This window comes from Schistocerca serialis, chromosome 2 (assembly GCF_023864345.2).
Source record: "Schistocerca serialis cubense isolate TAMUIC-IGC-003099 chromosome 2, iqSchSeri2.2, whole genome shotgun sequence".
Taxonomy (NCBI): Eukaryota; Metazoa; Arthropoda; class Insecta; order Orthoptera; family Acrididae; genus Schistocerca; species Schistocerca serialis.
The window spans coordinates 1,110,760,133-1,110,904,311 of record NC_064639.1 but is presented as its reverse complement, the minus strand read 5'-3'; the positions used below and the strand labels follow the sequence as shown (position 1 = coordinate 1,110,904,311).

The 144,179-nt window shown below is 41.3% G+C and overlaps 1 protein-coding gene across 1 annotated transcript in view; it reads right to left on the bottom strand.

The window, feature by feature from the left end:
* Positions 1 to 141,620: 141,620 nt before the first annotated feature.
* The window catches only part of LOC126456649 (UTP--glucose-1-phosphate uridylyltransferase-like), a 254,398-nt gene continuing 251,839 nt past the window's right edge, over positions 141,621 to 144,179 (bottom strand). Inside the window, exon 11 of the mRNA XM_050092392.1 lies at positions 141,621 to 141,728. Within this exon, the coding sequence (XP_049948349.1) occupies positions 141,621 to 141,728 (108 nt within the window). The remainder of the gene's footprint in view (positions 141,729 to 144,179) is intronic.

Genomic DNA, 144,179 nt, shown 5'->3' with positions numbered 1-144,179 from the left:
GAACTTTCGTGGGATTGACGGTATAGTCAACGAATGGCTGATGTCATTTCTAACCAAACGAATGCTGAAAGTTGTCCTCTGTAACTCAACCAATGTGTTCTGGGACATTATGGTAAACAATGTTCTTAAGATTACCATTGACTGGATTTCTGCGAATGATCCCACCCTAAAATTTAAAAAGGCACAACGTATTCCGTTCTTCACATCTAGGGGTTGTAGGCCAACGCTAAGTGTAACCCATGGTGCGGAAATTATAAATAGTGTGGTAACTTCAAAATTCTTAGGTTTCCGCACTCATGACAATTTAAACTGAACAAAGCATATTTTGGAACTACTAAAACAACTTATTTCAGCTCATTTGCATTTCGAATCTTTGCAAATCTTAAGAGAGAGAAATCAGTACCGGTAAGCTGACATATTTTACATATTTTCATTCAGTAATGGCATATTGAATAATGTTCTGCGGTAACTCATCTTCAAGAAAGTAAGTCTTCATTGGTCAAGAAAGTGCTGTAAGAATTGTATGTAGTGCTCACCCACGATCGTCTTGTAGACTCCTGTTTAAGGAGATGGGCATTCTGATTACTGCTTCACAGTATATTCATTCCCTTAAGAAGTTTGTTGTAAACAATCCATTGCAGCTCAAAAGAAACAATGATGAACTTATAATTACAATACCACAAGGAAAAATGACATTTACTACTCCAATCAAACAGGAGTGCACAATGCTGCAAATATAACTTTGACAGCTTACCGAGTGATGTAAAATGTCTGACTGACAGCAAAGCAAAATTTGGAAACAAACTGATAAAGTTTCTGACAACTCTTTCTATTCGATAGAAGATTTTGTATTAGTGTGATGTGTAAACTATGATGGGTAGGAATTACTAACACCCACTGGTGTACTAAAAGAACAGAAAAAGAAGCCATATTTACAAATTAATTTGGGATGTGAATGTAAAATGACTCGTTCTACACAACTGAGATTTATTGTGAAAATGATCCATAGAACATGAAATTAACTAACTACCTGATATAAGATTGTGCAAAACATCCGCTTCAAGGACAACAACGTCGCTTGCCAATAGTGAAATCCGACCCAACAACAGCTTCCCGAGTTACAGTGCTTCCACTGCCAGAGTGCGGCTTCGCCTCGGACTCGACCTATTGTCGGAAGGTGAGTGGGCAGCATACGTGTAGGTGCTATATCAAGAGTGTTTACTACGAGACTGTAAACAAGCTTGGTTAGCACAGAAGACGCGTAGTTGTTGCGTAGTGCGGAAGAAAGCCACTGAGGGGGGGCTTATCCACTCAGTCATAAGCGAATGTGGAAAAGAACTAACCATCCCCGGTCACTTGCTCTGCAACGTACGCCGTGTTTCGTAACCCACGTTACATCAGCACATCTAGGTAAGAAAAAACATTGTCTCCGGAAAATGTGGGAATATTATTTTGTCGCATATTTTTAAGCCATCTGTACTGAAACAAACAAGACACAAACCTTTATTTTTCATTGTTTGTTCTCCGTATTGACTTGTGGCCAGGCTCGGGATTATTTCAGTAGTATCTACTCTACAGCATATCTAGAAATTGGAGGTAATTTCCTTTTTATACCGCGAGGATTATACACAGATACAGTTTTTACTTTCAAGCAGATAGTAGAAAAATATGAAGAGTTTAACGTAGAGGCTCATATTTCTTTACTAACTGTCAAAGAGCCTTAGTCAATTAGCAACAACTGAACTCAAGGGGGTAATGCAAAAAAAAAAGACTACATCAGGCACCTGTATGAAGCACTGAATTGACTCTTCCAAAGACCATAGGATGTCAGTGATGATATTCAATTATAACATCCACGATATATATATATATATTTTTTTTTTATTACGAGTGGAATATGAACGTGTGGAAAATTACGTAACTCAATAATATTCATTCAATTATGTAATTATTTCTTAAAAAGATGATAATTATGTAAAACAGAGACAATACTTGTCTCACATTCTTTGTTAATCTATGTCATTCTTTTTTTGTTTTGTACCCTTTTGCCGTCTTCTTCTGATGTACGTCGCTGACGCAAGACGCGAATCGATTTGAGGTCTGTTGAATGAAAAATATTTAATGTAAAATTGTTGTACTTTTGTGTTCATTTGCTGGTAAAAACAAATAGAGCCAAATGCGTTAAAACTATTTATGATTAATTATTGAAAAATTACTTCCTCTTATAATTATAATTTTGTATTAATTGTTTTATCATAGCTGCAAGAAGCGCAGCCATTGTTAGTTGCGATTATATAGCAACTTTGTCTGTACTTCTAGTTGAAAATAGCATGGGTTTGTGTTACACTAATTTTTTTTATTGGTGGCATCAATTTAAATTATTAATTATTTATTGAGCAAAGGAAAATCTTAATTAAAAAAGAAATCCTCTATCTTTTGTTGGCCACCATCTTAACTTTTATCACAGTGGCAAATTTAAATTACTTGAAACTGCAAACAATATTCCGATGTGTAAGAAGTAAATATGCACCGGTGGTACTGAACTCTATTTATAAAAGAACTGCATTTTCTAAGAACAGTGCTGATGGTATTTATTGTTGAACAAGATTTCATTGCTGATGTATGAGGCCAAAATTAAACTACGCACGAATCACGGAGAAAAATATTTCTGGTACCATACGTCAGTGTTGCGTGTGAGTGGTATTCTGTGGTTCCTTTTCATGATCAATTTGCTAAGAATAATTAAATCCATCGAAGACAAAAATTTTAAAATCTCTGATGTACAATCTGTAATTTTAGTGATATGAACACAACTTACAGTCAGCATTATTACACTACGTCAGGTGGAATTCTTGTGCAATTTGAACAAAAAATTATCCGGGAGAAGTTGTAATATGAATAATGCATTATACATGTGTATAATATTGTCAGTATCATTTACAAAATCAAATCGATGCAACTGCTAAATAACAGAGTGAATTCAAACCGCAGAATGCCATAGAGTATCGTATCATTCATATTCATTGCATTTGTCCATGTTGATGATGCGCAAAAATCGCCACACAATTTTTTTACGATTAACAAGACAAGGTTTTTGTGAATCACCTACACTTTTTAATATGTGGGCAATTCCATGAGGGACAGGAGGTACGCAACAACAGCCGCATTTTATTTAAATTCTGCCGGAATTCTAAATGCTATTTTCTAGTTCAGTAACACGACTTTTGTTAAGTTGTCTATTTATTGGCCGACTCCATTCTGTCTTCCGTCTCTTGCCATTTTGTGCTACTGTTTTCGTGTCTACGCAACACTTAACTCAATGACACCTTTCATCTTTTAGGGATGTTCTACTCTCGTTTATATGCCTCTACAATTTTTCTCTGCTATGACTCTTTGCAGTTACAGCTAACCCTTCTCTATCCCACTAGTATGTTCCCTCTTTTTCTACGATTTGTCAGTAGATTTCATTCATTTCTAGTGCCTCTTAATTTCGTACCTCCTCTGTCATTTCAGTTTTCAATATTTCAAATATTTCCTTCGTATTTCGTACGCTTTATTTCCATACAAACCTATCTCATCCACATCTCCACTTTGAGGTGCTGCTGTCTCAATTCATGTCAATATCTGATATTAGCTGAGCTCTGTTACTGGAGAGAGCGCTCTTCGTCTACATCGACCATCTTCCGATATCTTCCTTGCTTCACCATCTGTTGCAGTTATCTTTCCGAGGTAAAACATACCACAACGTCTGTGACAGTACCACTCTGAGTTTTAGTGTTATGCACGCTACTGTTCTTGCTTCCGCAGCTCAATATCACTTTTAATCTACGAAGCCGCTTTAGGGCGGTAGGGAGCGCACAAGTTGTGTAACTTCCCTTGGCGTAGCCCCAACTGTTTTGTCCCTTCCATTCTTACCTTTTTGTTTTTATGTGCTCCGGGAGAACCAAAAGGGGTAACAGTCAGTTCACAACGCCTGGAGCGACCGTGACGTCATTTTGACGTCATACGCTGTACCGAAGACGGAAATAGCTATCCACAAACATTCTTGATAATTTCGGAGACGCCGTATTCTATATCGTTGTTGTTAGCTGAAGCTAGTATTTGGTGGGTTTTATGTTATAACCTATGTCCAATGAATATATAGCGTTTCAAAGCACCAGCATATTCACAGTATCTCGATAATGCGTCATTACTGGTACAGTTTCATGTAATAAAATGACGAAAACGTCATAGTGGTGGTTAAAGAATTTTGATAGTGGTTGATTTCGTATTATAACTTGCGTGTTATGATAGTACGCCGTTTTGAGCCAACAGGTATGAAAAGATTTACGGAAAACACGTCGTTCTTGGTACTGTTTTGTTAATTAGATATCGGGTAATGTTATATCGGCGGTTAAAGGCTGCAGGAGAGCTAAGATACTGGGAATGGTCTGCAAGCTACACGAATTTCACCGTGGTGTGTTGGATAGAGGAATAGTGTTTCGTCACCTAATGCAGGTGGTTCGCGTCCTGCTGTTTCCAAAAGAATTTTAATTCACATTCGCAGTTCTAAAAGATTCTGTGGCATTCTTATTAATTTTCCGTAACTTTCGATGTTACCTACATGTAAGAGAACTCTCTTTCAGGAATGAGTTCTCATGGTCAACAATTTGCATGTTGTGCATGAGACACGCAACAACGAGTAAATATTCAAAACACATTGACCATCTGGATATAGCAACTACCAGTCAGTAGGAAAGACAGAACAAGACTGACACATCTGAAAAGAACTTAAGTGTAGCTTACTGTAAATAATCTATAAACTATAAGAGAAAATTTGCTAACTAGTTATTTCAAGAGACTTCATATTTCACACAGCCAACACACTTACTTACCATTTGGGGAGCTTATCACGTACTTTCCGTAACATATCTAAATAAAGAGTATTCTAAGACAGAAAAAAGAAATAGTTTCCGGAATTGCAGTGAATCTATCAGCTTAAGATAAAATGAGGTGCTAATTAATTAGTCGGCTAAAATACCTAGGCACCCTTTCTAGGTTTAGACCAACTTCTGAAACTAATTTTCAGCGTTTCTAAACAGCTAACGTTGTTATGACACCTTTATGAACCGTGTTAAATACGTTACTGGTGGCAATGTCGACTGGCTTCAACTCGTTTTTTGTTTGTAAATCAACAAGATGTCTCACTTTTGCATGTGATGAAAGAGTATTAGGAAAAACAGTTAGTACAACACCATCAGTAATTTTCGGAATTATTCTTGCCAACACTTTGTCTCCCTTACCCCACAACCCTGTCCATGAGAATGCAGAAGTTTACACATTCATAAACAACGTATCTTCAATGTTAATGAACATTGTAGTACAGAAAACGGTAACCTTCAGTTCACTCTAAGGAGAACGTTATTGTTATGTTGTAAACCGAAGGATCACGAAAGTCGATAGACAGCTCTTGCCATCTACGATACGCCGTTTTACGTTCGCCTCAAGCGTTGTGAAATGAACGATGGCGGAAGTCGATAGGCAGCACTTGACATGTTCGATACAGCGTTTTACGTTCGCCTCATATGTTGTGAACCAAACGATCACAGAAGTCGATAGACAGATCCTGACATCTTCGATACAGCTTATACGTTCGCCTCAGGCGTTGTGAACCGAGTGTTCCCAACAAAAGGTGTCTGCCAGGGAAACTGTTACTGCTGACCCATAACATAAAGTTACAAAGGGGAAACTCCAAAACTATGATTCGCTACGACATTATGTGCCTTTGCCGAACGAGACAGGGAACTTTGATTTTTTTAATATCAATAGAATAGGAATCCATCTATTCCAAATTTTACTTAAAGGATAGTCCTTCTCTCTGTTCATAATATTATCTGCAAGTCTAATTTCAATCGATTCCTTTAAGACACAGTCCGAATAGCGAATTATCGCTTAAAACGCCTCGACAACTTGTCTATGGTTCGTTAATTAGTTAGATAGTTACATGTTCCATGGAAGTAATGATGTAGAACGAGTCATTTTACATTCACATCGGAAATTAATTTGTACATACGGTTACATTCTGATCATTCCTAAGTGTTTTTTCTTCTTTTCTACAAAAAGAAAGAAGGTTTACAGATGTGATTTACACTTTCTTACAGTGAGCCAACCAAAACGGCTATGTCATTCGCAGACCTTAACCCTGGTATAAGGTTTCATACGATTTCTAATTGTCTTTGGGAAGTTTCAGTGATTTCTATCGTAGCTAATCTAAATAACAGTAACTATAAACTGCAACTGTACCTAGCACCATACTTAAAACTTACCGTTTTTTATCTTCCACTTTCATCAATCTTGCTTGGTATTTGTATATGGCGCAGATTATTCGTCTGGCTCTGCACTTTACGCCCGCTCTTCTCGTGACAGAGTACGTCTTATTCTGTCTTAAAGTGATGAAGGGTTCTTCTAGATTCACAAATCCAAGGAAAGCATCCAGAATATTCCTTATTCCTGTTTCCGATACAATAGATCACGCCATGTTTCAGGTTATTTGAGTATTAGCAAAGAAAAACTCAGTGTACCTGTTATTATTACTACTACTATTATTATTATTATTTCTTTCTTTTCTCAGACGTTATGTCTGGTCAAAAATGGAAAGTGACACGGACCTTGATCAAGCGTGACTTCCTTTTAACTGTACGGTATATGTTATATTTCATTTAGGAACTTTCGGGTGATTGAACATGTATCAATAATTACGGATTTCTGTAGTTGTATATATAAGTTTGGATGTAGCTGTATTGCATTGATGTACTGGTGGATATTGTGTGGTATGACTCCTGTAGTTGATAGTATAATTGGTATAATGTCAACTTTATCCTGATTCCACATGTCCTTGACTTCCTCAGACAGTTGGATGTATTTTTCAATTTTTTCTCCTGTTTTCTTTTGTGTAATTGTTGTATTGGGTATGGATATTTCGATTAGTTGTGTTAATTTCTTCTTTTTATTGGTGAGTATGATGTCAGGTTTGTTATGTGATGTTGTTCTATCTGTTATAATGGTTCTGTTCCAGTATAATTTGTATTCATCATTCTCCAGTACATTTTGTGGCGCATACTTGTATCTGGGAACGTGTTGTTTTATAAGTTTATGTTGTAAGGCAAGCTGTTGATGTATTATTTTCGCTACATTGTCATGTCTTCTGGAGTATTCTGTAATTGCTAGTATTGTACATCCGCTTGTAATGTGATCTACTGTTTCTATTTGTTGTTTGTAAAGTCTGCATTTATCTGTTGTGGTATTGGGATCTTTAATAATATGCTTGCTGTAATATCTGGTGTTTATTGTTTCATCCTGTATTGCAATCATGAATCCTTCCGTCTCACTGTATATATTGCCTTTTCTTAGCCATGTGTTTGATGCGTCTTCATCGATGTGTGGCTGTGTTAGAAGATACAGGTGCTTGCCATGTAGTGTTTTCTTTTTCCACTTTACTTTCTTCGTATCTGTTGATGTTATGTGATCTAAAGGGTTGTAGAAGTGGTTATGAAATTGCAATGGTGTAGCCGATGTATTTATATGAGTGATTGCTTTGTGTATTTTGCTAGTTTCTGCTCATTCTAGATAGAATTTTCTTAAATTGTCTACCTGTCCATAATGTAGGTTTTTTATATCGATAAATCCCCTTCCTCCTTCCTTTCTGCTTAATGTGAATCTTTCTGTTGCTGAATGTATGTGATGTATTCTATATTTGTGGCATTGTGATCGTGTAAGTGTATTGAGTGCTTCTAGGTCTGTGTTACTCCATTTCACTACTCCAAATGAGTAGGTCAGTATTGATATAGCATAAGTATTTTAGCTTTTGTCTTCTTTCTTGCTGTCAATTCTGTTTTCAGTATTTTTGTTAGTCTTTGTCTGTATTTTTCTTTTAGTTCTTCTTTAATATTTGTATCATCTATTCCTATTTTTGTATGTATCCTAGATATTTATAGGCATCTGCTTTTTTCCATCGCTTCTATGGAGTCGCTGTGGTTATCCATTATGTGATCTTCTTGTTTAGTGTGTTTTCCCTTGACTATGCTATTTTTCTTACATTTGTCTGTTCCAAAAGCCATATTTATATCATTGCTGAATACTTCTGTTATCTTTAGTAATTGGTTGAGTTGTTGATTTGTTGCTGCCAGTAGTTTTGGAGCATCCATGTATAGCATATGAGTGATTTTGTGTGGGTATGTTCCAGTAATATTGTATCCATAATTTGTATTATTTAGCATGTTCGATAGTTGGTTCAGAGCAAGGCAGAACCAGAAAGGACTAAATGTATCTCCTTGGTATATTCCACGCTTAATCTGTATTGGCTGTGATGTGATATTATTTCAATTTGATTCGATATTAAGTGTGGTTTTCCAATTTTTCATTAATATGTTTAGGAACTGTATCAATTTAGGATCTACTATGTATATTTCCAATATTTGTGGTAACCATGAGTGGGGTACACTATCAAAAGCTTTTTAGTAATCAATGTATGCGTAGTGTAGCGAACTTTGTTTAGTTTTAGCTTGATATGTCACCTCTGCATCTATTATCAGTTGCTCTTTACATCCTCATGCTCCTTTGCAACAGCATTTTTGTTCTTTATTTATAATTTTGTTCTGTGTTTTATGTGTCATTAATTTCTGTGTAATGACTGAAGTTAATATTTTGTATATTGCTGGTAGGCATGTTATGTGGCGATATTTAGCTGGGTTTGCTGTGTCTGCTTGATCTTTTGGTTTCAGATATGTTATTCCGTGTGTAAGTGTATCAGGGAATGTGTATGGGTCTGCAATGTAACTGTTAAATAATTTAGTTAGATGTGAATGTGTTGAGGTGAACTTCTTTAGCCAGAAATTTGCTATTTTATCTTTTCCAGGGGCTTTCCAATTGCGAGTAGAATTAATTGTTTGGGTGACTTCATGTTGCAAAATTATCACTTCAGGCATTTCTGGTATCATCTTGTATATGTCTGTTTCTGCTTGTATCCACCGTGCATGCCTGTTATGTTGTACCAGGTTTGACCATATAATGCTCCAGAAGTGTTCCATGTCTGTTACGTTTGGTGGGTTGTCTATTTTAATGTGTGTGTTATCTATTGTCTGGTAAAATTTCTTTTGGTTTGTGTTGAATGTTTGGTTTTGTTTCCTTCTATTTTCACTTTTTTTGTATCTTCTAAGTCGTTTGGCCAATGCTTGTAATTTCTGCTTCTTTTCATCTAATTGCTCTATCGCTTCTTGTTGTGAGATTTTACCTAACCTTTTTCGTTTTTTTTTCTGACATTTCATTTATTATAAATTGTGTTAGCTGTCCGATGTCTTTTCTCAGTTTTTCTATTCTGATCTGTAGCCTGTGTTGCCATGCTGGTTTTGTGGGTTTCTTCTGTGTGTTGGTTGGTTCTGATCTCTGTCTAGTAAGTATCTTTAGCGTAGTTGTGTTTTCATTTATTTTGTTGTGTATGATTGTGTCGATAGTTTTTATTGTTGTTTCGACTTGTAGGTTATTTGGCGGTGTATGCAAGAATGGTCTAATGTCGGTATTTGAGTCTTTGTATTCTGTATATGTCAGCTGAAATTTTTCTCCTATATCTAACATGTGTGTCACTTCGTGTTCTATTTGTGCTTGTTCTGGTGGCTGTCTTAAGATTTCGTTTTCCTCTGATTGTTTAATTGATGCGTGTTGTTCTTTGTTTGTTTGCTCTGGGATGTTTGAGTCCATTACTGTATTTTCTTCTTCTTCTGATTGCACATTATTTTGTTCCAGTATTTGTTGTACTTGTTGTTTGAGGTTTTCTAATTCTGACTGGGGTATCCTGTTATTTTTGATTATTACACGGATCTGATCAGCTAGTCGTGGTTCTGTTAAAAATTTTAATTCTAGGTACCTGGCAATAAATGTTGTGTATACTTGTGATCTATATCCAGTTGTGTTGGTTCCTAGGTTTGTTGCTTGGTAATAACAGAGCATGAGGTGTCGATTAACTTCATTGACCATATTCTGCAAAACACCTCTATTTGGATTTAAATCATTTTCCAGTTGGTTAGAAGTGTCATTACCATTGTGGGCGGGCATAGGGTTCAAGCATCGTCCCCGACCATGACGGCGCTTGTCCGAGGCTTCTTTAGTTCTGTCCTGAACCAACTAATCACACTAAAAGGGGGGTTAGTCCCATTAATGGTTTGTTCTTTTCGACGCCCTTTACGACTGGCAGAACATACCGGAGGCCTATTCTTTTCCCGGGCCTCTACGGGAGAATTATTATTATTATTCTTTCTCTTCTCAGACGTTATGTCTGGTTAAAAATGGAAAGTGACACGGACCTTGATCAAACATGACTTGCTTTTAACTGTACGGTATATGTTACATTGCATTTAGGAACTTTCGGGTAATTGAACATGTATCAATAATTACAGATTTCTGTAGTTGTATATATGAACCATGGACCTTGCCGTTGGTGGTGGGGCTTGCGTGCCTCAGTGATACAGATGGCCATACCGTAGGTGCAACCACAACAGAGGGGTATCTGTTGAGAGGCCAGACAAACATGTGGTTCCTGAAGAGGGGCAGTAGCCTTTTCAGTAGTTGCAGGCGCAACAGTCTGGATGATTGACTGATCTGGCCTTGTAACATTAACCAAAACGGCCTTGCTGTGCTGGTACTGCGAACGGCTGAAAGCAAGGGGAAACTACAGCCGTAATTTTTCCCGAGGACATGCAGCTTTACTGTATGATTAAATGATGATGGCGTCCTCTCGGGTAAAATATTCCGGAGGTAAAATAGTCCCCCATTCGGATCTCCGGGCGGGGACTACTCAGGAGGACGTCGTTATCAGGAGAAAAAAAACTGGTGTTCTACGGATCGGAGTGTGGAATGTCAGATCCCTTAATCAGGCAGGTGGGTTAGAAAATTTAAAAAGGGAAATGGATAGGTTAAAGTTAGATATAGTGGGAATTAGTGAAGTTCGGTGGCAGGAGGAACAAGACTTTTGGTCAGGTGATTACAGGGTTATAAATACAAAATCAAATAGGGGTAATGCAGGAGTAGGTTTAATAATGAATAAAAAATAGGAGTGCGGGTTAGCTACTACAAACAGCATAGTGAACACATTATTGTGGGCAAGATAGACACAAAGCCCATGCCTACTACAGTAGAACAAGTTTATATGCCAACTAGCTCTGCAGATGATGAAGAAATTGATGAAATGTATGACGAGATAAAAGAAATTATTCAGGTAGTGAAGGGAGACGAAAATTTAATAGTCATGGGTGACTGGAATTCGTCAGTAGGAAAAGGGAGAGAAGGAAACATAGTAGGTGAATATGGATTGGGGGGAAGGAATGAAAGAGGAAGCCGCCTTGTAGAATTTTGCACAGAGCATAACTTAACCATAGCTAACACTTGGTTCAAGAATCATAAAAGAAGGTTGTATACCTGGAAGAATCCTGGAGATACTAAAAGGTATCAGATAGATTATATAATGGTAAGACAGAGATTTAGGAACCAGGTTTTAAATTGTAAGACATTTCCAGGGGCAGATCTGGACTCTAACCACAATCTATTGGTTATGCTGCAGATTGAAACTGAAGAAACTGCAAAAAGGTGGGAATTTAAGGAGATGGGACCTGGATAAACTGAAAGAACCAGAGGTTGTAGAGAGTTTCAGGGAGAGCATAAGGGAACAATTGACAGGAATGGGGGAAATAAATACAGTAGAAGAAGAATGGGTAGCTTTGAGGGATGAAGTAGTGAAGGCAGCAGACGATCAAGTAGGTAAAAAGACGAGGGCTAATAGAAATCCTTGGGTAACAGAAGAAATATTGAATTTAATTGATGAAAGGAGAAAATATAAAAATGCAGTAAATGAAGTAGGCAAAAAGGAATACAAACGTCTCAAAAATGATATCGACAGGAAGTGCAAAATGGCTAAGCAGGGACGGTTAGAGGGCAAATGTAAGGATGTAGAGGCTTGTCTCACTAGGGGTAAGATAGATACTGCCTACAGGAAAATCAAAGAGACCTTTGGAGAGAAGAGAACCACTTTTATGAATATCAAGAACTCAGATGGCAACCCAGTTCTAAGCAAAGAAAGGAAGGCAGAAAGGTGGAAGGAGTATATAGAGGGTTTATACAAGGGCGATGTACTTGGGGACAATATTATAGAAATGGAAGAGGATGTATATGAAGACGAAATGGGAGATAAGATACTGCGTGAAGAGTTTGACAGAGCACTGAAAGACCTGAGTCGAAACAAGGCCCCGGGAGTAGACAACATTCCATTAGAACTACTGATGGCCTCGGGAGAGCCAGTCATGACAAAACTCTACCATCTGGTGAGCACGATGTATGAGACAGGCGAATTACCCTCAGACTTCAAGAAGAATATAATAATTCCAATCCCAAAGAAAGCAGGTGTTGACAGATGTGAAAATTACCGAACTATCAGTTTAATAAGTCACAGCTGCAAAATACTAACACGAATTCTTTACAGACGAATGGAAAAACTGGTAGAAGCGGACCTCGGGGAAGATCAGTTTGGATTCCGTAGAAATGTTGGAACACGTGAGGCAATACTAACCTTACGACTTATCTTAGAAGAAACATTAAGAAAAGGCAAACCTACGTTTCTAGCATTTGTAGACTTAGAGAAAGCTTTTGACAATGTTAACTGGAATACTCTCTTTCAAATTCTGAAGGTGACAGGGGTAAAATACAGGGAGCGAAAGGCTATTTACAATTTGTACAGAAACCAGATGGCAGTTATAAGAGTCGAGGGGCATGAAAGGGAAGCAGTGGTTGGGAAACGAGTGAGACAGGGTTGTAGCCTCTCCCCGATGTTATTCAATCTGTATATTGAGCAAGCAGTAATGGAAACAAAAGAAAAATTCGGAGTAGGTATTAAAATCCATGGAGAAGCAGTAAAAACTTTGAGGTTCGCCGATGACATTGTAATTCTGTAGAGACAGCAAAGGACTTGGAAGAGCAGTCGAACGGAATGGACAGTGTCTTGAAAGGAGGATGTAAGATGAACATCAACAAAAGCAAAACGAGGATAATGGAATGTAGTCAAATTAAGTCGGGTGATGCTGAGGGAATTAGATTAGGAAATGAGACACTTAAAGTAGTAAAGGAGTTTTGCTATTTAGGGAGTAAAATAACTGATGATGGTCGAAGTAGAGAGGATATAAAATGTAGACTGGCAATGGCAAGGAAAGCGTTTCTGAAGAAGAGAAATTTGTTAACATCGAGTATAGATTTAAGTGTCAGGAAGTCGTTTCTGAAAGTATTTGTATGGAGTGTAGCCATGTATGGAAGTGAAACATCGACGATAACTAGTTTGGACAAGAAGAGAATAGAAGCTTTCGAAATGTGGTGCTACAGAAGAATGCTGAAGATAAGGTGGGTAGATCACGTAACTAATGAGGAGGTATTGAGTAGGATTGGGGAGAAGAGAAGTTTGTGGCACAACTTGACTAGAAGAAGGGATCGGTTGGTAGGACATGTTTTGAGGCATGAAGGGATCACAAATTTAGCATTGGAGGGCACCGTGGAGGGTAAAAATCGTAGAGGGAGACCAAGAGATGAATACACTAAGCAGATTCAGAAGGATGTAGGTTGCAGTAGGTACTGGGAGATGAAGAAGCTTGCACAGGATAGAGTAGCATGGAGAGCTGCATCAAACCAGTCTCAGGACTGAAGACCACAACAACAACAACATATATAAGCTTGGATGTAGCTGTATTGTAGCTGACCATCTCATCCTCTGTCTTTGTTTTCCTTCTAGGGTGGTTGCAGGAAGCATATCCTGCAAAACACCTCTCTTTGGATTTAAATCATTTTCCAGTTGGTTAGCAGTGTCGTTACCATTGTGGGCTGGCATAGGGTTCAAGAGTCGTCCCCGACCATGACGGCGCTTGTCCGCTTATTATTATCATCATCATCATCATCATTTTCACTTGGCATGAGATGATTTAAAATTGCTACATAAAACAGTTTGCACCCTGTAACAGAGCGAACTGCTTTTTCGAGGTAACTTTACACTGTTCTATCACACTCAGAATGTTCTTTCCACCACAACTTTACCTTCACACTGGGGAAAGCTCACACTGGGGAAAGCCATTGAACTAACTACTCTGAATGTTTAACAATTTACACTTTCTGGAATTAGTATTATGGACATTACAAACTTTACTTTATACTATTGCGCCTCTAGATAATAATGTTCACCTGATGGTAAGCCTGCAGACTTACATAATAATGTTCAGTTTTCGGTTACGAGAATATGTAATCCACGTCGTACTGTTTCTTTAAGGGAAGCTTTATAGGCAAATTAACTTTAAGTCAGCTTTCTGGTCTTAATATTCTTTCTCACTGGTTCCCCAGTGAGCATTTTTATATTTAGGGACCTAAGTATTCTTATGTCACACGAATAGCTTATCCATGTCCATAGCTCTCCGCATCATCACTGGAACACTCAATGTTCAGCTACTACTCAGACGTCATCCACACTTTGATTCGATTGCCAGGAGTATAATACATCTGTGCAAGAGCATAGAATCTTCTGTGGCAAAACCTATAAGCCATTCGGCAAAAAGAACCAACGTGTGTCTCACTTTCACTATTCTGTTCTGTAATACATTCGTTATTTACTTCTTGTTTATTTTGAGATCGTCTTTTACTGGCCTATTCTCAATACTTTTATCGAGGGCATTGGTCACTGACTCAGTTTCCACCCTGTTCCACTAACCAAGAATTTTCAGTTTTCTTCTTCGTCGTATACTTCCTTTACCCTCTTAAATTTCAACCGTATGTTTGCTGTATCTATATTATGATTTGAGGCTACGGCCGGAATTGATTAAGCCTTGTCGTCCCGCATGCAACCTATAAATCCTTGTCTAGTCCTTTTTCTAGCTACACCGCTTATACTTATGAATTTGGTCGAAGGTGTTTGCGTAATCGTACGAATGTAAAAAAATGGTTCAAATGGCTCTGAGCACTATGGAACTTAACATCTGATGTCATCAGTCCCCTAGAACTTATAACTACTTAAACCTAACTAACCTAAGGACATCACACACATCCATGCCCGAGGCAGGATCCGAACCTGCGACCAAGAATTTTCAGTCAGACTGAAGCGTCTAGAACCGCTCGGCCCAGAATTCTAAAATCTTCTTTTCCATTCCATTTATTTAACCATTCCAACATCGTTTATTAACTCTGTCTTTCTGGTCTTCTCCGTATTATAGAGCTCCAGTCTAATAGAACTATCTAACTTCCATCCACCCTCAAACATTCCTGTATTTTAGCATTTATTTTACGAGGGTCTTTCTATAAGTAATGCCCACATTTTTTAAAAAATCATTAATATACACAAACAAACATCCCTGTTGATGCTTCACATTTGATGTTTGTTCTGTGCGTCGGTGAAGTTTCGAACCATTCTGGCAGGTGTCAGAGCCGTAGTACAGCGGCAAAATGGCGTCTACATACGACTCACGTTACAAGCAACATGCTATTGGATTCTTGTGTGCAGAAAAAGAAACCGTCGTGAACATCCATAAACGTTTGTGTGCAGTGTATTGCGATGCTGCAGTTGATAGTACAGATGTGCGAGTGGTAGAGAAAGTTACCGCCTCAGGAAGTGCAGAAACAGAACTCTATGATCAGCCACACTCGGGACGTCCAATCACAGCTACTGCTCCAGACATGCTGAATCGTGTGGATGGCATTATTCGTGCCGACCGGTGCATCACCACTCGACATTTGGCTCTACATTTGTCGGTCAGCACTGGAAGTGCGTCTGCAATGATTGAGACTCTCGGATATTCAAAGAGGTGCTCACGATGGGTTCCACGAATGCTTACAGCGGACCACACGATTCAAAGAGACCATTTCATCAACATTGTTGGAACGTTTTGAGACCGACGGAGAGGCCTTTCTGTCACGGATCGCTACGGTGTACGAAAACTGGGTCCACCACTTAACGCCCGGAAACATCATCCTCATTCACCACGAAAGAAGAAATTCAAAACAACACCCTCTGCCGGAAAAGTCATGGTGACAGTCTTCCGGGATTGTGATGGCGTCATTCTCGTGGATGTGATACCAAGGGGGTCAATGATCAATTAAGAAGCATATATGAAGACTGTGGATAAACTTAAGAACAGTTTCCGACGTGTTCGATCGGACAAGAATCCAGCACAAATCTTGCTCCAACACAATGAGGCACGCCCACGAACAAGGCTGAGAACCCGCAAACACATCGCCAAGTTGGATTGGACATCATTGCCTCATCCATCCTACAGTGCAGACCTGGCACCCTCGGACTTCCATCTCTTTGGGCCGCTTAAAGAGTATCTACGGGGAACACACTTTGAAGATCACGAGAGCGTCAGCTATGCACTGAAAACATGGCTACGCCCACAGGACAAGAGCTTTTACCAGCAGCGAATACATGCTCTTCCACAACGTTGGCGCGCGGCCATGGAACGTGATGGAGACTATGTTGAAAAATAGGACATGGACAAGACGTGTTGATGTATATTGTCACCAAATTCTGAGCCTTAACAATAAATATATTCTAAGAAAAAAAATGTGGGGCATTATTACCTGGTTGTGTGAACGACCCTCGTATTTCTTAATCAGCAGCTAGTAAGTGAGTATGTGAACCTCTGCCAGTGGCAGGCTTTGATTCGATTACGACGGGTATAATTTGGTCACTGTGTTGCAACCAATAACTGACCCTGTTATATCTTTATATCTATGATGATGCCAACACTTGTTACATCTCTCATGATGATGTCGTCATTTCACTATAATCATCTGACCAGAAATCGTGCCCCTTATAATTCCTAAAAAGCAATTTCTGCATAGTCTATCTTTGGCCTGTTTATCTGTATCATCTTTTCAGATTGTCTAATTCTCTGCACAGTCCAGACTTTTAACATTCCACGTTCTGATTTATAGAAAGGCAAGGCTCTCCTCTTTTTCTTGGACAGTTTCCAACCTGAAATGCCAACGGATGCTATTTTACGTCTGAATATTTTTAGGAAGGAAATAGTGCTCACGAAAGTATTTAAGACATAATGTACATGTACATCTTTATTTTACTTAGTAACCTGAACTTCGCAATTTTATCTTGCTCATCGCAAAAACAATTACATATTTCAATCAGACTGGATTCCATGTGATTCACAAAGTTAGCGCACTGACGCTGTAGATGCCTCTAACCGTTTTTATTTTTCAGGGCTAGTAACAGTTCACTTTATTTTAATCGTTAAAACAGCAGCACTCAGTTCGGCACGAAATCCTGAATGCTACAATCTCAGGAACGTTTTTGCTCTTCCTTCAGTCATAATTTAACACCTTCTCATTTACTTGTTATCTGACAGTGAAAATTTCACTTTTACGAGAGGTCTGTGTCATAAACGAACATATTTTAGCGCAGTTTAGAGACAGTCCTTTCTCACACCAAGAACTGATGTTACCCAATACAGTATTTTCTCAGACATTTACATCATATTCGGTGATATTCACAATGACACTTGCGTTACATAGAAATATGTCGTTGATATGTGTCAAGAAAATCAGTAGAGTGGAAAGCTGCAGGAAATCTCCCTTTTACAGCAACGAAGTCACATCAAATTTGTCCCCTTATTTTCAAATCTGTTCTGTTGTCATTTATACTTCTTTTCTATTGCAGTCTTCGATAGTGACATTAGATGTCTACATTGGCAGTCGAGCCACACAACTAAACTTTTAGTATACTATTTTACTGCATAATTCTGCCTTCGTCCTTTTTGTTAATATTATGCACCTTTGTCTGACAGACTACTACAAAATTGTCTATGAACGTCTACAATCGTGATAGCGTTTCCCTGCACTCAAAGGAGAAGCTGCACTACTCTCATTATGTTTGATACACAACTAGGTTTTATTTTCGTATATACATCCAACAACCTATTGCGAAACTGTATTGGGCTGCAACGTCTTTAGACTACACTGCTGTGCAAAACTTAATATATTAACTACATAGTGAAAATGAATTAAAGTGGGGGAGCATGTCCCCAGAGGCCTCCCAGTCGTGCACAGAAACCAGAGGTTGAAAATACCGCTACAGCTGCAAGGTTCTTTTTACGTAACACACGACCGGTTTCTGGCTCTTATACGCCCATCTTCAGTTGTCCTAACTTGGTGTTGTGACCCTGAACGCAGCGCTGGACGTGTACAAGACGAGGTGTGCTACCAACAAGCGCACTCCATGTTCTGCGCTCATTGGTACCACACCGCGTCTTTTACTCGTCCACCGCGGCACTTGGGGTCACAGTACGAAGCTACGACACCTGAATATGTCAGAAACCAGTCGTGTGTTAAATAAAAAGAGCCTTACAACTGTAGCGGTATTTTCAAACACAGGTGTAATGTTCAGTTGCGGATGTTCCTCCGACAGGATTGTTTGGCTTGCACAGAAAGTTTGACGTCACGCAGAGTGAAGTCAGCATGACTTTACACATACATATACACACACACACACACACACACACACACACACACACACACACACACACACACACACACACACACACACACACACGAGACCTTTGATAACTGGAAAAATGCTACGTGTGGCAATCAGCGAACAGTTACGGTGAACTGCAGTGGTGTTCTTCATTACAACCTGAGCCGAAGACAACATCTGGATTGCTTCACGCGGGGAAGACCCTTCGAGAAACTGGCAGAAGAACGAAGTGTGACGAGTGTGGCCCACGAGTTTGGTATTCTACGCACCATTATTTCATGTGCTAGAGGAGCGTTACGAGCCACAGACAATGTTGCCCGAAGAAGAGAAGGTCGACCACGATCAACTACAGCAGCAGATGACAGCTACATTGTGCAGCAGGCGAGATAATTCCATAAATTATCTGGGAGCAGGCATTAGGAGTGATTTAAAATGTAACGACCATATAAAATTAATCGTCGGTAAAGCAGATCCCAGACTGAGATTCATCGGAAGAATCCTAAGGAAATGCAGTCCGAAAACAACAGTACACTTGTTCGCCCACTGCTTGAATACTGGTCACCAGTGTGGGATCCGTATCAGATAGGGTTGATAGAAGAGATAGAGAAGATCCAACGGAGAGCAGCGCGCTTCGTTACAGGAGCATTTAGTAATCACGAAAGCGTTACGGAGATGATAGATAAACTCCAGTGGAAGACTCTGGAAGAGAGACGCTCAGTAGCTCGGTACGGGCTTTTGTTGAAGTTTCGAGAACATCCCTTCACCGAGGAGTCAAGCAGTATATTGCTCCCTCCTACGTATATATCGCGAAGAGACCATGAGGATAAAATCAGAGAGATTAGAGCCCACACAGAGGCATAGCGACAATCTATCTTTCCACGAACAATACGATATTGGAATAGAAGGGAGAACGGGTAGAGGTACTCAAGGTACCCTCCGCCACACACCGTCGGGTGGGTTGCGGAGTATGGATGTAGATGTAGAAGTGACCCACGTCACTCAACGAGTGCAACTGCAACCACATTTAACAGGAGTGCAAGACACGCAGTCTCGCGCTCCACTGTGGCACAGCGACTGCATGGGGGTGGTCTGTTTGCCCTACAACTAGTAAGCTGTGTTTCGTTTGACACTTGCCCATCGGCAGCACCGTCTGCAGTGGTGTCAAAACCATAGAGGTGGGGAGGCGTGCTCTTCTCGTGTCACAGTAGGTTCAGTCTGAGTAGTGATTCTGGACGTACCCTGATGTGGGAAACACGTAATACACACAGTAACATTCTTGAACAGGTCCGTCTTGCTGGTCCAGGTATTATGGCTCGATGAATCACAATGTTACACGAGCGTACTGACCTCCAGATCTTTGACAGCGGTACACTCGCCGATCAACTCCTTCCTCTAGTGCGTCTTTTCACGGGTGCATGCGGCCCTGTCTTCATTTTTATAGACGACAATGCACGACCGCGTCGAATAGCATAGCTATGGGAGCTCAGGAACGAGAGGATATTCACCGAATAGACCAGCCTGCTCGTCCCCTCGACAAACCCGACCAGCACGTGTGGGATGCACTGGGGAGTCGTACTGCGGCACGTCCGCATTCACCAACGATCAGCCAGCAGCTGACAATAGCGCCATTCGAGGAATGGAGCGCCCCACCACAACTCCCTACCGGTCTTGTCACCAGCGTGGGAGCACGTGGCAGACCGCGCATTGCTCTCCGCGGTTGTCATACACCACAGTCAAAGAACGATGTCCCGCCTTTTGTGATGTCCAGACCATCGTATATATCGCTGTCACTTTAGTGTAACTGTTGTCTTTGGATGAAAGTGTCATTTCTGTTTATCTTACTGAGTAGTTCTTTCAGTTACCCTCCGTACTGTGCTGTATCAGTTCTTTCTACGAATGATAGAAGTTTCATCGTGGTACGCTACTTGGCAGTGACACGTCATGCGCAAATTACTTTGGTCCTTAAGTTTTGCACACTAGTGTACTGCAACACCACCTGGTAGGACAAACTTTAAAATGGCATATACCACATCTCCATTACTACAAAATGTGTTAAATAAATATTTAATACCATTATGTTCAGGGTTGGATGATGTCTTGTAGCAGGCTCACTTGATTCGCCAGCATTCAATGTGTTTAACATATTTTCCAGTAATGGACACTTGATATACTCCATTTTAAGCCTTAAGGGCTGCCAGATAAGGACAAAATAGTTGAAACTTCTTGCAAGAGATTAAACTTTTCTAGTAGTCTTTTGTGACATATGTATGAGTGTGCCGGCCGGGGTGGCCGAGCGGTTCTAGGCGCTACAGTCTGGAACAGCGGGACCGCTGCGGTCGCAGGTTCGAATCCTGCCTCGGGCATGGATGTGTGTGGTGTCCTTAGGTTAGTTAGGTATAAGTAGTTCTAAGTTCTAGGGGTCTGATGACCACAGAAGTTAAGTCCCATAGTGCTCAGAGCCATTACAACCATTTGTATGAGTGTCGGTCGTGAAAGCTGTGGACCATGACTTAAATAAGACTTTAAGAAGTTAATTTATAAAGAAATATAACGTTAATACCGGAATCCTCGCACGTTACTTTTGTGTCTCAAGGTAGGAAATTAGCATGAAAAACAGGTATCTGGAAATTATATACTTCTGCCAGAAAACTATAAGCATACTTGTACGGCAAATGAGTTTTCAGAAGAGGCACATATAATTACTTATTTTAAAAAAATTCATTGATTTGTGGCTGTAACATTTTCCCGATTTTGAAGAAAGTCGAACAGATTCTAAATGTTTAGTTGAGAACCGTCCAGTCCAGAATTGAGTTCTACAATACGTCGCGTCTGAAACAGTCTGCCCTACACAATAGGCTAGGGGACAAAGTCACAAAGAATTGGAAATATTTGAATAAAGTATTTACACAATGGCAAGTGACTGTATTCTGTTTCCAGTTCAAAGGACTGAAGTTTTAAAGAAAATCAAATTCTCTTTGATGCGATTACGTAGTCAACAGACAACGCTATGTGCATTTCTGTCAACATTGAGTTGGGCTGAACATATTGTAGATCTGTTGGACATCTTTATAATTATGATTCCTCCTGTCTCCAGTCAGTGTAATTCTAAGTTTAAACTCTTGTATTATTTCCAGACTCGTATCTGTACTGAACTCGCTATGAGATTACATGTGACTCTAATAATTCGTACACACTAACAACTGTAACAGCAGTAGGGACTGGTTCCCTTATTAATCCGATATTTTACTGGACCCCTGCATACAGAGCGTCACAATCTCTCTCTCTCTCTCTCTCTCTCTCTCTCTCTCTCTCTCTCTCTCTCTCTCTCCCCTTAGACGGACTATATTTAGCGGTTGCTTTCCTATATTTGTAACTGTGTTCCGCAAGCCACCTTACTGAGTGTGGCACAGGTTCTTTGTGAAGCACTGTTGCTTCCACCTCGCCTGTTATAGTCGCTGTGTACGGAAATAACGACTTTCGTTAACTATACGTGTGAATTAGAACGTCCCTAACATTGCCTTCATGCTCTTCTCACGAGATAATTGTAGGAGGAAGCAATGTATGAGTGGACACTTCCAGTAACGCAAGTCGCTCAGTTTTTAGATGTACTTCACACCCTAATGCAGAACGCCTCTCTTGTAGTGTCTACCACTGAAGTTGGATGATAATTTCAGTTACGCTTTCATGGTCACTAAATGAGCCTGTGAAGATTCTTTCAGTGAATCAAAGTCTGGCACTTGCCTTTCCTACCTGGTCGTTCCTTTCAGATATTTAAGGGACCTAAGTGTTTCTCGTGATTGTTCGGCGGTCATGTAATCAAACAATAACGAGTGTCAAGTTCCTGTGGGACCAAACTGCTGAGGTCATCGGTCCGTAGGCTTACACACTACTTAATCTAACTTAAAGTAACTTACGCTAAGGACAACACACACACCCATGCCCGAGGGAGGACTCGAACCTCCGACGGGGGAAGCGGTGCGAACAGTGGCAAGGCCCCTCAGACAGCGCGGCGACTCCACGCGGCACACGGTAACGAGTATTTCTGTTTATTTTGAGTAATCCGTTCTTATTCGACAAATCTAAGCGTAGACGTATCCGTAATAGGAAGAAACTTGGTCGCATGACCTGGTATAGACACGTTTCAGTAATGCGCAATGTCATGGTGCAAGCACAGAAACTTATCGCATAAAAATTCATCTTTGGGTAGCCACGACGCCTTGCAATCGACGTCAGTAAATTTATTGACAGTGAGCAGGAGAAAGGAGTCAAAAGGCGAATCGGACTGCAGGCAACATGTAGGGGTTCAACGAAAGTAGAAAAGACAAAGTACTCACACATACAGTGCCCCACCACCCACAATTATTCCATTCTCTCCCCGACCCCGCACTCTAGTCTCACTCCCATGATCCCTCAGTCAGCCATAAAGTATGTAAGCAAGAACAAGTGCAGTATGCTACAGTATAGGTTACGTGCAGTGAAACGTGAATAATAATAATTCGTGTGGCTAACTAACCTGGTGCAAGTCTTTCAATTGGTGGCTTCTTCAGTTACTTACATGTCCATAATCTGTTGTATTCTCCAACAGTTTATTGAACGTAACTTCTTCTACAATACAATAGCTGTCTATACAATAGATGTAGACGTCCGTCGATGTAGTCGGAGGTGTGGTTCCTCTCGGTGAGCTGGTATTTCGATAGGCGGTGCACTACAGCGGCTCCGGTGATATCTTCTCGGAGACTCTGCTATAGCGGTTGCCATTAGCAGCGGACGAAGACTGGTCTGCCTTCGACCGGCCAGGCCTATATAGTGAGCTGGAGCCAATAGAAACTCGGCGTAGGAATCCATGGCCGGATATGTCGCGGCGACCTCTGCAAGGAAATGTTCCTATTAATCGACTGGAATTTTCGGCGTGTTTACCTGATGTCTTCGCCTGTTTGGCTGTTGGTTTGTTTCCCTCATAGCGTGGCTGTTATGCGGTGCTGCCTAACATTTAGGGGAACCCGATGGCAGACAGTACATAATCCACCACTGATATCCAACTGGGGACACGGGACCTACAGTTTAACGTGGAATCCGAACAGCATGTCGTTTCTGCGACTCGTTACATCGTCTAGGGCTGAAGGCTAGCTTAAAACGCAAACTGAAAAATCCGAAATCCAACCGGGATTCGATCCCGTGTTCTCTTAGTTTCCAGTAAGCGCTTTACTGCCTTTTTTTAGCATATGTAGCTACTAATTTTTTTCAGTGGAATATTCCCAGCGCCCAAAGGGAGGGGAGGCGGCAAGGTGGGTGGTTGTCACAACCTGAGGCCTATCCATCATGTACCATTCCTTCCCCCACGCTTCAAGAAAAGCGTAGGGAACGAGGGGTAGATGTACAAAGTGTATCAACGTATCAATGAAACATGAGATCTTTTTTTTTTTACGCCATCACACGTAGCAGGAAACCGACATCAAGAGAAGAAGAGAGCGTCAATTTGCACTCTCGGTGGGACTGTCGACGCATGTTTTCTCGGAGAAGAACATTCGAATTACCAGAGAATAATCGATATCAAGAATGGAAAATGCGTGGGTCTACTGCTCACTGCAGTAACACACCAACCTGCGGGTGGCTTCAGAAAAACAGTACTAAGAAAATTAAAGACAAATTGTCTATATTTGAGGTGGCAGACAGTTGCACAATGTCGTTCATTAAGAAAGCATCAAAAATCAAGGACACTGTTCTCGTATCAGCAAACAGTTAGTGAGCTGCATGTCCATAAATCCACTTCAAGGAGTTCGTCTTCGTTTGTGGGATTTATCCCGAGTCCGGAAAGAGGAGCAGGTGAGAATGTATCTGATGAAGAGGCGTACAGGTAATTGGGTCCAGCTTCTGTCACACCAAGAAACCAGGTACCTATCGCCAATCTATACACCAGACGATGCTCGTCCCTGTCTAGAGCATCACAAGCGACACACAACGGGGTGTCTGTAGGGTGAACCCAGCGAAGGCGTGACCAGCGTACTTGCTTTTCATTGACCAAAACGTACCATGCAGATTGGACGTCAGTGGCAAAATAAGGAGTGCATTACTATCGCCATACGGCACACCTTTCGATGTGGGGATGCTCCCCCCAACTACATTCAGTGACTTGTGCTGCTGAGGAAAGCCATAGATCGCCTCCGTGAATGTCACCTGGTTTGGCAATATCGAAGTACAGACACGGCTCAGTTCCAGGAAAAAATGGAGGAAGTAAACGAAAGAGGGCGGGACGTCCGAAAGCTGGATAGAGGCTGAGAGAGAGTGTTATAGAATCCCCAGCAACAAACTGGTGAGGCACGTAGTACAAGGGAATCAATGCACCATTTGAGGGCTAAGGAAAAGTGCTATCACTCTGTCAGGAATGTGGTACAGGCCTAAACCGCCCCTGCGCCTCAGGAGGGTGAGGGTCCCATACCTTATCTTGAACAGCAAATCGTGGCAAATATACGAACCCAGTGCCACTAGCATGGGGCAAGCAATGGGTGTTGGAATAGAAAGCCTCTGTGTCACGTGGGGGTTACATGACGCCGAAATTACGTAATCGTATTGTGTACATTGCAGAATATTTAGCGCTCGTAAACGATGATATAGGAGCCCAGCTCCTATGTCGTCCATACGGCAGTCTGTTTGATGGTCAAGTGACGGTGTGATTGTACGATTCTCCTGTGTGAACGATTTCTTGAACGTGAAATTTAAAACCTGGCTCTGTTCAACTTCCACTCCAGACTGCTCGACAAGTGACTGAATGGAATCCTTAGACCCGCTTGGCGATTTTACATAATACCAGAATTTCTTCGGTTCACTGCCAGATCTTTTGCCAAGGTGTCAGTGACGGTGGTAGCTATTGCATGCTTCGCGTATAGATCTTTTCACAGATGCCCGAATCTCTACTAACTTTTTCTTGTCGTCTTTCGTGCGTTCCCTTTTCAACCTATAGCTCAACAGCCTCTACTTCCTCAGCATCCTCCGAATTTCGTTGTTAAACCATGGTGGGTCTTTTCCATCCTTTATCCGCATACTAGACATACATCTTTCCAGACCACCATTTACAATCTGCTTAAACTATGCCTGTAATTCCTCTACATCCATCTTATTCGAACTAAGTGAGACCAGTTCACTGTCTGTTAGAGATACTAATAACTGATTAACTGCTCTATCTAGCGGAAACACTCTTCCAGCCTTCTTGACTGATTTATTAACTTTCGTAATCAAAGTTGCTATAATGACATCATGATCACTAATTCCCGTTTCTATACTGACATTGTCGATAAGGTCAGACCTATTTTAGCTAAAAGATTTAAGATATCTCCATTGCGTGTGGGCTGCCGAGCTAGCTGCTCAAGACAATTTGCAACTCCCCCTCCCCCCCCCCCCTTTCCCTCCCTGTAATGAATCCATAGATATCCCAGTCTATACTCGGCAGGTTAAATTCGCCTCCAACTAGTATTGCATTTACGCACTGTTGATCCTAGACTGTCTTTGAATGACTCTAGAACTGTCACAGCAGGATCGGTCGTCCGGTAAAAACATCCAACAATTAACTTGGTTTCATCTACACCTGTTACACACGAACGGATAACTTCGCTGTCACACTCAGCTCGGACCTCACTAGAGACAATATTTTTGTCAACTGCATTGAACACCCCCTCATCCTATGGCCTGTAATCTGTCTTTCCGATATACGTTCCACGACCTGCTAAATATCTCAGAGATTCCACTTCTGGTTTCAGCCAGCTCTCTGGCCCAAGAATAATCTGAGCGCGAGAACTTTCCTGGAGGACAGTATTTCAGGAACTTTATTACGAGTACCTCCACAGTTCACTGATAAAATTATGACAATCGACGTGTCTTGATTCTGAACGCCGTTTGACTTCCCTTGTTGCATATCGACAGGTGCGTGTTCATCAGAGTACCTCATACTATTCCGTAGTCTAAAAAACATTCATGTGCACTCCACAAGTACTCTGCTAGACGTGGAGCTGCTCCCTTTGTGTAGTGCACCCCTGTCCTATCAATGAATAGACGGATGCTCCAGTGGTAACCCGTTGTGTGTGCATTCCCTGACCATAGCTCCTTCAAGGTGACGGCGACATATGGGTGTGATCTGTGTCAGACGCTCTGGCGAATACGGCGTCATAGTACACTCGGAAGTAATGGTGAAATAGAAATCCTGGACTGAACGCTGCCACGACGCGACCTCCATCCCATAAGCAATCAAGGGCTTGCGAAGGAAAGGCTATGTGCACCCACCATGACAGAGCAGACTGATACGTATCACGGCGTTGACGACAAGCTGCCCAGATGGTCTCGATGAGTTGCCGATATTGGGTGAAAAAGACGGATTGTGTTCAGTTTCCATAGTCTCTGGCTGCGCTACACCCGACAGTGGTCGATGGCAGAGATATAAGCGTCATGGTCAGAGAACACAATGGCCAGACTTCGTCAGCGTGCACGCCACCAACAGTATTGCAGGAGGTATAAACCGAACAAGGCGATTAGAAGAATGACAAGTGAACCGCGTAAACCCTGGACGATGACCATGAACATGCTCCCAGAGTCCGTAAGATTGAGGTGCTGGAAAGTTGCCGCTAGCGCTGCCCATGGGAGAGTGACATGGCAGTTGGTCTTTGAGCACCTGTGTGGAGTTGAAATCGAGTCCTATGATTAATGCATCTTGCCCAATCAGGAAAAGAGGCGTGACTGCCTCGGAAGAGAATGTGGAACCAGATGGCGCATACACGTTGATGATCCTGACGCCACTAAACGTGAGAGCCATACCTCTGGTATCAGGGAGGTGGGCCACTGTATCAGAGAGGATACCGTCAAGTAGCATGATCGTCACCGTGCTACAGACGAGGAAGCGTGGGAGAGTCTGCCTTAAAGCCATGAGCAGCACAAAAAGTTACAACATGCACTTCCTGAAGGAGGGCATCGTCAAGGCGTGCAGTGTACAGCTTTACAAGGAGTAAAGCCAATTTATGGCGTGTGCAAACGACATTAACATTGACCGTAGCTATGCGATAAGTCTGAAAAGCTGCCATCTCCGGGAGGCCTCAGATTTCGAATACTGGGGAAGCCCAGGGTGCGCCTGTGAGCCTCCCGTTGAAGCGTACAGCACTGCGATAGGGAGAGAGCCAAACCCACCAAGGGTGTTCTGACACTCTGTACACCCCCAGAACGTCCATCCTCAGTATCGACGTCGTCGTCCCAGGACACAGACCTCTCACCGGTACTAAGAGTGGTAAATGTGTGGATCAACAGCTCATTGCAGTAACACCCCCATTCTGAGTTGGGTTAAGAGCATAGGGAAGGAGTAATAGTAGAGGTACAATGCATATCAATGAGACACTCGATTTTTCCTTCTTTTTTTTCCACACCATCGCTTTTAGGAGGAAACTGATATCGCGAGGAGTAGGGTGCGTCAATTTGCACACTCGGTTGGATTATCGATGCATATTTCCTTGGATAAGAATATTCCATTGACCATAGAGTAATCGGTACCGTTAAGAAAAGTACTACAAAGAGAATTGAAGAACAATTTTCTGTGCTTGGGACTGCGAACAACAGAACAATGTCGTTCGTTAAGGAAGTGCCGAAAATCAAGGACATTGTTCTCGCTATCAGTACAATCCACTTCACACAGTTCGTCTTCGTTTGTAGGAATTATCCAAAGTCCAGACAAAGGGGCAGACGAGGAGGTATCTGACGAATTGTATGGGTAATTAGGACCAGCATCTATTTCACCATGTCGGTTCGGTCGAATACAGGTAGCATCAGTCACAGAAAGGGACGGCACGCCAGTCGATGTGGGGATGCTTCCCCTCAACCACATTCGGTGTCCTGTTCTCCTGAACAAAGCCGTAGATCGACTTCGTGGACATCAAGTGCATTTATAATAGCACTTACAGCAAAAAAAGGTACTAAAAGAAGAGCAGCTGGACTTCTGAAACCTGGATAGGGGCTGAGAGAGAACGTGGTACAAGAATCCCCAGCAACGGCCTGGCAAGGCACGTAGTACAAGGACGCGACAGCACCATTTGAGAGCTAAGGAAAAGATCTATCGCTATGTCAGGATTATGATATGCGCCTAAACCGCCCCGGCATCGCGGGAGGGTCAGGGTCTTGTACTTCATCTTGAATGGCAAGCCGTGGAAAACATACGAACGCAATACCGCTAGAATACGGCATACCATCGACAGTGGAATAGGAAATATCTGTGCGAGATGGGGGATACATGACGCCAAAAATACGTTAACATATTGTGTCCATAGCAGAAGTTTGTGGGCTCGAAAACGATGATCTAGGAGCCCAGATCGAAGTTGGGACACTAGGCGCCGGCAGTTGAGAGCAATCGTGGGCCGCAAATCGCTTGCAGAATCAATTCCTAAGCATTGGACAGTAGCAGCTACATGCAATGGAGCAGCGCCCATAGTCATGGCGCTCGATTTGCGGCAAAGGCAACTATCAGAAGCTTCGCCGTAGGCGATAACTCATGCCCGTGACTCCCTCACTTCAGCACCACTACGAAGAACGATAACGAGGTAGTCTGCATAAGCAGTGCAGCTGAATACATGGCCAGCTGAATACATGGACATCACAGACAGGCGTTGTCGGAGGCCGCAGAGCAGCAGTTCCATAGCGAAAACATACTACAGTGCAGAGAGCGGGCAGCCTAGACGCACCAGGCAATGGATCAAGATGGGAATTTCGTATGTTCATCCTTTTGGCAGAAAGTCTTTGGGACGACGGCCGTTTACGATTGTGACAAAATGAAACACCTACAGCCGTCCTACAGCAAAATAAAATAAAATCATAAGGACTGCTGTAGGAATTTTATTTTGCTACACGATGGAAGATGTGAGGCGGCCATTGTAGAATACACTGGATGTAGCGCCACGGAGGAGGCGCATACGACATCGACGATAATATCAAGGTGCCCATATTGCGGAGCACCCCTTCCAGGTAGTCGTCATCGATCCAATCAAACGGCTGGCTAAAGTCAAGAGCTGCCAAAGTACAGGCACACGACGAGCGTAAGCAAGAGCTATTACGCCTCGTGACAGAGAGCAATGCAGACGTTACTGGTACCGTCCAAAGAGGTCTAATCAGGGAAAACCACATTCCCTTTCGCTAAGTCGTACATCCAACAGTTGAGTAAAGACATTCATGTCGCTGTTGAGCAACATCAAGTGGTGATAATTGCATATACGTTATATACCCCAAGGCTTTTGCATGGGAATGAAAAAATCGCCGAGGATCTGCAGGATAGGCGACATAAGGTCGCGACTAATTTCGGTCCAGCAAAGCTCAAGTGGGAAGCTGTCAGAGCTGGGCGACCTGTTCGTAGAACTCACCTGGATAGCATCATGGACTTCGTCCTCCATGACATCTGCTAGCAGATCCATCACAGCATCCCCAGGAACGGAGCCAAAGGAGAGTCAGGTGACTGTTAGAATGCTGACTGGATGGTGATGTTGTGCACTGTACAGAACAAGATGGCGCATATCCGTTAATGATACTTGCACTACCAAACGTAACACCCATACCGCATCCATCCGAGAGATGGGCAACTGCATCAGCGAGGATGCTGTCATGTAAAAGGATCATAACCCCACTACGAGTAGGGGAAGAAGCATGGGGGACGTGTGCAGTAAAGCCATGAGGAGCACAAAAAGCTGCAACATGCACCTTCTGAAATAACGTAAGCGTCTACAGCATGTAGCACTTCACGGATGGTACCAGCGAATGGTATTGGCATTGACTGTGGCTGGGCCGTCAGTACGGAAAGCTCCCATTGCCAAGTGAGCGGGACATACAACCATGGAGGTACCACGAAGAGTTCCCCATTACGAGCCTGTGGAAGGGCATATCACTGTGACAGCGAGGGAGTCGATCCCACAATGGGAGTTCCATCCCAATTTACACCTCCAGAGCATCCATCGTCAGTATCGACGTCTTCCACCCAGGAAACAGACGTCTCACCAGCTCGATTCAGTGGAACACTCTCAGAGGTGCGCCCACAGGTAGCGTCAGACACAGAAAGGGGGACAACCGCTTCAGATGGAGATGAAGAGACGTTAATACTCATGGGGGATGCTGGACAGATACGGCGGCAGGAAGAGACGTCACATCGCCCTGCGCCATGTTGTCGGAGAATAGCGCACCATCAGCAGGAGGGTCATCATCCTGTGCACACATCTAAAGGAGGCAGTCATCAGAAGGGGTACGGGGCTGTCTGTTCCATTTACTCGCTTTCCATTGCTTCCCAACACGCTGTTCGGTGTCGGACGGTGCACGGCTGTCGCCCAATATGTAACCAGATGGCAGGAAAGTGAAGGTCGGTAGAGTCATACGTCAGGGCAGGCTTCTTGCCGCTGCTGACGGCCATCTTCCGTTGGTACTTCCGCTGGCGATTGTAGGGGAGACAGGCGAAACGTCCATCGCGTAGTTGAAAGGATTCGACGTCGGTGCCAACTGATTCGAAGTGGGCGCAGCAGGCAGTCCCGCTGCGGACGCACACGATAGAGGTAACTCAGTGGTTATCACAGGGAGAGTGACATCTCCGATCAGCATCTGAACCAGTCTGCGATCGAGACATTCTGAACGGCCTTCCTGGACACAAACTGAGCAAGAGCACAGCTGGCCACCATACACGACGACAGCCCTGCAGCCAGCAATAACGAAGTAACAAGGCACTTTGTTTCCTCAGTTCAGTTTTTATCTGGTGGACACCATTGAAGAGACAGTAGGTTTCGAACGTCTTTCACGTTTCAGCAAAGTGTTTTACGATGTTGCCGTAAGGTTTAAAGGGAGTTACCACCAACTTCCGACGGCTCTTCAAGTGGGAGTTTGAAAACCTTCAAAGTTCTGAGGGCGAAACCGGCATGATCAACCGCGACAGCCCTTTATGGTCGTCAGAGAATCGGAACTTGAGATAGTGCGCATGGCGCCGCACAACGTCGGCGCACAGCTTCTCATTCGCCACCGTGATATACACAGTGCTACTGATGATCGAAAAATGAATCCCGACAACATTTCATACCGTATAAACCGTTGGACTTCGTAAGAATTTAGCCTCGTTCGATCCAAAGGAAAAGACAATTTGGTCGCTGCTTAGCCATGGAAGCAAAAAAAGAAGAGAGGTGGCACTACGGACTTAAGCTGTACGCTGTATTGAAGCCATAGTGTTGTACCATTTAAAGTGGCCCAAAACATTAGCAGACTACTGTTTACGAGTGCTCCTTGTTCGTTAGTTCTGTCGTGTGGGTGCAATAACTTTTTTCAATAGTAAAAATTATAGAGCTTACATAAATGACATAGCATCAGCAAGGCAATTTCGAATGTTTTTTCTGTTCTTGAATAGGTTGTAACGGAACTGAAATGATGGTGGGCTGACAGTAATTTGGAGCCCGCGCGTCGGAAACGGGCGCGCTGGTGTGAGACTGCCCGGGAGTGCACCCTGATGCCATCTATTGGCGAAACTGGGAATTAGCGCTGGCTCTCAGACAATGTAGTCAAATGTATTCTTTTTCTTGGTAATTATAAGCTATTACTGTATGATTTAATGTTATAAAGCGCTAGTAGTAAATTATTATGACTGGTATGAACTCCAGGGTAATAAATATAAATATTCTTAAATACTAAATGATTTCGGTGAAAAGGTGGTAGGGGAACGCCCCCACTCTTGGTGATACGAGGGTAGCTAGAGGTAGCTGGAGACACAGGGACTGAACAATGAAATGGCCTGGGGAGTGTTGACGTGAGTGGACGTGCGTAACTGTGCTCACGCAAAAGTGATTGTGCAGCAGCGAAGAGGCGAATATCGTCGCCGTTTGTGGAGTGGAACGCGACGAATGGTTGTCGAAGCCGTCTCTATGCCACTGGGGCTGAGTGCAAGAGTTCCTGCGCCCAGATTCTATGGCGGACGCGCAGTAGCTTATACGAGTGCTACAGCTCGTAGTTCCAGCCGCCATTAAGGGCACGAGGCGTGAAGAGGAAGAGCTGCGTTAGCCACATGCATATCACCACCAGCACCGACACGTCTACCCAAGGCAAGACTGCTTGAAATTGTTAAGTCGAACTTTGTATACATGTAAAAGGAGAATACCAGTTTTCTTTTGTGCAAGTGCAGAATATAGTAACGAGTAAAATTACGAGGCATGTTGTTCATTGTAAAGTGTAGTAACCTGAAACATAGTGTAGTGAAATCAGACTGAGGCCACCATCGCCTCTTTCATTTACAATTCTTTTGGGTCTAGAATAATTTAGCGTATAAGAACCAGAAAAGAGCAATGGTCACACCAGAATGAGTCGCCTATTTATAGTTACTTAAATTTTTCTGAATAACCTTTCAAGTAAAGTCACTTAACTAATTCTATAGCAATTGTCCAAGAGTAATATCCCAAAATCATTAAATAAGTTGAAGGGTAGAAGTTTGTTAACCTAAGTTGCTTAAATTGTCTTGGTGGTAACTACCAAGCCAACTCACAGAAATTGAGAGAGGATTTGCTTTGTAGAATCACCTAGAATGATCAGAAATAGTAATATTCAGAATTAAGTTTAAAATTCAACTCAAGCCGTTTCACTTTGAAACGAGCCAAAAAATTGATTTATTCTTTTGCTCCTTCAGAGCTGGCGACCGTAGTTATAAGTATTTTCAGGAGGATTCGACGGTAAGTCTGCTGCTCTCGTCGTGCTGATAGGATTACCCACTGCTGCTAGCAGTGGTGATTGGATACATAAGCTCACTACCAAGTTAAGTGGGTCAGGTAGGCAGTGTTACCGTGTGAACTGTAGGGCACTGTAGGCCGTGGATCGAACCCGTTCAATCACCACAGCTCTTTGGGAAATAGTCCGGTTAGGAGTGTACTAATCATTAGGTAAATACTGGCGAGTAACAGTCAAAAATGTATACGCAAGTGAATTTAGCAAGGTCCATGTAGCACCTAGTTAATGTGGTGTAATGGCGAGGGTAGGAGTGGAGTAAAAGTGAGCTGAGCTTGTGGCAGCTGTGCTGTCTTCAAAGATTAATAACGCCAGAATTCACTGCTAACTTTTACCATTAGGGCTGAGCTATTTACGGTTAAAATACGTAGCAGTAAGCGCAAAGGCGTGACAGCTACAAGTCCGTATTGGCTTTATACATACGGAAGTAGGAAGCGGGTCATTCTGTCAGTGGAGGGGTTAAAACAACGGAGTCACATGAGAACATACCCCATTTACTAATGGAAAGATTCGGCGGTTCGGTCGCATGTGGCGACCGTGACAGGACTTACCAAGTTTGTAGAATAATGGCTGCAATACAAGTGTTTTATATAAACTTGTAGTTTCAAGAAAATTTTACATTTAAAATTCTGTTGTAGACAAATATACCACAATTGGTAAGTTCAAGACGACAACCTGCAAAGCAGCAAAAGGAAGTCCAATAGTAGGAGTTAAACAAGTAATACTTGGTTTAATAAACATTTCTATTAGGCACGAAATACAGCAGCATAAGATGGAGTCGAATAGTAACAAGCAAGACGAAAACATTACAAGGTCAGACCCAGAATTAGGGACCATAGATACTGTTGTAGGGTTGGAAAATCCTATAGATGAATCCACACCCACAAAACAGGAGGAACGGGAAGTGAAACCAAAGGTAGTGAAAAGTGAACCCAATGTATCTGTGGATGCAAGTCACAAGGGAGAGGATATGGAATTAACAAGTTTGTTAAATAGTATGATGGCACAAATTCGAGAAGGGAATGCTAGTTTGAAAGCAGAAATGGCTAGTCATATATCCCAACTGGATGAAAACCTATCTGGTAAAATAAAAGCCAATTTAGATATTTTGAATACGCAAAGCCAGCGTATCACAGAGGTAAACAAATCAGTAAATAGCATTAGGGCTGAAATAACAAATGTTCAGAGAAAAGTCACAGAAATAGAGAAAAGATTTGATACCGAAATTCAGAGAATAGAGAAATCAGTGGAACCTTTGGTTAGTGAAAAATTAGAACCGATAATTGAAAGTAAATTACAGGTGATAGTACCAGTTGTAAAGAAAGAGATTGTTAAAGAAACGGCAGCTGATATTGAAACACTGCGCAATACCATGTTGAGTTTTGATGCATGTGTGCAGGAGCAGGAAAATACACTGCGTAATGAGATAAAATTGTTAAGTCAGCAAGTTCAGAATCAGACGTTTCTTAACTGTAGTGGTATCCCATTGGTAATGCAAAAATCTGAAATACTGAGTAGGGAGGAAAAATACGATCCTCAAAAGAAACAAGGTGGATGGCATCCAATGGCTTTTATAAAAAATTGTGAACGTGTCTTACCAACAGACATGTCGGATAAAGAAAAAATTAATTTAGTAATAGACGCTTTAGCAGGTCATGCTAAACGTTGGGGATTGAATTTGGATATCGACAATCTGAAGTTTACAGACTTCAAAGAAAAGTTCCTTGAGGAATTCTGGGGCACACAACAGAGGGATAGGTTGTGGAGAGAATTCGTTGTCGCCAGAATGCCAGAACATGGGCGTGGGCTCATGAAAGAATACTGTGAAGGATGGTTCAAGCGTTTGGAGTATCTTAAAGATCGTAGATCAGAATCGGAGATAGTGTGGGAGTTGTGGAAAAAGCTACCTGACGATTCAAAGCGTTATGTAGGAGGCACTCATCGAACATTCGATGAATTTTTAGAAAAAATCGAGAATGAAGATAGGTGGCGTGAAACTAGAGAGTTTCGAGGTTTCAGAAATCAGAATGGAATAGTAAAAGGTGGTAGGAATGAACCGCAAATTAACATGATGAGAGGAAGAGGTCGAGGAGGTAACTCTCAGCGAGGGAGAGGACACTATCAGGGAAACGGGATGCATTATCAAAATCAGGAAAACTAAATACCGCGCAGGTCAAGGGCCTAACACGCGCGGAAAGAAAGAAATGGCCCAAATATAGGGAAGATCGGAGTAGTCAGTACTATAGTAGGATAGTGCGTCGTTCGCCTGAAGAGCAGTTACATAAACGAAACTTTGCGAAGTATAATGCAGGGATACAAACAGAGGAGAGAGAGCAGGGAGGAATTATTAAGGGAAATGAAGCAGGAAAAGAATATCGGTCGGATGTGAAGGCTCACGTGAATGAAATAAGTACAATTCGAGGTCAGAGTGACGAATTGATGATGGAAGAGTCAGAGAAGGCGTTGTTTGTCGGTAGGGATGGCAACTGTGCAGAGAGGCAGGGGCAAGGTAGGAGTGATGTGACTTATGGTAAAAGGTTCGTACGAGTAGTCGACGAATCGCATCGAGAAGTAATTAAAGAGGAAAGGGTGGATAAGAAAAAGGGGCATAGTGCAGAGACGCATGCCGATTCAGAAATTACCTCGTATGCAGAATATGTACATCAGCTCAAAAGCCAGCCAGCACAATTAGAAAGATCTTCCACTCAAGTGATTAATTTGGACCCGAATATGACAGTGTTAGAGAGCCATACCGATTATGATGTGTACCTAGTGACAGCAAGAGTACATGACTGTGATGAAGATTCTTTTAAAGAAATTAGAGAAAGTGTATCTAACCAAGAGAAAGAGTGTTGTGATCCCTGTAGTACTGAAGCAAATGAGTTGAGTGTGACTGGAATTCCATTAGTAGGGGAAAATAATGAAAGTAAGAGTGGCGAATGTACTATCCAACAAAGGGAAAGTAGAGAAATGGATTATAATTTGCAAGAATTATTTGAATCCGAAGAAGATCATATTTCTAAGGAGGAGGAATTATCGTCAGAATCATCAGAAAGCATCCAGGGAGAAAAAGAAGTAGAGGAAGTTTCCGATTCTGCAACTGAGAGTTCAGGCATGACAGATTCGAATGAGAACGAGATGGCATTAAAGAGCCTAGACGAAGGACTATTGGAAAAAGTGGTGAAAGAATTTAGGATGAAAAGGAGAAAGAAACCTCCAGATGGAATGGTCAGTATAAAAACGGGAAAAATAATATGGCAAGACTTGGCGGTGGAAAAGGATTTATTATGGGAAGATAAAGAAAGTATGAAAGAGGACAATAGGATGCAAACAATCCTACCCATTAATATATGTGGATACGATTTATATGTATTGTTGGATACGGGTGCTCAAATAAGTGCTATTTCGCACGCATTTTTTGAGATGATCAAAGAGCAACGAGGAGTAGTCATGATGCCAGTAACAGGTGTTAAAGTGATAGGGGCGACAGGGAAATGTAGTAAACCTGTTAAACATCAAGTGATGATGGAATTTAAGATAAAAAACAAGCTATTTTCGAATGCATTTTTAGTAGTTCCAGAGCTCAGTGCCGAGATCATTTTAGGCATTGACTGGTTAATAAAACAGAAAGTAATTATAGATTGTGACAAAGGGATAATAGTTTGTAAAGTTGATAGTGCGGTATTAGAAATACCATTTGAATCATCTAGAGTAATGGAAGAGAACCAGCTGAGATGGGTAGAATTTAGAGATGATTATGATTCAGGAATAGGTCAAAAATTCGATTGGTGTCTGGTGAGGCAGATAGTTGAAGATGGAAATAAGGAGACACTCCTTCGAAATGTAGTGGATAAAACGGAAGGACTGTCTGATGCCCAAAGGGAGGATCTATGGCAAATTCTGAAAGAAAATCAGGAGGTATTTTCAGACAAACCGGGACGAGTGATAAATTATGAGTACTGCATGGAGGTAGAGGAGCATGAACCTTTCTTTAAACCACCATATAATGTACCCTTGTCTAAGAAAGAAGCAGTTCAAAAAGAAATAGATAAAATGGTTTCATGTGGGGTCATTGAACGGAGTTCTAGCCCATATAATAACCCACTAGTGATAGTAGGTAAGAAGGATGGAAGTGTACGAATAGTGATAGATGCTCGTACTCTGAATAAAGTAGTGAAGAGGGAGTTGGATCGTCCAGAGAACATAGACAATTTATTGCAGAAGTTTAATGGTGTAAAGTACATGACTAGTTTAGACCTAACTGCAGGATACTGGCAAATCCCATTAAGTGAGGAGTCTAGGAAGTACACGGCATTTTTATTCAATGGCAAATGCTACCATTTCACAGTGGTACCATTTGGCCTAAATACTTCCGTTTCAGTGTTCATTCGGGCTTTAGACAAGATTTTAGGGAGTGAACTTAGTTCGCTAATCACGGTTTATGTAGATGATCTGTTAATTGCTACAAGGACATGGGAAGAGCACATAGAGTTATGTGACAGGGTGTTCAAAGCTTTAATTAAAGGAGGAATGACCCTGAACCTGAAAAAATGCGAGTTTGTGAAGAAAGAAATAAAGTTTTTAGGTCACATAGTAACACCAGAGGGAATTGAAAAGGATCCCGATAAAGTCAAAGCAATAAGAAATTGTCCGGCTCCCAAGAATAAAAAACAACTAAAGTCGTTTATAGGACTTTGTTCCTTTTATCGTAAGTATGTGGATGATCAGGTGTTCAATAGCCCACATCTGAACAACCTACTTAAGAAGAACAGTGTGTATATGTGGACTGAGGAATGTGAAACAGCATTCAACCAGCTAAAAGACAATTTGGCTAAAAACATAAAGTTATGGCACCCTGACCTGTGTGAACCATTCCACATGGCAACAGATAGTTCAGATTATGGATTGGGAGTATCCATATTTCAGGAGGTAATGATAGATGGGGAAAAAACTCATAGACAAATTGCATTTGCGAGTAGAACCATGTCTAAGTACGAAAGAAACTATACGGTTTCAGAGAAGGAGGCTTTAGCTATAGTATGGGGTTTTAGGAAATTTCAACTTTTCTTATGGGGGCATAAGACTGTGGTCCATACAGACCACAAAGCTTTAATATTTTTGAAGGACTGCAGATTGTTACATAACAGGTTGACCAGATGGGCGCTGTTTTTACAACAATTTGATATAGAGATCAAGTATGTTAAAGGGAAAGAACATGCGGTACCGGATGCTTTGTCGAGATTACCGGAAGGATGTGAGACACTAGAAAGTCTAAAGAATAGGGAAGATGTTTTTGAGGTGAATTACTTCAAAAAAGCGGAAGGAAGAGAAAAAATTAGGGAAATATGTCGGAATATGCGAAGATATCAAAGTGATGATGATGCACTCAAGTCGGTAAAGGTCAAGTTTGACAATCCAGACGCAACTAACATAAGGGCTTCATATAAAATACACAAAGGTGTACTGTATCTTCAAAGATTAAATAATCCAGGGAAATGGAGAGTATGTTGGCCGGAACAACACACTGAAGTGCTGATAGATTATGTTCACTTGGCATATGGCCATTGTGGTGCACGGAAGTGTACCGATAAGTTAGATGAATGCATTACCTTTAACAACATGGCACGAAGGGTAGCACAGAGGATAAGATCTTGTGATCTATGCCAAAAGGCGAAAGTAACAAATGCAACTAATCAAGGGCCCATGCAATCAATAAGACCTGATGAAGTATTAGAAATAGTAGCAGTAGATATCTTTGGACCATTACCGAAAACCATGGGGGGTTTTGTGTACATATTTGTAGCAGTTGAACTTTTCTCAAAGTATATAAAGCTATATCCCTTGAGAAAAGCTACTGCCAGAGCTGTGTATGATAAAATGGTGTGTGATTATTTTGTGAAAGTAGGGAAGCCAAAGAGAATACTATCAGATAATGGTGTTCAGTTTTGCTCAAAAATGTGGAAGGATGGGATAACTGAGAAACAGGTAGAAGTGGTACATATCTCAGCTTATCACCCATCAAGCAATCCGGCAGAAAGATATATGCGTGAGATAGGTCGGTTATTTAGGACGTACTGCCATAGTAACCACAAGAAGTGGGGCATGTATGTGAGTGAATTCGAAGAAATCATGAATTCAGTAACGAACGAGAGCACTGGATTTACTCCAGAAGAAATCCTGAAAAAGACGAGAAGTAAAAGTCTAGTAGAAGACCTACTAGAATTTCCAGATAGAGTTGAATTAGATTATGATAGTAAAAAGAACTTAGTAAAAGACAAGATGAGAAAACAAGCAGATGCGAGAATTCGTCGTCATGACGAAAAAGTAAGGAATCCTAAATTCAAAATAGGTGATCTCGTTCTTGTAAAAACACATGAAAAGTCAAGTGAAATTAATAACGAGATCAGCAAATTTAAGTATATATATAATGGACCATTTAAAATAGTGTCCATACCCAATGTGAACGCTTATTATTTAGAGTACCCATTAACAGGCAAACGCCTGGGAGTAAGAAACATAGTGGATCTCAAAAGGTATGAACCACGAATTCTACCAGATTGAAATTAAATATATAAATAAATATTAAAGTAAACCAATATGTAAATAGTTTTGTTTCTTTTGTTCTATGTGAAAGGTAAATGTACACTAAAATATGTTGCAGTATTCTAATGAAACTTCTAGTTTAAGTAGAGTCTAAACAGACTGGGAAAGACTGAGCTTCTAAGAAAGCCTTAACAGATGTGTAAATAAGTGTTGTGGAAGAGGTAGAAAAGTGAGGAGGTAAAGTGAAAAGGACGGGCTATAAAGTAATAGGCGCTTAACGTGTGTTTTACTTGCCTGAGATAAAAGAAGTGTATTTAAAATTTTTGTAAAAAAGATGTTTAAAGTGTACTGTGTTTAGATGTAAGAAAATTGTAAAGAATATATGTAAATCATTTATGTAATGTTTAGCAGGAAAGATAGAAAGAATTGGTGTTTAATTTTAAATAAGTAATATAAGTACCGAGGTGTATCAGTAAGAAAGGGAAAACCCTTGGTAAAAAGCTTAACAAAAATTTCAGATTCATTATAGGAGAGACTTCTTATTGAATTATCACTGTTAGATACTCCAATAAGAAGTGGGGCATGTGTAACGGAACTGAAATGATGGTGGGCTGACAGTAATTTGGAGCCCGCGCGTCGGAAACGGGCGCGCTGGTGTGAGACTGCCCGGGAGTGCACCCTGATGCCATCTATTGGCGAAACTGGGAATTAGCGCTGGCTCTCAGACAATGTAGTCAAATGTATTCTTTTTCTTGGTAATTATAAGCTATTACTGTATGATTTAATGTTATAAAGCGCTAGTAGTAAATTATTATGACTGGTATGAACTCCAGGGTAATAAATATAAATATTCTTAAATACTAAATGATTTCGGTGAAAAGGTGGTAGGGGAACGCCCCCACTCTTGGTGATACGAGGGTAGCTAGAGGTAGCTGGAGACACAGGGACTGAACAATGAAATGGCCTGGGGAGTGTTGACGTGAGTGGACGTGCGTAACTGTGCTCACGCAAAAGTGATTGTGCAGCAGCGAAGAGGCGAATATCGTCGCCGTTTGTGGAGTGGAACGCGACGAATGGTTGTCGAAGCCGTCTCTATGCCACTGGGGCTGAGTGCAAGAGTTCCTGCGCCCAGATTCTATGGCGGACGCGCAGTAGCTTATACGAGTGCTACAGCTCGTAGTTCCAGCCGCCATTAAGGGCACGAGGCGTGAAGAGGAAGAGCTGCGTTAGCCACATGCATATCACCACCAGCACCGACACGTCTACCCAAGGCAAGACTGCTTGAAATTGTTAAGTCGAACTTTGTATACATGTAAAAGGAGAATACCAGTTTTCTTTTGTGCAAGTGCAGAATATAGTAACGAGTAAAATTACGAGGCATGTTGTTCATTGTAAAGTGTAGTAACCTGAAACATAGTGTAGTGAAATCAGACTGAGGCCACCATCGCCTCTTTCATTTACAATTCTTTTGGGTCTAGAATAATTTAGCGTATAAGAACCAGAAAAGAGCAATGGTCACACCAGAATGAGTCGCCTATTTATAGTTACTTAAATTTTTCTGAATAACCTTTCAAGTAAAGTCACTTAACTAATTCTATAGCAATTGTCCAAGAGTAATATCCCAAAATCATTAAATAAGTTGAAGGGTAGAAGTTTGTTAACCTAAGTTGCTTAAATTGTCTTGGTGGTAACTACCAAGCCAACTCACAGAAATTGAGAGAGGATTTGCTTTGTAGAATCACCTAGAATGATCAGAAATAGTAATATTCAGAATTAAGTTTAAAATTCAACTCAAGCCGTTTCACTTTGAAACGAGCCAAAAAATTGATTTATTCTTTTGCTCCTTCAGAGCTGGCGACCGTAGTTATAAGTATTTTCAGGAGGATTCGACGGTAAGTCTGCTGCTCTCGTCGTGCTGATAGGATTACCCACTGCTGCTAGCAGTGGTGATTGGATACATAAGCTCACTACCAAGTTAAGTGGGTCAGGTAGGCAGTGTTACCGTGTGAACTGTAGGGCACTGTAGGCCGTGGATCGAACCCGTTCAATCACCACAGCTCTTTGGGAAATAGTCCGGTTAGGAGTGTACTAATCATTAGGTAAATACTGGCGAGTAACAGTCAAAAATGTATACGCAAGTGAATTTAGCAAGGTCCATGTAGCACCTAGTTAATGTGGTGTAATGGCGAGGGTAGGAGTGGAGTAAAAGTGAGCTGAGCTTGTGGCAGCTGTGCTGTCTTCAAAGATTAATAACGCCAGAATTCACTGCTAACTTTTACCATTAGGGCTGAGCTATTTACGGTTAAAATACGTAGCAGTAAGCGCAAAGGCGTGACAGCTACAAGTCCGTATTGGCTTTATACATACGGAAGTAGGAAGCGGGTCATTCTGTCAGTGGAGGGGTTAAAACAACGGAGTCACATGAGAACATACCCCATTTACTAATGGAAAGATTCGGCGGTTCGGTCGCAAGGTATTTGCTCTAGTAATGGTTCAAATGGCTCTGAGCACTATGGTACTTAACTTCTGAGGTCATCAGTCCCCTAGAACTTAGAACTACTTAAACCTAACTAACCTACGGACATCACACACATCCATGCTCGAGGCAGGATTCGAACCTGCGACCGTAGCGGTCGCGCGGTTCCAGACAGTAGCGCCAATAACCCCTCGGCCACCGCGTCTGGTGCTCTAGTAATACGACGCAGTCAGGGCGGACGTCACGGGGAAGTGTCTTCGCGATGAGCTGTGGGGGAATGAATGCGATGAAGCTAATGTTTTGGGCTAGTTAATATGGCGGACATCGGCTTCAGGTTTGTGACGTAATGCCACCTCCCCTCTATTTTTTACCTCCATGTGTTTAGGAATAGGAAACACTCCATGATGGTCGAGGAATGAGGAGATGCGAAGGCAAACTGCTACGCGGAAGTAAAGAAACGCACGCTGGCTCGCAAGCAGCACAACAGGCGCGATGCAGACAAGAAGTGCTCGCCACACCACTGCCGAAGGCTGACTGCCGCTACACCACCAGGCCCGAATATCACTTTGAAACATATACTATATGCGTCTAGGACATACAAAAGATCACATGGATACAAGAAAAGGATACAAAATACTTGCATTTATCGCGAACCTGTCGCCAACAACAAAGGCCCTCCGATTGGAAAAAGCGCAGGTGACTCTTGTATACAAGAAGGGTAAAAGAACAGATCCAGAGATTACAGTCCAACATTCTTAACATCAGTTTTCTGCAGAATTCTTGAATATATTCTTAGTTCGAAAATAATAAAGCTACTTGAGACGGAAGAGCTTCCGTCCACGAATCAGCACGGTTTTAGAAAATATCGTTCGTGCGAAATTCAGTTTGACCTTCTCTCACGTGGTGTACTGCGAATTATTTCTATATTCCCAAAAACAAAACAAAAAAAAACACTTGACACGTGTCCCACTGCAGACTGTTCACGAAGGCAAGACCATACTGAACAGATGCCCAGATGTGTGAGTGTCTTGAAGACTTCTTAAGTAATAGAAGCCAGTATGTTGTCCACGACAGCGAGTGTTCATCTAGGAACAAGGGTATCGTCATGAGTGCCCAGGTTAGTCTGATAGGGCCGCTTATATTTTCTGTATACAGTAACGAACTGGCGCATTGGGTGAGCAGCCACTTCCAGCTGTTTGCTGGTGATACTGTGGTGAACTGGAAGGTGTCGTCCTTCACTGACTGTAGGAGGATACATGATGATTTGTACCAAATTTCTAGATGGTGTGATGAATGCTAGCTAGCTCTAGATGTAAAAAAAATGTATGTTAAGGCAGATGAGTAGGAAAAAAGTCCATAAAGTTCCAATACAGCATTATTAGTGTGCTGCTCGACAGAAACACGTAGGTTAAATATATACAGGCGTAACGTTGTAAAGCGACATGAAATGCAACGAACATGTAAGGACTGTAGTAGCGAAAGTGAATGATCAGCTCTGGTTTATTGGGAGAATTTTGGGAAAGTGTGGTTCATCTGCAAAGGGGACCGCGTGTAGGCCCTCAATACGACCAATTTTTTAGTACTGTTCGAGTGTTTGGGATCCGCGATTTGGATTAAAGGAAGACATCGAATAAATTCAGAGGCAGGCTACTATATTTGTTACCGTTTCGAACAACACAAGTATTACGGAGATGCTTCGGGAACTCAAATGGGAATCCCTGGAGGGAAGGCGACGTTCTTTTCGAGGAATACCGTTCACAAAACTTAGAGACCGGCATTTGAAGCTGACTGCATATTGATTCTACTGCCGCCATCGTACATTTCACGTAAGGACCACGAAGATAGGATAAGAGAGGTTAGGGCTCATACGGAGGAATATAGTTAGTCGTTTCTCCCTGTTTCTACTTGCGAGTGGAACAGCAAAGAAAATTACTATAGTTCAATTCTTTTATCTTGGCGGCTCGCGCATGCCCGCCCAGACGCGGGAGATTGCTGCGTTGCCAGTTGCACACGACGCACGCGCCAAGAGAAGCAGCGCCATAGTATAGCACAGTTCGCAAGCTTACGTTCAGGGGGGAGCGCGCAGTTCATGAAGTAAAGCCACCACGGCCGCATTAACCCTTTTGCTGCTACAGAGACGTGCTCCCCGCTTTCCGCGCTGTGCGCGATTTTGTCACTGCACTGCTCGCCTGTGCTGACACATGCTGTTCCGACTGCTTTGACACCCGTATCATTCGATTCCACAAAACCAAACGTGCCTGGTGTAAATAAAACTTTTTTACAGTCGCGAAAGACGGAATATTTCTCAATATTACATATGACACCTATGTGGTACTTAAATTAAATGAGATATTGTTATACAGTAAATTTTATATGAAATTTAGGTATCTTGTCCACATTTCATTCTCAACATTGTGGCAACTAAAATCGACCATACGGAAAGTATACTGTATGGACTTTTACCTCTGCAAACTCTTCAAAATTTAATGCAATGGTTTACTATATTTAATGCTGCAAAATAACTGCGTTGAACATCGAAACAAAATTAATTCATTTACGGGGGGGACGTATCAGTCAAGAAGATGTGTAAAAATCTAATTTTTGGGCCAAATAGTTTTTGTGAAATCGAATGATAAGTGTGTCAAAGCAGTGGGAACACCATGTGTCTGCACAGGCGAGCAGTGCAGTGATGACAAAATCGCGCACAGCGCGGAATGCGGGGAGCACGTGTATGCAGCAGCGAAAGGGATAATGAAGAGACAAAGCACTAGAAATTTCAAAAATTTTGCATTCAAACAAATAAAATTCGTGAAGTAAGACACTTCGATATTGTTTTTAAATAAAGAAAATGTTAGGCACCACTCAAGGATTGAAGCCTTCACTTTCCACCTACCATCCCAACGCCTTAACCATTACGCTAACGCAGCTCGTCCTATAACTGAACTCCATGAGGACTCTAACAGGTCACGCAAAATACTGACAAACACTGTTGGTATGACTATGAATTACTCACACTTCGTCAAAGTACAATAGGAAACAAACAGTTACTGCTGTTCTTTATTGCGAAAAAGCGGTTCGTGAGATTGATACAAACACCTTTCCTTGCTATCGCCTGAATTAGGAGTCTTATTGCTTGTTTGGTTTAATTAATTAATAGAATATGAAGCAATTGGTATAAAGAATGCTTTTTCTAAACTTTCTATAATAGAAAGTCTGCTATCAAGACATTGCTTTTGTTCTATTACTTTATTTATGACTGAATGTTTCTAAAACTGAAGACGCTCGTCCGTGCTCTGCTCTGTAGTCGAGATCTGGCAACGTCGTTCGATGTTCGTTGGCTGACTGTGTTTTGTGACGTCAGATGCGCAGAACGAACATAACTCGGCCGCAAACATAAATGACGCGCACTATAGTAGTGGTACAGGGTATCCAAGCTACGGGCCATTAAGTAGTTTGAGGAGTATGTATGTAGATGTAGTTGTAGTACGTGACTGTAAGAAAGAGCCGGCCGGAGTGGCCAAGCGATTCTAGGCGCTACAGTCTGGAACCGCACGACCACTACAGTCGCAAGTTCGAATCCTGCCTCGGGCATGGATGTGTGTGATGTCCTTAGGTTACCTTAATGTAATGTTTTGTTCTGCTCTGCTGTATGAAATGTTAATCTCCATATGTCATTCGTTGTTAATCACTTTTCCATTTCAGAAATATAGTTAAGGATTTCTTGTTCTACTTCTCTGAACACACTCTTTAACTTTCCCGTAACCTTTTCGTGATATGCTATATCTCTATTTTCTCACAGCACTTTACTTTTCAGCATGTTACGTTATACATTCAATTGGATTGTTGCTGTATAGAAAGGCATTTTATTATTATTCACCAACTCAATCGCATTATCCATCGCAACAGGATCCTATGGTTGTTCCTCTGTTTTATGGTCATATTTCCAAGACATCTTTGTGTTCTAGTACCTAAAATTATATTAAGAGGATTTCTGTTCTGCGCCAAATTTAACAGAACAGAAATGGTATCAAATATAATTCATTTATTCATTTAAAATCCTGACAAGGAAATAGTGTCATGAATTATAGCTTTGTATACATAAAAGGGTTTAGAAGTGAATCTGTAATATGATGCATGATAAACGGAAGCGACTTTCGTTGGGGTTAAACAGAGTAAGAATCTTAAAAAGTAATTTCATACAGATAGTGGGGTCACTTTTCCATATCGGACGACGTACCGACATTAATAGTTCACAGATGAAATTATCAAACCAAAAGAAACAACAAAGAAACATTTGTAAGACAAAACGCGTTGTTTAAACATTGATATTGTAAAAAAAGTGCTACTCTTCTTATAAGCAAGGTAACAGGAATAATGCAAATGATTTACCTTACATCAGACAACTGAAAATGAGAACTTTTTATTAAAAAATAAGGAAACACAGGTGATGGACAACAGACTGCGTCAGAGCACTTCAATCACGTATTCAAGCCTGGAAGATTTGGCAGAGCCATCAGACACCGAAGAATTGCCTGAACTTTTTGGAAACACAGAAGAAAACATCCAAAACCATCAGACAAATTAAAATCACATACCATCAGAAACGATTAGAGGATATTGATAATGATTTTAAAAGAAACATCGTGAGAAACTTTCACAGGACATTTAGGGAAGAACTAGCAACCTTCATACCACCCACTCTTCGTTTACGGCGCCCTGATGGAACACTTGAGACGAACACAAACGCCAACTGTGAAATCCTGAAACAGCATGTTGAGAGATTACACAACTGTGAACAACCAGCAGACAAACTTGTCTTCCATGTTGCGACCCCAAACCAGGATCCAACTCCACCTACGCGTGAGGAGACACGAAACATTGTATCACATCTGGAAAACAACTAAGCACCAGAGGAAGACGGCGTAATTGCCGAAATGCTCAAGATTGGAGGTGAACTCTTGATTGACAGGCTAAAAGCTATCATTGCAAATATATGGGAAAGTGGAGTCATACCAGCAGATTGGAAAACGGCTTTGATTCACCCTCTACACAAAAATGGCGACAAGACCGATCCAAACAACTATAGAGGCATTTCACTCCTCCCAGTCGCTTACAAAGTGCTCTCACATGGTCTTCTCACCAGATTGGAACAACAGATGAATATCAGGCAGGCTTCCACTCACATCGATCCTGTGCAGAACAGATCTGGAACCTGAAGATGATACTGCAACACCATCAGTCGAACCACACAGTCGTCAGCTCACCGATTTCATGAAAGCATACGACTTGATTCATCGCTCCAGTCTGTTCAATACACTTCGTGAATATGTTGTAGATAACAAAACTGCTTCATTAATTGAGCATACTTTAACAGACAGAACCTCAAAAGTAAAATTCATTGTAGAAGTTTCTGAACCTCTTCAAATTCAGAGAGGAGTGAGATGCGGTGATGGGTTGTCCCCACTCCTTTTTAACCTGGTACTGGACAAAATTATCAGGACTAGAGAGAAAGAAATATCGAATAAATATGGGAACAAAGGACAAACGAATCAACATAAAATGCCTTGCTTTTGCTGATGATCTAGCAGTAATTAAGAGGACTCCCTAGGGAGCCAAACATGCCATTGAGAAACTTCATGAGGTCGCCATCAAAACCGGACTGCACATCTCTTATGAGGAAATAATTCATGGACTCCAGAAGTTCAAATCTGAAACCACTTGCAACAAAAAATGGTGACATCAAACAAGTTAAGTACTTCAAGTACTTGGGTGAAATGATCAGCAACAATGACAACGAAAAAGTAGCTCGCAAACTTCACCACTATCATACAATCACTCTTCCAGAAGCGCTCTACGCAACTGAAACATTGTCATTAACCATCAACATCAAGGACACTGAAAAAATAGAAAGGCACATACTCAGGAAAATATTTGGACCCAAGATTCAAGATGTTATCTGGATGCACAAAAGCTCTGAAGAACTGTACTCAAGAACTGAACATTTCACGTCAATTGCACGGCAAAGAAGATTGAAATTCTACGGAAATTTAGCAATAATGGACGCCTCTAGAATGACTAAGAAAATCTTCCTTATCATCAAAGCAATTTGTCTGACCAGGGCAAGCAGGCTAACAGAAACCCAAAATGACTTCACGGAACTCAGTATTGCCCCACTAGAAATCACACAGACTGCGTACAGACAGAAAATCGACTCTCATAAGTTCACAACCAAAAACCCGACGCAAGAATCTAAAATTGAAAAATGCATGGACACAAGAAAAGAAGACAGAAGCATAGGGAAAGAATGAGGAGGTTTTGGGAAGAAAAGAAGAACAAGAAAGCTAAGAAGACCAGTGCTAATTAATGGTTCCACGTGCTCCTTACAGGGTGAAACTAATAAATAATAATAACTAAACAAACTCTGTCTCTCAGACTCCCTGACAGAGATACTGATAATCCATGAGGTTTCCGGATTGCAGTGAAATGATGTCAACTTCTTGCGACGACATTACGGTCGACAACTTTTTATCCATATTCAGATGATGGTTTTGCACTGGAGAATGCTACCTCGCATGGCTATCTTTACACTAAAAACTCGCTCGAAGACGCATGAGCAAAGCCGCTGTATAGGCAACCACTGTCGAGTTTCATGCTGTCTACGAATGTTACTCCATCTATGGCTCACAGGTGCATGCGTAATGGTGATACCACGTGCGCGTTCTCTATCGGAATGCGGGCTTGCGTATTTAATTCAGATGTCACATTAATAAAATTAACTGTCGCTAGATGTGTCACTAGTCATAAATTGTTTCCTTTCTGCAGATATTAAGGGAATCGCCGGGTTCCACGCCTTACCCATCTGAAAGCCGCCATCACTATTAGTAAGATTTTCAGCCAAACGTATTTCCACCGATTCCTTAATAATAGAATCCCAGAAGGGTATCGTCTAAAGCAAGAATAATGCATAAAATGTTACGTGGAAGTCTATCGCTAACTTACTGCGCTGCGAATGGCCACTGTAGAGATCACGTTTAACATAGTTTTCATGTATTGTGCGTGTCGTCTGACTACTGTACACTTTGCCACACTCACAAGGTATTCTGTAGATTCGAGCCCTCCGCAATCCTAGATCGTACTTTCCCGAACCAAAAAGAGAATATGTTTTTGTAGTTGGCTGGAAGATTATTTTGCCATACTTTTTCCTTTGTATTCCTCGCAATTTCGATGAAATACTGCATATATGTGTGAGAAACGCCCTGGATGTGAACTGCTCCTACATTTCTTCCTCCTAACGGCCATACTGATTTTTTATGGCGAATATCCATTTTTTTGGAGCACAGATTGGAAATAATGATGAAATTTTACCATTCAGTGGATGTGAAGGCAATTCATTTGTTTTATTTCATGATTTCATTCTGAAAAATCAGAATACATTTAGAGAATAATTTACTGGAAGTAGACATATAGGAAATATTATTCATGTAGCTCAAATGTAATCAAAAATAAGTGAACACTTAGTCTGAAATTCTCTAAATTTTTTAAATATATTAAGACAAGGAGATAGCAATTTAAAGCATATTTATCTTGTTTTTGCTGCTGGATATCTAAATTTTGAAGATTTTTTAAAAAAAATGTAGAAAATTTTGGAAAGCTAATGATGGAAAACATAGAAATAATTAAATTTTTAATAAGTGCAGGGTTCACAACATATGTTGTTGTTGTTGTGTTCTTCAATCCTGAGACTGGTTTGATGCAGCTGTCCATGTTACTCTATCCTGTGCAAGCTTCTTCATCTCCCAGTACCTAATGCAACCTACATCCTTTTGAATCTGCTTAGTGTATTCATCTCTTGATCTCCTACGATTTCTACCCTCCACACTGCCCTCCAATACCAAATTGGTGATCCCTTGATGCCTCAGAACATGTCCTACCAACCAATCCCTTCTTCTAGTCAAGTTGTCCCACAAACTTCTATTCTTCCCAATCCTATTCGATACCTCCTCATTAGTTATGTGATCTACCCATCTAATCTTCAGCATTCTTCTGTAGCACCACATTTCAAAAGCTTCTGTTCTCTTCTTGTCCAAACTATTTATCGTACATGTTTCACTTCCATACATGGCTACACTCCATACAAATACTTTCAGAAACGACTTCCTGACACTTAAATCTATACTCGATGTTAACAAATTTCTCTTCTTCAGAAACGCTTTCCTTGCCATTGCCAGTCTACATTTTATATCTTCTCTACTTCGACCATCATCAGTTATTTTGCTCCCCAAATAGCAAAACTCCTTTACTACTTTAAGTGTCTCATTTCCCAATCTAATTCCCTCAGCATCACCCAACTTAATTCGACTACATTCCATTATCCTCGTTTTGCCTTTCTTGATGTTCATCTTATATCCTCCTTTCAAGACATTATCCATTCCGTTCAACTGCTCTTCCAAGTCCTTTGCTGTCTCTGACAGAATTACAATCTCATCAGCAAACCTCAAAGCTTTTATTTCTTCTCCATGGACTTAAATATCTACTCCGAATTTTTCTTTTGTTTCCTTCCCTGCTTGCTCAATATACAGATTGAATAACATCAGGGAAAGGCTACAGCCCTGTCTCACTCCCTTCCCAACCACTGCTTCCCTTTCATGTCCCTCAACTTTTATTACTGCCATCTGGTTTCTGTACAAATTGTAAATAGCCTTTCACTCCCTGTATTTTACCCCTGCCACCTTTAGAATCTGGAAGATAGTATTCCAGTCAATAGAAAAAAATTGAACAATTAAAAGAGTAATTCAAAAATGGAAGAAACAACTAAGAGCAGGAAATGAGAAATTTAAAAAGGATAAATGTGGTATAGATGCACTGAAAAAATTGAAGGAATTGAAGGTTTAGTTGAAAATATGTTTAAATCAATTGAAAAAACTAGAGACATTTAGATACAGATTGTTCCTTATCTTCATAAACATTTAGAAAATTGGAAGATATGTCTCAAAATGGTTATACTTGAAGTGAATCATCTATAGAAGATGTGTTAAAAAAATATCAAGTAGAGAACATATTAAATGGTAAACAACAATGAACTGCTAAGGCATTTAGACCACGTTAAATGTTAATAAATTAAATATATATACGAAAAAATGTTGATGTATATTAACAAAAGTGAAGATGAAGTTTTTGGGTTAAAATGTGTTGCAATGTTTGAATATGTTGGTCAATTATGAGTAAAATTTGACAAATACAAAATAATTATTGACAAAAGAGAATATTAAGATACAGATGGATTAATGAATCTCTTAACCAAAAGATGATATAAATCCAAAATTCTATAAATTTATCAAATTCTGAAAACACATAATTTTGACTCAGGAGCATTGTATTCTGAAACTAATCCAAATAATATAAAAATATGAAGGGTATTAAATATATAGATATTTCATAAAAGAAATTGTTGAAGTTTGTTTTCAAAATTAAGATAGTGCAGCGAACATTCTTCAGATTACTCAGATGAAAAACAGGTGAAGAATTAGAGATAAATGTATAGAAAAACAATTTGAATATGTTTGGATAAATAACATTAGAGATATAGTCGACAGATTAGCAGTGACTCACAGCAAAGAATTTGCAGTAACTTTCATAACAGAAAAGTTGGTGTATCAAAAATGTTAACTAGTAAGTTCAATGATTTTATTATTAATAATTCAAAACGTACATCTTGTATTACATTTTCAATATAAATTCTGGAAAAATGGAAAACACAGATAAGGATTGCTTAAAACATTCATTAGTAAATTACCATTTAAAATTCATCTACCTAGATAAAAAATTGAGGTTCAGGAACGGCACTGGAAGAATGATTGGCTAGAGGTGATCAAGGTATAAATAAATTAGATAACACACATAAAAAAACATGTTATTCTTACAGAATAATAGAATCTGGACATAAAGCAGAAAAACAACTTCAGAATTTTACGAAAGAAAAAAAAAAACACATCCTGAAGACTCATCATTTGGAGAAAAATTAGCTGAAGCAGCAATAAGACGAAAAATTAATGGAAAACAAATGTAGGGCTACGATTTGAAATTGATGATAATAGTGGGAGAGTAAAGATTGTTATTGTTTTAATCATAATTCATTAAGATAATGTTATTAAATTTGTATAAAGTTTTAATCTCTATAAATGAACAACATCGGCTTAGATTTTACTGTGCTGCTGAGTAGGAAAACTAAAGCTAAATCAATCAAAATTTAACTCAATACTGAAAAATTATACACTATATAAAACTTTTAACTAGTGCTTAAAAAGAAACAGAGACAAAAAATTTGCTTAAAACATTATATATACCTGTTATAAAAAGCTATAGAATGTTTAATGAAATTTAAAGAAGGGACAAGTATAACAAAATATAATATTTTCTCAAATTTATTGGTTTATTACAGAAACTCAGAAAAGATGCGATTTGGCAACAGAAAAGAAGGGAAAAGGAATAATAACTTGAAAAACAATTAATATACATAGTAATACATCCATTAATTCGGGTATAGAAAATCTAGTTAAACATTCCAAAATTAAGTGCTTTCATGGTAGTTTCATAATTGACTATTTACATAACAAACCAAAAAAACCCCATGAGGAAAGGTTAAATTAAATGTTTGAAATCATATTGCCACAGATTAGATTTCTTACAATAAAAAAGAAGAAAATGTATTTTATTAATTTAGCGGCATTACACCAAAATAAACAGTTTAATATTTGTAATTGAATGAATTAAATTATTATACTGAAAGAATAACAAAACTGGATGTAGTCATTTGTTTTTTTTTTGTATTGAGGTTATTATCAGGTAATTATGAGTTTAATTAAATTTTTAAACCAATAAATAGTCATTTTTGGGAATAATATAAATGTGCAAAGTACTACCAAATAAATGTAAGAGAACAAGAAAAAAAATGAGCTTGAAAAGGGATTTAGTTAAACTTATTTTTAGTGAATTGAGTAAAGATTTTTCAACAAACTAAAAGTTTTCTTGATTTTAATGCTTGAAGATTAATAGATGTGAATGATCCAGTTGACAAAAAGGATGCAGATAACAAAACATATTTAGAAAGTGAATTACATATTCTAGGCACAAAAACTGCATACACCTTCTGTGGCCGGGTGTTTCTAGCACTTCAGTCCAGAACCATGCTGCTGCTGTGGTTGCAGGTTCGAATCCTGCCTTGGGCATGGATGTGTGTGATGTCCTTAGGTTAGTAAGGTTTAAGTAGTTCTAAGTCTAGGGGACTGATGACTTCAGATGATAAGTCCCATAGTGCTTAGAGCCATTTGAACCAAAAAAATAAGAGACAAAATGCAAAAATTGAAATTGGAAGGATTTTTTAATTACACTTCATATTGGTCAATAGAAATATCTGAAACAAAGCTATTACATTTTCAAACCCAATAATATACAAATTGACACATATAAAAGTACATTTTTATGGGAAAAAACTGCAAAAACAAATTTTCTAGACGTATACCTTGAAGAGAAAGTTGTTCAAAATGTGATAAAGTATATGTTAAATGTTTACCATCTTATAATCTGCATAACAGTTAACTAAGTAAAGATAAAATCATTTTATAAAAAGTTTATATACAAGTAGACATTCTCTCAATAAATACATTTCTGCTCTAATTTTTTCTGTCTGGTTTAATGCCAATGATGAATCCATAGACTGCTCCTATATATCTTTATCCATAAATCAAGCGAATGATGATTGTATCAACCATTTATCATCTGAAAGGTAAAGAAATATGTATTGTAAGTAATTATTTCAAGCAACAAAAAAGCCATCTTAATTGTATCAAAAACACACTAATATACACACTGAGTAACATCCCCAAATTTTCTTTAGTTAAATTAGCTTTACTTTGTTTACATTACAATCATTTCCTACAAGTGTTACTCAACATTTCTAATTATTTTATCTGTGTTAGGACACACTGAATGAAATTTGTTTAATATGTGTTTTATTTCTTCCTTACTGAGTTTTTCTAATAGTATTGTATCAAGTCCTTGTTAACTGTAGTTGTTATTTCTTGAGATATTTTAAAGTTTCTATTTTTTGAGGGGATGTTAATATGTTGTTATATTTTCTATATCTAACTTCATTATCATATAATTTTAATTTGTGAAACATCTAATAATTCTCTATGGAAATAATGTTACATAATTCATTATCTTCATAACTTCTTTGTGATTTATAAGCCGATTTAAATAATTATTCAATAACAATGTAATTAACACAATTTCTCATGTAATAATACTCTAATATTTCATCACAATGTTCGCGAGAAAAGTATGTAGACAATCTAGATATATTTTTTATTTTTAATTTTTCCACCAACTTTATAAAAATGATCTTTATGTGGTAGTATTGCACTCACATCAAATATGATATCATTTGGCTACATTCTGACATTCTTTTACTAATCGAACTTAATGTTACTGTTTTTCCTTTATTTTTGCAAGTTCTATACCAAGATGTTTTTTTCTTGTTTTAATTTTAATTTTTTTATTGTCTATTACACATTGTTGACATTTACATTTGATGTAATTTTGTAAATCTGTCAGAATTTTTTCTACAGTCACATATTATTTTCTATTGTTGTGTACAAAACATTATTACATAGTCATTAAAATTATCATCTGTTAGTAAAATCCATTTCTTCCAATCAAGATTATTTAGTGTTAAGATTTTAATTTCATGTGCAACACAACTGTGTTCTACAGATTACGGATGATCATGTTTTATTTTACTGAATTTTATTTATAAGATATGGAACATAATTTCTTTTATTTTTATATAAGCCACTTGGCCAGCCGGTGCCTGGCAGAAAACACGTGGTGGTGAACGTTAGCCGGACAAGAGGAGTAGCCCCAACACATGGTCTAGTCGCATGGCTGGTAAATCCATTGTGATGCTGTGTTAATGAAGGAGACACACTGGGAGTGTCAAAGATGGCTGACTCTGTGAAACCTTAATGGCAGACATTTCACAGTTTGTATAGAAATTAATAGTATCCAGATAAATCATGATACCTCAAAAAGAAACATACACATTACTATTATTTGCACCACGATTCTGATGGTGTAATCAGATTTTCAATATCTTTATTAGTTTAAAGTTTAGTACTCTGATGGTAAATTATACAAGTAACACCCAGCAACGAATTTCCAAAATATAAATGCTTCATCCGATATTGACGATCGCCATGTCTTTAGAAAGTTATTAGAGTAAACCTAAATTGGAATGAATTACAGGTGTGTAACTTGAATAGTACATGAGTTATTGGAGGTCAAAGTGGCCAATTACTATCGATCGCGTCAGGCCATAAGTACTCCATAGTTACACGAAAAAACGGTACCAGCATTCTTATAAATATATTTATTCATCTATATCTTTGTTTATATCTGATATATACTATTCATGAAGAAACTGGTTAAATATTTACTGTGGTTTAGAAATCACAAGGACATTAGGCTACTGGCCTACCTTTTGTTCTATTCCTTTGATATACGTTTCTTTAATTTGTTTATGTATTTAATATCGTTTGTTGGAGCGTGTTTATGGTCCAGCCATAGGAATATTTATTTAATTTCAAGTATTTAAATGTAAGTCCAGTATTTCGAATACGTTTCATTATGTTTGTGAGTGGACGTTGGCATAGAGACATGGAGGGAGCGCTCTAGCCAATCACAGTGCTCATTACTAAGAGAGACGTATGGAGGTTGGGGAGGACCATAGTTCCCAGAGAGGACACGAGTTGGTTTGGAACAGTGTGGTGCGAGGGACAGGCACACAGGACACGGGTAATCCTGCATGCAATGGCATGACAGATGCAGAGTCGCAGAGAGACTTGGAGAGTGTGGAACAGTTTGTGTGTGGTCGCGACAGGTAGAAATACTTTGGGGTGCCGACTTGTGCACTTGTGAGATTTCCGTGGCTTCTACAGTGAAGATGTAGCATGCATTTAGAGGTGAATATCTCGCGAGCTATGTTGTCGTTCATAACTAATTACATGCAGTAGGAATCTATTGTTTCCTTGTTATTTAACTTATATTTTATTTAATTGCTGGACCATCGACAGCAATAAGTGTTTTGCAGAAATATACTACATTCTCAAAAGTATTTCTACTATCACACGCATCATTTAAAGTCGTTTAGATAGTACCTGCAGATTTTATTTACTTGTAGTCTTTCATCTATAAATTTATATGTTACATTCATAATTTGCAATTGTCAAGTGATAGAAACCTTCGGCCATTCGATTCATGTGTGTATTCTTATCATACACTGTAGACTCAGCAGAATTTGGCCTGTAATGCAGCAACTTCATGTCCCAGCCCCTAGACAATGAAACCGGCCAAAACATTTTAATATTGAAACTCTGAGACAGAGGGTACGTAGTTGAGGGCCACCTCATCATCCCACATTTTCTGTTGTGAAAGCCCACAGGGTATGTCGACATAAAAGTTTTCTGGGTTTGGTACCGTGTCATAATGTAAAAACTACTGCTGCTACAGAAAAACCAATGTTTCGGCCACGATTGCAGCGGCGTTCTTCTGGGTCTAATGGTGCGTTCTAGCTATGCAGTGTCCTTTATATTTTGTTGTTAGTGTGCACTGTGCATGCCGTTATGTCATAATTTTAGTAGTAGTTAGTTTCATTGGTCACTTAAGGAAGAAGGAGTGTGAATTTTTTTTAATTGGTTGTTGCGGTGGAGGGAGAACGTGACCTCTGTTGTCCATTGGCTCTTGTGTTATGTACAATGATTGGTGGCCACCGTCGAATGAGAAGTTTGCTGCTGTTTACCAACTGCTGGACGTCGGCCGCGCGGCGGCAGTCACTCACTGATAGTGCTCGTGCCTCATGTTGACAGTGCGGGCTGTTGGGCTCTAGTTGATGGCAGCCAAGAAGGGGCAAGCTGAGTCCATCCTCCCTATTCATGTTGTTAGGGTGTTTAAGTATTTCGATGGCCTCTCTGATTTTGCGTTTCGTCATAATTGGCATGCTTGGCCAACACATAGGCTTCACTGAATTTTATTTCTTTTCTGCAGTCATGGTGATGTTCTGCCACTGCGGATTTGTTGTGTTGCCTTAAAGAGATCCACAGTATGGTACATAACACAAGAGCCAATGGACAACAGAGGTCACGTTCTCCCTCCACCACAACAACCTATTAAAATAAAGTTCCCACTCCTTCTTTCTTAAGTGACCAATGAAACTAACTACCTTTTTAAAATTATGATGTAATGGCATGCGCTGTGTACAAAATATAAAGGACACTGCATAGCTAGAACGCACCATTAGACCCAGAAGAAGGCCGCTGAAATCGTGGCCGAAACGTTGGTTTTTCTATAGCAGCAGTAGTTTTTATATTATGACGTGGTACCAAACCCAGAAAACTTTTAAGTCGACTGACTCTGGCCGCGGAAGCCTACGCAATTATACCCACAAGGTATATCACAAAAAAGATAAAATATCATTAGTTATCCTTAAAACACATTCCTAAATTTATTTGATCATTATTATTTTTAATGATTCATATGTATTTAACATTGCTGTTGATTCAGATTTATATGTAGCTCGGATAAGCCTGATTTATTAGAGAAAGTTTTTGTTAAAACATATTTGTTCTTGGGTTCATCTTTTTTTTAGATGATACATTTAAAGTGTATTCACGATTTTTCATTTCGTTTTAATATGAATAAAATGCTTTTATCTATTAAATGCAAGGAATCAAGGGACTGCCCAAACAATCTTCAGATTATGCCAAAACAAAACAATGTAAAATGTGTAAAATGTCGAAACCAAATGATAATTTTAATTTACAAGAATATACAAAAGATTGCTCTTTTGAGTCGTCAGTCTTCTGTCTGGTTTGAAGTGACCTGTCATGTACTTCTCTCCTGCGCTAACCTCTTCGTCCATAGTGGGATTGTAACCTACATCGTCAATAACTTGCTGGATGTATTCCTATTTCTGTATTCTTCTGTAGTTTTTAATCTCGACAGCTCCCTCTAGTACATGGAAGTTACTCTGTTGTGTCTTAACAGATGTCTTACTATCCTGTCCCTTCTTCTTGTCAGAGTTTTCAATATATGCCTTTCTTCACCAACTCTGTTGCGTACCACATCAGTTCTTACATTGTCAGTTTACATAATTTTCGTCTTTCTTTCATAGCACCACATTTCAAACTCATCGATTCTCTGCTGTTCAGTTTCCCCGCAGCCAACATTGCACTACCAGTACTGTGCACCAAGTGTACATTCTCAGAAATGTCTTCTTCAAATTATTGCCTAGGTTTGATATTAACTGACTTCTCTTGGCCAGGAATGTCCCTTCTGTCTGTGCTGGCCTGCTTTCTGTATGATACTTTCTCCATTTGTTGTGTGTTATTTTGCAGGCTAGGTAGCAGAAACTCTTAATATCATCTACTTCATGGCTGCAAATCCTGATGTTAAGTTTCACACGTTTTCATGTATGTTACTTCTCATTACTTTCATTTTTGTTCCATTTGCTCCCTCACCATATTCTGTACTCAGTGGACTGTTCATTCGTTTCAGCAGATCCTCTAATTCTTCTTCACTTTCACTGAGGACAGTAATGTCATCAGTCAATGTTATCACTGATATCCTTTCATCTTGAATGTTAATTCCACTCTAGGGTGGCTATAGAGTAAAAGGTAGATAATGTTTTAATCAATGTTACAAAACGTGTATAAAAGTAGTCAAATTCTATGTGTATGTGGTAAATATATTTCTAAGGGTTACTTTAGTAACCATTTAAAAAAATTTCAGTGCTGAACGTTCGAAAATAAATTCTAAAATAATACTGAAATTGAAAAATGATGATGGACAACAAACTGAGTGTGATAGAAAACAAAACTGTGTTAAATGTCAAGAAATTAAAGATTCTGAGTGTTTTTACTCAAATCCATCTTCTAAGGACAAATATTCAACTAAATTTAGAAATGGTATTGTAGAACATATAAAAAATAAGTTTAAAATGTTTGAACCAAATTGCAAGTAATTTAAATTTACTTTTACCTTGAATTCAATTAAATTTACTGTTTCCATATGTAAAATTAATTTATAATAATTCTGGATTGTTTTCATTTTTACATTTCATTGATTTTAATAATTTTGTATTCCTATATTTTTTGTATTTTTCAGTAACATGTTTTCTCTTATCAATGGGACAAAATGGAAACAGTTCATAGACGCAAAACTTCATGACCATTCTAAAAGAAATTATTTAACTGTATATAACAAGTTAAAAATTGATGATTTAATTGATTTTTTAATTAAACATCACAGGTTACAAATAATAAAATTAGTGAACAGTCAACTTGCATGTTACATATTTCTTTTGAATGTATCAAAGTAAAAAGTTATAGAAATACTGAACAAAAATTTAAAATTGCATAATGAAATGAAAGTAAGTTTTTTACTTTTTGTGACTGTAAGGTGGAATCATCTGATTCTGGAGAACAATGGAATTTAAATCTCATAAAAATAGGGAAAAAGAAGTTGTAGTACAAACATTGGAATTTCAAGCTTGAGACTCTTGCTGGAGTCTAGATCGAATTATTAGATTGCAGTTGACAGTTAATAAATACATTCCACTGCATGTTTACCTTACATCGATTTATCATAAAACTCAAACGTAAAAACCTTGTGTTAATAGTAAAATTAACAATCAGACATTTTTTGTGGTCTACACCTTCGACATTATACCCAGCAGACAGTGAAAAATGTAAAAATCCAAATATGATGAGTAATTATATTTCTTCTAGAGGTTGAAGAAAATATACCTAATATCTGATTTCCAGTTATAATTGGTGATATTTCAAAAACTGAGAATGAAATTAAGGTATCTGTTAATATTTATTTGATGAAAAATATTAATTATGTCCATTGAAAATAACTAAATGCAAGCAAGGCAAACATATTAATGTATTACTACATTTTGGAGATGAAAATATTCTACAGTATTGTTGGGTTAAACACTTATCATGACTTACATCAACATAAGTAACAAAACATAAAGAATAAAAATTTATTAGATATATGCAGTTACTACATTTTAATAATAAAGAAAAATTAGATAATCACATTTCCGACTGTTTATTTAACCAACCATTATAAGTTAAAACTGTGTGCTGGACCAAGACTCGAACTTGGGACCTTTGCCTTTCGCAGGCAAATTACCAACATGCAGAGAAAGTTCCTTTTGTTATGTTTATTTTGAAAGTTTATTGTCAGCCTAATCTAGAAAAAATATGTACAATAAAACATCAGAAACTTGAACCAAGCGCCGGACGGAGTGGCGGAGCGGTTCTAGGCGCTACAGTCTGGAACCGCGCGAGCGCAACGGTCACAGGTTCGAATCCTGCCTCGGACATGCATGTGTGTGATGTCCTTAGGTTAGTTACGTTTAATTAGTTCTAAGTTCTAGGGGACTGATGACCTCAGCAGTTAAGTCCCATAGTGCTCAGAGCCATTTGAACACTTTGAACCAAACGGTTGTTGTTAATACATTAAATATATCAATGGATCATATAAAAATCCAGTTGTATTTAGAGGACCAATTTGTCATATAAAATTCATTGAATCTATGAAAACAGAAGTTGAAGAAATTAGTAAAATATAATCTGAAATTAGAGAAAGGAAATCATTAACATCTCAAGAACAGTTGAACCAAAATAAATCAAAGACAGTTTCATTATTTAGACTAATGTAAACCTAATAGAGTAATATCTGTTACCAGCTTGTTAGATCTCTCACTCTCCACTTTATTAAATTGCAAACTGTAATCACCAGTTCTACATGTTGCAGTGTGATTTTGCCTTCATCTTCATGGGTATGGCAGTTCACTATATTGCCTTCATTTTCTATCAGTGTCCTGTGCATTACACTATTTGTTGTCTCTACCAATTGGGCTTGACTGTTCCAGTGGATAAATTACTTGTGTTGTCTCTACCAATTGGGCTTGACTGTTCCAGTGGATAAATTACTTGTTCCTCCCCTGCGTAGCAAACACACATGGCTTTACTTTGCTCCATTGTCCAACCTTTACTTGCATTGGCCTAATTCGAGATGTGTCTTGTTTCATGTCCAAACCCAAATCTGAGATCCCAGTTAATAGAACCTCTTTGCAACAAATATCTGTTCTCATCATAACCTGACACAAATCTTCTCGACATAATATGTAACCCATCCAAAATTTTATAACATTAACTTTCAATACTGATAGACAGTCAGATGTTGAAAAAAGTCCACAAAACCTTGAACATGAAACTCATAATCAAATTACATGTGTTAATTACTCATGCCAGTAGAGTACCACAGGTTAACGTAGTGCTACATATTTTCACATGGACTAAGTCACTTACAAGAAGATATCAATTTATGGACTTACAAGAAAATCCAAAATATCCTATCCTGGACAAGGGTTCACTAATTTACGCAAAATCCTGTGTGTGTTTAAAACATTTACCCTGACTGAGGAAGTTGAACAAGAGCCACACACACCTTTAATACCCAAGGTGAAATTATTGCACACAAATGAATGACTGACAGAAAGAATTTTTGGTCCTATCTGTAGATCCTAAAGTAAAGAATTGCAAACTATTGCCCGTAACTTTGATATTAATGATAGGTGTTAACAGAGACAATTTACAAATGAACTTTGACATGTCCTATATCCTTGTAAAAAGAGATGTATGGATGAATAAAGCTACTACTGCTACTACTACTACTACTGACTGTCTTAAATTACTCACAAGCTTTTATTCCAACAAGTACAGTGACTGTGGTCTGACAGTTTGGTTGAGGAATGCATGCATCTACTAAAGCAGTGTTGGATTTGAGACAGATAACCATAATAACCTGAGTCAAATGCGCACTAAGTTGTCCTATGATGCTGGTGCTGCTAAAAATGGTTCTGTAAATATTCAGCATGAGATGTGCAGAGAGGTACTGTTGTCCCTGTGTCTCTGTTGTACAGGGCGAAGGTCGTGCTTCTCCCAATATGAGCACTGGATCCTGAAGAGTTGCTGAGATGTACACCAGATCCATGTCACCCTATCTCTGGACGAACTCTGTGATGCATCTGCATCTGCGTCACAAAAAAATGGTTCAAATGGCTTTGAGCACTATGGGACTTAACTTCTGAGATCATCAGTCCCCTAGAACTTAGAACTACTTAAACCTAACTAACCTAAGGACATCACACACATCCATGCCCGAGGCAGGATTCGAACCTGCGACCGTAGCGGTCGTGCGGTTCCAGACTGTAGCGCCTAGAACCGCTAGGCCACTCTGGCCGGCCATCTGTGTCACACAACTAATCTCTATACTGTATGTGAACCGTACAGCCTGCTCTTTTCTTCTCACGAAACCGGTCATGCCCACCAATTACTGAATAAGAACATTCAACCAGTCAATGGCGTGATTCGTTCTTGCACAAAAATCCCACCAAGGAAGCGCATCAAATTAAAATGCCAATGACTTTCCGATTCACCCTTCTCTCTGAAAAAAGCTACTGTTTCTGTTCCATCTTTGTGTTGTTACAAACATTCTTGCCAAAAACGCGTTTTTTATGCCCAGCAACTAGTCTGGCATCGGAGATCCTTTAAAATTAATAAAATGCACCCGACGCTGGGCTCTTATTTTTCTGCAAGCCATGTTTCTTTAGGAAAGTGTAAGATTTTTATCTGCTGAAGGCACTCTTCAGAATATGGGAGAACACTGGTCCCCACTGATTAAGTTCCCTCGCTGGCCTCTGCCTGGCCACAGGGCTGGGGGCGAGTCATAAATGCACAATAGTTCCAACCCACTGGAGCTTACCAGAAGAGGCAACTTTCACTGAAGTAACACCTGAGGCTCCCTTCCGATGTGGAAGACAGAAGCTACTTTTTTGTTACGTCCCAGATCCAGCATTCTGCCCTGGTCCCAGGCACTCTCCAAAGCACAAAGGAAAGAGGGCCCACACTATGTTAAATGAAGTTGAGATCTGAAATTAGAAGTCACTAAGTACAGTCACTGCACTCTAATTCACTTTCACAAACATTACTACCGTATTTCGCCCCACCCTCCATTATGGTCTAAATAGTGTTATTCTCACATTAAATGAAAAGGAACATGCTAGATGTGTTGCTCCATTCCTTTTCTACAGATTATTCTGCCATGCAAATCATGGCCTCTACAAGCTCCTTCTGTGATTCAGTTATTAAGGAGTCGATGGAAACACGTTTGATGGAAAATATTGTTAATCATGGTTACGTTTTCAGGTGGATAATGCCTGAGGCCTGATGATTTGTTTAAAATCTACAGAAAGGAGAAATTTTATGACCATTGACACGTCCAGAGAAGTGTAATTTAATTAATATGACATCTGAATTTTTAATCCGTAACCGCGCATGCCGACAGGGAGCTCACCATGCAGTATCACCGTTACGCACGCGTCTGCGCGCCATAGGTGCGGTAATATTCGAAGTGAGTGCAAAGCTCGACAGAGATCTCTCATGTAACGGTAGTCTTTGCGCATGCGTTTCGGCGCCAATTTTTGGTTTAAAGTTTGCAATGTGAACTAGCAATTTCCTGCACAAGTGACTAACCTGAAATTGGCAATAATTCAGTTTGTGACTTCTCTGCATAGAGTAGCATCAACACTAAATGATCTCGTGGAGCTTGCGACGTTATCCGCTTGGTCATTTACTTCATACTGGATGTAATCGTGACAGGGCGACAGGGCATACTTTGGTGATTATTCTAAAATCTCTACCGGTTATAGTGTATCCCGCTGCTAGATATTAACTGTTTCTCTTCATTATTTTTTTGTCTCGGTGAATCCCTAAATAAAATATAGTAGATAAAAAAGTCTTCCCAGTGAGAAATTCAATCGTATTTTGTACACTACTGGCCATTAAAATTGCTACACGAAGAAGAAATGCAGATGATAAACTGGCATTCATTGGACAAATATACTAGAACTGACATCTGATTACATTTTCACGCAATTTGGGTGCATATATCCTGAGAAATTAGTACCCAGAACAACCACCTCTGGCCGTAATAACGGCCTTGATACGTCTGGGCATTGAGTCAAACAGAGCTTGGATGGCGTGTACAGGTACGGCTGCCCATGCAGCTTCAACATGATATCACAGTTCATCAAGAGTAATGACTGGCGTATTGCGACGAGCCTGTTGCTCGGCCACCATTGACCAGAAGCTTTCAGTTGGTGAGAGATCTGGAGAATGTGCTGGCCAGGGCAGCAGCCGAACATTTTCTGTATCCAGAAAGGCCCGTACAGGATCTTCAACATGCGGTCGTGCATTATCCTGCTGAGAAATAGGGTTTCGCAGTGATCGAATGAAGGGTAGAGCCACGGATCGTAACACATCTGAAAAGTAAAGTCCACTGTTCAAAGTGCCGTCTATGTGAACAAGAGGTGACCGAAACATGTAACCAATGGCAGCCCATACCATCACGCCTGGTGATACGCCAGTATGGCGATGACGAATACACGCTTCCAATGTGCGTTCACCGCGATGTCGCCAAACACGGATGCGACTATCATGATGCTGTAAACAGAACCTAGATTCATCCGAAAAAACGACGTTTTGCCATTTGTGCACCCAGGTTCGTCGTTGAGTACACCATCGCAGGCGCTCCTGCCTGTGATGCAGCGTCAAGTGTAACCGCAGACATGGTCTCCGAGCTGATAGTCCATGCTGCTGCAAACGTCGTCGGACTGTTTTAGAGCAGATGGTTGTTGTCTTGCAAACGTCCCCATCTGTTGACTCAGGGATTGAGACGTGGCTCCACGATCCGTTACAGCCATGAGGATAAGATGCCTGTCATCTCGACTGCTAGTAATACGAGGCCGTTGGGATCCAGCACGGCGTTCCGTATTACCCTTCTGAACCCACCGATTCCATATTCTGCCAACAGTCACTGGATCTCGACCAACGCGAGCAGCAATGTCGCGATACGATAAACTGCATTCGCGATAGGCTACAATCCGACCTTTATCAAAGCCGGAAACGTGATGGTACGCATTTCTCCTCCATACGAGGCATCACAACAACGTTTCACCAGGCAACGCCGCTCAACTGCTGTTTGTGTATGAGAAATCGATTGGAAACTTTCCTCGTGTCAGCACGTTGTAGGTGTCGCCACCAGCGACAGCCTTGAGTGAATGCTCTGAAAAGCTAATCATTTGCATATCACAGCATCTTCTTCCTCTGGGTTAAATTTCGCGTCTGTAGTACGTCACCTTCGTGGTGTAGCAGTTTTAATGGCCAGTAGTGTATATTAAAGAAAGATAGTTTTAAGGGTTCTGCATAAAGGTTTGTAACAACAATCACTTCTTGGCAATAATGTGAGAACTGCAGACTTTTAAAGTCACCTTGAAAAAGGTAACTCTCACAACAGATTCGTTTCTGTTGGAACAACCAATGTGGTTTACCGTCACAAAAATTCTGTTGTCGACGATCTCAGTGTTAATAATAATATTTGCTTCAAAATTTCAACTACTGTGTCGCTTTTGGAATCAGCAAGCCACCATAGCGCTTTTGTAGACGATAAATAGGTCGTGGAAGCGCAGACGACGCGATGCCACGAAGAGTAAAAAGGTGTACAAAATGAGGTGACTGCGCGAGCAGCGGGGAAACGGCAATTGAAATACTTTTCCATGATTTACGTGGAAAGTTACAGGGCGGAAATTGTACCACAATCTGATACGCTTGTTAATTTCTCTAAACTATTCAGAGAAGCGTCAAAAATGAAATCTTCAGCCTGACATGCTGCAGCGCCTCAATAAACACGCAGTTATTCGGACAGAAATAATGGCGACTGCTTTTAGAGAGAGAAAGAAACACACTTTGCGTGCAGAGAAACGCAGGGATGACTTCACGCAACGACGTGTTTTAACGGCCCATTGCGTTCGTAGTAGTACTGAAAACCACTCAGCAAATATTCCGCCGTTTTTACACTAAAGTTATTAGAATGCTGCATATTTTCACAAAGACAACATCATGTCTCCCTGGAGCCATTCCCGATGGACTGAAATTACCTTCAGTCTCAACATTATCATCTAACGTCGTACATGCCATTTTTAAAACATCGTCAAATGTGGAACTCAAAGAAAATTGCAAAAGGAATGTTTAAACGGGAATGCACCTTTTCACTGTGCTCCTAAGTTCATGAGTCACTCGTTATACACTTCAAAGTGATTTTATTAGCGTTCTCTCCTGTCTTTTTATACTGGGTTGGCATTTATACCGCGAGGCACATCATATTGTTACCTCTGTAAGTGATGTATGTATAACACGACTTACGCATTTCATACTATCTGCTAAAATTATAACTACTGCAGTTTCATTGCGTTTAACCGAGTTTATCTGAAAGTTAAATATTAATTCCCTTCATTAAAATCGGTTTTGTTAAGTATTCTAGAACAAACAATAGCTTTTAACTATGATTTTACTTTCAAGGCTGACGTAAGAAGCATTCTGCCTAATGAGAAGCGCCTCTGGAAATTTCTTCAACTTTGTTTCTGTAACGTTTATTAGGAGCGATCAAAAAGATTCCGTTTGATGGCCCTACAGTCCAGAATCGGTATGCCAATCAGGCAAAATCGTCGTGAACATTGAGCTAAATAACCCAAAGACGCAACAGGTTGAATATACGCGTTTCGTAAAACACTGTGTCCTACTTCGTGAAGAAGTCTGTAAATGCCTGCTGTACATCCTCGTCCGACAGGAATCGTCGACCCGTCAAGGCTTTTGTTAAGAGGTCAGAGGCGCGATAACGACATCAGGAGAGATCACACTAAAGGGCGAATGCTTCAGTGTCTAGCAATTGAGTTGGCCTAACTTCTGCGTAACGACATTTGCAATATGGGGACGTGTGATAGCATGAAGAAATAGCACTGAGCACAGAAACTGGCGCATCATTCCACACCAGTGGATTTCGACAGACTTGCTGCTCCACACAAAATCTTCATTCTCGGATGTTTGTCTACCGGAGTTTCCCCTTCGGCAGCCAAGGAAAGAATAATAGTATGTTCGTTGTGTCGACGTATTTTGTAATAATGGCCGTGGTCCACCTTTCCGTCTATACCGTGTGTAACAACAACTACTGAACATATAATAAATTTTTTCTTTGGAATTTCGATGAATTAATGTACGTAATGTTTTAATTTCATTTCTTTTTCTTTTCGTGTCACTATGTTAAAGAAACTGTAAGCAACTTTAGATGTGAATATTAATATTTATGTCAGATTTCAAGCAATGCTATAACAAAATTGAGGTGTAATCCCTGTTGAATCTATTGTAACATGTCTGAAATTGTAATTGTGCGCCTGGTCCACGTGTAGGCAATGTATTAAGATATGTGGAATGTAAAACCTTTGGTGAATACCCTATCTGTAGGGGAGCGGAAAAAGGTGGATGGCAGGCGAGCGCGGGAAAATGCACACGAGCGCGGTACGGCATAACGGGCTCAGCAGCGGTACAGTCGGAGTTGGGCATCGGTCTGAGGAACACGTACCGGATCGAGGAGGCTATCCTGGAAAAAGTGGTTCCATTGAGCCTCGAATGTGCCGCGTCCGACGACTATACAGCATGGCTATATTCTAATGGCACTGGATTGAAAAGGATTACGACGCCAAGAAGAAGCAAAGTGCCGCTACAGCAAAAGCCATAGCTGTGATTGTATGTGTGCTGTGCGTCTCGCCATCTCGCCGCCCGCCAACCGCCGCATCGACTTGCACAGGTTGAATCTTTAGAATTGTATTCGGATGGACCAGTGTTAATTTTGTTCCTGACTGTTCAATAATAACTTAACTTTTACCAGATTTGTTCTATCAATGAATTATCCTAATCACTAACCTAGACAGGGTCCTTTCCACATGTTGTCAATCCGAGTGTCCCGAAATGAAGATTTAAAGTTTATGTTAATAAGAATTAACTGCAGACCTATTTATGCTAGAATGAATCTTAATGAGTTTTATTGTTAATGAAAATATGAGTAAAGAGCAAAGGTCTGACAGAGTACTAAGATAAATTTGGAATTGACTTAGTAAGGAAGTTTAATTAATTTGAGGCAAAAATAATGGTAGTTAAATGAGGAAGTAATTGGACAATAAGAGTAATAATTCATATTTTTTAAATCTTGAGTAATTAATGTTTCCAATAGTTAATGGTTTCAACATTGTGATCATGACAGTTTCAGGGTCCCCCCCCCCCCCTCTTTCACTCTTTTCTTTTCTATTCATTTAAATTCTGAAGTGATTGCACTGATTTTACCAGCAAAGTTAAAGTCAAGATAAAACCTAAATTTATCAGTGTTTTACCATTATTAAAATTGACATTGTATGTGTGTGTGTGTCAAAAGTGCTATTTCTAGGGTGACCTATGTCCAATTTCAGTCGGATCAATAGACAAAACGCAGTTCGTAGTAATCATTGTAGTGTAATGTTGTGTATTTATAGCTTGTTCAAACTGGTACAAAAAGGGAAAATCTTAATTCAGTAGATTTTTCTGGCACTAAAATCCACCATATAATACAGTATTACTACGTGTGGTTATGCTTGTACGTACATCTACTTGTACAAGGGAAAAGTTCACTCAATGCCTAATTAGGCTGGTGACCGTATTATTAACCATTAGTAGCATCTGCAGTGTACGTTTCTTACCTGTCCTAATGTGTAATTGCACTTATACTTGCTTGACGTATCATTGTTGTTACTGACTGGGTATAAGTCCGGTTTTGCTTCCATTTAGGTACACGCGGTCAACATATGTACTAAAATCCTTTCCTATAAGGTGAAGCCCGTCAACTTATCATAGTACAGGCTTTAAAGAGTTAACGTACGCCCGAGGGTGGACGTTACAAGTGGCGACCGTGACAGGACATCCAGTTGTTGTCGGTCACAAATTAATGTGAATACCGAGCAGTGGATGTTCAGTGGCACGTATTGCAATAGTATTCAGTAAAGTAAATAGCAGTGAACGTCAAGTACAGTGGAGAGGTGTAATTGGCATTCAATATGGACAGGAATGTAGAAACAGTAGATGCGCCGAGCGTAATGGAAGAGGCGCATGGCAGTAGCAGGAGTTTACGTGGCCAGATAAAAGATGGCGTTAGCGAAAGACAATTGGCGTACATACAATACCACGAACATGTTAATGAACAGATTGAAAGGTTGAGATCGCCTCGAACACAGCAAGGGACAAAACAGGAAACAGAGGGTGACTTTGTAGATGATAGTGGGTATGTGAATGAATCCACTGACATGTTTGATTCTCCACAGATAAAGAAAGAACCGAAAGAAGCTTTTGAAGTAGGATCGGAATACACCGATTCCGTAGAACAAAACAGTGTGAAAATTTTAAGCATAAACGATTTATTTGAACAATTAACCAAACAAATTTCAGGACAGAGTGAGCAGATCAAAACACAGAATGATCAGCTTCAAACACAAGTCAGTAATCAGGTTAATCAGCTTAAAACACATGTTGATCAGCAGCTCAAAACACAGAATGATCAGCTTAAAACACATGTTGACGAGCAATTTAAAAAACAAGTTGGTCAGCTTAAAGCACAGGTTGAAGAACAAGGAATTAAAATTAGTAAGCAAATAGAACAGGTAGAACAAAAAGTGGGTAGTTTAAGTTCTGTGGTAAATACTATGAAGTTTGAAATTGACACAATTAATAAGAATATGGATACTATGCGGGGGGAAATTGACAACATTAGTAGTAGATTTGATGTTGAAATTCTCAACATCCAAGAGCAAGTAGAGCCTCTGGTTGAAACAAAAGTAGACGAAAAAGTTTTCGGTCTCAAAACTGAGATCATAAACGAATGTCAACACAGAATCTCGCAATTGAAAAAGGCAGTTTCAGACACTGAAATAGATTTAGGTGAGAAAGTTGCCGGATGTGTACAAAAATGTGAACAAAATACTTCGAAAATTCAAGGCAAAATTTTCGATCTAGAGAGTAAAATTAAAGATAGACCTGGTGTTGTTTGTAATGGCACACCAATTACAAAGCTGTTAGAAGGTGAGGAACGCTTCGATCCCGCCGAGAAACATAACGGATGGCATCCGTTAGATTTCATCAAAAATTGCGAGAGAATATTTCCTGAATACTTATCTGATCAGGAAAAGATAAACGTAGTAATTAGCGCCTTAGCAGGTGACGCTAAGCGCTGGGGAATTAATTTGAATACCGAACGAATGACGTTCGAAGAGTTTAAACTAAAGTTTACGGAAGAATATTGGTCCGAACAAAAACAGGATCATTTATGGCGCGAGTTTATCATGGCCAAGCTTCATGATAACAGGGGCAGGAATTCTTTGAGAGATTTCTGCGAATATTGGTACCGGAAATTGACGCATTTAAGAGGTCGAAGATCAGATTCAGAAATCATCTGGGAACTATATAAAAAGCTTCCAGAAGATTCAAAGAGATACGTGGGAAGCAATCATCGCAGCTTCCAAGCGTTTCTCGAAAGGGTCGAAGACGAAGACCACTGGCGCGAAAGTCGTGCCAATTATCAAAATTTTGGTAACCGAAATAACCGTAATAATGACGAGAGAAATGACGGCGAAGGGTTTCGCGTCAATATGATACAGAGAGGTAGAGGCAGAGGCAGAGGCCGAGGAAGTTATCTAGGTCGCGGTAGAGGATACACCGCACAAAATAATAACGACGCGGGAAACTGATTTCCGCGAACGTTGCGGGCCAAACGGAAGCGGACAATATATACCGATCCCGATTTAAGAAAGGTTACCGAACTGACAGTAAAGCTATGAGACGGGTTAGAGACAGGCGTGGAACGACGCAACGTGTTGTTGCGAAACAAGCGTCAGGTGCGAGTCAGAATGAGTCATCTCTGCTGCACAGAGCGCTACATGTTAACAGGCGGGTGGAGCATCAGAGGGCAACGGCCCAGCCTAGCAGAACAGCTGTTCGGAGAGAAGCCGCTAGCAATACGGCAGCATTAGGTACGAATATGGCCGTAAGAACTGGTGAATATATTACGAGTGATAATCCCGTGGAGAAGGAAATAATAGATGAAACTGTGAATACACAGAGAGGTGCGGTTAGCAGTGTTAGCAATGAAGTAAATGGCGAGAATGAATTAGCAGATGTAACAGATTGGCGTGTGCAGATCGACGATCTGTACAAGGGCCTAAAGCAATGTGAGTGGGAGGATTTTAAGAAGGAGTATGAGGCAAGGAAGTTAATTAATGAAAAAGGAAATAATAGGGACGTCGATAAAGTGGCGTGGCCCAAATTTGAAGAGGAGAGAGTAAATAGCGCCGCGCAAAGTACGCGTGCTGCTGATAGGACGAAGGTTAAAGATAGGAAGGAATTGGAGGACGAAATCCTTAGCACTGACAAGGAAGTAACTTCTGTTAATGATCCGCCAACAGTACTAGCTGCTACCGAAAGGCACCGTGAGGAAGAGGCAGGTGATTACCTAAAAGTAATTGAAGTCCACGAGGATTACACGAAATATGAATTAACAGTAGATGTGAGTAAAGCTGATGATGAGGCCGTTTTGCCGAAAGAGGATATTGAATTAAAATTAAAGCCTGACCAAAATGCAGAGGGAGAACTTAGTGCCCGTCTCAGAAAAGCGTTTATGTTAGAACCTGAAAGCGATCCAGAATGGTCGGATTCTGACGATAGTTCAGATGATGAATATTTCGGTAATAGCGAAAATAAGGGGGATACAGCTAATTGTGATATTGTAACTAATGATGACGAAGTTTCAAAACAAAACCCAGATGTTGAGACTGAACAAAGAAAGAAAGAGCCACCTGACGACTCAGGGTCTATTTTACAAAGAATTCAAGTAATTAATGATTTTGAACTCCCAGAACCAAAGAAACCGCCAGATATATGTGGGGTGAATGTTAAAAGCCTATCTTGGGACGATGTTATCGTCGACCCGGATTTGCTTAGGGAGGATCACAACAATGAAAAACATTCGACGGTGAAACAAACTGTAATACCAGTTGAAATTTATAATGTGAAATTCCAAGTACTTCTTGATACTGGATCTCAGATAAGTGCAATCTCCCAGTCGTTTTTCGAACACATTTGTGATAAGCCTGGACTAGTAATTATGTCAGTGATGGGTGTAAAAATTGTTGGTGCTACGGGCAAGACTAGCAAGCTGGTAAAGAACCAGATTTTGGTTGAATTTAGTATAAAAGGACAAAACTTTGAACACGAGTTTTTGGTTGTGCCAGACTTGAGTACTGAAATGATTCTGGGAATAGATTGGTTGGATAAAGAAAAGCTTGTTATTGATTGTAGCCAGGAAGTAATCAAAATTGATAGTACATCTAGGAATTTAGAAGTAAAATTTGAGGAAAATGGGAAGGTATTCGATTCAGAAATTGATTCTTAATTGTTGGAGATTGACCAAGGGAGTGATGGTTTGACAAACAAGTATGAGGTGTACCATGTCCAGAGGTTAATAAATGAGGGTGACAAGCAGGAGCATGATTTTAAAGAAATGGTGGAAAATTTGAAGGGAATATCTCCCGAACAGAAAACAAAATTGCTTGGTATTTTAGATAGTAACAGCACCGTATTTTCGGACAAACCTGGCATAGTTAAGAAGTTCGAATACCATATTGAGACAATAGAGCATAAACCTTTCTTTGTAAGACCGTTTTCGGTACCCATATCAAAGAAGCAGGCTGTGCAAGTGGAAATAGATAAAATGATAGAATGGGGTGTAATCGAACGGAGTAGCAGCGAATATAATAGTCCCCTTATCATCGTGAACAAAAGAGATGGGGGAGTGAGAGTAGTTATCGACGCCAGGACTTTGAACAAAATTGTAAAGAAGGAAATGGACAGACCTGAAAATCTGGACGAAATGCTCCAAAAATTTTATAACGTGAAGTATTTAACCAGTCTGGATATGACCGCCGGATACTGGCAAATCCCATTAAGTAAAGAATCCCGTAAATATACCACTTTTCTGTTTGCCGGGAAATGCTATCAGTATAAAGTATTGCCATTTGGGCTTAGCACTTCTGTGGCAGTATTTATTAGGGCACTGGACTTTGTATTAGGGAGAGAACTGAGTTCCCGGCTAACCATTTATGTAGATGATTTACTGATTGCTACAGAAGAATGGCAAGAGCATTGTGTATTATTGCAAAAAGTTTTCGTTGCTCTACAAGCAGGTGGCATGACGCTTAATTGGAAGAAATGTGAATTTGTGAAATCGGAGATAAAGTTTCTGGGGCACATTATTACTACGGCCGGTATTGGCAAGGACCCGGAAAAGTTAAGTGCAATAGCAGAGTGTCCAGCTCCTAGAAATAGAAAACAGTTGAAAGCCTTTTTGGGTTTATGTGGGTTCTATAGAAAATTCGTCAAGGGGCAAGTTTTTAATAGTCCTCATTTGAATAATCTACTTAAGAAAAATAGTGCTTTTGTGTGGACTGAAGGGTGCATGAGAGATTTTGAAAATTTAAGAAGGGAACTTTTGAATGACAATATTTTGCATCACCCCATACTGTCACAACCTTTCCATATGAGTACTGACAGCAGTGCTTATGGAATTGGTATAGAAGTTTTCCAAGAAATTTGTGATGGCAAAGAAATCGAACACAGGACTATCGCGTTTGCAAGTAGAACTCTAACAAAATACAAGAGAAACTACACTGTATCGGAAAAGGAAGCTTTAGCCATAATATGGGGGTTAAAGAAATTCAGAAATTATCTGTGGGGCCATAAGCTCATCATACATACTGACCACAAAGCTTTAACTTTTCTTAAAGATTGTCGTTTACTTAATGGCAGGCTAACTCGTTGGGCTTTGTACCTGCAACAATTTGATTATGAGATTTGCTATGTTAAGGGTACTGAGAATTATGTGGCAGATGCTTTATCTCGATTGCCTAATGGTATGAGTGAAGTGCCCAATGAAAATGGTGAAGAGGGTACTTTTCAGATAAGGTATATGAAAGAGGCTTCAGGAAAAAGGAAAATTGAGCAAATATGTAAAAATATGACATACCATCAGAATGAGGATCCGACATGGAAATCTGTGAGGGTAAATTTTGACAGTGTGCAGTATCCTAAAATTAAGAAATATTACAAAATTTTTAAAGACATTTTATATAGGAGGAAGGATTTAGTCACTGAGGAATGGAGAGTATGTTGTCCACACCAGTTTGATACTGATGTCATAGATTATTTTCATTTAGCATTGGGGCATAGTGGGACAAAGAAATGTTTGGATAAATTGAATAATGTAATAGTGATTGCTGGTAGTGTCAGTAAGAAGGTAAAGGAACGAATTAAGTCGTGCGATGTCTGTCAAAGAGCCAAAGTACCGAACAGAAATAATAGAGGTCCAATGCAAAGTACATTACCTGAAGACACTCTAGAATTATTATCGGTAGATTTATATGGTCCCCTCCCAAAGACTTCGGGAAATTGTGCATATATTTTAGTAATTTTGGAAGTATTCTCAAAGTTTGTGAAATTATACCCCTTGAAAAGAGCAACAGCAAAAGCTGTATTTAATAGAATGGTCGAATACTTCAGAACCATCGGGAAACCCATGGCAGTACATCATGAAACTACTGGGTTCCCACCAGAAGAAATTTTGTTAGGCAGCAGAAGTAAAAGTTTAATTGAGGAAAAAATAGAGTTTCCACCTTGTACAAGTTTGGGGTTAAGTCAAAAGAAAGAATTAGTCAGAAAAAGGGCAAAGCAAAAAGCTGAATCTAGATCTAAAAGACACGATAAAAATATGAAAGTTTCAAAATTTTAAATTGGAGATTATGTTCTTTTAAAAACCCACGAAAAGTCTAGTGAACTGAACCATTAAATTTCCAAATTTAAATATATTTATAATGGACCGTATGTGATACAGAACATTCCACACGATAATGCTTACTACCTAATCTACCCAAAATCCAAAAGACCTTTAGGTGTAAGAAATGTTGTGGACCTGAAACTGTATGTTCCTAGGAGTGAGTGACCTAAGTACACTCAGAAAGCAATTTGCAATAAATATGCTGTATTTCATACTGAAACTAACTTATGCCAAATGTAACAAATCTTTGTAAACATATGTAGACCAATATCAGTGTGTTAATGTACTTATGTGATTTTCAGATTGCCAAATGTACTATATATATGTAAAGAGGTATGGAGAAAAGGACTGAAAAGAAAGGATAAATGCTGTAAGCCAGATAAAAGATGGGACTGTCAAAAATGAAAATGGGCAGTGTATGAGTCATAATGTAAAGGACTGCCAAACACCAAAGTGGGCAGGTAAATAGTCAGACGAGAATTGTAAGTGTGGTACAGGTGATGTGATAATATGATGTGAAAAGGACTGCCCAAGTCTGAATAATAGGCAGCAAATATGTGTAGTAAATTTTCTGAATATTTTTGTGTGTGTTTGTTTTTTGTTTTTTTTAAGTAAGGAAATGGACTGCCATTCAATGCAAGCAGCAATAAATATTTGTGTTTGCTATTATAGTTAAGTGGTTATGTTCCAGATTTTGAAGTTATTTCTTTGAAAAATTTAGTAAAAATGAGTAATTTGCTATTTTAATAATGTTGTGATGGAAGGTTGGACTGTGCAAAAGGTACTTAAGTAAATAACAAGTAAATGTTCTTGATATGTTAAAAAAATATAGACCTATATAATGTGAGTGAAAGGGAGTATGTGATATAAATTTTTTTGGACATTCACTTAAAGATTCAGAACAACTGTATAAATGTAAAATTTAGTGTTCCCATAAAATTTATACTTCGTAAAATTTTCTGGAAACAGGGGCATGTGTAACAACAACTACTGAACATATAATAAATTTTTTCTTTGGAATTTCGATGAATTAATGTACGTAATGTTTTAATTTCATTTCTTTTTCTTTTCGTGTCACTATGTTAAAGAAACTGTAAGCAACTTTAGATGTGAATATTAATATTTATGTCAGATTTCAAGCAATGCTATAACAAAATTGAGGTGTAATCCCTGTTGAACCTATTGTAACATGTCTGAAATTGTAATTGTGCGCCTGGTCCATGCGTAGGCAATGTATTAAGATATGTGGAATGTAAAACCTTTGGTGAATACCCTATCTGTAGGGGAGCGGAAAAAGGTGGATGGCAGGCGAGCGCGGGAAAATTCACACGAGCGCGGTACGGCATAACGGGCTCAGCATCGGTACAGTCGGAGTTGGGCATCGGTCTGAGGAACACGTACCGGATCGAGGAGGCTATCCTGTAAAAAGTGGTTCCATTGAGCCTCGGATGTGCAGCGTCCGACGACTATACAGCATGGCTATATTCTAATGGCACTGGATTGAAAAGGATTACGACGCCAAGAAGAAGCAAAGTGCCGCTACAGCAAAAGCCATAGCTGTGATTGTATGTGTGCTTTGCGTCTCGCCATCTCGCCGCCCGCCAACCGCCGCAACGACTTGCACAGGTTGAATCTTTAGAATTGTATTCGGATGGACCAGTGTTAATTTTGTTCCTGACTGTTCAATAATAACTTAACTTTTACCAGATTTGTTCTATCAATGAATTATCCTAATCACTAACCTAGACAGGGTCCTTTCCACATGTTGTCAATCCGAGTGTCCCGAAATGAAGATTTAAAGTTTATGTTAATAAGAATTAACTGCAGACCTATTTATGCTAGAATGAATCTTAATGAGCTCTATTGTTAATGAAAATATGAGTAAAGAGCAAAGGTCTGACAGAGTACTAAGATAAATTTGGAATTGACTTAGTAAGGAAGTTTAATTAATTTGAGACAAAAATAATGGTAGTTAAATGAGGAAGTACACTCCTGGAAATTGAAATAAGAACACCGTGAATTCATTGTCCCAAGAAGGGGAAACTTTATTGACACATTCCTGGGGTCAGATACATCACATGATCACACTGACAGAACCACAGGCACATAGACACAGGCAACAGAGCATGCACAATGTCGGCACTAGTACAGTGTATATCCACCTTTCGCAGCAATGCAGGCTGCTATTCTCCCATGGAGACGACCGTAGAGATGCTGGATGTAGTCCTGTGGAACGGCTTGCCATGCCATTTCCACCTGGCGCCTCAGTTGGACCAGCGTTCGTGCTAGACGTGCAGACCGCGTGAGACGACGCTTCATCCAGTCCCAAACATGCTCAATGGGGGACAGATCCGGAGATCTTGCTGGCCAGGGTAGTTGACTTACACCTTCTAGAGCACGTTGGGTGGCACGGGATACATGCGGACGTGCATTGTCCTGTTGGAACAGCAAGTTCCCTTGCCGGTCTAGGAATGGTAGAACGATGGGTTCGATGACGGTTTGGATGTACCGTGCACTATTCAGTGTCCCCTCGACGATCACCAGTGGTGTACGGCCAGTGTAGGAGATCGCTCCCCACACCATGATGCCGGGTGTTGGCCCTGTGTGCCTCGGTCGTATGCAGTCCTGATTGTGGCGCTCACCTGCACGGCGCCAAACACGCATACGACCATCATTGGCACCAAGGCAGAAGCGACTCTCATCGCTGAAGACGACACGTCTCCATTCGTCCCTCCATTCACGCCTGTCGCGACACCACTGGAGGCGGGCTGCACGATGTTGGGGCGTGAGCGGAAGACGGCCTAACGGTGTGCGGGACCGTAGCCCAGCTTCATGGAGACGGTTGCGAATGGTCCTCGCCGATACCCCAGGAGCAACAGTGTCCCTAATTTGCTGGGAAGTGGCGGTGCGGTCCCCTACGGCACTGCGTAGGATCCTACGGTCTTGGCGTGCATCTGTGCGTCGCTGCGGTCCGGTCCCAGGTCGACGGGCACGTGCACCTTCCGCCGACCACTGACGACAACATCGATGTACTGTGGAGACCTCACGCCCCACGTGTTGAGCAATTCGGCGGTACGTCCACCCGGCCTCCCGCATGCCCACTATACGCCCTCGCTCAAAGTCCGTCAACTGCACATATGGTTCACGTCCATGCAACGCGGCATGCTACCAGTGTTAAAGGCTGCGATGGAGCTCCGTATGCCACGGCAAACTGGCTGACACTGACGGCGGCGGTGCACAAATGCTGCGCAGCTAGCGCCATTCGACGGCCAACACCGCGGTTCCTGGTGTGTCCGCTGTGCCGTGCGTGTGATCATTGCTTGTACAGCCCTCTCGCAGTGTCCGGAGCAAGTATGGTGGGTCTGACACACAGGTTTCAATGTGTTCTTTTTTCCATTTCCAGGAGTGTAATTGGACAATAAGAGTAATAATTCATATTTTTTAAATCTTGAGTAATTAATGTTTCCAATAGTTAATGGTTTCAACATTGTGATCATAACAGTTTCAGGGTCCCCCCCCCCCTTCTTTCACTCTTTTCTTTTCTATTCATTTAAATTCTGAAGTGATTGCACTGATTTGACCAGCAATGTTAAAATCAAGATAAAACCTAAATTTATCAGTGTTTTACCATTATTAAAATTGACATTGTATGTGTGTGTGTCAAAAGTGCTATTTCTAGGGTGACCTATGTCCAATTTCAGTCGGATCAATAGACAAAACGCAGTTCGTAGTAATCATTGTAGTGTAATGTTGTGTATTTATAGCTTGTTCAAACTAGTACAAAAAGGGAAAATCTTAATTCAGTAGATTTTTCTGGCACTAAAATCCACCATATAATACAGTATTACTACGTGTGGTTATGCTTGTACGTACATCTACTTGTACAAGGGAAAAGTTCACTCAATGCCTAATTAGGCTGGTGACCGTATTATTAACCATTAGTAGCATCTGCAGTGTACGTTTCTTACCTGTCCTAATGTGTAATTGCACTTATACTTGCTTGACGTATCATTGTTGTTACTGACTGGGTATAAGTCCGGTTTTGCTTCCATTTAGGTACACGCGGTCAACATATGTACTAAATTCCTTTCCTATAAGGTGAAGCCCGTCAACTTATCATAGTACAGGCTTTAAAGAGTTAACGTACGTGCGAGGGTGGACGTTACACGCGGACATGTAGTAAAGACATGAATGCCACGCTGATTCCGTACCTGCATGTCGGTGTATACAGGGTGTTACAAAAGGGTACGGCCAAACTGTCAGGAACATTCCTCACACACAAATAAAGAAGAGATGTTATGTGGACATGTGTCCGAAAACGCTTAATTTGCATGTTAGAGCTAATTTTAGTTTCGTCAATATGGAGCACGTTATCGTGATTTCATACGGGATACTCTACCTATGCTGCTTTACAAGTACGACACAACATGTGGTTCATGCACGATGGAGCTCCTGCACATTTCGGTCGAAGTGCTCGTACGCTTCTCAACAACAGATTCGGTGACCGATGGATTGGTAGAGGCTGACCAATTCCATGGCCTCCACGCTCTCCTGACCTCAACCATCTTGACTTTCATTTACGGTGGCATTTGAAAGCTCTTGTCTACGCAACCCCGGTACCAAATGTAGAGCCTCTTCGTGCTCGTATTGTGGACGGCTGTGATACTATACGCCATTCTCCAGGGCTGCATCAGCGCATCAGGGATTCCATGCGACAGAGGGTGGATGCATGTATCCTCGCTAACGGAGGACATTTTGAACATTTCCTGTAACAAAGCGTTTGAAGTCACGCTGGTACGTTCTGTTGCTGTGTGTTTCCATTCCATGATTAATGTGATTTGAAGACAAGTAATAAAATGAGATCTAACATGGAAAGTAAGCGTTTCCGGACACATGTCCACTTAACATATTTTCTTTCTTTGTGTGTGAGGAATGTTTCCTGAAAGTTTGGCCGTACCTTTTTGTAACACCCTGTATATACCCGCCTCTGAGTCGCAATACGTTTCATATTCGCTAAAGAAACGCCCTCGGACGGAATTTTTGTGATCACCTGTTATAGTCTGAAGTCAAACTTTCATCATATTTCAGAGATGTGCTGAGTAATTATTCCCCAACATGCAAGCTACCATGACGGTGTCACTGTATCAGGCACCGCACAGGAGCAGCATTCGCGTAATATATAAATGTTATTTTCGCAGTAAGCTGAGTAAATACAGTTTGTATGAGACAAGCACCAGATACCTAGGCGTCATTATAATTACGAACGACTTGAACTTCATGTATCTAAACACGTAAATGGACAACTTACCAGTATACAAAAACTTAAAGGAACTGCAATTCTCAATTACAAAAGCCAAGGAAAAGATATATTTTAATTACTTTTTGTGAGCTAATAGATGATCCCATGATTTTTGGGCCCTCATTACATATGTCGCACCCGTTTTCCTTCAGTCACGTATTTTATCATAATTCGACTTGGTTATAAACTAGAAAAACATAAAAACAAATGTAATGAGAAAGAAAACTCATTTAATTTTTCAATATCAGAAGAGGTTTCATTGAAGAATAAACAAACAGCTACTTATCAAACAGGAATTGTGTGTCCATTGACTTACATTTTATTCATCTCTTCTCCTTAAAGCACGTGACACAGCATTTTCTCCTATGAACTGTTTCATGCTAGTCTCTAAAAAGTGACAAACAGCAGTCTCTCATCATTTGATATTTCAGTTACCCTAATACCGTCTTGTAATCATTTTGACGGCTCGATGAAAGTGCTCCGTCTGTTCCTCAAAGACATCACCCAAATATTCATAAAAAAAAAAGATCAAGGTGAAACTTGGGCTTACAAACATCCCAACGTCTTGAATTTTTCCAGCATATTAGTTACAACAAAAAATGTTCAAATGTGTGTGAAATGTTATGGGACTTAACTGCTGTGGTCACCAGTCCCTAAGCTTACACACTACTTAACCTAAATTATCTTAACTACAAACAAACACACCCATGCCCGAGGGAGGACTCGAACCTCCGCCGGGACCAGCCGCACAGTCCATGACTGCAGCGCCTAATGACTGCAGCGGCTAATCCCGCGCGGCTAATTACAACAGAAATATTACGTAAATCCTTTTTATTGCATAAGAGCTTAGTAACAGTCTCTTTCAACGACACGCAAACCTCCACCTCAGTCACAGTCGGTTTTGATTCAGTGCTGGAATCCAATAATTTTCCAACGTCAGGTCCTACCACCCAAAGTTCATTTCAGACAGACACTAAAATTTTTTGCTGAGGTAGTTGAACCATTCTACATCTTTAGGTAAGCCATTCGCAAACTGTTTTATTAGTTTCTTGTGCAAAACGTTATTCTTTCCATGTTCAAAGATCGTCTTACAGGCCAGTTTTTTCGGTAACTATCCCTTGATCTACTATCCAGTTCACAATTATCATTATTAATTGAAATAAAATATGAAATTTCATCATTATCGTATATAGTTTCCCATTAAATACAGAGTCTGCTTGGAACACAAATTTCTATCATTAAAATCACTACAATCGCATTTTTTAAATTTTGACTGCTGATTCTGAATAATGGTTGATGGTACGGCTTTTTTGTTATTGTATTACGATTCAACAAATTTTATTAAAAAAATTGTTTTCATTGTTAGCAAGCGTTACTATAGCAAATTTACTCCTAAAGCAGCCCAAATAATCTACTCAATTCAGGTCAAGAAGAAGGGCATGTGGCTGAATTGTTTGTGGCTTAGCAAAAGGCCTTTATGAAAATAAAAATAGGTCGCAGTTACGGCACATTTACTCCTCTCCATCGACGCGTTCAGGTAGATAATCGCATAAAAAACCGACGGCACAGAACAGACGTAATCTTTTGCCTCACAGACGTTATCGGAAGTTCATCCTAGTTCAAAATAGAGAAGGAGACGTTAGCAATAGTATACAGGGTTAATAAATTTTATATATAACTGCAAGTAACAATGTTTATCCTAGCCCCGAATCAAGGCACCCAGAAAACACGGCAGAATGGTAGCAACCGTAGGCCGTGTCCCGAGCAACTTCCAGTCCATCGTCCCTAAGGTGCACCACCCACGTAGACCAGAGAACAGTCGCACTGTCGTGCTATCATTCCAAATGAAGGCAGAGCTGTTGTCGGGGCTAGCGACATCTCCAACACCATTATGCTGCTAGTATAATTGTCGCACTGGACATTACTAGCCTCAAGGGTATGCTAAAGGAAGAAGAAATTTAATATTTCACCGAACAGCAATGAAGAAATGCAGTCACTCAAGCTCGCACCAGACTGTGACATCGATATCGTTCTCATGGAAAGCGCTGTCAGTCAACTACGTAGGACATACTGTGGCAGCTCAAATTTGAGGAAAGCGGCGACGTATTCACGCAAAGGCCACACATCGAAGTAAAAATTTGCCACGGTTGACAGTTTCTTGCTAAACCAATACCTGCCTGCTTATCACTTAATAATAAGATCTCTAAACCTTGTTAATAAACTGTCACGTAAGAATTGCAAATCTTTCAACAGGACCTTGACGCTGATGTATTTCCTGTGTAGTTTTTACAGACTCTGAAGGGTTTGTACTGGAACTTATCTAGTTCCTCCTCGCTCTTTTGTGTTGTTGAACGTAGGAGATGTATCCGTAGTGCAAATAATGTCTTACCAGAGCCCGATATATAGGGTTTCGTCAATTACAGTTCCAGTTTAAAACCGCTGTAGAAAAAGAACCACTTGTAAAATGACTTTTTTTAATAATAAAATCAATATTAATATATGTGTTTGGAGAGAGAGAGATTGATTTTTAGTGAGATTTTTACTTTAAGTTGTAACTGGTACCTGAATTTTTGGTTGCTGCCTCTTTGAATGCACCAGTTGTTGACGAATTGCAATTTGGAGGAAGTTATTGTTCTTTAAGGTTTGAAATACGACTCTGTTAGTTACTTGGCCGTATTGCGGATAGCTTTGAGCCCAAGTTTTCGTAGCTTTCCATACCCAAGGGAACACTGTTGTAAGTAAGTAAGATCAAACGGCAATCTGCTTTTCGTGAGAAAAGGAGATTGCTTAGCACACAAACTTCCTTCAAACTACGCGTCCTCATCATCATCATCAGTTATCTGCTATAGTAGCAGGTCCTTTGCCTCTCCATTTTCTGCGATCCATTGCTTCCTTCTTAAGGCTGCTGTATGTTGTACCGTCCATCATGTCATCCAGTATCTGGAATCTCTTCCTTCCTCGCTTCCTTTTCCCTTCTACATAACCTTCTAAAACTGTTTTTATCAGTCCGTCATTCTTTCTTAATATATGCCCAATCCAATTTCTTTTTCTTCTCTTTATTACATCTAGTAACTGCCTTTTCTCTCCCACTCTTCTCAGTACCTCTTCATTTTTTACTCTGTCCATCCAACTTATTCCTTCCATCTTCCGCCATGTCCAGATCTCAAAAGCCTCCAGCCTTTCTCTGTCTTTTTTCCTCATAGTCCATGTTTCAGCGCCATATAGAAGAACACTCCATAAAAGACATTTTATGAGTCTCTTTCTGAGTTCTCTGTCCATACCGCTGCAGAAGATTCTCCTTTTCTTATAAAACACCTCTTTTGCCATTGCTATCCTTGTTTTAATTTCTGTGGTGCACTTCCAGTCGGTGTCTATCCTGCTTCCAAGATACTTAAAATTTTGCACCTGTTCTAGTTTTTCTCCATTCAGCACAATTTTTAGTTCCTTATTTCCTCCTATTGCCAATACTTTTGTTTTATTTGTGTTAATTTTCATTCCATATTTTTTCCGTTAGTTGCAATGGTGTCCACCAAATCCTGTAATTCTTTTTCCCCTGTGGCTAGAAGGACCATGTCATCAGCAAATCTCAAGCACCCTACTCTTCTTCCTCCAATTTCTACTCCTTTGTCATCTAATGAGCATTGGTCAATCATATTTTCCAAGTACAGTTTGAAAAGAGTAGGTGATAAACAGCATCCTTGTCTTACTCCTTTCCCTAGTCTGATCCAGTTTGTACTTTCTCCTCTCACTTTAACTGAAACTTTTTGATTAAGATACAATGAGTTTATAAGTCTTCTGGTTTTCCAGTCCACTCTCTTTTCCCTCATAATAGTCGCCAGCTTGTCCCAAACCACATTGTCAAATGCCTTTTCTAAATCGATGAAGCACATATATAGGTCTCTTTCTTTTTCAATAAGCCTTTCTCCCAAGATTCGTAGGAGCCCTATTGCATCTCTGGTGCCCGTATTCCATCTAAAGCCAAGCTGCTCCTCGCCGAGATTCTCCTCTATTACTTTTTCAAGTCTTTTATTAATTATTCTTAACATCACTTTGGCTGCATGTGAAATGAGGCTGATTGTCCTGTGCTCGCTGCATTTCTTGGTTCCTTGTTTTTTCGGCAATGGAATCATTACTGTTGTCAAAAAGTCTTCAGGCCATTCACCACTGTCATATATTTTATTACATAACCTCAATATTTCTCTTATTCCATTGTCGTTCAAGCATTTTAGTATTTCTCCCGGTATTGTATCTGTACCTACTGCTTTGCCATTTTTCATTGCAGCAATAGCAGACTTTACTTCTTCCATTATAATGGTCGGTCCTTTCTCTTCATCACTTACACTGTTGTGTGATTCAAGTTCCAGAGTTTCTGGTTTGCTATTTGTGTCATATAGCTCTTTTATATATTCTTCCCATCTCTGGAGGACATCGTCACAATCTTTATACACTACCTCTTCGTCTTTACTCAAAATTTCCATAGTAGCACTTCCTGCTCTGTTTTGTTCCCATGTGATAGTCTTTACTCTGTTGTATAGTAAGTCGTATCTTCCTTTCCTGTCCAGTTCTTCAATTTCATCACATTTCTCTTTTAGCCATTTTTTCCTAGCCTGCTCTGTTTCTCTTCGCAGTTCGTTATTTAACCTTCGGTATATCTTTCTTGCATCTTCAGTGTTCTTGTTTTTCAATTTTCTTCTCTCCTCCATCTTGGAAATCATTTCTTGTGTGACCCATGGTTTTTTTGACCTTTTCCCTTTTACATATCCTATATTTTGCTGTCCTGCTTTAATGATTCCTTCTTTCAGCATATTCCAGTACTCGTTGGCATTATCAGGTGCTTCTTTGTCTCGTAATGTGTTTAGAAAGTCCCGAGACAGCATTTCTGTAATTTGTTCTTTGTTGGACCTTATCTTCTCTAGATCCCATTTCTTCACCATTGTCGCCTTTTTCAGTTTTTTCATTCTTATTTCTATTTCTGCCATAAGTAAGTTGTGGTCACTATTAATATCTGCACCTGGTAATGTGTGCACCTTCTTGATTCCATTCCTGTATCTTTCTTCTACCAGTATAAAATCGATTTGGTTTCTATATTTATCCCCTGGTGATTTCCAAGTGTAGAGCCTCCTCTTATGGTTCTTGAACCATGTGTTTGCCACTATCAGCTGCCTTTCCCTGCAGAAGTCAATTAACCATTCACCTCTGTCATTTCTATTTCCAAGACCATGACTGCCTACAATGTTTCCCTCTTTCCCTTCTCCCACAATGGCGTTCCAGTCTCCCATTACCATTTTGCAGCATTTTTTATTTTCGTCCATTATTCTCTCTATTACATTGTACGTTTCCTCTACAATTTGGTCATCATGTTCTGAAGTTGGCATATACACCTGGACAATCAGTAAATCTTTTTGTGCTCCTTTCAGCCTTACACCAATAACCTGGTCATTTGCATAGTCTACATATTCCACACATTTAGCCAATTCCTTTGTCATAATCATTCCTACTCCATTAATTCCTTTTACTTCTCCTCCTGAGTAGTAGAATACATATTCATCTGACTGCAACTCTCCATGTCCATTCCATCTTACTTCAGCAACTCCTACGAGGTCCATATGATTCTTTTCCATCTCTCTTTTAAGGTTTTCTAGTTTTCCTGCTTGTAGCAGAGTTCTGACATTCCAGGTACCAATTCTCGTTTTGATTTTTTGCCTCCTTTCAAGTTGTCCCCCCCCCCGGAGATCCGAATGGGGGACTATTTTACCTCCGGACACTGATTTAACATGAGAGGAAGCCATTTTTTGTGCATAAAATGGAGACTGCATTATGCAGGGAAGATAATCTGCGGTGGCATTCCGTTGCCTTCCGCAGTTCTGGAGGCCGTCCCTAACATGGGATACAGACGCCTTTTGCAGCCGCCCGCTCCGGGTCAGACGCTGCATGAGAAGTATAGGTTGGAAAATGAAAGACCCCTAGCCCTCGAAACCTAATAGCGTCAGGGTCGGAAAAGAACAAGAGCTGGCTGAGGGTGGCCAGATAGGAAAGATAAGAGTGAGGAGCCTGGCATAAGTAAGTGGAAGCAATGCCAGGACTCAGTTCGGGGCCCCGTGGTCGCCAGCCACGTATCACTAGGTGTGACTCCCTGAGTTATACGTCCTGCTACATCAAAATTGGTCAGTGGGGTTCAGCACCATACTATTGTACAAGAACATAAGCCAATTACTGTAATTAAGAAATTGTGAGAGGTTGTTACTTATTGAATGAAAACTATAGAGAATGCATTTCTTTCCCGGTATTTTAGTGAACTTTGTACACTTACAATTCTGTCAATTGATAGACGGCGACGACAATGAAGTTCACCTCCTTTTCCAAAAACAAGATATATCTGTTCTTCATTTCCAGAAAATTTGTACAGATAAATGTTTGGCAACTCTTACACATACTTCACACGGTTTTATCACTAAAATATCAATTTTCATTAAATGTAACAATACGTTCTGAGCGACGGCCTAGCAACACGTCCTCTCTCTACAAGATACAGATTAACAGTCTTTTTTTTTAATAAAATCAATTGTCTTTTTTTTCAGAGTCCATACTCAAAGATTCTCTAATACTATCGTTGCGGGGATTGCACGCTAAAGAGTTTCTTGCTGTCCAGCTACACTTCACTTCACTTCAAATACTTTTTGAATCACATTTACATTTTCGGTATTTGCATAAAATCAGGCACAAATTAGTTAAAGAAAAAAAAACAGTGAGGCACACATAACATTACACACTCCTCAGTATGATGTAAAAGCTGAACAGCATATTACATATTATTGACGCAGGGCGGGGAGGGGGAGGGGGGGACAGATGACGCTGTAGGCGTCTTAATGTAAATGGAGTCGCCTACAAATGGCAGATGGATCGCAAAACGACTGCACATTACATCATCGGTACTGCTCAATGTTCATGCCTGCACAAGTTCGGCAGTGTGGCGCTGTTCTCTCTCGGCTCTCGATGGTGATGGGTGTCCCAGTTGGGATGACGTGGAACGGCGTCTGTCGATTACGACAACGCCAATCTGTAACTATCAGAAAAAGAACAAACTCCTCGCGTGATTTGGTTATTTTCAGGTACTGTATCTCGAAAATGACGTCACTGTCTCGATGGAGCGGCACGCCCTTGCTTGTAATGAAAGCAGTTGTGTTCGTTGTCTGTCGACCTTCTTCACTTATAATTGTAGCGACTGCACCACTCGATAACGCGATGCCTCTATTGACCTGAAATAACCAAAAGTCCCTTGCGTGTTCGCGACAGACCCTTCAGTTTAGGCGAACTTGCTGACTATAGTTGTTATGCCCGGTTTGAGAATGGTTACTCAAACGTTAAAAAATAGTGTCTTCAATCATCATTCCATCACCCAACCCGAGGCCACATTATGAATTTTCGAGGATATTAATTTGTTAATTATTATTCCGTCGTCAATGCGACGTTACGTAGCGTATTCAACAACTACACGACTTAACTCCAGAGACAACATACCCTTGAGCAATGTTCAGAGTGCGTCGTAATTTTGGTGTAAAGTTATTGCTGTTCACCTTTGAATTGTCACTAAATCACTTAGCACTTTTATGTTATCTGAAGACTCAGTCAGTTACATAAATATACGAGTCCTTTAAATGTCCATTAAATGATGTAGGCAACACGAAGAATTAAAGCTGAATTAAGGTTTATTGCCTGAGCACACACACCGATATGTCATTCAGGGAATTATGTTCGTTAACATCAGTAATCCTGACTTTGACGATAATTGTAATTTCTTCGTGATTGCGATTAGCTATAGCCTACTCAAGTCTAATAATCGAGTTCATGTCGGCGACCAGTCTCTTTCTGTGTCCTTCGATGTTCGTGACTAGTAAGTATCACGAAGGCTAAGTCCCGTCGCACATCGGTGATCACACGATTCATTTTTCTGTCTTATACATCAAAATCCCGTTATTTGTCCAGACGTTAAAGAAGATCCTACTTCAGTCCGACTTCTGAGATGCTTCCAGTCTATATCGTAAAACTTTAAACTTCAGATCGGTCGTAAAACAATCTATTAGCGCTACTACTGTTACAGAATACAAGAGAGAAGTGAAGTTAACATTTCCATAGCCGAGTTACATTGTAGTCCCAGCGAACTTACAGTTCGATGCAGTTACAACTCTCTTCTAGGATAAATGTTTTCTTTCGTCCATTTATGGTCTGGGCTTTAACCTTCGTAAATAACAATTTTTGAATTCTTTCTTTAAAGTTTCTGCTCAAAAATGTGTATGAAATCTTATGGGACTTAACTGCTAAAGTCATCAGTCCCCAAGCTTACACACTACTTAACCTAAATTATGATAAGGACAAACACACACACCCATGCCCGAGGGAGGGCTCGAACCTCAGCCGGGATCAGCCGTTAAAGTTTCTGTTTTGAATCGTATGGTATTTTTTCATTCACTCCTTTCCTTATGATAAGCATTAGTATTTAATAACAGTGCTGTTAATCAAATTGAGAAGAGCGTAAATTTTGTTGTCAATACCGGCCGTGGTGGTCTCGCGGTTCTAGGCGTTCAGTCCGGAACCGGGCGACTGCTACGGTAGCAGGTTCGAATCCTGCCTCGGGCATGGATGTGTGTGATGTCCTTAGGTTAGTTAGGTTTAAGTAGTTCTAAGTTCTAGGGGACTGATGACCACAGATGTTAAGTCCCGTAGTGCTCAGAGCCATTTGAAACATTTTTTGTTGTCAATAGCTGCCGTCACTGTCAGGATGACTAATTTTGCTATTTCTTTTGCAACAAAAAGGGTGGTTATAATGGGTTATATTTGGGGTGTTACAGCAGTCAACAGTTGTTGCACTGTTGAATATGTATGTCCATTCCCCACTATAGGGTCGCGCCACATCGGATGGGAAAAATCGCTTTTTTAATTGTCTTGAGCCCAGAAACCGCATAAAAAGCAAATTGGCATCAATTTCTAATTGTTCTTGGGTAAAAACTGCATAAATAGCAAAATGACATCGGTTTCTGTCTAACCGGTGCCAGACAGTTTTCTGCCACAAGTTGAAGTCCATGTCCCACTGTCTTTGAGGTCACGTTCAGAATGCGTTGCGTTATGCGTGCCATCAATCGGTTACGTTCGTAATCGGAGCATGAAAACAACATCTTTCCGATAATCCCAAATCCAGAAGTCACACGGATTAAGATCAGGTGATCTGGACGGTCAGGCTGGGGGGACATAACGGGTTGATAACTCAAGCATTCCGAAATGCCTCTGCAGCAGCCCCTTCACTGGCTGTGCAATATTACGGAGGAGCGCCATCTTGCATAAAAGTGATGCTGCACGCACGTCCACGGCGTTGAAGGTTTGGAATTACGTTGGTGTGCAAAAGACCCCCATAACGTTTATCAGTGACAATACAGGTAACAGCGCCTGCAGGAGTCATCTCCACAAAAAAAAAAAACGAAAAAAAAACGACACTACGATAAACGATGCCTTCAACCCGCACCACACCTTTGCACAACGCAGAGGTACCAGTTGATGTGCGTGAGGATTCTCCGTTGCCTATATTGTGCAGTTCTGCGTATTGGCAGGTCCTTGGACATGCCCATAGAATGTTCCACGGCCATTCATTGTCCTCTTCCAAGCCAACAAGAAATTCCTGAGCGAAAATTTGTCTTTCTGGCAGATCAACAGCAAGCAACTCTTGAACATGGGTGATTTTGTATGGATAACAATGCAGGATTTTTCGCTGGATTTTATGCACCTCGCTCGCAGGCATGTCCAACTTCGGGCAATTCCGCGTACACTGCGTCTTTGCACACCAGCGCTTGACGCCTGCTGCAGTGCTGTGGCCACATCTTCGATAGACGTCGCATCAGCTGCTTTCCTCACTCTGAACTTCAAAATAATCTGTCTTTGCAAGTTTTGTAATCATTCTATTCAAAGCCTCAGGAGACATCGGACCAATGGCTTTCTTCATACCCTCGAAGGTCCAGAACTTCTATAGGGCAGCTGCCGGCCGTTGTGGCCGAGCGGTTCTGGGTGCTTCAGTCCGGAACCGCGATGCTGCTACGGTCGCAGGTTCGAATCCTGCCTCGGGCATGGGTGTGTGTGTGATGACCTTAGGTTAGTTAGGTTAAGTAGTTCTAAGCCTAGGGGACTGATGTCCTCAAATGTTAAGTCCCATAGTGCTCAGAGCCATTTGAACCATTTTTTTAGGGCAGCTGACGCACAGTCACCGTTCTTGTAGAAGAGCTTTGCCAGCAACGTGTGCTCCTTTATGGAGATAGTCACGTCGTGCATCTCGGACGCAAAGTGAGGAAGAGCCGGGTGCCCAATGTGTCTGTTGTTGTGCATATTCTGACGCCTGCAGAGCCATCATGTATTTGTCAATTTTTTCCCCGTGACGTTTCCCCCTACAATACTTTGGTCAAATTCGACGTCATGATAGGCAATAATTCTCTTTTTTTACAGCGTTTTCAAACTGGAACTTTAATGAAGGATAACCTGTAAGTTAATGCAAATTCTCGGCTCTGGTTTCCAGCAAACGCCTGTCACAGCGTGAAGAATATTTGTGACACCCTCACATTTTTTAATTACTCTAATAGAATTGCAATGATATAACAGACTGATAACACTGCCAAAGTGTCTGAATATAAAGTTGTAGTTGCTTCGAATTCAAATGTAAAAAATTAAAAGAATAAACGCAGCTGAATCAAAGTATAGAATAGTCTTTGTTCTTAAAACAAAATAATTCACACATGGTGTCACCAACTTCCAGTGCTGTGGAAGCAACAGAATCTACATCTACATCTACGAGGGCCGTTCAGAAAGTAACCTCCGGTTGATTTAAAAAAATACACCAAGTTAAATAAAAATATTTTAATATATACATCTTACAACTACATCTTTGCACTATTTTTCTACATAGTCTCCATAGCGATTGAGGCACTTATCGTATCTCTTCACAAGCTTTGAAATTCCTTCTGCATAAAAATCACCCGCTTGTGCCTGGAGCCAGCCTGTGACCGCATCTTTGAGCTCTTCGTCGTCATCAAACCGCTGTGACCCGAGCCATTTCTTCAAATGCATGAAGAGGTGATAATCACTTGGCGCCAGGTCTGGGCTGTAAGGTGGATGGGTGATAACGTCCCACTTGAAGGACTCAAGAAGGGCCGTTGTTCTGCGAGCAGAGTGAGGACGGGCGTTATCGTGCAAAAACACGATACCGGAAGTCAGCATACCACGGCGTTTGTTCTGTATAGCCCGTCGTAACTTTTTTATTGTTTCACAGTACACGTCTTGATTAATGGTCGTACCACGTTCCATGAATTCAACCAACAACATCCCTTTGGCATCCCAAAACACCGTTGCCATCAGTTTTCTGGCAGAAAAATCTTGTGAGGCTTTTCTTGGTTTGGTAGGCGAATTTGAGTGTGCCCACATCTTTGATTGTTCTTTTGTCTCAGGGTTCACGTACTTAATCCAGGTTTCGTCACCGGTCACGATTCTGTTTAACAATGTTTCTCCTTCGTCCTCATAACGTGACAGAAAGTCTAATGCAGAGGCCATTCTTTGAGTTTTGTGGTGGTCGGTAAGAATTTTGGGCACCCATCGTGCACAGAACTTACGGTAGCCCAATCTTGCTGTCACTATCTCGTACAAGAGAGTCTTAGAAATCTGTGGAAAACCAGTAGACAACTCCGACATTGAGAAACGTCGATTTTCACGAACTTTTGCATCAACTGTCTGAACGAGTTCGTCAGTCACCAATGATGGTCTACCACTCCTCTCTTCATCATGAACGTTTTATCGTCCACTTTTAAATAAACGTACCCATTCACGGACAACTCCTTCACTCATAACTCTTGGTCCGTACACGGCACAAAGCTCACGATGAATAGCTGCTGCAGAATATCCTTTGGCTGTAAAAAACCTTATGACAGCACGCACTTCACATTTGGCGGGGTTTTCTATTGCAGCACACATTTCAAACTGCCACAAAAACTAAACTAGCGCAGGTACGACGTTCACTCGACCACGGCTTGATGCCGACTGACCTGTTGAGTGCGTGAACGCACAGATGGCGTCGCTACTCCCCCCACAACCCGCACTGTGACCAATCGGAGGTTACTTTCTGAACCGCCCTCGTACATCCACACTCCGCAAGACACCTGACGGTGTGTGGCAGAGGGTACTTTGAGTACCTCTATCGGTTCTCCCTTCTATTCCAGTCTCGTATTGTCCGTGGAAAGAAAGATTGTCGGTATGCCTCTGTGTGGGCTCTAATCTCTCATGGTCTCTTCACGAGATATACGTAGGAGGGAGCAATATACTGCTTGACTCCTCGGTGAAGGTATGTTCTCGAAACTTCAACAAAAGCCCGTACCGAGCTACTGAACGTCTCTCCTGCAGTCTTCCACTGGAGTTTATCTATCATCTCCATAACGCTTTCGCGATTACTAAATGATCCTGTAACGAAGCGCGCTGCTCTCCGTTGGATCTTCTGTATCTCTTCTATCAACCCTATCTGGTACGGATCCCACACCGGTGAGCAGTATTCAAGCAGTGGAGGAACAAGTGTACTGTAACCTACTTCATTTGTTTTCGGACTGCTTTTCCTTAGGATTCTTCCAATGAATCCCCGTCTGGCATCTGCTTTACCGACAATCAACATTATATGATCATTCCATTCTAAATCACTCCTAATGCCTACTCCCAGATAATTCACGGAATTAACTGCTTCCAGTTGCTAACCTGCTATATTGTAACTAAGTGATAAAGGATATTCCTTTCTATGTATTCGCAGCACTTTACACTTGTGTACATTGAGATTCAATTGCCATTCCCTGCACCATGCGTCAATTCTTTGCAGATCCTCCTACATTTCAGTACAATTTTCGATTGTTACAACCTCTCGATATACCAGAGCATCATCAGCAAAAAGCCTCAGTGAACTTCCGATGTTATCCACAAAGTCATTTATGTATATTGTGAATAGCAGCGGTCCTACGACATACCTCTGCAGCACACCTGAAATCACTCGTACCTATCTGGTACGGATCCCACACTGGTGAGCAGTATTCAAGCAGTGGGGGAACAAGTGTACTGTAACCTACTTCATTTGTTTTCGGACTGCTTTTCCTTAGGATTCTTCCAATGAATCCCCGTCTGGCATCTGCTTTACCGACGATCAACTATATATGATCATTCCATTCTAAATCACTCCTAATGCCTACTCCCAGATAATTCACGGAATTAACTGCTTCCAGTTGCTGACCTGCTATATTGTAACTAAGTGATAAAGGATATTCCTTTCTATGTATTCGCAGCACTTTACACTTGTCTACATTGAGATTCAATTGCCATTCCCTGCACCATGCGTCAATTCGCTGCAGATTCTGCTGCATTTCAGTACAATTTTCCATTGTTATAACCTCTCGATATACCACAGCATCATCCGCAAAAAGCCTCAGTGAACTTCCGATGTTATCCACAAGGTCATTTATGTATATTGTGAATAGCACGGTCCTACGACACTCCCCTGCGGCACACCTGAAATCACTCCCACTTCAGAAGACTTCTCTCCATTGAGAATGATCACTATACGTCCATTTGGTGGAATTACTGGGTAGTTGCCGATTCACTGTGGCCCCTCCTTGCTTACACAAAGCTCTGACTACACATGCAGCCTGCTACTAGCCTATTACTTGCTCAATTAGAGTCTACGAATATTCGTGGTATAGAAATTGGAAAATAATGTCACAGTGCCTACTAAATTTAGTCTCCCGTTGGTATCTTATGAGCATATATTGGGAAAGCAAAGAACCTTTCTTCTACCTCTATCAAGCATTAGGTAAATTCAGTGCCTTGAAAAATTGATGAGACAGAAATTTTTTCACGTACGCAGAAACACAGGGAGCCCAGGCAATAGCATAAGCAGTGAACGACCTTAAGAGATTTCTGGTGAAATACATGCAGCAAGTTTGCGCTACCTCAGGTGGGCGAGAATCACACGGCGAGGTCCGAGAACGTAGGCAGACGTAAGGAGGGAGGACTTATTACAGGAGGCCAGGGAGAACGTTCCGGGCCGCACTCCAATTTCCTGGTTTTAAATCGGATTCTAGGGAACTGGGTCCCCCAAGTGCTGGTGCGGGTGGCCGGGTGGCGCAGATATTATACGGTCGGTCCTCCTCGCAAATTTATACTCTGCGCCCGTCGCCGTTCCGGCGGTGTAATTAGTTCTCGGTCCTCAGTCTCGGCACGCCGCGGATGAGCCTCTGGTTACGCACCGCCAGCGTCTGCGTAGCTCCCCTGCGAAACGAGCTGCGCTCTGGAATCCAAGGAACAAAACTCGTTTTTGTGATAACTTACAAACATAATAAGAGGCCACATGGGCAGTGATATAAAGAGTGTTCCAATACTTTTTCGAATTCAGTGTCTAGAAAATTATTAAAGACTGAATACCTACGCACAATGAAGTGAGATAAACGCAGCAAAGCGCAGTGAATCACATAAAATCCGTTGTGTGACACTGATTATATTTTTCATTCAAAGAGAACGAATGGTTATCCTCTTCTCTGCCTTTCCGTTATACTGCAAGTCTCAGAAATGCGAATTCTGGGACATCTGTTTCTACACTGGAGAAGAAAAACAAAACAAAACACCTCAAATAGTTGAAGCTAACTAGAGCACCAGGTTGATATTTAAAATTAATTTTTGTTGACAAAATGTCATTGCTGTCTGTGGCTAAAAAAACTGTTGAAGATTCGTTTACATTACATCTACATCTACATGGATACTCTGCAAATCACATTTAAGTGTCTAGCAGAGGGTTCGTCGAACCACCTTCACAATTCTCTATTATTCCAATCTCCTAACTAGAGGACTTGGTTGATATTTAAAATTAATTTTTGCTGACAAAATGTCATTGCTGTCGATGGCTAAAAAAACTGTTGAAGATTCGTTTACATTACATCTACATCTACATGGATACTCTGCAAATCACATTTAAGTGCCTGGCAGAGGGTTCATCGAACCACCTTCACAATTCTCTATTATTCCAAACTCCTATAGCGCGCGGAAAGAACGAACACCCTATATCTTTCCGATTCCAAACTCCTATAGCGCGCGGAAAGAACGAACACCCTATATCTTTCCGAACGAGCTCCCATTTCTCTTATTTTATCGTGGTGATCGTTTTTCCCTATGTGAGTCGGTGTCAACAAAATATTTTCGCATTCGGAGGAAAAACTTGATGATTGGAATTTCGTGAGAAGATTCCGTCGCAACGAAGAACGCCTTTTTTTTAAAAATGATGTCCAGCCCAATTCATGTATTACTTCAGTGACACTCTCTCTCATATTTCGCGATAATACAAGACGTTCTGCCTTTCTTTGAACTTTTTCGATGTACTCCGTCAGTCCTATCTCGTAAGGATCCCACATCGCGCAGCAGTATTCTAAAAGATGACGGACAAGCGTAGTGTAGGCAGTCTCCTTAGTAGGTCTGTTACATTCTCTAAGTGTCCTGCCAATAAAAAGCAGTATTTGGTTAGCCTTCCCCACAACATTTTCTGTGTGTTCCTTCCAATTTAAGTTGTTCGTAATTGTAATACCTAGGTATTTAGTTGAATTTACAGCTTTTAGATTAGACTGCCTTATCGTGTAACCGACGTTACACGATACATCAACTGTGTGATTCTCTGTAGTGCTGTATTGATCTGAAAGGAACAAAAATTATCCTACAAATGTAAATATATTTAATAAAGGGCACTATTGTACATATGTTCCCCTGAAGACATGATAAAATTTGATTTAATTTTTTTTCACTTTTTACACCGCAAATAAACGAAATAACGTTAATAGCAGAAGCATGGATAATACCAGTGCGACCACTACCTTTCCTCCTTGCCACATGCATAACCTTCCAGACACAGCTTTACGACCTAGTCTAGGTGATTAACGAAAGTTTTAAACACACAAAATCATAATGTCCACTTCCGACAACGGTATATGATTCTCTCAAGCATAGGAGCAAAACAAAAGATGCTCCCAAAGGAGAAATTGCACATCGAGCTTGAATTCTGATGTTCCTTATAGGAAGTCTTCATACAGAATGGTATTGAAAACATACAGTTGCGAGGTGTGACTATAAAATAACGGGACTACTGCTATAAAAGATTTTATTTCAAAAACATACGTATCTAGTTATTCCACCCTCAGGATACACCCCTTCTATATCCCTACAACGCTCCATGCGAATTTTTCATTGACGGAAACAGTGCTAGAAGTCTTGTTCTGTGAGCTCCTTGATAACGCCTGCAGCTTTTTCTTTCACTCCTCCAGCGGACTGAAATCTTGTTCTCTTTAAGGCCGATTTGACCTTGGGGAATAGGTGAAAGTCATATGGTCTACGTCAGGCAAATAAGCTAGGTAGTGTAACACTGGAATGCTGTACTTCGCTAAAAACCTCTTAACAGACGAATTTCGGTTCGTTTTTACCTTTTTTTTCACGGAGTTGACCGAGAACTCCAAGACAGTAATGTTGATTAATATTTTCACGCCGCGCGGGATTAGCCGAGCGGTCTAGTGCTGCAGTCATGGACTGTGCGGCTGATCCCGGCGGAGGTTCGAATCCTCCCTCGGACATGGGTGTGTGTGTGTTTGTCCTTAGGATAATTTAGGTTAAGTAATGTGTAAGCTTAGGGACTGATGACCTCAGCAGTTAAGTCCTATAAGATTTCACACACACACAATATTTTCACCTTCAGGAATTCAGTGAAGATACACAATTCTATGAATATCGAGAAAAAATCACCATCACTCTGAATTCTGTTTTGCTCATTCGAGCAATTTCTTCGCTCCTGGTCGTTGTGTTCTTCCATTGTATCGATTGGCACTTAGTTTCTGTATCATAAGTGAAAAACCAAGATTCGTCACATCTTATCACTCTTTTCAAGATATTGGGATCATTTTCAATGGTATTAAAAGTGTTAGTACAAAGATTTTCACGAGCTTCTATTTGTTTGTCAGTGAGAATTTTCGGCAACAGTTTTGCACGCACTTTTCTCATGTTAAATTTATTATGTAAAATTTGTTTTAGGTATTCTTTCTCAATTCCTACAGTTTCAGAAATCGTTCGATTAAACAAGCCGATGGTCAAATCGAATCAGATTACTTACTTTTTCGATATTTTCATCCGAGTCAAACGTTGTAGGGCGTCCCGGGTGCGAGTCATCTTCAACGTCTTCTCGGCCATCTTACAAACGATTGAACCACTCAGAAACTCGCGTACGTGGTAAACAGTCTTCTCCAAGTACTTTTTTTAGTGAAACATAGGTGTAAGTAGCAGTTTTTCCAAATTGCGTGTGAACCTTCAGGATAATTCATTGCTCTATTACTACATTTATAATTTTTCCGACAAAACAAAGTAACAGCTCTTACACAAACGAGAGTCACGTCCACACTGATTTGTCTAGAAACACCAAAGATGCCGCATTCGACTGAGACGGCTTCACACTTCTTAGTTATTGGTCGTTCATCTTTGGTGCACGAGTACTTACTCTGTGACATCAGTCACGCTATTTTATAGCCACACTTCGTATGTTAGAAGCATTTGACAGTTGTGACGGGGCCGCCACGAATCCCTGTCCTGTGCTAACGTCTTCACATCGAGTAGTTCTTGCAGTTATATGTTGGATGTACCCTCTACAGATCCCTCAGGTTATTCCTCGAGGTGACACCTGTCCTCTCATTACGTCCCTCCTTTTTCTCTATGTTTTCCATTCGTTGTAGTCTTCACCAAATAAGCAGAGAACTTCATCACTTCTCCTTTCATCAGTCCACCCTATTTTCACCATCTCAAACGCTCCGCTTCTCTTCTTCCCGGATTTTTCCGCAGTCCATGATTCATTTTCATACAATGTTGTGCTACAAACGTACAACCTCAGAAACTTCTTCCTCAGATTAAAGATCATATTTGATACTAGTATCCTTCTTTTGGTTAGCAATGCCCTTCTTGCCTGTGCTAGTCTGTTTTTTATATCCTTGCTTCGTCTGTCATGTGTCATTTTGCTTCCAACGTAGCAGAATTCCTTCACTTCCTCTACTTTACTTCGTGGTCCCCAGTTTTAATGTCAAGTTAATCGCTAATCTCATTTCTGATTCCCTTAATTAACCTACTGGCCATTAAAATTGCTACACCACGAAGATGACGTGCTACAGACGCGAAATTTAACCGACAGGAAGAAGATGCTGTGATATGCAAATGATTAGCTTTTCAGAGCATTCACACAAGGTTGGCGCCGGTGGCGACACCTACAACGTGCTGAGATGAGGAAAGTTTCCAACCGATTTCTCATACACAAACAGCAGGTGACCGGCGTTGCTGGTGAAACGTTGTTGTGATGCCTCGTGTAAGGAGGAGAAATGCGTACCATCACGTTTCCGACTTTGATAAAGGTCAGATTGTGGCCTATCGGGATTGCGGTTTATCGTATCGCGACATTGCTGCTCGCGTTGGTCGAGATCCAATGACTCTTGGCAGAATATGGAATCGGTGGGTTCAGGAGGGTAATACGGAACGCCGTGCTGGATCCCAACGGCCATTCATTGACGGCACTTTGAACAGTTGACGTTATATTTCAGATGTGTTACGACCCGTGGCTCTACCCTTCATTCGATCCCTGCGAAACCCTACATTTCAGCAGGATAATGCACGACCTCATGTTGCACGTCCTGTACAGGCCTTTCTAGATACAGAAAATGTTCGACTGATGCCCTGGCCAGCACATTCTCCAGATCTCTCACCAATTGAAAACGTGTGGTCAATTGTGGCAGAGCAACTGGCTCGTCAGAATAAGCCAGTCCCTACTCTTGATGAACTGTGGTACTGTGTTGAAGCTGCATGGGCAGCTGTACCTGTACACGCCATCCAAGCTCTGTTTGACTCAATGCCCAGGCGTATCAAGGCCGTTATTACGGCCAGAGGGGGTTGTTCTGGGTACTGATTTCTCAGGATCTACGCACACAAATCGCGTGAAAATGTAATCACATGTCAGTTGTAGTATAATATATTTGTCCAGTGAATAGCCGTTTATCATCTGCATTTCTTCTTGGTGTAGCAATTTTAATGGCCAGTAGTGTACTTTCTTCTTTTTTCGCTTTACTCTCATTCGATTTAATATGTCCTCCAATTTTTCCTTTCTTTCACTGAGAATATCAGTGTCATAATCAAATCTTATCACTGATATCCTTTTACAATGACTTTTAATCCGACTCCTAAATCTTGTCATTATTTACAGTAGTGGCGGAAGACGGCATCCTGTCTTACATCCTTTTTAATTCGAACACTTCATTGTCTTCCACTCTTATTGTCGCTTCTTGGTTATTGTGCATATTGTATATTACCCATTTTGCCTAAAGCTTACACCTACTTTTCTGATAATTACGAACGTTTTGCACCATTTTACATTGTTGAACACATTTTCTATCTCCACAAATCCTATTAACACGCCTTGACTTTTTATGTCTTGCTTTCATTACGAAGCGCATCGTGCGAACTGTTCCTCTGGTGCCTTTACTTTTCCTAAGGCCAAAGTAGTCTTCGTCTTTTCCATTCTTCTCTACATTATCCTTTCATTAACTTTGATGCATAAACTTTTAGGTTAATTGTACGATATTTTTCGCATATGCTTGCCCTTACTTTATTCAGGTTTGTATGAATAATATTTTTCGAAAGTATGATCTTACCTGTATATCTAGCCTATTGTAAAACGCGTTTTTCGACGCTTCCTCCAGTTATTTTTGAAATTCTGATTGAATGATATCCATTCTTTCCGCCTTGCTTGATGTTAAGTCTTCCACAGAGCTGTTAAACGCCCCCTCTAATACTGGATTCCCTATATCTTCAATATCGACTTCCATCTCTTCTTCTATCACGTCATCACACAGTTCCTTCCCTCGTAGAGGGAATTTCTATTGCAGTCTTAATATTGGTGCCTTTCTACATCTGCATCTACATGCCTACTCTGTAATTCACACGTAAGTGCCTGGCAAGGGTTCATCGAACCACTTACAATTCTCTTCCGTTCCACTCTCGGATAGAGAGCGGGAAAAATGAACACTTACATCTTTCTGTTCCGATTTCTCTTATTTTATTACAATGATCATTTCTCCTTTTGTAGTTGGGTGCCAAAAATGCATTTTCACATTCAGAGAAAAAAGTCGGAGATTTAAATTTCGTGAAAGGGTGTCGTCGCAAAGAAAAACGTCTTTGTTGTAATAATTGCCACCCCAACTCGCGTATCGTATCCGTAACACTCTGTTCCTTATTTCCTTCTTAGGACATTTTCGACGTCGTCCGTCGATCCTAACTGATGTGGATCCCATACCGTACAGCAGTACTCCATAACAGACCCGACAAGCCCAGTGCAAGCACTCTCTTCAGTAGCCCCGTTGCATTTTCGAAGAATTCTGCAAATAAATTGCAGTGTTTGGTCCGCTTTCCCCACAGCATTAGCTACGTGATCGTTCCAATTTAAGTTGTTCGTAATTGTTATTCCAAGGTATTTAGTTGAATTGATAGCTTTTAGATTGTGCTTTATCGTGTAACCGAAATTTAACTGATTCATTTTAGTACTCATGTGGATGACCTCACACATTTCGTTATTTAGGGTCAGTTTGCACGTTTCGAACATACAGATATGTTGTATTAATTATTTTGCAGTTGGTTTGATCTTCACTAAACAGTAAATGACAGCATCATCCGCAAACAATCCAAGATGGCTACTCAGATAATCTCCTAAATCATTTATACGGATAAGGAACAGCAGACGACCTACAACACTTCCTTGGGGAACCCCAGATACAACCTATATGTTACTCGATGAGTTTCTGTCAGTTACTACGAACTGTGTTATTTCTGGAAGGAAATCACGAATTTAGTCGCACAAATGAGACGATACTACTTATACACGTAATTTGATTAGAAACACGTTGTGAGGAGCAGTATAAAAAGCCATTTGGAAATCTAGAAATATGGAATCGAATAGAAAATGGTTCAAATGGCTCTGAGCACTATGAGACTTAACATCTGAGGTCATCAGTCCCCTAGACTTAGAACTACTTAAACTTAACTAACCTAAGAATATTACACACATCCATGCCCGAGTTTGGATTCGAACCTGTGATTGTAGCAGCAGCGCGGTTCCAAACTGAAGCGCCTAGAGCCGCTCTGTCACAACAGCCGGCTGGAATCGATTAGAGATCGCCTGTCAATGCCTGATTACTTCGCGAGCATAAAGACTAAGCTGTGTTCCGCAAGAACGATACTTTTTGAATCCATCAGCGTCAGTAGGTCGTTTTATTTGAGGTAATTCATAATGTTCGAACACATTATATGTTCCAGAATCCTATTCCAAATTGCCGTTAGTGATATGGGTCTGTACTTCAGTGGATTACTCCTGTGCCCTTTCTTGAGCATTGATGTAACCTGTGCAACTTTCCAGTGTTTAGGTACACATCTTTCGTCGAGCGAGCTGTTGTAGACGACTGTTAAAGTACGGAGCTATTGTATCAGCATACTCTGAAAGGAATGTAATTGGTACACTATCCAGACTTGAGAAGTTGCCTTTATTTAGTGATTTAAGCTGCTTCGCTGCTGTTGGCAGCAGTTCTGGATACGTAGTCTGAAATATTTACTTCGTCTTCTTTGGTAAGGGAACTTCGGAAAACCGTGTTTAGTAACTCTGCTTTAGTAGGACTGTCATGGGCAATATTGCCTTCGCTATAGCGCAGAAAGGTAACGACTATATCTTCCTGCTTGTGTACTTTACATGTGACCAGAATCTTTTTGGGTTTTGTGCCAGATTTAGAGACAGAATTTCGTTCTGGAAACTTTTCAAAGCATCTCGCATTGAAATCCATGCTAAATTTTGAACTTTTATACTTCGCCACTCTTCGGGTTTTTGCGTTCTTTTAAATTTGGCATGCTGTTTTCGTTGCTTCTGCAACTGTGTTCTGGCCTGTTCTTTGAATTTAAGGCATACCTGGTCTGTGCTTACCTAGTCTGTTTGGAAGGAATGGAGGCTGTCTCTTAGGAAGGCGTCAAGCGACTCTGCATTTTTAAATAGATCCACTTGGAGCTTACTTTTCGTGTTTTTGGATGTTGCGGAGATCAGTCTCGCTACAACGACCTTGTGGTTACAAATCCATGTATCCATGATAATGTTCCCTATTTGCTCAGGTTTATTTGTTGTTAAGAGGTCGAGTATGTTTCCGCAACAATTTACACTTCTAGTGGGTTCTTGTACTAATTGTTCAAAATATTTTTCGGAGAAAGCATTTAGCGCGATTTCGGACTATGTTTTGTGCCTACCACCGACCTTAAATTTCCATTTCCCCCAACATTTCAAGGGCAGATCGAATTCAACACCAAGTATAATTTCATTGTATGAGCGTGGTATGTATTTGAAATGAGACTAAAGTCTTTTCTGAACTGTTCAGCAGTTTCACCATCAACTATTTTCACTTTTCTACGAGGGTGTGCTGAAAAGTCATGTCTCCAAATTTTTTACCCTAGTCTCAAGATCTTTTGAAGTATTATACAGCATGCATATTACTTGGCCCGAATGCGTGTAATATGGCGGTGTGTAACCTAATTATGTCGGTGTACCATGAGATCGTCTGAAAACTGGAAGCACGAATTCGAAGAGTTCGTCCACACGCGGAGCATCTTCTCATTCAACATGGGAATGCCAGACGAGACACGAGCGCTGCGGCAGCTGCAACAATCCGGCGCCTTGGGTTCACTGCCACCGATCATCCTCCACACAGTCCCGACTTGGGCCCATCCGATTTTCATCCGTTTCCAGAACAAAGAACACCTTCGAGGACTTCACTTTGATAGTGACGATGCGGTGCAAGCAGAAGTGAGGTTGTGGCTCCGTCATCAGAGTCGAACATTCTACAGTCACGACGTGAGCAAACTGATCGGGAGGAATGTGTTCGGCGCCAGGGTGACTATGTTCAGAAATAAATATGTAAACACGAAGAATGTAGAATGTTAATAAAGTTCGTTTTATTTAAAAAGTTTAAGAGGTATGACATAAAAAAATTGCTAGGCATTACTTTTCAGCACGCCCTCGCACATACTGAACCTGTCCTTCAGATAAGCATTTCCTTTAAATTTCTTCAGATTTTTCCTGCAAACATTTCGCATTAGCCTTCTTGCACTTCCTACTTTTTTCTTTCCTAACTCATTTAAGTTGCTGTATTCCCGTCTTTTATTGAACATTTTTGTACTTCTTTCTTTCGTCTATCGATTGAAATGTCTCTTCTGTAAATCGAAGTTTCCTGGCTGCTACCTTTCTTCTACGTATACTTGTCCGTCTAACTTTTGTGGTTGCCATTTTTAGAGATATTAATTCCTCTTCAACATTCTGCCTTCCGCGATTTTTGTTGCGCTGTATTCCCACAAGCATCAAATTCCTTAGTAGTTCAGTATACAACTTTTTTTCACGCGGATTCTTACGAACGATTCTCTTGAACTTCATTCTACTTTTCATCATATCTAAACTGTGATCTGAATTTACATCTGCTCCTGGACACGTCCTACAATCCGATATCTGATTTTGAAATCTCTGCGTCGCCGTGATGTAACCCACCTAGAATCGTCCAGTGACTCCAGATCATTTCCAAGTACACCGTCTCCTCTTGTGATTGTTGAGCAGTTTATTCGCTTTTCCTAGATGATATATTTTGGAGAACTGAATTAGTCTTTCTCCTCTCTCATTCATACTCCGAGTCCACATTATTCCGCACACTGTTACTATTCCCTCCCTCCTACAGCGTTCCAATTCTCTGTGTTTATTAGATCTTCATCTCCCTTTAGGTACCGTATTGCCGTCAGTGTCGTCGATGTCCTCATAAGCTTTCTCTGTCTCTTCGTGTTCAGCTTTTGATATCGGCGTCTATACCCGAACTATTGTTATTGTCACATATTTGTTGCCGATTCTGCTGAGAAATCCGTTTGCTGCACTGTTTACAGTAACTCTCTATCTGTGCTACTTTTCTGTTCATAGGTCTGCTGCCGTTCCAACATTTTTTGCTGCTGTCGATATCACCCTATACTCTTCTGACCAGAAATATTTCTCAGCGAGCACAGGAATTTACCTGCTAGGGAACAGCGACCGTTAGAAATTAAAATGCTAGAGCCGCCACAAGTCGCATGTAAGCATTTCTTTACTACACGTGTTCAACTCGAGCAACGTGAGCATCTTCCGGAATTAAGTGGCCAAGTGCCCCTCTTTACAAATATCGGGCTGAGCATAGTGCCGCCGTCACTTAGATTCTGAAGGCGCTCGTGTTGATCGAGTGAAAGGTGTAAAATAAAGAAAGGGTTACATACGACTTGTGGCGGCTCTACAATTTTAATGCTTAACTACTATCCATTTAATTTCACTGATTCAACCGTATATAGACTGAACCTTTGAATTTCCCTTTCTCTTTTTTTTTAATTTTCTTGTTTCCCTACAAAATTCAGACTTCTAACATTCCACACTGCAGTTCATAGAATGTTACCCTTTCGTCGGTTATTCAGTTTTTCCCATAGTCACCTCCACCTTGGCAGTCCCCTCTCAGGGATCCAAATCGGGGACTAATCCAGAATGTTTTACCACTGGACAAATAATAATGACATGTTTTTAATTACATTTCGCATGTGCTATAGATAGAAGTTACTCAACTTTAATGCAGTGCTTTCCTTTGCTTTTTGCATCCTCATGTCGTTTTCAATGTTTGGTAATGATTCAGATTTCTCGCCCAGCCTCATTATCGGTTTTTGAGGAAAATTCAAAAATACCCAGGTTTCGCAACGCGTGGGGCGTCGCCGCTGTGGGCATGTCAACTGGGCCCCACCACTAACTCCAGCGTACGAGTTAACACCGCGGCCACACACTTGCCCCTCAGTTCGTTGCTATTCTCTAAAGCCGTCGTTATGTCCCGTTGATATCAGAGAGTCTTACCTCGCTTGTGTGCACGCTTTTTGATTCAGATCGTTGCCTCGATTGTTTTGTGTACGTTTACTGTTGTGACAGCCAAGACAGCCAAGCCACTAGGAGGTGAAGCCGAAAGGCACGCGTTTAAGCTCACGCAGGCTGGCGTGAGGTCTGGAACAGTTAAAGGAGTTGAGTCTAGTAAAATAAGTACGTAGCTTCGGGAATACTTAACTTTAATCCATAATTGGTGAACATCGGTCTGACGGTACATGCATCACAAGATAAGTAGCAAATGATAATGGCGCCTTGCTAGGTCGTAGCAAATGACGTAGTTGAAGGCTAAGCTAACTATCGACTCGGCAAATGAGAGCGTAATTTGTTAATGAACCATCGCTAGCAAAGTCGGCTGTACAACTGGGGCGAGTGCTAGGAAGTCTCTCTAGACCTGCCGTGTGGCGGCACTCGGTCTGCAATCACTGATAGTGGCGACACGCGGGTCCGACGTATACTAGCGGACCGTGGCCGATTTAAAGGCTACCACCTAGCAAGTGTGGTGTCTGGCGGTGACACCACACTTACGATGACTTCCGCCAGTCTCTGGACTCTGGTTCTGGCTAGCCGTTTACTTCATGCACTCTGCCGTCTTTTCTTTTTTCTCCTACGGAACCGAATGTATGTCCCAACAATCTCCGCTGCACCACAGTGGTATTCATCATAAACTTTGTTCTGCTTATGCAGAGTAGGATAGAAAAGTAGTGACGAGGACTTTCTCATTGTGCAACTATACAGTGTGAAGCATGGATCATGAATTCGTAAACTTCTAACAGCAGCAGTTTCGGCTGCTAAAACAAGAAGAGCACCTGCAGTATCACCAACAGCAGTGAAAACACCAAGAGAAGTAGTGGCAGTTCCAACAGCAACGAAAGCTGAGTCACCTGAACCGTTGTGCGATCGAAAAGTCGCGGCGAGGTCAGTAGAGGAACATCTTTGCCTTAGGAGGGCGCAGTTCGTGCAAAGGTCGGAGGCGAGGGGAGTGACAGTGATACAGTGATACTGGGAAAGTGAAACAGTTCTCTCGGGGTGAGGCGGCCGATTTGGAACCTGGAGGCTAGGTGAGTAGTGCGCCGGCAGTTGACGGCCGGTCCAGGTTTGGCAGTTAGCAGTCACAGGCTCTGAGCGTAGTAGCGATACCAGGCAGAGGCAGACAGGCGGGTTCCAGGATTGCGAACCATTGTTACCTCGGCTGCTGCCAGTCGCAAACCTTTGGACGTGTGGGGCGCGTACCGAGGGGAGGAGCGTGTTGTGTGCTTCAGCGACCGAGCTGGCCTGGAGGAGGACGGCGGCCGCCGCTGTGTTGAAGTTGTGCGTCGGCTCCACGCTGTTCTTCCTGGATCGTTGCACGGGTATGTCTGGCGAGCTTCCGATTTGGTTCATCGGATACGAGTGAGCCTTGAGTTGGCAGTAACTATAATTGCCATTTCCTGCACCTGTACTGTGACTTTTTATTTCGGTAGTTTTCTGGTTGTTAGTTCGAGGTTCACGTTCGGTTCCATATCAGACTTCTGGTTACTGATCCCGCTTCTGTCACGAGGCGGGAAAGTTGTACTTGCGCTCCTATAAAATTACTGAATTTGTTTCTTTATGTAATGCTCCAATATGACTGTTATTTGCTGTAAGCCGTCGGATCTGTGGCGGCGCTCTTTTATACATGAAATAGCTTCATCTCGCGTTCCACGTCCTGCATATACTATTGCTGGCGCGCGATTTAATGTATCGTCTTATTGGGTGTTTATACTACCAAGTTTGACTGTGACTACGTTTTTAAGGGTGGGCCCTGTTAATCTTAATTATTAGTCTCTCTCAGTGAGGACTTTATTTTGCTTTTGTTACTGCTATCTTATAAGTGCCTGTAATGTTATTCAAAATAGGTTATGTCCTGTTTGCTGTTAGTCAGGGGTTCGTTAGTCTGCCCGATGCACTAGCTTGGTGTTTGGTGTTCCGCTCCGCGTGCCGGTTACTCGTTTACCCGTCGCCCTTTCGGTACAGTTTGTGGTTAGCAGTCGAACTCCCTCTTTGGTAACTGTATTCAGAGTTTGACCGCATTACAAGTTTCGTGGACTTGACTCCGTTAACTGATTGAAAAACTATTATTTACTTGTTTTTTCTTGTTGCGGTAATTTTGACTGTCGTGCGGCGGCGTTCGGTCTTTAGGAGAGGCCTGGTGGAAGTCCTGGACTAAATTCTGTATTTCCCTGTTAATTAGGCTACCATTTGTGTGTCTTTTAGTGCGACTTGGCTGAAATCTGCCTGGTTGATAGAGCAGGCGCATCGTCCGAATACGGAGCCAAGTCCGCACCTGACCGACCTGACCGAATGGACAGCCACGTGCACATGGCCCTGCACCACTCAATCTTTCCGAGCACACTTTACGTTGCCAAGACGGGGTTTAATAGCACGTCGATGTATTTATTTGCGTCTTAATCATTGCACGCATACTGCAGCTTTCCTTTTAATTTTTTTTATTTCTACTTTATGTAAATTGTTGAAGCGTTAAGTGGCTAATTTGCCTATTGAGTAACTACAAGATTTATTTACTTAAATGTATTTATGCAACTGTGGCTCAGCCAATGAATGGTTATTAATCTTACTCCCTGCATGCACTGTTGGTTTTTGAACTGCCCAGCTGTAGGAGGTCTAAGATCTGTTAATGTCGTGAAAGTTCTCACTGAATATTTGTATCATTAATCACGTAGTATTTCACATACATTTTGTCTGGTTATTTCTCTTGTATGCCATGCTCTTCCCCGCTATCTGGCGGCTTAGTCATTTTCTTATGTGGTGCGTATTTGAGGCGCCTACTTCTGTTCCGGACTGTAAATCTTAACGTTTCATCTTGGATGAATTCTCATCTCTTTTGTTGTACTGCTAAAGTTATTATTATTGTATTTAATCTGTTTGTTATCAATCAATGTGGTACACTTTCGTGACTGTAAATTATTCTGTTTCTTTGTAGTCAATACCACTGGAGATGCTTTTCCAGTATGTGCTTAATAAAGCACACGAGAGTAGGGATCTCTTTATGTCATTTTGTTCTTGACTGCGAGGAAAGTAAAATAACTGAGCCTAAAAGTCAGAGTGCTCCAGTCCATTAAATTTCGGGCATATAGCTGCGCAAATAAAATTTCCTCCACTGATATTTCGGCCGCGTATCGTCCGGCCATTATCAGAGTGAGCCACAAGACTGACAAGATGCCAAGCGCGGCCTTATATGCTCCACCGCGGCAGTACTGCGCATGCGGGTCACAGATGCTGGTCGGCGGCAGAGAAATACGCTTACACATGCGCCGCCTGTGGCGAAGGCGTACAGACATTCGATTGCTTATCGATGTATGATCGGCGGCGGTGACACCATGACGATTTCTCTGCAGTTTAATTACCCCATGAGCCGGATTCCATGCTTTGTCCAAATTAAAACCACTATCTCTATTTATTAAATTATTAGCTAATCTAATCTCTATAGCTTCCAAGGTACCTTCAAAGGACTCGTTATCTCTTATCGACCAACAATTTGATAACAACATTACGGCCTTATTTGAGCATGTGCTTTTATCGTCTTATTTTCAGTTTAATGGTGAATTTTATGAGCAGATTGATGGTGTTGCCATGGGAATCCCCCTATCCCCTCTGGTAGCTAATTTGTTCATGGAAGACTTCGAGGACAAGGCACTGGAATCAGCAAGTTTTAAACCAACGGTGTTCTGGAGGTACATGGACTACACATTTGTGGTATTGCCGCATGGGATGGATGAATTACATAGATTTATTGAGCATTTGAATTCCATCCATGCTAGCATAAAATTTACTATGGAAACAGAAAAAGACGGCTGCCTCCCCTTTTTGTATGTTGTCGTTCGCCGTAAACTTGATGGCACATTAGGACATGCCGTATATCGGAAACCAACACACACAAATCTATATTTTTATGCCAACAGCTGCCATCACCCTTCACAGACCATAGGTGTCCTTAAGACCTTAGTGCACAGGGTGTACTGTATATCCGATAAAGTCAATTTGCAAGAAGAGCTCACATACCTCAAGAGCATTTTTAAATCAAATAGATTTTCTCCGCAACAAATTCCTAGAGCGTTCAATGCAAAACCTGGAATGCAGGTATGTGATGGGGAAGAAGACAGTAAATCCTTCAGATCTAGTGCATTTTTGCCCTATGTGGGTGCTCTTTCCTCGAAGATAGGCCGTATTCTTGAGAAACACTGTGTTAAGGTGATCTTCGCCCCCCCCCCCCCCCCCCATGAAGATTGCAGCTTTACTCTGCTCTGTGAAGGACAATTTACAGCTTCGTAAAGCGGGTGTGTATCAGATTCCTTGCGGAAATTGTGAGAAGTCGTACATAGGTCAAACAGCACACACCGTTCATGAGAGGTGTGTGGTGCATCGAAGATACACACACTTATTACAGCCAGACAAGTCAGCTGTGGCCGAACATTGTATTGATACAGGGCATTCCATGAATTACAGAGATGTGAAGATTTTAACATCCACTTCTTCCTTTTGGGAATCGGTCTTCAAGGAAGCTATAGAGCAGGCTGTTCCAACCGAGCTCCAGGGAGCCGGAGCGCTCCGGAGCGCTCACTGCCGCAGCTCGGAGCCCGCGTAGAGGGAGAAAGCGAACTCACTGCCCCCTGGCTGCATGCAGCCGCAACTGACGCAATAATCCGTGTTCAATGACAGCTATGACTAGCAGCGGGAGCCCTGTACCTCTATTGGAGGATACCTTTCTATTCATTGAGAGGGATGGTCGTCTGCAGTGTCTTATATGTCAGAAAGTATTTAATTCTGCGAAGAGGTACAATATACAACGACATTATACACGTCTTCACGCAGCGCACTACGATCACGTAGAAGGTGCTGCACGCAGAGAACTGGAAGCCAGGCTTAAGAACGACATACTAGGAGACGTAAGTTAAAAATGGTTTCGTAATACGGAGGGTATCAAAACATGCAACATAGTTCGTGTTCTGTAATGCGTTTATAATTTTCAGGTGAATACGAACGGAGAAAACACGACTGAATTTGCAATTCGAGCAAGCTACAGGATCGCTCACATCATTGCAACGAGTGGCAAGCCGTTTTCGGTGGGACCACTCGTAAAATCGTGCGTGGTAGAAGTTGCAGAATGTTTGTTTCCAAGGGAGGTGCAGGCAATTGAAGGGGTTTGCCTGTCGAAACAAACAATGTCTCATCGAATCCTGGACATGGCAGCGGATTCAGAGACACAGCTCAGGAGAAAGGCGGAGAGCTTTGTTGCATTTTCGCTAGCGTTTGACGAAAGCACCGACATATCGGACTGTGCTGAGCTTGCAGTGTTTGTGAGTGGTGTCGACATGGAGCGGCAAGTAACTGAAGAACTCTTGGATGTGGTACCACTCGATTACACCGCAACAGGACGTGCCACGTGCCGGCGTGCCGGCCCACTTGAATGGTCACAGCGAGCGACACGGCTCCCTGGAGCAAGGAGCGCTCCGCGGCTCACAACGGAGCCGACGAGCTGGAACAGCCTGCTATAGAGATTAGATTAGCTAATAATTTAATAAATAGAGATAGTAGTTTTAATTTGGACCAAGGATGGAATCCGGCTCGTGGGGGTAATTAAACTGCAGACAAGTCGTCATGGTGTCACCGCCGCCGATCATACATCGATAAGCGAATCGAATATCTGTACGCCTTCGCCACAGGCGGCGCATGTGTAAGCGTATTTCTCTGCCGCCGACCAGCATCTGTGACCCGCTTGCGCAGTACTGCCGCGGTGGAGCATATAAGGCCGCGCTTGGCATCTTGCCGTCAGTCTTGTGACTCACTCTGAGGATGGCCGGACGATACGCGGCCGAAATGTAAGTGGAGGAAATTTTATTTGCGCGGATGCATGCCCGAAACTTAATGGACTGTTCATTAAGCCGCGAAAAGTGGAAAATGCACGTCAGAGTGCTCGTTTACTGTCTGCTAGTAGTAAATGGCGCAAAGAAGCACAAAAATTATGCCAAACCTCGGAGGCCAATAGTTTGAGATTCTTAGATGTTCGTGGTTTGCAGCCTGTCTATTATGATCATCCAAAATTACGCAGTTGCATCTAGACTGAAATTTAATCAGTGTGTTAAACAGCATCACCAAACATAGGCAGTATTTGCTGCTGACTTATACGGCTTAGCAGTGCGAGTTTTCCTGTAAACAGTGAGATGCGTCGTATGTGAAACCAGTAATTTGTGATGTTGATACACGTCTAGCTCCTAGCAGAGAAAATAGTGTGAATGCTTTAGAGTCATCTGATCCAAGCCTTTCAATGTCCTAATAATTGCCAAAGCTCGCGAAGTGGCAGCATCAGAGAAAGCTATACTTATCAAACTACTGGTGCCGACGTTTTCATAGTGGTTGAGTTAAACGATCAACTGATGACAATCAAGCTTTCGAGCACCCAATTATCCAGTAGTCTGGTGAGGCGGAATTCAACAGCTAGAGAAGTATTTAGCGATCCCCCTGCCCTGGCCATTGGTAGATGCTCACAAACAGAAGCGCTTCGTTCACCGTTGGCATATATTGTTATAGCATATTCCCTTTTGGGGTCGCAAGTGCTCCTGCATTATTTCAGAGATACTCTGAGCAATTCGCTCATGGTATCTCCAATTGTGTTAATTATTTAGAAGACTTGTTAGTTACAGGGGCCACGTGGGAGCAACAGCATCAAAAGCTACAGACTTTGCCTAAGCGGCTTCAAGCCCATAGTCTGCATCGTCCGCTCGCGAAGTATAGATTCTTTGAGCGGAGTGTAAAGTACTTAGGGTATATACTAAATAAAGAAGAGCTTACACACACACAGGATCATGTGGGCACAATCAACAGCTTACCAACTCCCAAGAACATCAAAGAACTACAGACGTTCTTCGGAAAAGTTAATTATTATAAGAAATTCATTCCCAACGTAGCTCAGATTTCTTACACACTTAACGAAATACACTGTCGGAAAAAAATCGCTACAACAAAAAATAATTGATGTAGAGTGATGAAATTTTATGAAAACATTTGTCTATGTAACATATTTAACTGATTAACATTGCAAGATTACAGGTTAACCTAAGCGCGCGATAAGCCATGGCAAATGTGAAATGCTGTTACATTAATAACCAGAATGTTGAACGCAAGTGCGCAAATTCGCATCCATTGTGTTGTACAGTGCCGCATGTCTGTCGGATAGAGTTCCATGCCTGTCGCACTGGGTCAGTCACTACAGGGACGGTTAATGCCGTTTGTGAATGAAGGTGGAGTTGTCGTCCGATCATGTCCCACATATGCTCGATTGGAGACAGGTATGGTGATCGAGCAGGCCAAGGCAACATGTCAACACTCCCTAGAGCATGTTGGATCACAAGAGCGATATGTGGGCGAGCGTTATCCTGTTGGAAAACTCCCCCTAGAATGCTGTTCATGAATGGCAGCACAACAGGTCGAAATATCAGACCTGTAACACCGAAAATGCAGGATGCATGGCACCTGCTGCCGATATATAATTTTTTTGCTGATTGAATGTAAATATTTGTAATTTAAAAACTTTCTTTTAATATCTAAGGACATTGTTTCACTGTATGTATAAATTTAGGTAGAAGTCTGTTGACGTTTCATTGTATTTATCTGTGTTTTACTGTGAAACTTATAAGCTCTGGGAAAAAGCCAAAGGAATTGTTATTTGCATCGACTAGCAACGATAATAGCAGTGCTTGTGCGTTGTAAAATCTTTGGGCAGGGAGTTGTTGCGCGGAGCGCGCGGAGAGAGAGAGAGAGAGAGAGACGGGTTCCAGCGCTTGTAGTGTGCGGAAGTGTGGTGTTAACGCTCTCGCAGTAAAGAGTACTTTTTTCGGTGGCATCATGTACGCGCGCCAGCCAGATGTCTAGTAGCAGGAGTAAGGACAGTGGATGGGCAGAAGAGGCTGTATGAAATACGATTGCCCATTCCTGTAATTAGCTGTGGCTCCACAAGGTGCTGATGCCTTCAGCAACAGCAGCAGTTCCAGCAACACAGATTGGTTGTCGGTTCCGAGTTTCGTCGCATGCACAGCACTGAAGTAAGACTGTACATTGGTAGAAAGTTTTAACGGCTGACCCAGCAGCACAACTGAATGTGATTTGATTGACAAAATTTATTTAAATAATAATCAGTTAAACTCAGGGCGATTGTGTCCTCACTGCCTGCAGACATTGTTACCAAACAGGGTCCTTGTTCCCTTTTTTCCTTATATACCAACTGAGTGTCATAAGAAAGAAATTGAATGGTTGCAGCCAATTTATTAATGAATAATTTCACTTTTAAGAATTTTAGCCTCAGTCTACTTTCAGTTAACTGTTGTACAACAGAGGCTTCAGTATATGAGTAAAGTAAAGCAATTTCATTTTTCAAGATTGAGAATCAATCACTGGAAAAAATCCAAATCTAAAGAAATGCACAAATTAAGAGTGCGGAAGTTTTATTTATTTTACATACAGCTTGGAGCACATGACTGTTTGGTTTGGTACGTATTTCTAGTGTTTAATTCTGTTCAAGTCAGTAAAAAAGGCTCAGTTGTTCAGACAATAATTTGAAATCCAATTTGCAAAATACGCAACAGCAAGTAAAAAGTGCTTGCTTGTTTTCAAACTTCTCTGATGAAGTTATGTTGAGGTCAGTGAAAGTCATTGTTCACGTAACGAAGTTCAGTACTAACATACAGTTCAATTACATATTTTCAAATCATTACTCGATTGCATTTTTCAAAATTTAGTGCCAAACATGACGTAAGAGTGACTTCTCAGTTTTCTTTATCGTTACATACTCACTTAAAATTAGTGTCAAAAAACGTGACAACCTTCAGTTGCCACGTCAGTGTTTAATAATACATGCTTTTTCTTTCCAATCATCTTGTACACGATTTTGGATGTAAATTGCCCTAGTGGACTGGCGTCCGTTAATTGTTTCCTTTTCGTTCATTAGTGTAACTTTTGGATTCGTGATCAATGGTACCCCTTTTCTGTCCAGTGATGTTGAGTGAATGTACAAAATACCTTTCATTTTCCAAATTATAGCCCTGTTCAGTTTAATTACCTTTTTTTTTAGTATACTTTCTATCAGAAGGGTCGGCTGTAAACTTCCTTCCTACTCATCGGTATGACTTCTTCAGGAAAGGTAGCCTTACCCAATTAGAAAAAAATCCATTAGGCATACACGCGATCCACGGTCATACTTCATATTGCAAGCAGCACAGGCCGATTAGTAAGAGGGAGGTTACCGACTGACGTACAATTTTGCAGTCAAGTTGCGTGGGATAACCATGAGAGTGCTTCTGCTGCCATACGAAATCACATCTAAGAGTATAACTCCAGGTGTAGGTCCAGTGTGTCTAGCACGCAGACAAGTTGGTTGCAGGCGTTCAACTGCCCTCCTTCCAACAGACGCACGGCCATCGCTGGCACCAATACAGAACCTGCTTTCATCAGAAAACACAACAGTCATTCTAGCTGCCCTCCAGTGAGCTCTCGCTTGACACCACTGATTTCGCAAACAGCGGGTTTGGGGTCAGTGGAATGCACGCCACAGGACGTCTGGCTCGGAGCTGTCCTTGAAGTAACCAATTAATAACAGTTCGTCGTGTCATTGCGGTGCCCACTGCTGCTCATATTGCTACGGCAGATGCAGTGGATTCTCCAGATCCATACACCGAACACGACGGTCTTCCCTCTCGGTAGTGGCCCGTGGCCGTCGGGAGCCCGGTCTTCTTGCGACCGTACTTCTCATAATCGGCTCTGAGCACTATGGGACTTAACATCTGAGGTCATCAGTCCCCTAGAACTTAGAACTACTTAAAACTAACTAACCTAAGGACACCACACACATCCATGCCCGAGGCAGGATTCGAACCTGCGACCGTAGTGGTCGCCGGGTTCCAGACTGATGCGCCTAGAACCGCTCGGCCACTCTGGCCGCCTTCTCATAATCACCGCCGCCAGTAGTCATGTACAGTGGCTTCATTCCCGCCAAGTCTTTCTGCACTATTGCCGAAGGGGCATCCAGCTTCTTATGGCTCTATTACACTATCTTGTTCAAACTCAGTGAGGTGTTGATAATGGCGTCTTTGTCGCCTTAAAGGCATTCGTGACTATCATCAAGTCACCACGTCCATTCTCAAAGGTAACCAGTGCTCACGACCGTTACAGAGTTTATTTAAAGCAACCCTGATTTGCATCCTCATTGTGGCGTTAGTGGCGCTACTGTTATGTGACTGGTGTGAAATTTGAATAGACATAATCTTTCAGGCTAGAAACACGCCTACCAACTTTCGTTCGTGTCACACAACTCCTTCTTTTCCGCGAGTGTACGTTAAAAATGAGTTACATTCATGTGGTCAGAGGCGTGAAAGAAAGTTTATTCGCAACTTACAGATTACGTTAGGTTGGTAACTTCTTTAGCAAAGTTCGACGTAGGCAAACGCTTAATACTAGCCACTGATGCCTTACTTTGCAGCATTGTGGTGTTGGTGCAGTACTGTCCCACAATTTCGTCGAAAGTACGGGACAAGCCATTTCGTTGCGTCAAAAACGTTAAATTACTTGCAAATAGAGAAAGAGGCACAGGCTGCCATATACTGTGTCAAGAAGATTCATGTGCACCTCTACGTACCAAGTTAGACTTGATCGCCCCTCATTTCACTATTTGGTTCCCACTAGAAACTACCCGATAAGACACCGCTGTAGCTGCAGTGTTGGGCACTGTTCCTTAGTTACTATTAAGTATACTATACATTACTGGACCAACATGCGGCACTCATACGCGGAAGCGCTTTACCGTTTCACGTGAGGCCGAGATGTAGAGTTTGGCAGGCCCGAAGCACTATGTTTTGCGTTAGACGCCAGTGAGAAACACTTTCGACGGATTACCAGTTACACCACACGAAGAAGTAACAAAACTAGGCTGTGGTCCACTACTCCACAGGGTGTTCTCTGCTGCGCAGCCTATTATAGCGTCACAACCCTGACCAACCCTGGCAAAGATCACATATTGACAACAATAAGATTCGCTGGACCATTTCGGGGACCAATGTGGTAGTTAGTTGTCAGCACTCTCTCTGTCTTTCAGTACGTGACACATAAGGCGGGTGGCTATCTTCACCATATCTATGCGGTGTGGATCATATTTTCAAATGAGGGGTCAACTTCTATCCCGGTTTCCGTCAACGGCCCTCAGTGCTCCGCATCTGCAATTCAGAGTTTTTGAAACACGGAGGCACTGAACTCCTGACCACCGTTTCTTTCCATTCCACGTAAAGTTCTGAAACTGAGCGGATGGTCAGGAATTTCAGTATGGATACACACAAGATAATGACGACAGCCGACTTCAGGGAAGTACTAACCAGCTTCCTCACGACGTGCCACTCCACCAACGTAAATCAACTTACCACAGCCGCGGTATTTTTATACAGCTAACTAAACAAATAATGGATGGTGCGTACACAAAATTTGGCTGAAACTGTTTCCAACGCTCCTAAGTTATGCATCTTTGTCACAACCTTCCCACCTCCAACGCTATGGGAGATAGTTAGTGGCTATCCCCAGAGTGTTTCTTTCCAAACATTGTTAGTCCGTGTCCTCGGAGTCCTTCTTCGTGGTATGTCTGAATAAAACCTTCTCCCTTATCAAACCGCGTCACTTCAAGTAAAACACTTCAGTTTTCGACAGCTATCACCGCTGTCATCACCAGAAGGAAAAAAGAGAGAGAGAGAGAAAAGCTGACTGCCGGACCTGTCGCTCTTTCACGCTTAAACAGACACGAAAGCAACGTCTGGAACCTTCCAAAGAGGGTAAGTTGGGCATCCCGTAATAGCTCCACCCGCTATACAGTGCTCAAGCACCACCTTCCAAGTGCTGCAGTGGACAAAACTTTGAAGAAGACTAGTTGTGTCATAGTGAGACTGCGGATCTTCAGTCCGACTTCTTGGGCACTGAGGTGCCTAGTAATAATACAGTTAATTACAACACTCTGAATAACTAATACTTTATTAATTGTAACAAAACTTACCTTTGCTCGTCGGGCTCTGATATACCTATGAAACTGCACACGTGGTTCAAATGGCTCTGAGCACTATGGGACTTAACATCTGAGGTCATCAGTCTCCTAGAACTTATAAGTACTTAAACCTAACTAACCTAAGGACATCACACACATCCATGCCCGAGGCAGGATTCGGACCTGCGACCGTAGCGGTCGCGCGGTTCGAGACTGAAGCGCCTAGAACCGCTCGGCCACAGCGGCCGGCTGCACACTTGGATTCAGAACACACTAAATGAGCCACGATTACCGAGTGGCGAATTGATACAAGTTCAAAATGGCAGTGCTACAGTCTCTAGAAGACATACGTTCGTAGACCCTTGACTCAGATCTGATAGTGTTGGCGTGTAGGCAAAGTTCACAGGAGACGGAAGTCTCTTCACTCGCTACGATTGACATAGGCTGCGTCACGGATAGCAGGCGGCACAATGACGTTACTCCGACAGGAACTTCCTGCAGATCCCATCTCTAACAGAACTGCCCTCCTGGCCTGTGGTGACGCTCTCTCAGGGCAGAGGCGCGGCGGAGGCGCCTCAGGACTACGAGAGGCACAGCTTCTTCCTAGCATCTCACTGGCGCTTGCTGTGCACTTTCTCTGATGTGCTCGACACTTCTTCCGCCGCTCTCGATACTCGACGACACCGCAGCGAATGTGACAGACAAGGTGTGAGCCTGATCTTAATACCAAAAACCTACTTGACTGCTGTCTTTTGCTGTCATCAAACTTATCGCCATTTTAATCAGAATTGGTAAACCCACCCACGGCACCACAACAGTGTGCGAGTTTGCGCAAGACAACGTCTAAGCAATGTAACAGGTTTGACCGCTTAACTCGCGGGGAAGTCGACTTGCAATCCAATAAGGCCCTCAGAACAGTCGTTAATATTTCCACGTAAGAGCTGGACGATGGCTGTGTTGCAATGGTCAGTAGAGGTCTTAGTTTTTCTCCCTTCCCCCAAAGTTTGCCAGTACTGGATATAATTAATGAAATGGAGCAGTCCACATCCCACACAACGCAGTGGAGCACGTCAGGCTGCGAAAGCTTTTACGGTTATTACCGGAGTACGAGAAGTTAGTTCTCTTGCCAACCGATAAAGAGAATGCAACTGCGGTTTTTATCACTGAAGACTACCACCAGAAGGAGCTATATTTGTTAGAGGATGATACATATCGGAATTTCAGTGGTGATTCAACGCAAGCCATCGCCAGGGAAGTTATTGAACGATGAAGTGGTGAAGAAATTAATACTTTATGCCGCCAGACCTGCTAGGCTTCATGGATTGCCGCAGATACACAAGGAACGTGTCCCTGTTAAGGCCACATCTGGTAGGGTTACTAGCAGCGAAACTGGGACAATGCGGACAGTACGTTGTTGACTCGCACGTTTTTTGAAAAAGGAATATTTGTGCCATCAGCTGAATATATTTTTTTGTCAAATATGACCCAACCAACTGTATAGCATCCAAAACTGTCATGAGAGTCTGACTGAACACAATCCATATACACGTGCTGTACCGTGGCACAATTACAGCATCTGCATAATCCAAACTACCAGCACTTTTTCTGTCCCTTGTGCTGAGCACACGCGACACATTAAACAATGGGAGCTGATAAGCCAGCTGTGGCTCAACATTGCCTGGAGAATGAGCACAAAACACAGTTTGAAAAGAAGAGTGTCTTGGCCCATGTATCACCATATTGGGGTGTTATTACAAAGAAAGAGGCGAAACCAGGGGTACACAACTGAGACCATGGGTACACATTTAGCAGGACATGGAGGCAGACTTTGGATATTCATGGAAAGCAAGGACGGATACTTGATGCTCGTAGGGAAGCAAAAGCGAGATGTTCACATGTAGCGCCGAACCTTTGCGCCATCAGATGTCACTTGGTCGCATAGTGGGCTTGAGGTTCTGTGAACTTCCACCTCGATTTCCCATGCAGGCGTCGCTGCGGACCTCTCTGGAAGCTTCCAGACGCTGCTACCGCACCTGTTGCTTCTGATCTGATGATGATGTTGGACACAGTTGTTGAGAACTCAAGTGTTTTATTCGAAGACAGCTAGCAGCTGCTGGCCAAGAGACAGCAGCAACATGGAAGCAACCATTTTGTGACTTTTAAGGATTCCTAACCAGGAGCAAATTATACAGTTCAATCTATGTGCTTTGGTAGGTTGGTTGTTGAATTTCTGCGTGATGTAATATTTAATAGACATAGTTACTGCAGTTTCTTTTGTGTCGGAAAGTAAACTGATTTTTGTGGCTCGTTACAAGTTCCTAAACAGGAGCGAATTGTTTAGTCTCACAAGTGTGCTTTGGTAGTTAAGTTTTTGGATATCCGCGGCTTTCTAATTTACTAGACACAATTCTTGCGTTTTCGTCAGTGTCTACAGTAGAGTTCCGCAGTGTGTGTCGCTGTTCCTTTGTTTGAATGTGTCTTTTAGTTTTCCACCGTCTTTAGTATGGATAAGGACTGTGACAGCTGTGTGCGGACACAACGCGAAGAGGTGACACTTAGCTCTCAGCTCCAGGCTGCGTTGGCTTCAGTTATACAGCTGTAGGCTGCAGTGGGTGGGCAATCACTCTTGTAGGCTGGCCGTGAGGATCCAATGGACATCCAGCACGACCCATAAGACCTCTGATCGGTCCGCACCGGTGGCAAACCTAGTTACTGTGCACATCGAGGTTGACCACTTACATTATAATGTAACATTTGTATTACTATTTTTCTTTATATGCTACTGGCCATTAAATTTGCTACACCAAGAGGAAATGCAGATGATAAACGAGTATTCATTGGACAGATATATTATACTACAACTGACATGTGATTACATTTTTACGCAATTTCGGTGCATAGATCCTGAGAAATCAGTACCTAGAGCAACCACATCTGTCCGTAATAACGGCCTTGATACGCCTGGGCATTGAGTCAAACAGAGCTTGGATGGCGTGTACAGGTACAGCTGTCCATGCAGCTTCAACACGACACCACAGTTCATGAAGAGTAGTGACTGGCGTATTGTGACGAGACAGTTGCTCGGCCACCATTGACGAGACGTTTTCAGTTGGTGAGAGATCTGGAGAATGTGCTGGTCAAGGCAGCAGCCGAACATTTTCTGTATCCGGAAAGGCCCGTACAGGACCTGCAACATGCGGTCGTGCATTATCCTGCTGAAATGTAGGGTTTCGCAGGGATTGAATGAAGGGTAGAGCCACGGGTCGTAACACATCTGAAATGTAACGTCCACTGTTCAAAGTGCCGTCAATGCGAACAAGAGGTGACCGAGACGTGTAACCAATGGCACCCCACACCATCACGCCGGGTGATACGCCAGTATGGCGATGACGAATACACGCTTCCAATGTGCGTTCACCGCGATGTCGCCAAACACGGACGCGACAATCATGATGCTGTAAACAGATCCTGGATTCATCCGAACAAATGACTTTTTGCCATTCGTGCACCCAGTTTCGTCGTTGAGTACACCATCGCAGGCGCTCCTGTCTGTGATACAGCGTCAAGGGTAACCGCAGCCATGGTCTCCGAGCTGATAGTCCATGCTGCTGCAAACGTCGTCGATCTGTTCGTGCAGATGGTTGTTGTCTTGCAAACGTCCCCATCTGTTGACTCAGGGATCGAGACGTGGGTGCACGATCCGTTACAGCCATGCGGATAAGATGCCTGTCATCTCGACTGCTAGTGATACGAGGCCGTTGGGATCCAGCACGGCGTTCTGTATTACCCTCCTGAACCCACCGATTCCATATTCCGCTAACAGTCATTGGATCTCGACCAACGCGAGCAGCAATGTTGCGATACGATAAACCGCAATCCCGATAGGCTAGAATCTGACCTTTATCAAAGTCGGAAACGTGACGGTACGCATTTCTCCTCCTTACACGAGGCATCACAACAACGTTTTACCAGGCAACGCCGGTCAACTGCTGTTTGTGTATGAGAAATCGGTTGGAAACTTACCTCGTGTCAGCACGTTGTAGGTCTCGTCACCGGTGGCAACCTTGTGTGAATGCTTTAAAAGCTAATTATTTGCATATCACAGCATCCTCTTCCTGGCGGTTAAATTTCGCGTCTGTAGCACGTTATTTTCGTGCTGTAGCAATTTTAATGGCCAGTAGTATATTAATTTTGTACCATAGATAACATTGCCATAGAAACAAAAGAGGTAGAGAGATGCTCTTCAGTTTTTTAATTGCTTTAGATTTGTCTGTCCGTCTCAATAAGTGATACCGGGCGAACGTACTGCGAGTTTCGCCGAGTTAATATTGTTAAAAATTGTTTATTCCAATTGCACATTAAAAAGTGTTATCAAAATAACCAAGTTTATTCGCACAGTCATATTTTGTTCATTATTCCGCGACGTGCTGAGGATCCTGCATCAAGAGGATCGAAGCTAACAAAAAGAATTCGCATGAGCTGAGAAGGGGCGATACGGAACCAGTATTGTCATACAAATCAGCATGCACAATAGCGGTAACAAGAAAAGGATGTGCGTAAATTTACGAATGTTAAATGCTGAATGTATCTATTGAATATTGAAGGTATGTTTATTTTAGTGGCAGTTAAAGTTCACTCAAGATATGTGTACCTTCCAATTATTTTTTAATAATTCTTTCAAAATTTTCCTTTTAATTATTAAATAGCAAACTTTTATTAAGATATCCAATATATATCACATTTCTTAGTCCCCCCGCCACTATTGAACATATGGTCGAGTGGGAGGTCGCCTTGCGACGTGGCAGGCTGTGAAACACTTCCCGGTGGCCGAACGTAAGGCTTCCCCACTGAGTCTGACAAACAGGTTCCAGGATCTGTCTGTGGCTGACACTGCCCCTCCATCAGATGCAGTCGCTTGTCTTTCTTCAGAGAAAAGCCCTCAGCCTGCAAGATCCGGACAATCACACAGGGTGGGATTATGGTAGTTAGGAGCTCCAATGGTAGGCGTGTTATGGGCTCTTAGGGATATGGCTGCCAAGGAGGGGAAGAAAGCTAATGTTCACTCCCTGTGCATACACCCCCTGTGCATACCGGATAGAGTCATTCCAGCCAGAGAACGGACATTTCTGAATGCCATGAAGAGCACAGGTTGCAGCCAACTACAAGTGATCGCACACGTCCGTACCAATAATGTGTGTAGCTTTGGATCGGAAGATACACACTCTCTGGTTTTGAGCGGCTATCAGAATTATTAAACGCTGCCAGCCTTGCTTGCGGCCGCGCGGTGTAGCCGTGCGGTCTCAGGCGCCTTGCCACGGTTCGCGAGGCTCCCCCCCCCCCCCCCCCCCCCCCGTCGGAGGTTCGAGTCCTCCCTTTGGCATGGATGTGTGTGTTGTCCTTAGCGTAAGTTAAAGTTAGAGTAAGTAGTGTTAAGGCTAGGGACCGATGACCTCAGCAGTTAGGTCCCATAGAACTTATCACAAATTTCATTTTCTTGCTTGCGTGATGAAAGCGCAGTTCACCATTTGCAGAATAGTCGACAGGAATCATTCGTATAACAGTCGTAAATTGTCGTAGCTGTGTTGACAAAGTACCAGAGCTCCAAGTGCTAATACAAAGCACTGATGCTCAAATAGTTACGGATACTGAAACCTGGCTAAAGCCGGAGATAGGTTCAACCGAAATTTTTGCGAAGGAGTTAACGATGTTCAGAAAGGATATGCTAAATACTGTTGGCATTGGCTTGTCTGTTGCTGTAGAAGTAGTGAAATTGAAGTAAATAGTTTCTGTGAGTCAGTACTGGTAGATGACGTTCTTGGCGACCGGAATGAAATAATAATGGGATCCTTTTACCGGCCTCGGTACTCAGATGATTCAATTACCGAAAGATTCGGAGAAAGCTCGAATGTAATTTCAAAGCGTATCCGACGCATACAATTGTAGTTGGTTGTGACTTCAATTTACCTTCGAAATGTTGGCGAAAAGGCATATTTAAATCCGGAAGTATGCATAAAGTTATCATCCGAAAATGTGCTAAAAACATCCCCTGAAAATTATTTCGAGTAATTAGTTCATGAGCCCACCCGAATAGTAAACGGTTGTGAAAACACACTTGACCACTTTTTGTGGGGGGGGGGGGGGGGGGCGTCATTAGTTTTCTGATTGGTTGGATGCAACCCGCCACGAATTCCTCTCCTGTGCCAACCACTTCATGTCAGGGTAGCATATGCAATCTACGTCATCAATTATTTGCTGGGTGCATATCAATCTCTGTCTTCCTCTTCAGTTTTTGCCCTCAAGAGCTCGCTCTAGTATCGTGGAAGTCATTCCCTTATGTGTTAACATAAGTCCTATCATCCCGTCCCTTCTTCTTGTCAATGTTTTCAACATAGTCCTAGACTCTCCGATTCTGTGCAGTACCTCCTCATTTCTTACCTTATCGGTCCACCATATTTTCAAAATTCGACTGTAGCACCATATCTCAGATTCTTCGATTCTCTTCCGTTCCAGTTTTCCCACAGTCAGTGTTTCACTACCATACAATGCTGTGCTGCAAACATGTTGTTGTTGTTGTTGTGGTCTTCAGTCCCGAGACTGGTTTGACGCAGCTCTCCGTGCTACTTTATCCTGTACAAGCTTCATCTCCCAGTACCTACTGCAGACTACATCCTTCTGAATATGCTTAGTGCATTCATCTCTTAGTCTCCCTCTACGATTTTTACCCTCCACGCTGCCCTCCAATACTAAATTGGTGATCCCTTAATGCCTCAGAACATGTCCTTACCAATCGATCCCTTCTTCTAGTCAAGTAGTGCCACAAAATTTCTCTTCTCCCCAACTCTATTCAATACCTCCTCATTAGTTACGTGATCTACCCATCTCATCTTCAGCATTCTTCTGTAGCATCACATTTCGAAAGCTTCTATTCTCTTCTTGCCCAAACTATTTATCGTCCATGTTTCACTTCCATACATGGCTACGCTCCATAGAAATACTTTCAGAAACGACTTCCTGACACTTAAATCTATACTCGATTTTAACAAATTTCTCTTCTTCAGAAACGCTTTCCTTGCCATTGCCAGTCTACATTTTATATCCTCTCTACTTCGACCATCATCAGATATTTTGCTCCCCAAAAAGAAAAACTCTTTTACTACTTTAAGTGTCTCATTTCCCAATCTAATTCCCTCAGCATCACCCGACTTAATTCGACTACATTCCATTATCTTCATTTTGCTTTTGTTGATGTTCATCTTATATCCTCCTTTCAAGACACTGTCCATTCCATTCAACTGCTCTTCCAAGTCCTTTGCTGTCTGTGACAGAATTACAATGTCATCGGCGAACCTCAAAGTTTTTACTTCTTCTCCATGGATTTTAATTCCAACTCCGAATTTTTCTTTTGTTTCCTTTACTGCTTGCTCAATATACAAATTGAATAGCATCGGGGAGAGGCCAGAACCATGTCTCCCTCCCTTCCCAACCACTGCTTCCCTTTTGTGCCCCTCGACTCTTATAACTGCCATCTGGTTTCTGTACACATTGTAAATAGCCTTTCGCTCCCTGTATTTTACCCCTGCCACCTTTAGAATTTGAAAGAGAGTATTCCAGTCAACATTGTCAAAAGCTTTCTCTAAGTCTACAAATGCTACAAACGTAGGTTTGCGTTTCCTTAATCTGTTTTCTAAGATAAGCCGTAGTGTCAGTATTGCCTCACATGTTCCAATATTTCTACGGAATCCAAACTGATCTTCCCCGAGGTCAGCTTCTACTAGTTTTTCCATTCGTCTGTAAAGAATTCGCGTTGGTATTTTGCAGCTGTGACTTATTTAACTGATATTTCGGTAATTTTCACATCTGTCAACACCTGCCTTCTTTGGGATTGGAATTATTATATTCTTCTTGAAGTCTGAGGGTATTTCGCCTGTCTCATACATCTTGCTCACCAGATGGTAGAGTTTTGTCAGGACTGGCTCTCCCAAGGCTGTCAGTAGTTCTAATGGAATGAACCATGGACCTTGCCGTTGGTGGCGAGGCTTGCGTGCCTCAGCGATACAGATAGTCGTACCGTAGGTGCAACCACAACGGAGGGGTATCTGTTGAGAGGCCAGACAAACGTGTGGTTCCTGAAGGGGGGGCCGCAGCCTTTTCAGTAGTTGCAGGGGCAACAGTCTGGAGGATTGACTGATCTAGCCTTGTAACATTAACCAAAACGGCTTTGCTGTGCTGGTACTGCGAACGGCTGAAAGCAAGGGGAAACTACAGCCGTAATTTTTCCCAAGGGCTTGCAGCTTTACTGTATGGTTAAATGTTGATGGCGTCCTCTTGGGTAAAATATCCCGAAGGTAAAATAGTTCCCCATTCGGATCTGCGGGCGGGAACTACTCAAAAGGACGTCGTTATCAGGAGAAAGAAAACTGGCGTTCTACGGATCGTAGCGTGGAATGTCAGATCCCTTAATCGGGCAGGTACGTTAGAAAATTTACAAAGGGAAATGGATAGGTTAAAGTTAGATATAGTGGGAATTAGTGAAGTTCGGTGGCAGGAGAAACAAGTCTTTTGGTCAGGTGAATACAGGGTTATATATACAAAATCAAATAGGGGTAATGCAGGAGTAGGTTTAATATTGAATAAAAAATAGGAGTGCGGGTAAGCTACTACAAACAGCATAGTGAACGGATTATTGTGGCCAAGATAGACACGAAGACCACGCCTACTACAGTAGTACAAGTTTATATACCAACTAGCACTGCAGATGACGAAGAAATTGATGAAATGTATGATGAGATAAAAGAAATTATTCAGATAGTGAAGGGAGATGAAAATTTAATAGTCATGGGTGACTGGAATTCGGTAGTAGGAAAAGGGAGAGAAGGAAACATAGTAGGTGAATATGGATTGGGGGTAAGAAGTGAAAGAGGAAGCCGTCTGGTAGAATTTTGCACAGAGCACAACTTAATCATAGTAAACACTTGAAGGTTGTGTACATGGAAGAAGGCTGGAGATACTAGAAGGTATCAGACAGATTATATAATGGTAAGATAGAAATTTAAGAACCAGGTTTTAAGTTATAAGACATTTCCAGGGGCAGATGTGGACTCTGACCACAACCTATTGGTTATGGACTGTAGACTAAAAGTGAAGAAATTACAAAAAGGTGGGAATTTAAGGAGATGGGATCTGGATAAACTGACTAAACCAGAAGTTGTACAGAGTTTCAGGGAGAGCATAAGGGAACAATTGACAGGAAAGGGGGAAGGAAATACAGTAGAAGAAGAACGCGTAGCTTTGAGGGATGAAGTAGTGAAGGCAGCAGAGGATCAAGTACGTAAAAAGACGAGGGCTAGTAGAAATCCTTGGGTAACAGAAGAAATATTGAATCTCCAAACATATATTCTCAGAAATTCCTTCATTAATTAAGGCCTATGTTTGACACTAGGAGACTTCTCTTGGCCAGCGATGCGCTTTTTGCCATTGCTAGTCTGCTTTTGATATCCTCCTTGCACCGACCGTCATTTGTTATTTTGCTGCCAGACTACTAGAATTCCTTAACTTCGTCTACTTCGTGACTGTGGCGTCACCGCCAGACACCACACTTGCTAGGTGGTAGCTTTAAATCGGCCGCGGTCCATTAGTACATGTCGGACCCGCGTGTCGCCACTGTCAGGGATCGCAGACCGAGCGCCACAACAAGGCAGGTCTCGAGAGACTGACTAGCACTCGCCCCAGTTGTACGGACGACTTTGCTAGCGACTACATGGACGAAGCATTGCTCATTAGCCGAGCCAATAGTTAGAATAGCCTTCAGCTAAGTCAATGGCTACGACCTAGCAAGGCGCCATAGCAATTGATAGTTATCGTATGAATTGTCTCATCAAGAACGCTGTATACAAATGATGGATTAAAGTTAAGTATTCCAGCAGCTACGTACTTTTCTTTATAGCATTCATTACTTCTCCTGTTACAGACCTATCTCTTGCCTGCGTGAACTAAACGCGTGCCTTTCGGCTACTTCCGTGGCGTGGCTGTCTTGCTACGCCACAACAGTGACCATCAATCCTTATGTTCTGTTTCTTCTTCTATCACATCAGACAAATCTTTAATGTACTCTTGCGACCTACCGGCTCACTCCTCTGCATTTAACAGTGGAATTTCCGTTGCAGTCTTAATGTTAACAAACTTGATTTTAATTTCACTGAAGGTTGTTTGGACTTCGCTATATGCTATGTCAGTCCTTCGGACAATCATTTCTTTTTCGATTTCTTCACATTTTTCATGCAGCCATTCCGTCTCAGCTTCCCTACGTTTCCTGTTTATTTCATTGCTCAGCGACTTGTATTTCTGTATTCCTAAATTTCCCTGAACAGTTTTGTACTTCCTTCTTACAGCCATCAACTGTTACCCATGGTTTCTTCTTTGTACCTATGTTTCTCTTTCCAACATCTGCGACGACTTTCAGTACTGTCCGGACTTCGCCGTTTACTCCGTGAATCCCGCCGTCATCGACCACAGGAGCCACCAGTTTGTTCCACCAGTGTCTGCGTCACAGCCAGTGTGAGTGATCATAAACTGTGTTCTGACTACGCAGAATAGAATAGAAAACCGTTGACTATGGCTGATTCTTCTGTCTTTCAGTGGCAGTTTCCCACCCCATGGCAAAAGGATCCGCCACCCTCTTTAAAAACGCTGTTGTCGGATGAGGGTGACTTCTTATGCCGGAAGCGTTCGGCCACCATTGTTGGGCTTTTGTTACAAAATTTAAGCTGTGGCTAGATATGACGGTTTGATTACTAGCGAAACATGCTACCCCTACACCATGGTGAGTTCTCTAGGTAAATCTGATAACGTTTTAGAGAAAGCAGTAATTTATACTGATGGTTACGTTCGATAATTTCGTTCACGACGTGATATTCCATTCCAATGTATCCACTTTTAAAACCAGTTTGTCTTTTTCCTGCTAAAAAACACAATATTTTGTACACTATAGAAGACTATTCTAGCGAATATGTTGCACGTTACGGAGAGAATACGAATATAACTATGGTATTCTTTATCTCTTGTCTCTCTCCTTTCTTATGATGTAGAGTAATTACAGCAGTGTTCCAGTTTTCATGAATTGCTTTCCTCTGTAGGCTTACTGTAAAAAAAATGTTCAAATGTGTGTGAAATCTTAGGGGGACTTAACCGCTAAGGTCATCAGTCCCTAAGCTTACACACTACTTAACCTAAATTATCCTAAGGACAAACACACACACCCATGCCCGAGGGAGGACTCGATCCTCCGCCGGGACCAGCCGCACAGTCCATGACTGCAGCGCCCCAGACCGCTCTGCTAATCCCGCGCGGCTACTGTAAAGTTACAGACATAAGTATTACACTTACAAAATTTAGCCCTTTCTATTAAAACTCCATCTCTAAATGCCTTTCCTTTTCATACCGCAAACGGGTTTGTTCATTTCAATTTCAGCATAATCTTCTGGATGTTATCTTCATTATTATCTTCGTGTATTCCTGAACCATATTTTGAATTACTCCAATATGTAAGGAAATAAAACTTCCTAGCATATTAAAACTTTGTGTCAGGCCAAAACTCGAACCTGGGACCATTGCCTTCCGTGCTCTCAGGTTCGAGTACCGGTCCGTTACAAAGTTTTAATCTGCCAGCCATTTTCAAATCAGAGCACAATTTGCTGAAATTTGAAAATTCGTTCTGGATTTTTAAAAATCTTTGGACACTTGCACAAAATTTTTCTCTCCTGTTAGTTACTGTGTCTTCTGTCATCGTAACAAATGAAAAGTTGTGTCTATACTATGTAAGTTTATTCTGTTTTCCTATTCTTATTACGTTCAATTTTTCTCTTGGCTATTTTTAATATTATCTCCTCATATCCTGTCGAAGGCCTTAATGGATAGTTTTTCTTTTTGTTTAATTTAGAGTATTCTGTTATGCTCCTATTATTGTCTACTTCCCGGGTTCCCGGGTTCGATTCCCGGCGGGGTCAGGGATTTTCTCTGCCTCGTGATGGCTGGGTGTTGTGTGCTGTCCTTAGGTTAGTTAGGTTTAAGTAGTTCTAAGTTCTAGGGGACTGATGACCATAGACGTTAAGTCCCATAGTGCTCAGAGCCATTTGAACCATTGTCTACTTGATGCTCTCGCCTTCTCTTTAACAGCTGAGTTGTTGTATTGGACTTTTCTACTGTTTTTGCCACCCTTGGCAAGCATATATTTTCTGTTTGCATATGTACATCTGTCTAAATCCTAAATTTTATAATACGCCGACTTTTTTGCTTCATTTAGCCCTATTGTTAAATACATTTTTGTTATCTACGTTTATGGTTTATTGCTTGTTGATTCAGATATGTTCTCGTTTAGAAACCATTTTTTACTGGTAAGTCTGCAATGATTTTCAGTTCGAAAGTGATTTAGGACCTGTTACATCCTGTAGCGTTGCTTTACTATTTGATAAAATACAACCAATGTCGTTTTAATTCCGTTTGGTTCCTACTACATCTAGTTCTTTTTTGTTTTCTTATGAAAGAAAGTGTTAAAAATAAATGGGATACTAGTCGTTCTCCTTACCAATTTCTACTAACATACGACCCGCGCATCACTTCTGTTATCGCAGCCAAACTTCCTCACTGAAGAGTCGCCTGTTAGTTTCCGTCCTACTTTCGGAATAAAATCCCTTATTTTCATCTAGTAGTGGAACTGCTGTCTTTTATCAGTGTCTGCAACTCTTCGTAGAAGTCGTCTACCTTGTCACCAAACTGAGGACATCTCGATAAAGTGATGTGACTCTTGTCTAATATATTCGGTTCACTTTTAAACAAGTCTTGGCAATATGTGTCAGACTTCTTCAATATCTGTAATGTTTTTTTTTTGAGTTTTCGTGTTTATAATAGAGCCTACACCTCAAGTCCCTCCTTACACCTGTCTTCTCTACTGAACTATATCAGTTAATTTTAATCCTGTTTTGTCCACTTTTTTTGGCCTCACTTACAGTGGTACATGTCAGAATTTGTGTGTGCAGAAAGCCATCCGTTCTACACACAGGCGACGCGTAAGGTGACCGATGGGACTGTGATGGAACAGCGTTGTTAAGGGAAGAAGAAGAAGAGGGTTAATGTGCCCGTGAAGGCTGCGGCCGCTGCCGATCCATCACGGCACGCAGCCGCCGACACGGCGCTGGCGGGCTGACCCCACCAACCCTCGAGGCGCTGTGCGATTCAGACCTCCCTAACGAAGCTGTGTCGCCAGCTTATTGCTCCAGTACTCCCGGCGTATTGTGACTTGCTTGTACCTGCACGCTAAAACCAACCAGGACCTCAATACAGAGCTACAGCTGAAAATTGGTTATCATTAGACAATTTCTCGAGATTACACAGAGCTTTCAATACAACATTAATAACAGCTAGTCAGTAGCTGCTGGGTTGCAAACATTTTTATTTATTTGCAGTTCACGTCTCATTTCGTGTTCACTAACTGAGTACCCCGTGTTCCCCGGATACGTATTTACTCAACTCTTCTATTACTCCGTATTCTTCTTCGTCCTCTCTTTCCCCATCTCCTCCACTCCTTCTGTCCATCTTCCTCTCCCCTGTCTCTGTCAATTTCCTCCCCCCGCTGTGTCTGTTCATCTCCTTCTCCCACTCTCTCTGCTTATTTCTTCCTTCCCATGTCTCTGCTCATCTCTTCCCTTCCCTTCTCTGTTCATCTCCTTCCCCCCACCCCCACCCCCACCCCCCATATCTCTGCCGGCCCCCTCCTTGCCCCTCGCTGTCTGCCCATCTCTTCCACCTGTTCTATCCACTACATGTTATCATGCCCTCCCCAATCGGAGACTGCTGGGTCTTACCCACACAGTATTTCTTTCCAGACTGTAGCTAATATGTGTACCAAATTTGACTGAAATCGTTCCAGGGGTTTAGGAGGAAGTTTTTACTGTGTCTTTGTCCCCGTATGCGAGTGTCAAATGTATTTCACGTCTATTTAACATATTTCCCATATATTTGCATACATACACTGATGAGCCAAAACATTATGACCACCTGCCTACTAGCGTGTTTGTCTGCCTCTGAAACGAAATACATCACTGATTGCGCGTACCAGGGAGCCGACAGTTTTTGGTTGGTTTTTGGATGTATGTGGCATTAGATGTCTAGAACAGGTCATGTAACATGTGTAAATACCGGGCAGCTGATGTGCGTACTTGGTGATGGCGCCCAATAGCGACCCAGATGGGTTCAACAGGATTTGCATCAGGCGAATATGGTCGCCGAGACATCAATTTGAGTTCACTGAAATGCTTCTCAAACCACTGTAGCATGGTTCTCGCTCCGTGACACGGGCGTTATGGTATTGCAAGATGACATCGCCGTCGAGGAAAACATCAAGCATGAAGGGATGCAGGTGGTTTGCCGCTGTCAGAATGTCTTCCATTACTACCACAGATCCCATGCAAGCGCAGGAGAATGTCTCCCATAACTTAATACAGCTCCCACCAGCCTGCGTCCTTGGCGCGCTGCACGTTTCAAGCCACCGTTCACCTCGATGACAGTGGTTGTGCAGACGACCATCGACCTAGTATAACAAAAATGTGATTCACCCGAAGAGCCGACAAGTTTACATTGATCGTTGGTCGTACCCCGATGGTCCCGTGCCCACTGCAGTCGTAACAGATGACGTCGTTCGGTCAAAATGTGAACACGTAATAGTAGTATGCTACAGAGTTCCAAGTTCAACAATGTACGATGAACGAAGTGCTCTAAAACACTGGTGCGTGAACCAGCATTCTGCTCTTTCGTCAGAAATGCCACACATCACCATCTATCCCACTTTACAGAGAGGCAAGCCTCCGAACCCCACGTTCCGTGAAGAGTCGTGGACATCCAGCCATTTAGTGCCAAGTGGTAATTTCACTGTCTTTCTACCTCTTTCCGTAGATGCTCACGACAGTAGCACGTCTTCATTCGACCAGCTTCGTCGTTTCCGAGGTACTCGTTCGCAGACCCTGCGTAATAATAATCTACTCTTTGTCAATGTCGCTAATCTCAATGGATTTCCCGTCCTCAGCTATTGGTCTAGTGGCTAGCGTTGCTACCTCTGGATCATGTGGTCTCGGGTTCGATTCGCAGCTGGGATGGGGATTTTCTCTGCCTGGGGACTGGGTGTTTGTGTTGTCCGCATCATTTCATCATCATCATCATTCGTGGCAGTGGCTAGATTGGAGTGTGAAAAAATTTGACTGTAAAAACATTGGGACTCTATACAGGTGCTGATACCGCGCAGTTGAGTGCCCCACAAACCAAAACGTCATCATCGTCAATGGATTTCCCCATTTGCAGCCATACCTCGGTCTCCTGCCCGTGTCTGTTCCGCTTACGTACAAGGATTGACTGAAAACTAATGCCTCCACCTTTGTAACTCTTCAACAGTTGGCAGCATTGGTATGTGGCAGGTACTGGCTTGTTCCGTAGCCTCTTCTCTACAGCTCCAGTTGGCGGGAAGCCTTAGCATTGAACGGTTGTGTTGTTACAGTGTAAAGTATGGAAACCTGCGCAGACAGTCGGTCAATGCGATTTAAGCAGCATGCAGTCATTGAATTCTTGAAAGCAGAAGGTGTCACCGCAAGGTGATTGTGTTTATGTGAGTACTGTGCGTCGTTGGGCGAGTAAGTTTAAAGATGCTGAGGCGTGAACATCTGACCTGCGTGACAAACAAAGAGTTGGACGTCCTGTGATAGCATCCACCGAGTTTCACAAGCAAAATGCTGACAGATTGATTCAGGACGATCGTCGTGTCACTCGGCGAGAAACTGCAAGCACAATCGGCATTTCACAAGAACGTTTGGGTCACATTATTGCTTTGCTTGGCTATCAGAAGATCTGTGCACAATGGGTACACCGGATGCTGACTCCTGAAATGAAAGCGCACAGACTTCCATCTGTTCCCGATAGTGAAAGACATTCTGCAGGGACATCATCACGCTTCTGATGAAGGCGTTGAGAGGACTTCTTCCGTGACGGCTTAAGAAAACTTGTTCATCGTTGGCAGAAATGTATCCAATTGGCTGGTGATTATACGGAAAAGGGAGTATTGGTAATGCAAGACCACATTCTAAGCATTATTTCTGAGTTTGATTTATTAAAATATTCCCATCCAAACTCAATTAACGAAGGTGGAGGCATTACTTTTCATTCAATCCTCGTACTTTCATTACCGCGCCACGTCTCCACAACGCCATCAGGCGGCATCCAACGTCGCGCTGAGCAATGATCATATGTGATCATAATGTTTTGGTTTATCAATGTGTTTCACCTGTGCCTCCAGCGAATTTCGCCCTGGCATTTCGCGTGCACACGACTAAATTTTATGACGCCATATCAGCTGAACTATTTGCTGTACAATAATATAATTTTGCAGGTGCATTCAGTGGTGTAAGTGAATACTGTCTGCAAAAGGTGTCGCGATTGCATTTAGTAGTAAATAAGTAATAAATTAAAACGTCATGCATAAACAGTGAAAATGTAGTAACCGACAATTTTTTTTTCCTTCCATCATTCTGTGGCGCTTGTCAGCTTCGTCATGATTCGAAATTGTGTAAAATTCGTACCAGGTCACTAAGTGCTCTCGTTCTCAAATACTGGATGACTGACAGATAGGTGGTTCTTACCGCCACAGCGATGATTTTTGGGCAGTAATTGATATGTGTACCAAGTTTGCTTGAAATCGGTCTTGTGATTTAGGAGATATTAAGCGTAAAAACTAAGGAGCCAAAGCAATTATGGTAGTTGAAATAAGAAATATTGTCTAGGTGCACAGTTCAGCAAAACAGAACACTGAGTTATATTAAAAATGGTATTGTTTGGGATTGTACAAATAAATAAATAAATTATTCGCAAGAGTAACTAAAAGGCTGATGTGCTTCTGAAACAATGCTCATATATGTCGCTACCCGTTGCATTGCAGAATGAACAATGAGAACAAATCTACGCTTGCGGAAATGCAAGCTTCGACCAAACGATACAGAACTGATAATCCCGAACTTTCACGCCTGTGGGATATGTTGATTAAAGTTTCATCCTCATGAGAGGTTATTTTTAGTACAGAATAAAGCTATTTCTGCACATGAAGAAAGTTTTAAGTATATTATAGCTATTGCACGTGTGTATCGCTACTATAACTTTTTAGGTGGAGTTCGCAACACAGCAAACTATCGCCATCTTTCATACTTCGAAGGAGGTCAGATCACAGGCTTGCTGGACATGGGAGCATCATAACGAGAGATCTCACAGTAGTTGGCTGTAGTGCTGTTCCTGAAGAGCTAGAGGTGACAAAACGGACTCAGGACAACGACGTGACAAGGAAGGTGGCACGGGTCTTTCTAGGACCGCACAGCGAGAAGATATTAGCACTGTTCGACTGGCTCTGACAAGTAGATGGGCTATAACAGTTGAAATCTGGTCAGGGGCTATAGGCAGCGTGTCATCTTTAACCTTCGGGAGTACATTACTATATGTTGGGTTGAGATCTCGATTTGCCATGTCTTATTTACCGCTTGTACCATGCCAAAGACAACAGACATGCGCCGGCCGGTGTGGCCGAGCGGTTCTAGGCGCTTCAGGCTGGAACCGCGCGACCGCTACGGTCGCAGGTTCGAATCCTGCCTCGGGCATGGATATGAGTACTGTTCTTAGGTTAGTTAGGTTTAAGTAGTTCTAAGTTCTAGGGACTGCTGACCTCAGAAGTTAAGTCCCATAGTGCTCACAGCCATTTTTTGAAGCAGAGATTTTGGAGACACAGTAGTCTCCAACTCCTAGAATCATGGTGTGGAGAATTCCTGCATAAGACAAGAGGAACGATTTGGTGACTGTTGAATCGAGGCTGAATGCTCACCAGTATGTCGCAAGAGGGAGCTGTAGAGGGCAAAAATTGTAGAGGAAGGCAGAGATTGGACTACGAAAAGCAAATAATTGAGGACGTAGGTTGCAAGTGCTACTCTGAGATGAAGAGGTTAGCACAGGAAAGGAATTCGTGGCGGGCCGCATCAAACCAGTCAGTAGACTGATGACCAAAAAAAAAAATGTCGCAAGACTAGGAAACACTCTTCGATGTACCCTTCATGATCAGGGTACCAAAAGACATGTTCCAGCACAATAATGCAAGACTTCCTTAATAAGGACTTCACACTGCAGTTAACACCACAAACTCCTAAAGGAATGTACAGATCCTTGAATGGGCTGCCATGTCCTCTTATTGCAACCAATAGATTTTCACGAAATGACACAACATGTTTTTCGGGCATGGCATGGAAACCCTCAACATGAATTCGGAGGCTGTTTACTTCCATGCCATAGAGAATACAAAAATTTATCCAGCATTTTCCTTAATAAGGACTGACGAAATTGATGTTCAATACACGTACTCTTCCCAAAAAAGCCGAGAATTTATTTTTCTGTGTGTGTTCGGTTTACAATTTTCCCTTCTCACCGCGGTCACCCAGAGAGCGTTTAGAGTTGGACTGATAGAAACGCTAAGTCGAATGACAAAAATAAAACCACTACAGTGAAACTAATCAGCGCAACCAAAATTTCGTGCATGTAAAAGAAAATATGGCTTGAACGAGTCCAATTACGAATGAAATTTGTTCCTGTACTGTTTATACTACAATCATAGCGATTAGTACACCGGTAAATGTCGTAAGCTGGCATCTTTTTCTATCAAAACTCATCTTCCAGACGGGACAACTGACATGGCGGACGTAGACTTCAAGTTTGTGACATTATGACAACTCCGCTTATTATACCTTCATGCATAAGACGAACAGAGGCACATATTTCTTTGAATTATCTGTGAAATAGGAGCAGAGATCAGGGCCAGTTCGTCTAATTTTTAGTTTCTCTAGATCTCTGTTTTCTCTTTCTAATTTTATTGTTTATGTGACTGATTCTGCTGATAGCTACTTTTTCGCTGGTAACTAATGACAAAAACATCACTTAAAATTGTGTGCTGAATTCGAAAAAACTGCATTAGAATACGTTATAGTTATTCCAACTTACCTCAGACGTAGGGTACGACTTCATATTTTGAAAGGGGTCCGTCAGATCTGTTTAATATGTTCGTATCACTTAGTTGTGTTGTTACTGGATTTCCGATGCCTCTAGCTTCCTGTATGCGATGGAAGCGAATCTTGATACAACTTAATTTTGCTTTATACTGAAGATTCGGGCATACAATGTTAGCAGAATATTTACGTTATTCGTTTAGAGTTTAATTTCGTTTTGTTTCTGATTTTTACATGGATATTACACTACTGGCCACTAAAATTGCTACACCACGAAGATGACGTGCTACGGACGCGAAATTTAACCGACAGGAAGAAAATGCCGTGATGTGCAAATGATTAGCTTTTCAGAGCATTCACACAAGGTTGGCGCCGATAGCGACACCTACAACGCGCTGACAAGCGATTTCTCATACCCAAACAGCAGTTGACCGGCGTTCCCTCGTGAAACGTTGTTGTGAAGCCTCGTGTAAGTAGAAGAGATGCGTACCATCACGTTTCCGACTCTGATAAAGGTCGGATTGTAGCCTATCGCGATTGCGGTTTATCGTATCGCGACATTGCTGCTCGCGTTGGTTGAGATCCAATGACTGTTAGCAGAATATGGAATCGATGGATTCAGGAGGGTAATACGCAACGACGTGCTGGATCCCAACGGCCTCGTATCACTAGCAGTCGAGATGACAGGCATCTTATCCCCATGGCTGTAACGGATCGTGCAGCCACGTCTCGATCCCTGAGTCAACAGATGGGGACGTTTGCAAGACGACAACCATCTGCACGAACAGTTCGACGACGTTTGCAGCAGCATGGACTATCAGCTCGGAGAACATGGCTGCGGTTACCTTTGACGCTGCATCACACTCAGGAGCGCCTGCGATGGTGTACTCAACCACGAACCTGGGTGCACGAATGGTAAAACGTCATATTTTCGGATGAATCCAGGTTCTGTTTACAGCATCATGATGGTCGCATCCGTCTTTGGCGACATCGCGGTGAACGCACATTGGAAGCGTGTATTCGTCATCGTCATACCCGGCGTGATGGTACGGGGTGCCATTGGTTACACTCTCGGTCACCTCTTGTTCGCATTGACGGCACTTTGAACAGTGGACGTTATCTTTCAGATGTGATACGATGCGTGGCTCTACCCTTCATTCGATCTTTGCGAAACCCTACATTTCAGCAGGATAATGCACGAGCCCATGTTGCAGGTTCTGTACGGGCCTTTCCGGATACAGAAAATGTTCGACTGCTGCCCTGGCCAGCACATTCTCCAGATCTCTCACCAATTGAAAACGTCTGACTCGTCACAATACGCCAGTCACTACTCTTGATGAATTGTGGTATCGTGTTGAAGCTGCATGGGCAGCTGTACCTGTACACGCCATACAAGCTCTTGTTTGACTCAATGCCCAGGCGTATCAAGGCCGTTATTACGACCAGAGGTGGTTGTTCTGGGTACTGATTTCTCAGGATCTGTGCACCCAAATTGCGTGAAAATGTAATCACATGTCAGTTGTAGTATAATATATTTGTCCAATGAATACCCATTTATCATCTGCATTTATTCTTGGTGTAGCAATTTTAGTGGCCAGTACTGTACATACATATTTACAATTATAGATGGACGAATACTCCCTGCTGGGAAAAATAACATTATGTATATGTTAATAATAACGTCTTTTTTACACAATTTAGATACTTTGACTTATATGGGGTCATATTGTAATAGTAACAAACTGTTTGATAAATAATTCAAAGAAGATTGCGTTAGAGCAAGGGTGTCCCTCGACTAATATTTTACACCATTTTGCAGATTATCCATGACGTCATTGTTTCTTACTATCAAGGTGTCTTACCTCGCCTTTTTTAAACTTTGCTTCTACATACAGCAAATGAAAGAATTCATGTAACTGGGATAGTAATAAAAATAATTTTTATAACAAATATACACGCCTTAATCCTCTCATTACAGAGAAAATGCTAGAATGTTGAGCATATTGCCCGAAAGTAGTAGAGCCTCTTCGTCCTCTCAACAACATGTAGTGCAGACAGCAAAATGACAGCACTCAAAATAACTGAATCATAAGAATCAAAATTGTTCAAATGGTGGAGGGCTGAGCCTACACACCATCGGCTCAGATAGTAGTTCCCCAGGGAATTACAGCAATTGGCAGACAGTATCATGACGTCAATGTAACATGATTGAACGACCTTTCCCCCTCTTCCACTTCCTCTCCCCCAAGTTCCCTTCCGCCCCTCCCACCCTTCCCTTCCGTCTCCCTGAGTGATGATCTTGACATGTGTCGCCAGTAGCCTTGAATATTCCATTCACAACTGGATCAGCTGTAATACGACACAGTTAGCCTTTCTTGTATACATTTGGAGTGTTTTATTGTCCAGAACATACACTGACGCTCTACTTCCAGAATGCGAAACTGGGACAGGAAGAATTACAGAAAGAAAAACCAATACAGACCCGAAGTATGAAATGGTAATAAATTTGCATCTCTGCAAGCTGTGGAGATAAAACCCCGTAGGTCCAGGTAGTAATCTACCAGAGAATAGTCCAGCACCCCAATGACAAGTACCTGTGGGAGTAGGAGTATGGCGTGACTGTTTGTTTGATTCAGTTATACAGGGAGACAAAACTACCGTGAATTTAGCCCAAGGTGCCCACTCTGAAACTGTTTTTTTTTTTTTTTTTTTTTTTTTTTTTTGTGCAATTTCTCTCGGTGTAACTCTAGTAAAGCCAACCAGCACCTTTATAGAATAATAGAAGGTCTTTTACTAGTTTTTTACTAGACAAAATTTCTTCAGGAATTAACGCCCCAAATGTTCGCGTCTTTTGGCCTCCAACGTTGCAGATTGAAAGATTGTGTGGATTCATCTCCCTTACTTCGTAGTCCGCCCTTAAGAGACTTCTTTATCAATACCCACCGTATGTAAGTATTTCTTAAAGTTTTCTTGAGTGTAATCTGACTCCTGTTCAAGCCCAAGATTATGGAACTTCTCCTATGACATGACTTTGGCATCATTGACTTGCCATGTTTCTGTTTTTAGATCTTAGTCCAATATTCTGCGTGCTGTCTCCTAATACAGATACGTAGTTTTGTTCTTACCTGTGCCTTAGCGACGGTTAGGACAGGTTCTCATCCGACAATGGAACCTACAACAATTTTACCCTGTTGTTTTCCTATAGCCCCACAAGGGTTTCAAGGCATTCCACAACGGTCTTTGATCTCGTTGCTGGGGCTGACAGAGATTTCAGAGCTGCTTGGCTGTCTGAGAAAATGTAAGTACCACGATTCTCCGCTGCTCACTCTCTGACAGCAGATATTTCCACCTGAAATACAGCGCCATATTCCCTAGAGGGATTTCTCTCTCTAGTCTAGTCTGTACCCCTTATAATCGGCGCAAATCTTCATCTGTTTTTGATCCCTCAGGAAACCAGTTTTCGTCTCCTGAGCAGTATCGCGGTTCGTTCTTCCACCGCTTCCTACTTCCGAAACCAGTACAGTTTTGAAGCGAGAAAAGATAACTGATTTACGGTTTTGTAAGATGTGGGAAAATTCGCCATGGATCCACTATGCAGTCTGCCAGAGAACAGGCCAGCAACCCCGCAATGACAAATTATCAGCAGCAGAAGAAGTACGGATAGAAGAGATGGAAGCAGAGTTGGATTGTCGTATTAATTTTGCTCTAAGTAAGACGTAAAGGAAATGATTTTAGACGACGTTATGGAAGTAAAAGCCTTGGCAGTAAATCCAGTGTAGCGATATCTGCGGGTCCAGTAGGTCTAACGACTGTTTTCCGCACTGGCAACCCCTTTCCTTTTATCTGTGAGGACATTTTTCCATTTTGCAAATATGTGAGGACACAGACATGTGTTCCATTTTGTCACTAAGAGGGCTCAAAGTTCAGGGAGCGATGTTCATCGAAAGGACAGAGAATCGTGTTTGAAGCAAATTTGGAGATTCTGCCAGTGTTGAAAGTCGATGTGTTTTCGGAATCAGGTTTTTGAGTTCCCACCAAGCAATTTAGGCTTGGTGGAAGTGGATCAATTTTTGGAAATTTGTGGTGAGTTCCTATGGGTCCAAACTGTTGACGTCATCGGTCCCTTGGCTTACACACTACTTTATCTAACTTAAACTAACTTACGCTAAGGACAACACCCATGCCCGATGGGGGACTCGAACCTCCGTCGGGGTGAACCGCGCGAACCGTGGCAAGGCGCCTGAGACCGCACGGCTATCCCTCGCAGCGAAGTGGATCATCGACGAATTTTAACCGGATTATTAAAAGACTGGAGTTTGGAGATTGCGTTGTAAGAGGAATGTCTGAAGTGAGTTGTCTTAAATTTTTTATCAAAGCGGAGTTGCGACCTGAGTTTGAACAAACCCATGGCGGTGAGAATTGGCGAGGTACTTTGCTGTCTGAGCAGAAGTGGGATGGGTTTATTGTAGGCATGAGGGTAAAGATTTTGTTGATTTCATAATCAGGCACAACCTAATTCCCATAAGGTAAATATTCCGAAACTAGAGAAACGATTATTAAGTTTAACTATTTATGTAAAGAAAAAGATATTTAGAGATGTAGTTTTTAATTTAAATCCATTGCATACAATGTGCAGTTGATTTTACAGCGAATTGCTGTCAATATTTTCACTCACCTTTTAACACGAGTTCACAATAAATCCGATACATCGTTTAGAGAAAAAAATATTCACAAAATATTTTTTCATAGACATCAGAAAATTTTTATCTAAAACTGATATACTATCACAGAAAATTATATATACTGCTGAATACAAAAGTTACAGATTGTCCAGATAAAACCCTTGGTAATAAAAATATAGCTGTAAACAAGTTCAGAAGACCTTGTGCTATGTTGAAGCCAATAACTTCACAAAAATCTCTATAAAATAATTTCGTTAAAAATCAGAAATATTTAAGGCACCTTTGACTATTTTGTTTTGTAACATAGCGTTTGGTGGAATGCAGACTTTGTTGCTACCATTACCAAAAATTATAACTGTACCCTGAAAATAAAAGATGTTAATTATTCATTTCTGATAACAACAGGCACAAGCATACATCTAAAAACATATGTTCATGTCCGATTTGAGATAAATGGTTATGATACCCAACAGTATATGATGTGAGGTGGTTGAAAGTACTATGGAAGTTTGCCATACCAAGATCAAGCCTTTAAATGATTATATTTAGGTAACTTTCTAAGACATTCATATTCACTGCAACTTCTCTCACATCATATTTATGTTGGTCTCAATATAGTAAACAGTTGTGAAAGTTATAAATAGCGGTAGTTAAAAGTTATTGATAAAAGTATGTTAGAACTATGAGCTGTGAACGTAAGTATCAAATTACATTGGTTGCACTCAGTAGCCTCAGGAAATCGTGCGGTGGGGTAGGAGTGAGAGAGGTTGGAGAAATAGGGGCTACTACACGAAAATATATAGGCGGAAATACCTTTTCTCTTTAATGCCTTCTAAAACATTATTTGAAAAGCGAAATGTATGACAGGTTCCTGAAGAGAGATATGATGAAAATACGTCATCACGAAAACGAGAAAACAAGAAATGGAAGCTTGCAACTGTCAAAATCACAACTACACAGAAAGATAACAGGAATCATTGAGGACAAAGCAAGAGCGACTATCGATTGTAGATACTTTGTTAAAATTAAGGAAACTGAATGTTAATCAGGGACATGCTATAACATACGGACTATAAGATGCAGACTCTAATGTGATTGGCTAGCTGTGTAACACATTGAGGTCCCTCGTTCGCCAGTTTCGCTTCAGTTCTGATTGTACCGATGTTCTGTAGCCAGCAATGTCTCATAACACGTATTTAGGTTTCTAAAGCAATGTGTAAAAAAGTTTCAAAATTCCATGAGCAAATACGTGTATGGGATACCTGAGACGTGATGGATGGAAACCCTTTTATGTAATTATCTAACGAAATGTCAGGAAAACATGACTCTGACTGATACTGAGATCAGACGTCCACATCTCACAGATGTATCAGATAACAACTAACAAAAGGAGAACGCCGACGGCATCCACCAATATTTTTGGAGGGTAGCACCTAAAGAGGAAGAATGATTAACATATGCTCTGTACAGGAATTTGCTACTTCGGTGTGTAATATGCAATACTGATAATAATAATTCCATACCTCAAAAATGTTCTACCGCTTATCACTTTTGTGTCTTAAAAAAGATCAAAATGCGGAAGTATAGCTTGAGTGCTGATCACGTATTCAAACAACAACCTTCATTGTCATATCCCATTGATGTAGCACAACTGTAGACATACGTCAATTTCTGAAAACTACTCAAATACAGTTATTCGTGAAGTAATAATCCGCTTCAGCTTAAATAAAAAAAAATTTTAACTGCAAGACCGGTTTCAGAGCATTAGAGCTCCATCTTCAGGAGTCAACAACTGTAAAAACAAGAGGGAAAAGTTGGTTTCAGAGTATGTACAAGCAGTTACGAGATGAGACAATACTTAGAAAGTCATAAACTCAGTTACAGACAATCATAAGTGCACGGCGGTCGAGCCAGTCAGTATGGAAAGTCACTTTACGAATATGTTACTCAGTTGCGGATGTCCCCATATCAAATCCTTTGTAGCAAATATACATTCTTTAGTAATAACACTGACTTTGTTGCTGGCCGATTACGATATTATGAAAACATTACCATTACCTCACGCAAACTCTTGCATTATAACCGAAAAATCTTAAAGGATATACAGTACTGTTCGGTTCTTGCAATCCGCCCAACACTATTTGGGTCTTTCCGATCATAATGTTTCAATTCGTATTGTCCGCCTGTCTTCTTTCTAAGACTTCTCATCTTAAGTTGTTGTAAAATCCCGTTTCTTTGCATTCGCAAGATGTGAAAGAAATAAGAGATTCTTTCCTTCTTCTTTATCCTACTTCTTGAGACAATCTCTCGATAGACAGTTTAATTGGGAAGAATTCTCCAGACTTCTTCGACGTAGTCTTTTTTTATTTGTGCTACTTCTGATGACACTTCTTTCGGTTTTGAAGAAGCAATCAGTTCTCCTTTCATTTGGATCAATGTTTCGCAAGCATATGTGACTTCCGAGAGACTTACTGTTTTATAGTATTCGATCTCATTGTCAATTAACAAACTTTTCTTATCATACTTAGACTGGGTTACAAACTGGACTTTTGGTTGGTCCTATTTATGCCTGTTTCTTCCTCACTGTGCCTTCCTCAATGTTGTGCCTGGTGATTTTTCCATGATATTTAAAATGAAGAACTAAGAACATTTTTTGGTTGTTTATGAAGGCTTTACTTATAAACGGGGGTTCGTCGGCAAGATATCAGTTTTCTCAAAGGGCAGTTGTAATTCTATTTTTTGAAGACTGTTGATCTGGGTACTAACTTCTTCCACATCCACAGCTAAGAGAGCTAAATCATCCGTTAATCCTA